This window comes from Ictidomys tridecemlineatus, chromosome 1, assembly GCF_052094955.1.
Source record: "Ictidomys tridecemlineatus isolate mIctTri1 chromosome 1, mIctTri1.hap1, whole genome shotgun sequence".
NCBI classification, from domain to species: domain Eukaryota; kingdom Metazoa; phylum Chordata; class Mammalia; order Rodentia; family Sciuridae; genus Ictidomys; species Ictidomys tridecemlineatus.
This window is the reverse complement of record NC_135477.1, coordinates 169,007,563-169,146,484: the sequence shown is the minus strand read 5'-3', so window position 1 is coordinate 169,146,484 and position 138,922 is coordinate 169,007,563. Positions and strand designations below refer to the sequence as shown.

General features: G+C 37.3%; 3 protein-coding genes across 7 annotated transcripts; 1 reads left to right on the top strand and 2 right to left on the bottom strand.

Moving 5' to 3' along the window:
• Window positions 1-26,208: 26,208 nt before the first annotated feature.
• On the bottom strand, window positions 26,209-39,135 carry Lsm11 (LSM11, U7 small nuclear RNA associated). The gene is made up of 4 exons (XM_005325439.5): window positions 38,627-39,135; window positions 33,882-34,021; window positions 31,907-31,990; window positions 26,209-31,480 (listed from the first exon to the last, which is right to left on the bottom strand). Exons 1-4 carry the CDS (start codon window positions 39,066-39,068, stop codon window positions 31,070-31,072), a joined length of 1,077 nt encoding a protein of 358 aa, XP_005325496.4. The 5' UTR covers window positions 39,069-39,135; the 3' UTR covers window positions 26,209-31,069.
• Window positions 39,136-41,207: 2,072 nt separating this feature from the next.
• Window positions 41,208-48,261, bottom strand: Thg1l (tRNA-histidine guanylyltransferase 1 like). Of its 3 annotated transcripts, XM_005325440.4 has the most exons (6): window positions 48,030-48,261; window positions 46,864-47,040; window positions 46,058-46,227; window positions 45,276-45,364; window positions 43,644-43,751; window positions 41,208-42,692 (listed from the first exon to the last, which is right to left on the bottom strand). In XM_005325440.4, the coding sequence occupies exons 1-6, from the start codon at window positions 48,218-48,220 to the stop codon at window positions 42,531-42,533; spliced, it is 897 nt and encodes a 298-aa protein (XP_005325497.2). In that variant the 5' UTR covers window positions 48,221-48,261; the 3' UTR covers window positions 41,208-42,530. The 3 variants fall into 3 exon arrangements, with proteins under 3 accessions (XP_005325497.2, XP_021582154.1, XP_021582155.1); XM_021726479.3 differs by lacking the exon at window positions 48,030-48,261 and having other exon boundaries at window positions 46,058-46,223; window positions 46,864-47,004; XM_021726480.3 differs by lacking the exon at window positions 48,030-48,261 and having other exon boundaries at window positions 46,058-46,132; window positions 46,864-46,999.
• Window positions 47,035-118,870, top strand: Sox30 (SRY-box transcription factor 30). Of its 3 annotated transcripts, XM_078051669.1 has the most exons (5): window positions 80,070-82,397; window positions 83,728-83,967; window positions 85,168-85,347; window positions 93,626-94,118; window positions 117,109-118,870. In XM_078051669.1, the coding sequence occupies exons 1-5, from the start codon at window positions 81,389-81,391 to the stop codon at window positions 117,488-117,490; spliced, it is 2,304 nt and encodes a 767-aa protein (XP_077907795.1). In that variant the 5' UTR covers window positions 80,070-81,388; the 3' UTR covers window positions 117,491-118,870. The 3 variants fall into 3 exon arrangements, 2 of the variants coding, with proteins under 2 accessions (XP_077907797.1, XP_077907795.1); XM_078051671.1 differs by lacking the exon at window positions 93,626-94,118 and having other exon boundaries at window positions 80,036-82,397; window positions 117,109-117,361; XR_013439660.1 differs by lacking the exons at window positions 80,070-82,397; window positions 83,728-83,967; window positions 85,168-85,347; window positions 117,109-118,870 and adding an exon at window positions 47,035-48,105 and having other exon boundaries at window positions 93,626-93,767.
• Window positions 118,871-138,922: the final 20,052 nt, after the last annotated feature.

The following is a 138,922-nucleotide window of genomic DNA, read 5'->3' as shown; positions in this document are numbered from 1 at the left end:
GAATAGGAGCTTTCAAGTGTTGTTACTTCAGAGCAATCAAGCCAACCTCTGGTGGCAGCATGTAGAATATCTTCACTTACATTTAAAGCTGATAATCTTAAATAATTTTTTTTCTTTAAACTGCAATAAGTCTTCACCTTCTCTAATATATATATGGTTCTTAGGGGAAGTAAATATTTTTTTATCTGATCATTTGTGTTTGTAATGTTTTTTCTTAATGAATTTATCTCTGAAGCATTTTCCATATCCTGCCTTCCTATGTTGTATTTCTGAGGACACAAGGGGAGTATGCCTCTCCTTTTTTATTGAGCCCCAACTTAAAAAGCTTGCTGTTTTACCAGTATTTATTTCAGAGCTCACTCAAAAAGAGAAATGCATAAGAGTTGCCCCATTGAGGGTCTGTCCAATTTAATAGTTTGTCTCTGAAGGGGAGTTACTAAGTGATGCTTCCTAACACATGAAGATTCGCAGTCAATTGGAGTTGGGAGGAAAATACTCTGCCCTTAATTCCTTTCTTTAATTACCTGTTGGTCTCCTTTCTGCCCACCTTACATCCCTTTCTTTTTCAGCCGGACCTTTTCTGTTCCTGTCGACTTTCTACTCTGCTGAATTGTGTGAGGGTACAGTTATGTTTTTGCAGTGTACATATGGTGAGTCCACACAGCCACTCCAGATTAATTTTTATTCCCCTCTGGAGATTTGTTTTTCTCTGACAACTTCCAAGAACCAGAAAATATGCATAGAGTCCTTACATGGTACTTTGGCTTAATGCTTCCTTTTTTGTTTAAAATAAATTGCCTAAATTATTCATAGTACTGTTGATTTGGAAGTAGTCACTAAGAAGCTGAGGCTCATAGTTACTTGAATTTGGAGAGAAAAGTTAATACTTATTCAAATATTCGTAAAAGTTTTATTAGCAGGAAAGTAACCTTCTTTCAGAACTTTGTCTTGTTAATATCAGTCATCATGGGATAGTTTTCTAGCTAAGATATTAGGAAATAAAGTAAAATCTACTGTGCACAAGCATACCCTATGTCAAATTATTTTCTGAAATTGGCTTTGTGGTCACTCGTGGGTGATTGGGTATGTTGTGGAAAGAACATGTACTTGGAAGCAAACAAGTTTCAACCACTTTCTTTCTACGTGAGCTTGGTAATTTACCTGATCTCTCTGGACCCTGATAGTTTTTTGTTTGTTTGGTTGGTTTTTTTTCCCTAGAATGGACTGTAAGACATGAAGTGTTGAGTAATTCAATAAAATAATGAGGGAGAACCACCAGCACTTGATCCATAAATGTTTCTCTGCCACCTATGTTTTTAAATTCATGTCAACAACTTTATTTGTGCCAGTCACTGTGCATAACACTTCACAAGAATGTCACACAGCAATGCACAGCAAATGCAGCTCATATTCCTTTTTTGTTCCTAAAAGTATAGTTAAGAAAGCCTGAGAGGCTGTTCTAGTCAGTTGATTTCTAATCCAGAATTTTGCTGTCTGCAGGAATTTAACTCCACATTTTTTAACTGTCAAGGAAATTGTTAATGAATTGTTTTTGACTCCCTTTTACTTATTAGTGCAGATGTGAGGGAGAGAACTATTAAAATGAGCTCTTTGTCTAAGATTGGCCACACAACTCTATAGTTAGAATGTTCTCAGCTTTTACAAGCTGTAGAAATCTATTGATTGAATTCTCAGTTTTGTGGAATGTTTTTAATATACAAACAGTCACATATAAAGACAAAAATTATGAAAGATGAGTTTGTGTTTACTTTTAATTCATTAGGACCTTAATTCTTTAATAATGGCAGGCTTACTGGCCCACTGTTCCTTGATGATAGCTCCTATTCTCACTGGTTGCTCCAATAGGTAAGGAGGCAGCCTGTGGTCAGTTTCCGGGCCCAGCTTCCCAGGTATATAGGAAGGATTTGAAGTCCGGGGCAAAAGTGGGTTTCATTTATTTTAAATAACTTCTGAAACCCTACTTCTACGTTTGATTTTTCTTAACTGTACATCTTGGGTTTGTGTTCATTAAATGCTCCCAAGCACACTTTTTTTCAATTTTATAATGAGACAGGAATTCCTAGGGTTGTTACTTGGAGTCATTTGGTCTCATGACTCTCCTTTACATCCCTTTAAAACTAAGTACCTCAAAAAACTTTTGTTTATATGGGTTATATTTATCATTGTTTACTGTATATGAGACACTTTAAAAATATCAATTGTTTTATAACAAACTCATTACATGTTAACATAAGCTGCAATTTTATAAACTATATTTTCCAAAATAAAAATTTGTGAGAAGAAGGCTGTGGATGTAGCTCAGTGGGGGAGTGCTTGCATAGCATGCATGAGGTACCACTGGGTTCCATCCTCAGCATCACATAAAAATAAACAAGGGCATTCTGTCCATCTACAACTACAAAACTTTTTTTTTTTTTTTTAATTTGTGAGAAGAGCAGCACTGCCTGACATTTTTGCAAATCTCTTCAGTACCTGGCTTAATGGAATGCAGCTGGGCCCTCATCTGTTTCTGCAACCTACTGTAATAGGTTGGTTTGGTGGAAGTATCATGTATGAAAAGTGTCCAATCTTAGGGATCGATGGTTGGGAAGTGGGGGGAACCTTGTAGCTCCTTAGATGTCTTGGCACTTCAGTGGTCCTCCAACTGTATTTGTCTGCAAAGTCCTACTAGAGAATTACAAGATTATTTCTTAATATACAATTACCCATTTGCTTGATTTATAATAAATGTGTTTGCTTAAAGGGCAAAGAATTTAAGTTTTGCTTTTCACTGACCATCAATAAAATATCTGTCACATGAAATTGTGACACTGGATATTCACTGGATACTGAATACTAAATAATTGTGACACCATAGTATTTGCTCAGTTTTGAGATTATTTATTCTGATGCACAGTGCATATCTACTCGTCTTTATAATTATTTTTTTGGAGAAGCATAGACTGAAAGGCTAGATGTTGAATTTTTTATTAGTTGTACACTTTTTGAATCTCTTTTTATATTCTTGAGAAGAGTAACAGGGGTCAGCCTGAAGACCTCTGACTTGTTCACAGGGGGGCCTGGCAACCTTTTATACTTGGTGTTCTCAGACAATACCTCACAGCAGAATGCCCCTAGAGAAATCCATGTTCACAAGTTTCCTTATTATTTTGTAGGTAAATTTAATCCCCTCACCATGACAGGAATATTCTGGCAAGGCTTCCATCCAGTTCACAAAGTGATTTCTGGGCGCTTTGAGTACATCACACACCCCGTTCTGACATGAAGAAGTTACCTACTTGTGATAGAGAACTAGAGAGTCAGAAGCCAAAAGAATCTGAAAAGGTGACCATGTAGGATCCTCAAAATGGAGGCTGTTGATTTTCAGTGACTGAATCAGGGTAAAGGGTCAGTCAGCACATTTGGCAGGGTTTTACCATGGAAAGAAGAGAATTTGAGGCAGAAATCCTCATCTCAGAACTTTGATTGGAAACTGATATGTGGCTGCAGAAATAAGTATTGTGAATGAATGAAGTGATCTTTTGTGTCTTGATAATTTGGCTTTTTCAGGGGCTGGTCGGGGGTACTGGGGATTGAACTCGAGGCACTTAACTACTGAGCCACATCTCCAGCCCTGTTCATATTTTATTTAGAGACAGGGTGTCACTGAATTGCTTAGCAACTCACTGTTGATGAAGCTGGCTTTGAACTCACAATCCACCTTCCTCAGCCTCCCCAGCCACTGGGATTTACAGGTGTGTGCTGCTCCTCCCCATCTTGACTATCTTTTAAGTGCAACTAAAATATACATAGTGGACTAGGTTCTGATGTTCACAAATTAAAACGATACCAAAAGAATCGTCATAATTTCATGATGTAGAAAGCCCAGATCTTCCCAAACAGGAAATGAAATTGCACTATTGTAATAGCCATCAAATTACTACCCACGTTTCCTTTCCGTGTTGTTTGTGATGATGTGTCCACTGCCTGCACTCGCTCGATCCAGTCATGTGCTGACTGGGAAGGAGACCCATAGAGGAGCACGGGGAAGTGTGAGCTGGTGATCGGTGTTAATAAAGCCCAGAGGGCTGGGGATGTGGCTCAAGCAGTAGCGCGCTCGCCTGGCATGCGTGCGGCCCGGGTTCGATCCTCAGCACCACATACAAAGATGTGTCCGCTGACAACTAAAAAATAAACATTAAAATTCTAAAAATATAAATAAGTAAATAAAGCCCAGAGTCAAGGTTCTGTTAGAAAGAACAGGAGGCGGGGGGGGGGGTGGTTAGGGTGACTGGGAAGGCGTCTTTGAGAAGGGATCCAAAAAAGGAAGAGAAGGCATCTGTGCTAAGCCAGAGTAAGACTTGTCCTGCTGTGAGAACTACACCCAGGAAGATGCCAAGTGGATAGTGGACTGCCAGTTAGTATGTGTGCGTGGAGCTCCACGTGCAGGAGTGAGTAGAGTGGGAGCCACAGGCAGGGGCCTCTGACCACAGATGTGTAAGGTGCTAAGTCATCACTTCACCTCAAGTTCCTCAGGATGGGTGCCACCCAAAACAGAACTTTCCGAAGGTCACATGCCTTATGGGCCTTTCTTGCGTGGTTGTCATGGGACTCAGCTTACTTTAACAAATGCAGTGGCTACTTGGCTGTTTGCTGTCAAACCCAAATGCATTCATAGCTTACATGTGGAAAGTGTGGATGATTTGTGTCCAAGGGGCCATTTATATAAGTAGGTTGAGTATTTCCAGTAATGACAGTTTGCACTATTACAGTTTACAGAGTGAATTCACTCTCCTTTCTTTCCGGAGATTTGCACGATAGTCCTAAATTTAAAAAGTAAGGGCTGGGGTTGTGGCTCAGCGGCAGAGTGCTTGCCTAGCATGTGTGAGGCACTGGGTTTGATTCTTAGCACCGTGTATAAGTAAATAAAATAAAGGTCCATTGACAACTAAAAAAGAAGAAGAAAGTAAGACACTTATTATCTCCTTGTTACAGGTGAAGAAACTGAGGTTGAAAGAGATCAAGGTAGTTTGGGATCTCACCTCCTAGGACAAGTCCTTGGAACTCAAATTCAATTTCATTCCACACATCCCTCACTACCCGCTATTAATACCAGACCTTTGAATTTAGAGACTGTAAACAGCATACAGATTCAATTTTTTCTTGCATATCCCTGAAATCAATGATTTTGTCCCCAAACTCCATGTAATGCTTCATACCCAGCAGATACCTAATGAAGGATTGTGAACTAACATGTTTTTTAAGAGCTGAAATGTTTATGTAATCTATTTGCATTTTCTAAAGGTCAACAGCAGGAGATCAGCCACAGAGCAAATAAAAACTGATCTCTTCTGAAGTGTAGACCTTTTGTTTTTTTTGTAGAAGTGGTGATATAACTTAGCATGAGACATTATTAGCCAAATCTCAGAGCAGAAGAATCCAGCAGATTCAGATTAGTGTAACACAAAGGCACTCCAAGGACCAAAAGATGTGTCTAGAGAAAGCAAGCTGGAGCTGATTGCTGGATTAGGGAACCCATTTCAAAAAGTGCACACATGTTTTCTAAAGATTGGGTGCTCTTGGCAAATTTTCATTTGCTCCTATGATTCTTGCACTTGAGAAAAAGAATTGAGATGCCCAGCTTCCAAATAAAACTAGAAATGGAATTTCTAGAGTTCAGGAGTTCTTAAGGAAGTATTCAAATTGACATCTATAATGCTTTAAAGGGCATTTAGAAATACACAGCAATTTGCACTGGGCACGGGGTTACACATCTGTAATCCCAGCAACTGGGGAGGCTGAGGCAGGAGGATCTCAAATTCAAAGCCAGCCTCAATAAAAGCAAGGTGCTAAACAACTCAGTGAGATCCTGTCTCTAAATAAAATACAAAATAGGGCTGGAAAATGTGTCTCAGTGATTGAGTGCCCCTGAGTTCAATTTCTGGTATCTCCCCCCTATAAAAAAGAAACACATAGCAATTTGAAAATACTACTTTTATTGCCAGTAGTTGTTTTAATTGGGGTGGGGGTGCAGAGGATACTTTCACCTTGTTTTTGTTTGTTGAGCTGAGGGTCAAACCCAGGACATTAGCACATGCTAGTAAGCAGGTGCTGTATCACTGAACTACATTCTCAGCCCAGAAATGCTATCTTGAATAAAAGATTAATACAAGTTTAGAGGCATAAGTTACACAAAGAGCCATTTTTCATTGCCTCTTTTATAGGAAAGTAGTAAAACTAGATAAAAGAAATACTAAGGTATTTTAATTTGAATTGACTATCATTGTTGTCCTTTCAACCTAATTCCTATGATAAACCATGAAAGGACATTGTAGCTGAAAAACTTATCAGTTAAGAACTTTTCATATACCTTTAATTCCTCCCTTGTGAAGAGTGACTCTGTGTATCTCCACAAATACAGTATATCTCTTTCTCTCTATTATCAAGGTTGGCTCTTGAATATTGTCTCTTCACCAAATTTTTTAGATGTCTCAAGAGTTCTCAGATTTGAATGATAAAAAGGGTGCCATAAGGTACCGCTTTAGTAATTAACTGGTTCTTTAATAAGGCCTCAATTACTTTGTTTCATGAAAAGGAAAAAAAAAAATATGTTCCAAGACAGAGTTACATTCGACATCTGGGAACCTCCTAACAGCTGGCTACCTAATGAATATGCATCTGCTTAAGAGGCTGTAGACCATTAATAAACCAATAGATGTAAAGCAGAAGCAATCTTTGTCAGCCTCAAATGAGATTGGATGCAATGTGCTGTGAAGTGTCACTGTCACATTGAATTGAGTCTGAGAGGTTAACAGTCAACCGTTAGCTACTCACATCTTTGTAGCTCCACGGTTTGCACTGACACTTCCCAAAATGGCGGCCTTGTTCCTATGCATCACCTTTTTGTTTTTCTTGCGTGCCTGATTCCAGGCTTACGAAGTGGTTGTTTCAAAAACGTCTTCCACTCCCTTCCACAGGCCACGTGCTCTCTGAGTCTGTAACACAAAGGACCCATCTCCAAATGGGAAAGGAAATGTCAGGGTTAGATTAGAGAAACATGGACTCCCAGTGAAATACCACATTTTTACAATGAAACTTCTGTGCTTTGCAAGTGAGAGTGAACTATTTTTTTTTTTTTTTTTTTTTTTTTTTGTGGTGGTGCTGGGGATTGAACCCAGGGTCTTGTGCATGCTAGGAAAGCACTCTACCAACTGAGCTATATCCTTAGCCTTTGCAGGTAACTTGGCAATGTCACTTACTGGGTCCTTCTAAGAGAGCCCCTCCCTCCCCATGCAGGCAGCACTCAGGGAATCTACAGTAAGTGGATTTCATCTAACAATGGTGTAATTATGGCCTGCTGCCCTGGTTCCTTGGGTGAACTGTCTTGAGGGACCCACTCAGAAACACCTTGTTTGTGCTTATATCTTATGTGAATCGAGATGAGACTTAGAAGAGACTTCGCTTTCACAGTCAAAGGTTCCCCTGACTCTTCTCATCGAAATTCTCAGATATATTTTGGGAGAATATTCAGGCTAAGTAGGAAGACTAGAAATTTAAGTCTTGGGGGTTCTTTCAACTACCTTCTATATTTCATTTGACTTATCTTTTTAAAATTATGATAAAATATACATGTTGTATTTTATGAATAGAATGTAAGGAATATGTATAAATATTATAAAAATAACATAAAACTCACCGTCTGGGCCATTTCTAAATGTGCAGTTGAGCGGCATTCCCACATTCGCATGGTTGTGCGGCGTCTCTGCCATCCATCTCCACAGCCTTTCATCTTCCCAAACTCTGAACCCATCCACCACTAACTCCCCATGTGCCCCTCTGCATTCCTCTCAGCGACTGGTGACCTCATTTAGCTTTCTGTCTCTGTGGAAGTGCTCTAAGAACCTAATATAAGTGGAATCATGAAGTATTTGTCCTTTTGTGCCTGGCTTGTGTCACTTAGTATGACATCCTCAAGTGTCATCCATGCTATCTCATACATCAGGATGTCACTCTTTTTTAAAATGTACTTTTTCTTTTCTTTCTTTTTTAAAGGATTAGGACTTACTTTCTTTCTTTCTTTTTTTTTCCTTTCCTTTTGGTACCAGGGATTGAACCCAGGGGCACTTAACCACAGAGCCACATCTCCAGCTGTTTTTTATTTTTTACTTTGAGATAGGATCTCACTAAGTTGCTGAGTCTGGTTTTGAACTTAAATCCTCCTGCCTCAGCCTCCCAAGCTGCTGGGATTACAGGCCTGTGCCAATGCATCTCGTATGATTTCATTTCTTTTTAATACTGCATGCTGTTCCATTGTATGTATATATCACCTTTTATTCATCCACTCATTCATTGATGGACCCTTGAGTGGTTTCCAGCTTTTGGCTGCCATGAACATGGGTGTAAAGATACCTGTTCAAGTCCCTGCTTTCAGTTTTTTTAAGTATATACCCAGAAGTGGGATTTCTGGGACTGGTGCAATGGTGCATACCTATGTACCTCCCAGTGACTTGGGAGACTGAGGCAGGAGGAAGCCAAGTTCAAGGCCAACCTCAGCAACTTAGACTCTGAGCAATTTAGATAGATCCTGTCTCAAAATAAAAAATAAAAAGGTCTGGTGATGTAGTTTGGTAGTAATCCAGTACCAGAAAAAGGAAAAAAAAAAGTGCAGCTGAACTATATGATAATTCTGCATTTAATTTAAGTTTTGGTTTTTTACATAAGATCTCGAACTCTTGTGCTTAAGTGATCCTTCTGCCTCACCCTTCCAAGTAACTGATATGTTCATTCTTTGAAGAACTCTCATTTGGCTCATTTTGGGTTTCTGTTCTCCTTATTTTGACATAGAGCCCTTGATCAGATTCCACTTTCTCCTTAGCCTTTACCAGGGGCAAGTCCAGTAAAACCTTAGCCTTTATTCTTTCTTTCTCATTTCATGGCCTGAAAATTCATACCAGGAGAATAAATAAAAATAATGGGGAGGGTAGGATGTGGCTCAGCAATAGAGCACTTTGCCTAGCATGCACAGGGCCCTGGGTTTGGACCCCAGCATGGCAAAGAAAAGCAGGAAGTGGAGGTCAAGATGCACTCATTCACCACAAAAGCCAGTACAGATTCTATCACAACTTGAGAATCTGAGAATTACAGTGGCCATTGAAAGAAACCATGTTGTCAAATACAAATGTGAAAGCATTGAGCTCCCAGGTGTGTGGGTGACTCTTTTGTTAAAATCACCTTGAACCTCGGGCTGGGGATGTGGCTCAAGCGGTATCGCGCTTGCCTGCCATGCGTGCGACCCGGGTTCGATCCTCAGCACCACATACCAACAAAGATGTTGTGTCCGCCGAGAACTAAAAAATAAATATTAAAAATTCATTCTCTCTCTCTCTCTCTCTCTCTCTCTCTCTCTCTCTCTCTCTCTCTCTCTCTCTCTCTCCCCTCTCTCACTCTCTCTTTAAAAAAAAAAAAATCACCTTGAACCTCTCCAGAATCATTACCTTCCCTATGCGTGTAAGATTCGTTTCCCCACTATGATGACCACCTTATGTGTCATGTTACAGATGAAAGGCAAGCTCCAAAAGACCTAAAATGATGGCTTGGCTCAGTGACAAAGGGAAGGGGTTTTGCAGAGAAGGACAGCTTGTATCATTCACATAAACATAACAATATTCTATACAACAATCTAACAGGAAATCTTGTATTTGGGTATGCAATAATATTCTCTAGTCCTGAGCAGGTGGAAGGACATTTGTATGAAGGAATTCCAGTGCCATTCTCAAGCTCCTGTCATTTTCAATACAGTTGTGATTAAAAACCACGCTGGGTGCAGAAACACACACCTATGATCCCTGACACTCAGGAAGCTGAGGCAGGAGGATCTTGAGTTCAAGGTCAGCCTCAGCAACTTGGAGAGACCTTGTCTCAGAGAAAGCTGGGGATGTAGTACAGTGGCAGAGCACCCCAGGGGTCAATCTGCTACCAAAAAGGAGGGAAGGAGGGAGGGAAGAAAGAAGGAAGGAATAAAGGTAAGTAGGTAGGTAGGTGGAGAAAGGAAGGAAGAACAAGTGAGCTAAATGTTCTTTTTTAAGACAAAAGACTGCCTACACAATTTTGGTCACCTTGTCCACCCCTTGTAACATATTCACAGACAACTCCCTTTTAGTGTTTAATTATTTTTTTTCCCTTGTCCTCACTACATCCCACAACTTTTTGAGGCAGATGATAGATTTAGTGGTTTCAGTGGGGAATAAAATCTGAGACCTTGGTATTTCTCTCTGTCAAAGTTGTATGTTATATTGTTAAATAGCTATAAGTCCCGGCCTGCCTTTTGGCGCCACGGTCCTTTGAGCTCCCAGTGACTTCTTGCAGACACCGTACACGGGCCCCCTTGCTGGTTTCCATGTTTCTAGCCTCTCCTTCACTCCCAAGGTCCTGTTCACCTTCTCAGCTCAAAAACTATCCGTGATCCCTTTCCCCCCTGGGATCAAGCTTGGACACTCAAGGCCATCTCACCATCTTACCATAGGTTGCCTTTCCAGACTTATTCTCTGCTCCTCTCACATGCACCAACCAAGGAAATCACTTCTCCCTCTTGGCACATTTGGTGCCTGAATTCCGCCCGCCCCCCCACACACACACACACATACACACAATACACGCTGTTCCATGCTAATCCTGGCACCAACTTCCAAGAAGCCTTCACCTGGACTCAGGTCTTGGCACTCAGTGACCCATTCTTCTCTGTTAAAACTGAGTAATTGTCCTCTCTTTCCCCTCCTTTGAACAATTAGCTTAATAATAACCATACAGCAGGCACTGTTGGATAGCTCCTGCTCTGGATGGGAAACAATTAGAGCAACATCACAACTGTGACTACATTAACCTCTGTTGTCAACTGTGTGCCAGGCCCATGCCAAGAAGCTTACATGTGTTATCCTATTGACCTGTCACAATAACCTGTGGGCTGGTATTTCAGACAAATTACGACTTCTGTGGGGGTTTGATTGTGGAAGCAAGAATATGGCAGATAAAACTGACCTTGAAAAATCCCTGTGGTTTTGTGTCCCTAGCCCTATGCAGCCATATATGCATGCAAACTTACATAATTATGTACAATATATAAAAAAGTGAGTCTAAATGGAGTGTCATTTTATGGCACTGAGTCTGTAAACATGGGGACACACTCAAAAGTCCCATTATGAGAAGCAAGGAAATCATCCAGATAGGAAATAGCAGATTTGGGTCTTCCATTATCTCCCCCAGGACAATTGTGCACAGAAAAAGGGTTTGCAGAAGACCCTTGACTAATTCAACTGCTACTGAAGTAATACATGAACCCACCACATAGGTCTCATTGACAGATCTGGAACAAATTGGGGCTCAGTGGTACTAAAGAAAATGGCAGCCCAAGGCCCTGGCAACCTCAATAATCATACCAGATCTTCCCAACTCCAAAGCTCACGCTATTGCACACCTGCTGAAGGTTCGACCTTTCTAGGTGTGGTGAAATGGCCATATGTTGGTTCGCAGTGTGGTTTGTGTACCCATCTTTTCTCCAAGACCCTGCCATCATGGAGTACTCAGGCCCTGTGGACTCTGTGTCTGTACTTGACCGCCACAGTACTCAGTACATATCTGCTATGTGAAGGGTACTTCACACCTTTCTGGGATTACACACATTGTTCTTCTGCCATATAGCATATGCTTATCCTTTAAAAATAAACACACTCACAAAACACCTCTCTTCTGTCCACCATGTTTCAGCTACACTAGACTAAATAATAAACATGTTAGCCCTTGTCCAGGAAGAGAAACTGAAGCTCTATAACATGGTCGATAGACCTAGGAAAACAAACTTAGACTAAATATTTCTTGAGATAGAAAATTAAATTCTTGAATATTTAGTGCCACTAAAACCCAATGAGATAATTTTTCTGAAAACAAAACAAATCTATGGTATTGGAAATGAGACCTGTAGGTGTTTGAAGGGCTGAGAATAACATGGATTTTGAATTGACCAGATCAGTGCATGGGTGAGGGAACTGAGGTCCCCCATCACACAGAAAGTCAGTGGCAGAGTGAGGCTGGAGCTGAAAACCCTGGCAGAGTGCTGAGCTGTTGATTTTACAGCCTCCAAATGGAAAAGTAAAACATGTGATGGAGCTAAGGATGTAACCTGTTGTTTGATTACAGGCGGCGACAGCCAGTAAAACCCATCCAAGAAAGATCTGGCAAATACAGGGTTTGGCTTTTCAATAGCTGAAGGCAATATTTCCCAACAGTATTTTGGTTTTGCTGTTGTTGGTTTTGGTATTGTCGCATGAGCTTTGGTAATACATAAATAAATATTTTTAAATGTATAATCACTCCCTTAACTATTTGATTGCTTTCTATTTATGGCAAATGAGCTGGCACTTCATTTACCGCAGTGATAGAAAAGACCCTTTTAAAATGTATTCATTTGCATAACTATGAGAACATTTAGAGAAAATTATTTCTAAACTAACAATAGCATGATACTCTGACATGGCAAAATTGTGATGGTCACAAAGAAAAGGGCAGACCTTTGGGAAACCCTGGAGTATGAAGGGACTGCATGTCCCTTGGTAATCCTGGACCGGTGTTCCACTCAGAAGTTCTGGTGCAAACTTTGGTCAAAGGCCAAACTTTTTGTTTATTGCATTTTCCATCCAGATTCTTAGGAAAGAAATGTCCCCAGTGCTCTCAAGTTGCTCCCAGCAGCACACGGACTGCCTCCACAGGAATGTATGTCTGTAGGAGTCCATGTTTCTTCACCTAACTTCATGATTGGGGCAGTGACCTTCCAGAGAGGTTCATGCACACCCTGGGGAGAATGCCAGATAACCCACAAGGCCACACCAAGCATGGAATATTCATTTGTATTTATTTTATACAAAATATAGGAAAACTTATGACTCATAATTAATATTGATTAATATATAGCCTGACAATAATATAAGAATCTGTTTTCACATTTGGTAGTGATACACTAAAAACTTGTTTATAGATAATCCTACCAAAGAGACGAGTTTACTACTGGGCGTGAGGAAGGAGTTGCTAGACTCAGGACAGACACTATTGGTGTGTGGTGCGGGGGCTGTTTGCTCTGGCACACTTGCCCTCTCACCTCTGTGCCTGAGGAAGGACAAAAGACCCCAAAGAACTGGTATACAATATGTGTCTAGGGTGTCATCTGCTATGTTAGTCAGCTTTTCAGGTGTGACCAAAATACCTGACAGGAACAACTTAGAGGAGGAAAAGTTTATTTTGGTTCATGGTTTCAAAGTTCTCAGTCCCTGAATTGCTGACTCCATTGCTCTAGGCCTGAGGTGAGGCAGAACATCATGGCAGAAGGGCCTGGTGGAGGGAAGCTTGTAGGGGAACAGACAAAGAAAGACTGGAAGGTGTCAGGGACACATATAGTCCTCAAGGTCACACACCCAGTGACCTGCCTCCTCCAGTAGGCTCTACTTGCCTACAGTTGCCACTTCCCAGTAGTCCATTCAAATTATTAATCCATCAAACGGATTAATCCACTGATGAGGTCAAAGCCCTCATGAGCCAATCGTTTCACTCATGAATATTGTTGTATTTCCCATCACATGAGCTTTTGGGGAACATTGCAGAACCATAATACCCACTTATCTGAAGGCTCACAGGCTTTTTTAACAAAAGTAAAAACAACAAAAAACATATCCTTTGAAGATCTCAAAACTCAACCATCTTGATTCAGTTCCAAATTTAAAGAGAAAAGAAGATCCCAACCATAAAAGAAGTATCCCCAGATTATCTCAGTCATCATTTATAACTTAGAATGAATTTTTTCTATAAAAGTGGTTTACAGTACTTTGTGCTCTTAGACGGGACCTATTTAATACTCAGTGTGACAGACATCAATGTCCATGATGACACTTTACAGATTGTAAAGCTATTCCAATGCCAGTGATCAAATAAAACAAAAACTGGATAAGAATAGTCTATTTTGAACAGTGGTGCTTAGAGTTAGCCATGATAATGAGAATGGAGATGTTTATGATGACTTTGAAAGGGCCTTCTTATCTCCTTTGAGGACATGAAAAATATATAGAACTTTTGCTTGTTCAATGTCACTGCCAAGCTCACCGCTCTTCTCAGACTTAATACTGGAGCATGGCTAGTACATACTTTTTACTTAGATTCGTAATTAGGACCCATTTGGGGTTGGTAGAGAGGGAAACAACATTTGAATCTGGTGGAATTTTCTTCACCAATATAGTTATTCATGAGCATCAAGTTTGCAAATATCTTGTCTCATTTGAAAGGAATTTTCTTACATCTCTGAGAGATAATTCAGCTAGTGCTGGAAATTGTCTGCTGGTTCCAGGGCATATTAAAAAGTCCCAGGCTGGTGCTGTAGCTCAGCAGCAGAGCACTTGCCTAGCTTGCGTGAGGCACTGGGTTTGAACCTCAGCATCACATCAAAGATAAACAAATAAAATAAAGGCATTGTGTCCATATACAACTACCAAAAAAAAAAAAGTCCCAAAAGTCCAGAAAAAGGGCCCAGGGAGGGAGTGTTCTGGAAGGCTATTCCATCACAGTTAGGAGATTATGGGGTTCCTTTCTGGTGTTTCCCTTGGGGACTCAGGCAGCATGACATTTCCCCCTATGTTTTAAAGCAGCACCCACATCAGGCTGTGCTTTCCAAAGAACTTAGCATCCATGGGACAGTGTGGAAATTTATGAATATTTTAAAGTTCCATCAACACATCATGAAGGTGCTAAAACAGATTGGAAATACATAAAACATAGCTGTAACCATTTCCAGAGCATGACAGCAGCAGGAAAGAAGAAAGGGATGAAAAACAGCTTCATCTGCAAGTTTTTTACCTCCCAGGACATAGCGTAACAACAAAATTCATAGAAGTTTGTAGAGTCTGATTGCAAACAAGTGCTCACACTGGCAAAACGACAGCAGAGGCAACATAACAATGCCACCTCCACTCGCAGCCCACCCAGCCTCCCCGTGTCTCTCTCAGCCGTCTTTCCCAGTCACATCCACTCACGTCTTATTCTATTATTATTAGATTATAAAATTGCCATCCGGAGGATTGCTCTACTACAGAGCTACATCCCCAGCCCTTTTTATATTTTATTTTGAGAAAGGTTCTCCCTAAAAGGCCCCGGCTGGCCTTGAACTTGTGACCCTCCTGCCTCAGCCTGTTGCTGGGTTTACAGGTGTGCACCACCTCACCTGGCTGCTGCATTTTAAAAATGGCATTTGCATTGTCTAAACTTCTTATTTATATTTTTCAGCCTTGTGGATTGTCTGTCTCCCCATGAGAGCAAGGAACTTGGAGGTCCTTTTTACCCCAGGGTCTCCAACGTCTAGAACAGGGCCTGGTCCTAGCGCTTGGTAAATCAGCGTTGACAGTATGAATGTCCTCAAATATACAATACAAAGGGCAGAGGGGAGTGGGAGGAGATAGAACCACAGAATTTAGATGGGAAGGAACTCTAGAGAGAATTATTCAGTGGATTCTGAGACTGGTGAGGATATTCGAAGAGGTAATATATGCTAAAAAGATAGTAAACAGTCTATAGAAGTGGACATTAGGGTTTTATTTTTAGATTTCTGTTAGCCACAAAAATGACCTGGCCACTAGAAGTTGACAGTGCTCTTTCCCAGACCAGCAAAAGGATTTGGTTGCTCTTACCTCACCCTGATCCTAGAAATAAAAATCTACTCCAAGCCTGAAAGCTGCCCTGCCCAACCCAGAGCCACACTTGAGCATCTGCGTGCGTTAGCGCTGCCATGCATGAGCTCCTTTGAGAATACTGGGTGAAAAATCCCTGCAGGACGGGGCTCAGCTTTCTTTGTTCACATTGTTTGCTTTGAAGACCTTCACACAGCGCTGAGAAATCAATAAGGAGAGCTGCGGCTGACCCCACACGCGCCTCTTTCTGATTCTCCTCTGGGAGGCCTGGCCCACTCCAACGCACTGATAAGTACCGAAGTGCCCGGCTCTGTCTGCAAATTAAGGCCCTTGTAAGTAATCAAGGAACACCAAGTCTGGCTTGCCGTGGGTTTTCCATCCAGTCTGTCATTAGATGAAACGAAAGTACACATTCCAGATCTGCGTAATGAATAGGCCTCAAGTTAGGTTTGCCATGATAGGGTTATCAGTCATTGCACAAATTAATTATTTAGGAAAGCTCTTTTTACAGTGGGGTTTCATTTAAGTTTTGCCCCTTGATGTACGTATATAAAAATGACTAATCCGTCGGACACTGCTATTGTACTTGTGCATCTATCACTATCGGGCTTTTTTTTCATAATTGGTTTATTAATTATAGCATCTTAATGATCTGTTTAAAATAAATAAACCATTTGCACCATTTCAAAGGTATTTTGTGAGGCTCAGCTGATATTAAAATAGCACCAGCCTTATGTGCTTTTTCAGCAAGTGACCTAATTAGTTAATAAGGTAATTGAATATTAAAAAGGATGTTGCAAGTGATTAAAATTTAAGAGCCTTCAGAATGTTATTAAAGCTATAAATCATACATCACTGTTTTAATTTGCATAGCTACAGAATTACTAATGGTCCCACATGCACACGGGGCTTGGCAATTAGTCCTTTAACAAAATGTGGGTGATGTTGAGGTTCCAAATTCTTTCAACCTCTTTTGATAGCTACATAAAAACTTGCTTTTGCCAAATTAAATATCTAACTGTGGAAATCTCTGCTTGCTGCCTTTGACAGGTGTATATATATATATATATATATATATATATATATATATATATGTATATATATGTATATATATATATATTTTTTTTTCCATTCAACAAATATTTATGAAAACTACTGAGTCCAAGTACTGGGCTAGGTATTGGGTACAATGGTGAGAGAAACAGCTGCAGTGTGAATGGAAGTTACACAGAAACCAGATTCATGTATAATTACAAAAAGGTGACAAGATGTGATGAAGGAAAAGTATAAGATGCTCTAAGAGAATTTTGCTGGCAAATGTGATCTTGTCCCCTTGAATAGGGACTGAGTAAGTACCCTCTGGATGAAGGGGCTGGGACTTTCTCAGCTGCTGGGCTGTGAAGTCCTGTTTAAGCAGGAAACATGGTGAATCTGCTGAAAGTGTTGGTTGCTTACTCAGACAAGACATCATGCCTTCCTGGCTGTGAGAATCCAAGTTCTGTTGGGTTCAGGGCTAGTACTAAGCTCAGGGCATGTAGGCCAAGGCGTAGGGATAAAAGACGAAGCCTGTAAATCAACTATTACAATCCCATTCCCCTTTGCCTGTGATTGGTTTAAGAGAGATGTGTTCTGAGGAAGTCTAGGAGGCTTTCTGGAAGAATTATCCTCACTGATAAAAAGAGATAGACAAGGATAATACTGTCTTCTCCATGCCTTTGAATGTCATTGTGATTAGAGAGGATAACTAGAGCTGTAGCAGCCATATTGAGACCATGAGGGGAAGCAAACAAATCACACACACACACACACACACACACACACACACACACACACACACACGCCCTAAACCTAAGCACTGATATTGGTTTCTGAGCCAAGCATGAAAACTTTGGATGACTGAATATATGAAATCAGTTTCATACAGTGCTTGAAACTCAGTTACTTGAAGCCTAAAGCATCTTAATTGAACCAGATAGGTTAAAAAAAATAAAGACACCAGAGGCTGAAAGACAAATTAAAAGGCTAATATAATTGTCTAGGGAGCAGTGATAAAATGCTAAATTAAGGTGGCAAGGAACAGGAGGAATAACAAGTAAGGACAAGAGCAGAGCTGAGGCACTGTGTGACAGAAAATCAACAGATTTTGTCAACTTTCTAGTCATCCAAGGTGCTGGGGAATAGCAACTACTATGCCCTGAGTATTTCTTCTGTGCCAGGCATTGTTCTGAGTGCTTTTCATGCAGTGTGCCATAGAATCACCTCAGTGGCTCTATGAGGTACTCTTCATTGTCACCGTGATTGAATTTTGCTTTAGTCATGGCTTGATTTCCCAGGTCAACCCCTGAGAGCCTCTCCCATACCCCATGGGCAGAAATAAGTGAGAATCTTCATAGCCCTGACTCTTGGGCACAGCTGCTGGCTAAAGTATTGCCCCCAACATTTTTTGTTTGTTTGTTTCATAGCACACATAGAAAATGATACTATTTACATTACACACAGGGATAAATTGGAGGGAATTTGAAGTATCTATGGGACTTGGCAAAATCTTTCATTACTCTTATTATATAAGAAAATAAAGTTTAAAATGTAGAAAAGACATTAAGTACTGAATTTATGCTGAATTTGTATAGAATTCCTCCAAAATTATCTCTTTAATTTTTAATGAGAAATTTGCATTTCTTTTATGGACACAACTTTTTAATATCACTTTATGCTTGAAGTAGCAATTCCTGATCAGACTTTGTAGTTCCATAAAGTCTTTTTTTTTCTAATACAGGAGATTGACACCCAGATATTTTTATTTTTTATTTTAAGACAGGATTTCACTAAGATGCTGAGGCTGGCCTCACACTTGCTGTCCTCCTGCCTCAGCCTCCGGTGTCCCTGAGATTACGGGTGTGTGCCATCATACTCAGCTCCATCAAGCCTCTTGAATAATCTTCAAGTTCTTGAGAGCCATCACTAACAAGACACTTTATTCCCACAAGTAAATGATTTTGAAAAATTAAATATTTTTGAAGCCATTAGAAATTTTACAACATTTGAATCCTATTGGAAGAGACCAATAGTTTTTCCTTTTCTTGCCCTGGCAATTGTGATGTTGAAATTGCTTGCAACTGTGACATTTTCAAAGTGGAACTTCCTCAAAGTATTTCAAAGTGATGACAGTGCTGTAATGTGCAGATCACTCATGCATAGTTAGTTACTAAGCACAGCTGGTTTGAACACCATGGAAAGGGCACAGCAGTCACAAACAACAGAGAACCCAATATACAGGGAGGACAGATCAACACTGCGCCTGCCATGAACAACCCCCCCCCACACACAAACATCCAGTACTGTCTAACCTCCACCTGGCTTGACCTTCCCCTGTGCTGTGCTTCCTGCAGGGTCGGCTCCCTGAATATGCAACTGCACGTTTGCACAGGGCCCCACACAGTGCAGTGCTCTGTTGCTGCCATCTTGAAATTATCAATAATTTTTGCTGGGCGTGGTGGTACACACCTGTATTATAAGCTACACGGGAGGCTAAGGCAGGATGTTTTAGGCCAGTCTCAGTGAGTTAGCAAGACCCTGTCTCGAAAAAAAAAAAAAAAAAAAAGACTGGGGGTGTTGTTCAGTGAGAGGGTGCTCCTGGGTTCCATCCTTAGTACTACAAAAAAGAAAAAAAGAATTGTTAGCAGTTACTGAATGTTTTCATTTTTCACTGGCCCCAGCTTCTTGGGGACCTGGAACATGAACTCCTTCAGGAGTGACCTTCTGTCCTTGCTTATGATGGCTGGTGGCTTAGCTACCGCCAGCTTCTGAGATGTGAAGCAATTTCTTGGCAGCTGCAGTCAGCCCACTGAGGTGGAACATAACAACATGGATGTCATCGGGCTCTGTGAGTTCTGTTCACAGGTCCCTAGGCCACACTTTTGTATCTTTCTCCTTCACCCACACTCAAGGTGGCTCAAACCTCAGCCAACGAGGCTGTGATGCTTGTGGCTAGAAGTGACTGACCTAGAAGTTCCCACTTGTCTAAGAGCTGAGTCATCATCTCTATATGTCAGGCTGCCAGGGCTCACCGTGGCAATCCTGTGGCAGGAGCATCCCTAATGATGTGACTTACTGGTAAATCTCTCTGACTGGGTGTGATGGTACACACCTGTGGTCCCAGCTCCTGGGAAGGCTGAAGCCGGAAGATCACTTGACCCCATGAGTTTGAGACCAGGTTGAGCAATATAGTGAGACTATATCTCAAAAGAAAAACCAAAACAGAGCTCTGTAAGTTGAGATTCATCTTAGATCTACTAGATTCTTGCTAGAGTGGGTTTTAAAATGAAGAGCAAATCTTGGATGTTGAATACACACTCTGTAAGAGGCTAGATGTGAGGTCTGACGGCTGAGGGCTGTATCTGAGAACTGAAGTGGAAGTTAGAGCTGAAAGGGAGCCTTCAGAATCCTTTAAACTCTTCATCTGACATGTGAGGTTTGCACCAGTTTCTTCCAGTGATTTTTTTTTTTTTTTAAATCTGGAACCTCTGCTTTATTCTTGGCTTGGTGTCAGGAGTTCACCTTGGTCTCTGCTACAGCATGCAGATTTGTATGAGTGTGTCTCCACCTCATTCCCTACCTAAATAAAACTAAAAAATTGTTCTAACTAAAACAGTACTAAGCCAATAAGGACAGGCAACTCCCAGCACAGAGGAAGGCAGCTTTTCTGCCAAAATACTTTGCAAGGAGCAACAGATGTGCTTGGATTGGCCCTGGGGACAGTGGAGGAGTGAGTGAGAGAACTCAGCTGACACATAATTGGACCTGGCAACGTAGAGAAAAGGTCACAGTACCAGACCCCAGATTCCTCACATGGAATATCAAACTCACTAATCACTTTCTGCCCTCAGAGATTAAGATCACAAGTACACATCAGTCTTAGAACAAAGCTACATGACATTCCCTAATTACAGTCTTCCTGCTCTAGCAAGTCTTGTGCAATGAAAACTTTGTAGAAGTTAATGTTGTTGGAGTGGGTTGCCTGTTATTTCCTCGTGTGTGTGTATGTGTGTGTGTGTGTGTTTGTGTGTGTGTGAGTGTGTGTGTGCATGATCACGCACGCATGTACAATCATTAGAAGAGAATCTTCTGGTTAAAGTAGTCATTCGGTTCACAAGCGCTGGAAGGAAGGCAGTAACTATCCTACTGTTTAATATTTGGATTTCCTAGATGAGGTAAGTCTTCTGGTACTTATAAAATCACCAGGCTCTCTTGCTGCCAATGAAAGGTTTTCCAAAGACAATGAGAAGCCTATAACCAAATAATTCTGAAATAACAAGAATGGCTGCAGCAGAAACTCACAAGCTCAGGTAGACACGGGAAGATGGGTATATCTATTCAGCCTCTGGTCCCTCCACCAGCTAAAAGATGTTGTGTTTTGCAGATGGCATGAGTTTCTGCATTGCCAAGTATTCGTTCTGCCCTTATGGAATATTTGAGCCCAGAACCATATGCAAGTCTGAGCTCTGTGTGGGGCTCATTTCTGGGCCTGGGCCAGGGGAGGGGGCTGAGGATGGGAGGACCTCACATACAGACTTGTGGCTTGTTTCCAAATGAGGCTGCACACACAGTCCCAGACAACAGAGGACTGACAGCTGTCATTCCACTGGGGCACTTCAACTATACCAAAACTTGTACAAGTAACTCCTTTTTGACATTTTTTTTTTCATTTAAAAAATGTATTTAGGGACATGAAATAATGGAACTGACTGGGCTCCCTCAGCCTTGAGGAGCCCCATATGTGTTTATGCATGTGTGTGTGTGTGTGTGTGTGTGTGTGTGTGTGTTTTCATGTGCATTTGTCCTCCACTGCATATTTTTAAAACTGGATTGGATGTGAGATGCTGTTGGTTAGGAAATACGTTATTACCAACACCACTATGGTTATAGCTTGTTCTCCATGAGGAACTGGCCATCTGGGGAATTTAACATAAACAGGCTGCAACTAAAATTGGGAACAAAATGTCGCACAGCCAATGTGTCCTTTTTGCACGTCTGGGCTTCATCATACAACATGTGATAGGAATGTGTAAGAGGCACATCACCGGTGACGGAACTAGCAGAGTGTGAACAAACGCTGTGACTCCTGTGCAAAAGGTAAATGTCAGTCCAACCCTGGGTTTGTTCCATTTAGGTCTGCTTTCTTTTCCTTCTCCCTTCCCTTCCTTTTCTTCTTCATACTTGGGATAGAACCCAGGGCCTTATGCATGCCGGGAAAATGCTCTAACACAGAGACACATTTTCCAGCCCTTTTTGAAATTTTATTTTTAGACAGGGTCTCACTTAGCTTCCAGGCTGGCCTCAAACTTGCCATCCTTCGGCCTCAGCCTCCTGAGTAGCTATGCCCGAGTCCAGACCAGAGTCTGAATTTTAGAACTACACAATTTAGGACTTTTGGTTTTGAAATTCCTACGAGTTTTAATAATTTCATTGTTTCCAGAGTGAAGGTCCCCAGTCACTGATCCTTTATCCACTAAAACAAATGTTTTATAATATCATTTTTTGCCAATATACTATTATTACTCCACAGTGTGTATATTATATAAGAAATGCAGATTCTATACATGCAATGTTAATTGACACACAGTACATCGATCACTATGGTATAGGAGCTGTTTGCAGATGGCCTGAAGACAAACATTTAAATGTCCATAATTATATATATTAACATAGACTTTTAACATAGGGCAATTTCCCACTTGTCCATTGCTGATAATGATGTGCAGCTTCCTTTAAAGTATAAGTTAAAAAGTGAGTCAATTTATAGAAAAATATTGAATAAATAAAAATGCAGTGGTCTGCTTATGAGGTGGCAAACATCGTGGAGATGCTTTGTGAAGGACCCAAGTTTTGGAAACAATGGGCCATCTAACCATACGAAAGATGATGTCAGCCTGGGGTTGAATTTCGATAGTGACAATAGCTAAAGTGAAGTAGCCATCTTGGTGGCCAGTGCCACACATGGGTAAGGCTGCAGCCTGACGCCTCAGGAGTGTGCTGCCCACGTGACACTAATTGGCCCACACAGGAGTGAAAGCCTGACCCTTCCCTCATTAGCCACATGCTCAAACCAGCTGAGCTTGCTCACTCTGGGTCGCTGGGGTCCCTTGTAGGAAATTACCATTCCAGTGCCCTGTGACCCTCTTGTGACCCCAACTAATGAATGTCCCATGGAGCCTAATGTCGTTCCTGGGGGAGCACACAGCTCTCCCAGCAGCCAAGTTGATATTCTGAAGCTTTAACCCAGAACTAATTGAGGAAGCACAGAGAACTTGGGAAACCTGGGAGCCATTTTTCAAACACCTGCGTGCTGGAACAAAGGCGGAAAACACCACCTGCTCTGTCCATTTTCTTGCTGGATCTGGTCTCAGGACACAGAATAGAAGCACAGGGAAGTTAAGGAAGCAGCTAAACATCACACAGCAAGTTCATTAAACATAAATGGCATGAAGTGTTTGATGTATGGGCCCAACTCAGTATGGCAGGTGGTATTATCCCTATTGTAGAGATTAGGAAACTCAGAAGTAATTAGTGGAAGAGTCAGCGATTCTCCCAGAACTGCCAGATTCTGGAAGTAAACACATCCTCAAATTGAAGGGCAATTTTACAAGATGGACAGCTTGCCAAACCTTTCTGTTAGTGTCCCCTTTTATGTCTCAGGAGAAACACTACAGTCCTTAAAAGAATCTGATTTTTCTGTACCTTTAGGACCTCCAAAGTTAGGGCCTGAGAAGACTTTCCTTAGATAAATTTATAGTCAAGGCCAAGAGAAAGCATTCTTTCCAAGTGTTGGAAAGAAGAGGATGGTAGATTTTCTCGTTGTGAACTGAAGAGCTGGGAAAGGCCACTTACACTCTCTCTTCTTTTTAATAAGACTATTGGATAGATCCTCCTTCCAGGTTCAAACTATTGAGTAAAATACACCACCCTTGGCATTCACTTGGCAACTTCCCAAAGCTGCAGCTAGCCTGTTGCCCCCAGGAGTGCCCACCTCCCTGATCTTCTCTATAAGCCATGGATCTGCGTGTGTCCACTCCCCACTGAAGAGCAGTGTAAGTCTAAAGGGACTAGATACCTAAGGCAAACCACCAAGTCATAGTTTAATGCAGCCTTCTGATTTTTGATTTGTCTAAAAGAATGACTTGGCTTACCCTCCAAGTTTCCTGGTTAATAATGCCTGAAAACGTTACTGTTTTAAAAGTGGCTAACAATAAAGAGAGAGATCTAGACAGATTTCCAAATTCGCCATTTATTAGCAGAGAGATGTTGTCAAGTTACTAAACCTTGCATAGTCTTAGTTCCTTCACACCTAATGGAGACGAGATCTTTATGACAGTTGCATGTGAACAGAGCAATGCAGGTAATGTACTCAGCATGGGGCTCACATACCCAAAGTGACAATATTTCTTAAAGCATGATCTGTCTTCTGTCCCTTCACAAAGTGTGTTTGAGTGAAAGGTGGTACAAGCTACCAAGGACCAAAAAGGCAAAGATACAGCTCGTCACTACCATAGTTTGGGTGTTGAAAGTCTCCCAAAGGCTGTATGTTAAAGGCCTGTTCCCCAGGGTGGTGCTACTGGGAGGCAGTGGAACCTAGAAGAGGTGGGGTCTAGCAGGAGGTCGTTAGGTCATTGGGGTATGCCCTCAAATAGGTCCTAGTGAAAAGCCACCCCCTTCCCCCTACTCTTTCGCTTCCCAGCCATGGGATGAGTGGTTTTGCTCTGTCATGTGCTCTTGCCATGATTTGCTGCCCTGCCACAGGCCTAAAGTACTGGAACCTCCAAAACTGTGCAACAAAGTAAACTTTTGCTGTGTTGATTGGAGTATTTTGTTAGAGTGGTGAAAATCTAACGCAATTATAATCTTATTTTCAATTATTCCTTTGAAGATCATACTATATTCCTCTTCACCATAGGCTGCTGGAAAAATTATGCTTGAGGTGAGGAGGGGAAGTCTTTTGAAGCCTTGGCATGCTTTCTTGTTTATCACAAGTTTATAATAAAAACACATCTACTTATAGCCTTGGTGTGGAGGCCCCATTCTGGTCATTGAATATAAGAGAGCTATGACCTTACTCACAAATGGGTCTTTAACCATCAATACTGGGTGGAACTGGCCTGTTTCAAAGGGATACATTTGCTGAGAAACAAGGGCTTCAAGACAGCTTTTCTGGGGGCAATCCCATGACAATAGATGGGAAGAGGACAGGTAGGGATGACAGTATTTTCAAGGAAAGGAGAAACCCTCTGATGTGAGAAGAGCGGCAGATTCCCTAAACAGGGCACTGGGACACCTTTCTTTCACCCCTGTATTTCAAGCACATTCACGACCAGAATGCCATCAGTCAGGCTTCAGAGTAGTAAATTCAACATTGGTAAGAAGCATCCACGTTGTTGCTTGGTTGAACACTACTTTGTTTTTTGACCTTGATTATTTCAATGCTTACTGATGAGCATCTAACTATAAACTGCAGTAGGAGATGCTGCTCCTTCCAGGACCTCCATTTAAGCAGTTTTCTTTAACCCACTGCCACCTAGTGGCTACTAAGCAGACTGGAAAATGCCTCATTATATCCAAGGAGAAATGATTGGCAAGAAAGTTTTTGTTTCTTGCCACTTCTATCCAGGAAGTACAGGAGAGGGAAATGTGTCTTATTCCATGGGCCTCCACTCCCTTGCCAATATTTAAGCCTCACTGAATACCTGAAACTTCAAGTCAGCTGTCTATTGTGCCTTATTTTGATCCATGAGAACATTCTCCTTTTATCAGAAGTCTTGAAGATACAAAACAAATAAGCAAGGACCAGACCTAGAACCTGTGGGTCTTGCCTCCCCCTCCTCCACTGTGGTGGTTGGAAAGGTCAGGGGATCACCTGAGCCCAAGCCTGTCCTCTCAGGTGGGTTTCTTGTCTAACAATCAATGTTGTTTTTACTTGCTCATCTTACCAGGTGATTTAGTTCTGGAAGCACACAGAAGAGATCAAGTAATCAATGTGGCAAATCTCTGGGCAGCTCAGCTTCCTGTGCACAGAGGAAAGCTGGGGCAAGTTTACATATTTCTGTAAAACAGAGGATCTGTTAGGCGAATGTGCTAAAATACTCCGGAGCAAAATTGATGGTAGTCTCAGCAGATCATGAAAAGAATAGATTAATGCCAATGAGCACAATATATTCTAAGGGAAGTTACCCTTGCATGGGGCTTGGAAGAGAAATTTCATAACATGGGCCAAGTTTCTTTTCTAAGCATGAACTTCAAATAAACTTGGAGGGAGGAAAAAAACTACCTTGAGAGTGGTGATCTAGATGTGTGTGCTATAGTACAGGAAAGGCACAAAGTCACAATAATGAGACCGCAGAAGGCTCCAGATGCTTTACGCTTCCAGATAGGCATCTGTTCTTGGGAATGGACTTCCATGACTTCTCCCACTGCCCCTCAAAATCAGCAGAGACAAAGCAGCCAGTACATTAAATCAATCATATTTATTACAGTTTCCAGACTCCCATATGACACATACCTAAAGCTTAACATTGCAAACTGATGTTATTAGCAGCAATCCTTCCCAAACAGGAAGGGTTTCAATTAACAATTAGGAGCAATATAAAGATGAGACTACACTTATGGTTTTTCATTTAGCAGCTGGTATATGAATACTGAAACTACAAACACATAGAGTCATCCTGCTTCAGCCTTGTCTAAAAAGCATTAATAAGTTATGGTGTACAGGGGAATCCCCAGGGTTGCCCAATAGAAGGCTGATGTCTTCAGATGTCAGATGAAATAAGAAAATCACTTTTAAAGACATGGTTTACTATCTGCTTTACTGTCAGGACAACAGGAAAAGAAGTGAGTAGCTGCCCCAAAACCTAACTCCACCTAATACAGCCAGATAATCAGAGTTTAAATAATACTCCTAAATTTTTTCAGACATTTTCTTCACAGCTCTAAAAACATAACATCAGACATAACATCAGATATTTGCTCCAAAGGACTAAAAATCAAAAGCAATTGCAATGTATTGGGAATAGCTTTTATAGCTTTCCTAAGGGACAGTTCCTATCTTTTCAGAGAGTGTTTTTAAAGAAGCAGTAACTCTGGTAGCTTATCAAACTACTTTTTATTCTAAATAAATAAAAAACCAACTGAAAGTCTCAGGTGTACTTATGTTTCTTTTCCTAGATCTCTGAGCCATCCACAGCCATTTCTTGACAGAGAGCTTTCATTTTTATTAGAAGAGTGCAAGAGAACTTATAAACATTTGAAAAATACTCAAAACACTAAGAGTAAAGGAGGCCCAACCCTTCTTCAGAAGCCAGAAAATGGTGACAGGAACCCCAAAGGCTTATCTTAAATCCATCAGCTCAACTTGCCAGAAAGTAATGACAGACTGCCCACCTTTGCAACATGGGCTCAGATAAGATGCTTCTGCTTTACAACCATTAAGAAAGGCCTTCTGGGAGAAGAGAAACACAGATTGGTGAACATAAGTTACTGAAATGAGGCTGGCTGCACTATGTATCTGGTATAGGAAAAGAAAAATTGAAACAGCTGCAAAACTATTATATTTGTACCATGATACTCTTCTTTTATATGAACCCTGACCTTCCCACAGCAATCATTTCATTCAGAAAAAAACACATAAAAGAAAGTTCTAGGGCAGCACCAATGACAGCTAGCTGTCTTAAAGGAATTTTAATTTTTTTCCTAAAGGCAAAATTTAGAGGAAATTTAAACAATTTATAGAATCAATTCTATTTCATGACTTCGCCCATGTGAGCTGCTAAAGTAGTAGTGCAAATAGAAATACAAATGTCCATTCTGTATCAAGTTAGGTTTCTAGTTCTTTTTTCCCCTCAAGGGATAGAAAGGTACACAGAGGTGAGGCTTATAGGGACTGAGGGCAGGTCATACATGACCTGACATCCCTGCAGGTACTGCTTCACCTTTACACCCTAGGACAGAAGCTGCTCCTGATCCACCAATAAAACTGGTAGCACAGGTTTGTTTCTATGCGCCTAGACCTTAATGTCAATTTCCCCAGGCTTTCTGACTTGACCTGTGCCATGCACATAGAGTAAGACGTCAACTGATCCAAAGCTGTCTGCCTCTGCACAAGATGGTCCCTGGAAGACACAGAAATGTTCCCCAAAATGAAAAAAAAAAAAAAAAAGCAACCAAGTGCAAGTTTTACTAAGGGTGAAGCAACAGAGTCACTTATGTATACAAAGAACGGCACCTAAAATTGTTCTAAGTGTGAAACCATATCTTGAGTTTCTTAATCACTCATTAATACTACCTAATAAAGCTGAATAATTCTAAGAAGCCTTTCCCATTGCACAGGTATGTCCTGTGAATTGTCTTGGAAACATATTTCTGTGCCTAGAGATTACCGTGAAGAACCAAAGTTGGATATTCAAAAATATGTACTGTTCTTAATGACATTGCTTCCCAAGCCAGAATCCCTGGAGAATACCAGGGACCAGTTCTGTATTTCAGCTATGTAGGGCCTATCCCAGGTGAGTTGGGGGAGGAGGGTGCCTGTACCCTACCATTACTTTGCCCTTTCCTTCTCCTGAGGAAGACTTCAGTTATTTCCATAGCAACTTTTTAAAAAACATATTTATTTATGGTGCTGTGGATAGAACCAGGGCCTTACACATGCTAAGCACATATACTATCACTGAGCTACTCCCCATACTCCAGAGCAACTTATTATACTGGCCTTAGATGATAACATCATTTGAGCAGCAATATATTGTTAGGACCTATTTTTTCTTTACTTTTGAAAAATTTCTCCAATGATAAAGAGAAAGCAATAATTAAAAAAAAACTGACTTCTCTAAAAATAATTATCATTCTTTGTATGAAACACCAGAATCACTGTCTAAACAAATAAATGGGCTCATATGGCATATCTGGTTATATCTTACAGTTTAAAACTAATCTTCTTAGAACTGTTATGTGGGAGAAAATAGTAAATCAATCCTTATGTGGCTATATAAAAGTTATACATAAACATGAAAATTGGCACGTTTAAACAAATCCAATTAGATTTAACTAGGCACTAGAATGAATGGGAACTGATTATATTACCTTTGATTCCAAATATATACATTATGGGGAAAATAGTACTATGGTTTCTAGATGAGGGACAAGCAGGCAGGCATCTCCTAATACAGCCACATAGGAGATGCAGGCCTGATGATAAATAGCACAACCATTAATTTGGAGAATAAGAGTTTTGGACACATTATTTAGAAGAGAATTTAAACTGGCTGATTCCTAAGATAATTATTGACTTGAGTTCGTGACTTGGAATCTCTTTAAACTTTAGTGCATCTGATCTGGCTCTAGAGTATACTTTAATATGCACTGAAAAAAACAAGTAAACATAAAACAAAAAAACTTCCACAAATTCCCCTTTGGGGATGTGTCATCTTTAGATGCTCATTTTCCCTTTGGTTTTATCATATAAACACCTTGCAAAGTTCAAGGGAATATTTTTTGATAATTATCAGAAAAAGGTGGGGGCTGGGATGTGGGGGGAGCAGCAAAAAGGGTCACTTTTCTCTTACTGATATTCTTCTGAGAACTTTCATTGTCCTTCCAGAGGAAGGAAGGGAATATGGAAAACAGTTCCTGAAGTTTCTCTGCCTTCCAAAGATAATTACAAGACCATAATATGTCACTTGGGAAGATTCCTTGTTCATGTAGCACCTGCCTTGCTCATAAGACATATAGAGTTCTACAGAGCTATGAAATAGAGATCGTAAAAGTTATTCATGGCACTTAAACGTGTTTAGAGGCTGTAAAAGGCCTTCCTAAAATTCTTTGTCATGATGCCCCTGTGAGGTAGGTGTCTGATGGGAGAAACTGAGGCACAGAGGGGTTAAATCTGCTCACCTTTCATTGTGTGGTAAGCCAGTGGTCCAGCTCGCAGAAGAACCAGGTGTTCTAGTTCCCTAAACTTCATTCACCCTGCTTCTCAGAAGGCTATCCAAGTGACATGACAAACACAGCAGGGAAAATTCTCCTTTTCATACATTTTAATTGGTTGGTTATTTCTTATTCTCACTTTGAACATAATTTATCTAAAACAAATATAAACTAACAAAAAGTCAATATTGCCTAACAGTCTGTGTCAAGATGCAGCCTATTCTGCACTGTTGATTGAAAAAGCATGTAATGATTCAAGTAGGAATGTCCACAGGTCTTGTGGCTTCCTGTTACCCAAGCCAAGTTGTGAGTAAGGTGTCTCTTTAGACACTACCCACTGTACTTTATAAGACCCTCTTTGGCCTGACATGTGGGAATAAAACTACCACCCTTAATTCATGGTAACATCATTCTGAAAGATTTTCTATACAAGGCCAGTCCGGCCTGGAAAGGGGACTCTCAGCCCCTTTGATGTGTGTGTGTGTGTGTGTGTGTGTGTGTGTTACTGAGTTCATGTAGAACTCTTTGAAGTCAGATATGAAGGTCACAGTCTCCTGCCACAAAGCTCACAGGACAGTTCACACTATGTACAGCGGGGTAATACCACAGGGTACATGCACTAGCACCATGCCACAGAAGTCAGAAGAACAAGAAGCCACCACACAAGCATGTGACAGTCCCATCTGGTATGCTGTTTGCAGAGGCTACCTCTGGGTTAGGGGAAGACTGATGAGGTTCTGCATTCTTTGTGTAACAAGGAAGAGGGATCAAAACAGCATTTACTGCTGCCTGCTTTGAGCATAGTAACCTAACCTATCTAAATTTCACCTCTATGTTAGTTGGCAACTTTTCTAGCCTTATAGATAGTCAAAGATAATAAATTTCACTTCTTGATCAAGAGAAAATTGTGTAGAGCAAAATTCATAGGTCAGTTACAAAATGTGGGTGCAGGCCTCTGGGGCAATTACATTGCTACTCTTAGATTCAAATTCATGACTTGTCAGGATACAAGCTTTTAAAAATGAGAATTTTTGAGACATTTTTTTCTATAATCTCTGAAGAGTGAATTCTGCTTATATTGTGATGCTGAGTCAAATGGAAGATCTTATATTTGGTTTGAGAGTATGAAGTAGACCATGACACCCATCAGAAGCCTTGTACCTAAGCATAGCTTCTATCTTGACAGTAACTCAAGTGCTCACTCTCCTAAAGGCCTATCTTCCCCTTGAGCTCCTCTTCCAGAGGGTCGAGCCTGCTCTGTCCTCTGCAGGTGCAGGACCAGAGGGAAGCATTCCAATTCAGGGTTTCCTTGGGATACTAGGATACAGCAGAGTAGCAATTCATGCACTTTATTTCTAAAAACCAAAGCTCAAGTCGGGCTGAGCTGGTTACTGTGCAAGATGAACCAGCAGGACATTCTCACCTCGAATGAAAATCTGATTTATGTGTCGGGTGAATACCTGCTGATAATCCACCTTGGGCTTTCGTTTTTTTTTACGGGATTGGCCCCTGGAAAGGGTGGTAGCCCTGGAGAAGGTACCTCCCGTACTAGACCCTTCTGTCCGTGTAGTCCTCCCTGACAGCTCTGATCTGGACTCCTCCCTTGCAGATGCCTGCAGGGAAGAAGGAACAGATCGGGAACGCTTGCGTGAGCCCCGGTCAGTGTCTTCTCTTCCCCACACTGAAGCCACCTTCCAAGTGGATGTCTGGGAGTATCTGGACAGAGTGGAGTCTTCAACTGCAGACTTAGAATCTGCTTCCTTCTTGGAGGAATCTTGAAGTTTCAGCCGATCGAATAGCTATAAGGAATGCAATGACAAACATTAGCCTTCTCTTTAGCCTTCACTATCCCTCTTTTAACACACAGAAAAAGGCCAGGTTCTTTAATTATGCTCTGTAGACTCCATGCATTGCAATTTTTTAAAAGTTAGTAAGGACTTTTCTGTTTTCAGCCATAATTTGGATAAATCATTAAGTATGTCAAGAGAAAAGGAACCTGTTTATTTCTGTGGTATACAGCTGGAAGACTTTTAAGCCTTATAAAAAGCAACTTGTTTTTCTCAAATATGCAGGTTAGAGGCACATATGCATTTGAGATCAGCTGAAAGCATGATGAGAGACTAAAGAAGACCCTGGTACAGGCCATAGAGCTTTTGATCACTGTGCTCTGTGATCTTAATTCCTAAGCAGGCTGGGTACCCAGGAAGTCAGAGGAAACTGCCTACCCTAGTGAGAGTCAACGAAGAATCCCGTTCATACGCTTTGCCTAGAACAGGTTTTCGGTAGGTCTCATCCACATCAGTAAGTGCCTAAAGGAACAGTTCAAAGGGCAGGGGGAGAGGCAGAATTAAAAATATTACATTTTTTGCTTTCAGTGGAAAGTTTATAATAATATCTACTTGTAACAGAACTAAATTAACACGTGACTCTGCTCTTCTTGGACAGAAGAACACAGTAATTACTAACACCCTCTGCTTAGGATTTCTAAACTGTTATCACCATGTAAGAAGATGAATTTATCCTATGGATGGTAAGGGCCTTTACAACTGCATGGTAGAGGTTCTTAAATTTCAGTGTGTGTGTGTGTGTGTGTGTGTGTGTGTGTGTGTGTGTGTGTGTATGCAGAAGCCTATTAAAATACAAAAACAAATTCAAATCTATTCTCTTAATGTTTCTGATTCAGTATGTATGGGAAATAGCCCAAGAACCTTTTATTTAAACTAGAAACCCCAGGTGATTCTGAAGCAGGATAGCTTTACACTTTGAGGAATACTATTGCTTCTTTACCTGCCTCAGTTTCTGTGTCACATGACAGCAATTAACAGATCACCTAGGGTTATATATAGCCTTACTGGTGAGATCTCATCACTGAGATCAACCTCAAAGGATAACTGTCAGGATCAAGTGAGACTGTATGACAGAAACTCTGAAAAATGTACATCACCCTATGACTATAAGCTAATAACTACATTTGTAATATTAAAATTATAAATTATTATTACTACCATAAAAAAGTTTATTTTAAAGTCACTTCCCCTCAAAGGTAACATTATAATAAAGTATTTTCTCCTATAGTTTAGAAAAGAGAAAGCAGAGGATCAGAGTCCTACAGCCACCACATGGTGAAGCTAGGTGGAAGCTAGGATTCAAATTCCATAATAGTTGAAAGCATTGTTTTAGGAGTCAGAAAGACCCAGAATAGAGTCTGGTACTTCTATTTACTAATGTGTGACCTGAAAGCAGCCTTGCAATTTCTCTAGACTCAAATTCTTCATTTGTGAAATGGAACCGTAATAAAGCCTATAATTCATTCATTAAAATAATAAATAAAGGCCTTAGAACAATATCTGAAACACAGCAAGTACTCAATAAATGTTAGTAACTACTGTTATTATCCAAGAGCATGCACAGATGCGGATAAAGCACAGGGAAAAGGAAAGTTGGAAATGGAAAAGAAACAATGGAAAACCCTGGTGGTTCTTGGTTGACTGCCTCATATTACTGTAACATATCCCTTATCTCCTACAAATGTCCGGTGAGATACTAAGCTCTATAATGCTGGGGACACACCTTCCGAGGAAACACCATGCAGAGTTTATTAATGTCTGCTTCACCCTAGCCTTAGCCATCTTCCCTAACACTGAGGAGTGAAATTCATTTCTGAAACTTCTGCATCTACTACCACTTCTGTTCAGCCAAAGTGAGAAATCAATAAATATTTTTAAATGAATTAAAAATGTTGATAGAAATCAATTTAAAATCACTAAATAGATACAATAATTATTCCTTCAGGCTGAGTTTCTCAACCTTGACAGTAATGATATTTTGGACCAGGTGGCTGTTGCAAATGGGGTGATTTCTGTATTGCAGGATGTTTAGTAGCATCCATGACCATTAGATGCCAGTAGCACACTCCTACAGATGTAACAGGAAAAAAAAAAAAAATCCCCAGACATTACCGAGTATCTGGAAGGAAGGGAAGAACAAAACATAGGTCCCTGGTTGAGCACCCACTGTCTTAAGGAAAAGGAAGCAATAAAAATAACTTGTTGCTTTTGTCCAAGAGTATATAGAGATTTTAATTCTTCTGAGAAGTTATTTTTTTGATTTTGCTTAATAAGGTTTCTCAGATCTTTTAGACATTTTAAAGACTTCATTCTTTAGTAGATTCTCCAGCCCCCTTAAGAAAAGGTTAATTACCATATTCCAGAACTTGTCAAATGCAACGAGGAAGCCTGTGCAGACACCCCGGAGTCCCTTGAAAGTGCGGATATGAACATTCACCTTCACCCCCTCCCTGATACAACGATGCAATTCACCCAGAGGGCTACCTTCGTGCACTGAAACAAGAAAAAAGAGTCAGTACAGTAAGAATATCTACCTTTTTTAATTCCAGAATTAACAGCCAAGATCACTTGGCCACGTCCAGCAGTACAAGGCAACATGCACAGTGACAACCTCACTTTTGGAACTGGAAAGTTTAATGAGCAACATGGCTAGTACAGCCAACACACTGAAATGAGACCCTATTCCAACAGAATGCAAATAAACCATATGTATGGATGTCATCTAAATGTTCCACTACCTATGTATCTTCGTTCTGTGATGTCACTAATTCTAAGTTATGTTATCATTTAAGAACTTTTGCAGGCAAAAAATGAAATACCACATTAAATGTACAGTTCAGCAGCTACCTCAATTCTGTGCTTTTAGAGAATTCAGCATAAATCTCATAATGCCACACATACAGTTTGAGATTTCCCAAGAACTGAAAACCTTGTTCATGGATCTGAAGGAAATGAACTGTGTAACACATATGCCTTCAAACATATGCCATCCTCTCAAAGAAAATGGTCCTACCAACCTGAGCTACTCCATGCATGAGCTCTGGAGTCACTGGTGTTTCAATGTATAGCCTATTTATACTAAGAGGAAAGGTCTGGTTGTATTCTGGTACTTGGTAGATAAAGGGATCCTATGAGACTGCTAATAAGCATCAGGTGAAAAGAACAATATGACAATTCAAAGAAACAAGAGTGGGACTGTAAATTTCAGCTTTTTACTTTGTGGGTTACTGGGGATGCACCCAGTTCCTTACACATGCTAGGCAAGTGTTCCACTGCTGAGCTATATCCCCAGTCCAAATTTCATCTTTTATTCATTTGTTTATATTTTTGAGGTACTAGGGATAGAAATCAAGGCTTCACATGTGCCAGGAAAACACTCTACCACTGAGCTTCTTCTCCAGCCCTTTTTTCAAGTTTTATTTTGAGACAAATTTTAAGTTGCCATGCTTGCCATGAATTTACTATCTCCTGCCTCAGCTTCTGGAGTAACTGGGATTACAGGCATGCCCCATCATGCCTGGCCAAATTTCAGTTTTATTTTGAGGGATTATTTTTTCAGAGCATGGAAAAAAGGATGGATTAAAAAAATTTTTTCATGTTAATTTATCTCTCACAATATGCTGGCTCTAGTTTATATAACCTATCTCCCTGAACACACACATTCATATACGGGATCTCCTAAATTTGCAAGGCAAAATTCTTTGGATAGTATTTGTTCTTGATAAGAAAACAAATAAAAAATATACTTCTTTTGCTTCCAGTGGCATATAAGAGTGCAGTCCTACACTGCCACTAATTTAGTTCCTCTTGACTACTTTTCCCTTCATTCACGAGTTGGCATATAAATGATGGCCATGATTAATGAAAGAAAACACTCTTGGAAGAAAATTACTTAACAGATGAGAAGTAGGAGTTTAGTTCAGTATGAAAATTGGCATAAACATAGGCAAAATGGCAGAAATGATGGAAAGGAAGAGGAAATCCTTGCTCTAACTTTCATCATCTACCTCTCTTCTAACAATGTTTTGAAGTCCTTTGAGACTCTGATAAGGGTTTGTGTGGGCTCTCACATATATCTACATATATCTACATGTGTGTTACAGCTATGCTAAATCAGGCATTGTAAACAACATTCAGGTCACTACAACTAGTGTATGACCTTTAGCACCTTTTCCTTAAGGGTTAAAGTTTCCCGACACCATAGTAAAGCTAGAAGTTAGAATAACTTCTAGATTATTTCAGGAATAATTCTCTACAATTCAATTTCTTAGAAACTGATTTAATTACATAAATGGCAAACTTGGTATTTCAGCTCTTACATTGGTAATTCTCTCTTGATAATTTTTCTTTCAAGATTTAAGAAGGAGTAATTCCAGGGAGCATTCATTCCTCTCCTGTGTGATCAAAAATGCAACACTAGCACCACCTATGAGAGCAGTCTGTATAAGAAAAAATGATCTCCCCATTTCAAATCAGAATGCACACTCTCTTTAGAGCCATCTCTGTGACAGACTTCAGCCAGATATGAGAAAGGTTTCTAAAACTTAATACCAAAAAAAAAAAAAAAAAAAAAGCCTCATCCTTGAAGAAGGTTATTCTTCCAAATCCTCTTCCTTGTTGCCACTACTCTTGGTTTACATCATTACAAATTTAGGTCAGTTTTAGTTGATGTTTCCTTCTCCACTTGTGGCCATTACTAAATTCAGATGACAGATTCTCAAAAATTAAGACCTGTCCTTTCTCATTCTACAGCACAGGTCAGTCCAGAGCCTTATCAGATGATTGGTTTACTACAAGTTTCCTGCTCTTCTAATTCACATCCACAACAACATCATCTTCATTGCTGCCACCATCATTATTATCCATGACTAGGCCTTATATATGAGCCAAGCCCTCTGGCAAGTTTAATTTTACCTCTGTTATTTAATTATCATAAGAATCCTAACTCATAGGTACTCTTATTTCACCCTAATTTATGAATAAGAGCAAGGCTCAGAAACATTTAAGAAATTTGCTCGAGGACACTTATCTAAAATCAGGAAGCCAACTCTCAATATAAGCAAATATACGTGTTCTGACTTGAGTCTTTTAATTATGACAATTTAAAAGTAACAACTGCAACAATAATACTGACATTTAAAATATTGAAAACTTTGCTGTGAACTAGGGAACATTACTATTGTAAATGCTTTTAAATGTGTCAACCAATCTAATCTTGACAATGATAACTATATATTACTGATTTTATTCTACAGATCAGGAAATGAGGCCTAAGAGTTTCAGTAACTTACCTAAAATAAAATAAATGTTGGAGGAGTCAGTGTGCAAACCTAGGAGGTTTTGACACCTGTTAAAATACACTTAAAAAGACTGAATTTTGCTACAGGTAAATTACACTAAATAGCCTGATTAAAAAAAAAAAAAAGCCCATAAAACTTCTCCACCATGCCATTTCTTCAAGACCTAAAGCTTACCTCTTATAGGAACTTTTTTGTCAATAAACCTAATCCTTACCCATGCATCTGTCATTTCCTTGCTTTCTGAAGATCATCAACTCTTTGGGATGTTAACCCATCTATGGCTCACTCAAATGTTTACAGGGCTATGTAAAAATTTTCAATGAGTAGGGCACATTGTCTGAGATCTTGATCTCAAGTGAATATTTAACCATGGGAAAAGGATAAATCTGGTCTTCACATACCAATATAGTAAAGAACAGAACACCATAGTAAAGCTAAAATCACTTATAGAAATATTTCTTTCCCTTTACAATCTCTGCAGCAAAGCAATAACTGATAAAATGGAAATAAATGTTACAATCTGGGACTTGGTGTTCATTTCAACAACCTAATAGGAACAACATATACAGACAAAATAAGGTTCTTCAAACTGCTCTCATTTTAAGAACAAGCACACTACTATTTGTGTTACTGCTGGGGAAGCAAGCTAGGGTAAATCCTAGCTTGGGCAGGGATGCTCTGTTCTGGCTCAGTAAACCATCCAACAAAGGCACCCACAACAGCACACAGCTTTTCAGGATGCTTATTTCTTAATAAACCAATTTCTAGGAATGAGGCAAAATAATCTCTTGCATAGCATACCCCTCCATTCAAAAGTAAGATATTTAATAATGTAACAATTTAATTATCAGGATACAGATGCTTTGAATGGCTAAGTAGGTCATTGTGTTCACAGGGCAGATGTCAGAACTGCTTGCCAGATGACAAAAGATACATCCCTGGGCTGTTTTTATTCTACTTATACAACAGCTAACTCACACATTAGTACCTCTGTTGTTTACAGCTGTACTCTAAGGATCTCTTAGGAAGCTCCAAGAAATTCCCCCGTGCCATTTACACCTTCAGAACTTAAAATAACCTGTGTATATGGTCATAGGAGCCCGACAGACACAGTCCTGCACCCAGCCAGGCAGAGTGGCTGTAAAGCAGCTCGTGTTTTAGTGGCATTTTGTGCCTGCTGCATTCCAGCACTTGTGTTCTAGTAATGTGAACATATGTGTATCAAGACCCTGCAGTCCTTCTCCTGCTTTTTGCATCCCGAATGAGCTGTCACTTCCTATGTAGGAGTTATTATATTATATCCCTGTGCTATCCAAACATACCTCTCCTCACTTCAGCTGATCCCCAAACCCCACTGCCCAGACAGACACTCTCCTTTCCTTAATATTGGCTGTGTGCTCTTCCCCCAACTTCTCCCTTATGGTCCCCCAAATCTCTCATCACCTCTGCAGAGCTTACGATTTCCCCTAAAATCAACTATTTCCAGGCCCCACCATCTCTTTAGGTACCACATCACTTGTGCAGACCCTTTCTGTGGTTCCTCACTCCCGTCGACACTTCTAGGGACCCGTACTAGCTCTGCAGACCCTCCCGGTGGCTCCTAATTACCAGCGCAGCTTTACCACTCCCCTCCTACTGCTCCTGAAGACCCTCCAAGCCTCCAGGCGACCGGCCCCACACCCCCCGTAATCCACTTCTCAGGATCAGCCCCTCCCCGCGGCCGGCGCCCTCGGCGAACCCTCCCAAGACCCTCCCCCAAGGCGCGCAGCCCCGCCCCCGCCCGGCCTGCCCGACTCACAGGGCATTCGCGTGAGCACGTTGCGCGGCGCCTTCCTGCTGCGACCCGGACCCCGCCGGCGTGCCCCGGTGGTCCCGTCCTCTTCCTCCTTGGCCACCATTAGACGGCGGAGGCGCTGGATGCGCTCGGGGTCCGGGGCGGGGGCGTCCTGGCGGCGGCGGGTCCTGCCTGGGGGTCCGGCGGCGGCGGGGCCCCCCGAGCTCGCGGCCGCGCCCCGCGCCCGCCCGCGCCCACCGCCCCTGACCCCGGTCCTGAGGAAGCTCTCATACTCGGCCAGGTTGTTGAAGCAGGGGGCGTTCGGGTAGGGAATGGGGGGCAGGCGGGGTGCGTACAGGGCCAGCATCGGGTCGAAGCTGTCAGAGCTGACATCCAGCCGCGGGCTAGGCGGGCCCGCGGGGCTCGCGGCGAGAGCCGGCCTCGCCCCCCGCTCCCGCTCCTCCATGTTTGAAAGGCCCGCAAGCCGAGGCCGATGGGAGGAAGGAGCGGGGCCGCCAGAGGGCGGCACTGCGCAGCCGCGGCGCGGGGTCGCATTGCGCCGGCGCGGCCGCCGGGGGGCAGCATCAGTCCGCGCTGGGCCCCTGCCAGGGGGTGTGGCAATAGGCCTGCGGTGGGGCCCCGCACCGTCTCCACGCACTTCTGACAGGTTAACGCTGTCAACCCATGCTTAATCTGCTGTAATGCGGTGCTTCCCCAATATCATTATCACTTAGGGTGTTTGTTATTACTCCATATCCCCCAGGGGCGCAACCTAAGATTGGCATTTTAACATCCTCAGGCATTTCCTGAGGATTAATATACTACAAATAGAGTACACAATAAATGCATGTGCAAGCCGACAGTACTGTACAATGGAACTGTGAAGAGTGGTGCATAACACTCCACATTCCTTTTTCCTACGATAAAGAAAATTGCATCAAGACTGGACAGAACTAAGTATTAAAGAAAATCACTTTTTTTTTTTTATACTAGGGATTGAACCTAGAGGAGCTTACCACTGAGTTACATTTCCAGTCTTTTGTTTGAGACAGTCTTACTAAATTGCCCACGCTCAATCTTGAGATCTTTCTGCCTTAGCCTCCCCAGTCACTGGGATTATAGCTGTGCTCTCCCCATCTGCCCGTTTACTGCTAATTCTAGCATCTCTTAGTAACTGGAACAAGAATTTACAGAAATGAACTTGTTATTTTGTAGCCTCAGTGCAGCAGACTTTGTTTGTTTTTTGATATTAGAATGACAGTCTACACTAGAGAATATTTCCTTATGCAGCAGGGCCAAAATGTTTCCAGTCACCTACACAAATTCCTTCCCTAAACAGAATGATTCTTCCAGACTGCTGTCAATTAGTATTAATAATTCTACATTAGTTGTTGTTGTGTACAGTTTAAAATTTGGAAAGGAAACCTAAGAGAATGCTGTAGAGAAAAGCACCATAGCAAGATAAAATTAAGATAAAACTTGAGTGTGTGTGTGTGTGTGTATATATATATATATATATATATGAAGGAATACATATCACAACAAAGATAGAATGACCATCAAGCAATGGTTTCTAGGTAATGGCATTACTGGTTTCCTTAAGGCACTGGTATTAAGCCCAGTTTATTACTTTAAACTCTGTAACCTGAAGTGGGTGTGGCAGTGCATGCCTGTAATCCAAGCCACTGTGGAGGGTGAGGCAGGAGGATGGAAGGTTTGAGGCAAGCCTGGGCAATTTAGTGAGACCCTTGTCTCAAATTAAAAAAAAAAAAAAAAAAAGGGCTGGGATATAGCTAAATGGTAAATCACCGTTGAGTTCAATGCCCATTACCAAAATAAATAAAACCTCCAGCCTGAACAAAAACTCAAAAAAAGCTGTGGGATTGCTGGCAGTCCAACTAATGAATACTTGTCCCACACATTCTGACAAAATTGAGTGACAAGTTTCATGGTGTCTCATAAGACCTTCAGAAAGTACAAATTTTCCCTGGTGTTTTTTGTCTTGAAAATTTGTACATTATTTAATGCCTACTTATCCATGTTTAACATAAAATGCTACCAAATTACCATTGTTTGCTAATTAAGAGCTACATTCTTATGCCCTCATGTAGCATATTAATATACTGAGGACCTTGTTTGCCCAAATGCCTACATAACAGCAACCATATACATCAGAGGGCAGACTTTGGAGTTAAAAATCAGGTTGCTAAACCCCTAGTTTATATGAAGGGAATCCTCAAACAGGCTTTTTTTTTTTTTTTTTTTGATACTATGGATTAAAACCGTTTTACCTCTAAACAACATTCCTAGCCCTTTCTACTCGGAGACAGGGTCTTGAAAAATCAAAAATACATTTCCTTCTTGCTGAGGTTGGTCTCAAAATTTTGAGATCCTCCTGTCTTAGCCCCTCAAGTTGCTGGGATTACACCTATGCATGGCTCAAGTAGGCATTTTTAAAAAAACATCCCAAAAAACTTTTCTTTTTACATCTAGAAGTCCATGAGTATCTGCTGTGACAAAGGTATTTGCATCCTTTGGCTTACCCAAAGATACAAACAAATGTTAGATTCATTTACTGTATTTGTGTAAGTAAGAAAAAGGCCAAGGAAGTTGATGTCTTTATTTTTTTTTTTCAGACATTTTAGCAATTACCAAACATGAGATACTTGTTCTTTTCCTGTGGAGGGGGGGGCAGGAAGGAAAAAAATGGCATCGACAGATGGGGTGTCAATTACTGAAGGATGAGGCCATCCGTCACACTTTCAAAAATACATTTTCTTCTTGGCTGTAAATTCTGCAATGCAAGACCAGCAACTGGGACATGGGCTGTCTCTTAATTAAATCTTAATTGAGCCAAATAATCTTCTTCCTCTAATATACAAAGTAAGGACAAGAGGAATGTAAGCTACTCAACACCCATCCCCATGACTTCCTGCCCCCTTCACACTTCAACAGCTCCCAGCATACCATCACTTCTGCAGCTCTCCTATCTCCACTGGCCCATTAGGAGGTGGAGTTAGTAGGACTCATGTGACAGCTGCCCCAAGGGCTATGTTGACCCCTCTGCTCTTGAATTCAAATGTCATTTTCTGATTACGTAGAGACTACTTTTGAATCTTTTTCAGGCAGCCGAACTGGAAGACAGCTTTTAAAACGGAATTATCTAGAGGACATGGAGTAAAAAATGGTCTCCATTTTTACTCATTCTCACATATTTTCTTATATATATATATATCTCACATGTACTTAGAAAAAGGTAAGTGGCTTTAGCCTATGCTTCCAGCAAGATGATGATCATCATCATGCTGGCAACTCCATAAAATCAGTCCTTGGAGGGTGTACACAAGGGTATCTAATACCACTACTCATTTATTCAGCCAAAACTGCTGATTTGGAGACTTGCACAAAGCCCTGAGTTTTCCTTGGAATATCTGGAATTCAGAGGCACCAGGCAGGTTTTAGCTCATATTTATCTTCAGGTCTATCAAGATTATCCAAGTACATGGGTACAGAAGTGAGATATTCAAAGTCACTGGGTTCTCTAGTTAAGAATACGTGGGTGAGAAGTAAAGTTTGGGCTTCTTTTCTATCATAGGTGAAAAGAGCTGACAGGTTTTTATAAGGCTTATGCCACAATCTAAAAATGACTCATCTCACAAGGCATTAAATAGTTCTTACTTTATAAAAATAGTACCACGATTTTGGAAAAAAACCCACAGAAATCATGTTCTAACATTGCAAAAAAGGTGTTCTGCTTAAGAGAACAAGATATACAACCCCCATCAATTCCTTCCTTCCCTGCTCCCTCCCAACTCAAGTCATGTCACTCCTGGTACAGTTCTGGGTGGCAGGAATGCTAGGGCCACCTAAGGCAAGAAGACCTGGGAGCCTTGCATGGTTAAACACAGCAGAATTGAAGAGCAGAGTGTCAGCTGTCTTCATAAAGGATCTCTGGATGTTCCTTCCAGAAAGCATCCCCAATGATATCACAGTGTAAGAGTACTGGCTTCGTTCTGGTCCGGGTTACAGCCATCTTTTTCCCTTCCATTTCTGCTGGCAGCTTAACTTCTTTTGTCGTGACTTCATCCACCTACAGGTAAAAGTCAAAGTAGTGACAATGTTAACACGAAAGAGGGTTTGGAAGAAAAGGGAAAATGTGGGGGAAGTTCACATTTGTACTTGCAATATTTATAGTTACATACTTTATGTGAACCACTTTACCAATCAGAAATACTCAAAAAAGGTTATGTTACCATACTTTGAAAAATGATGAGGAACAAAAAAGAGATTTCATGTTCCTTAATAGCAATGACTATAAAATTAAAGGTGAATTTCTCCTCTCTTACCTGCATTAAAAAGTAACCAAGTCTGTGCCAAAGAACAAATGTGTTTTGAAAATACTAATAAAAGGGATGATGTTGCCAGTAGAATGACTAGTTCTTAACTACCCAATAACACTTGAAAACATTCATTTTGGAAAAACTACATAGCAAGGCAGGAAATGAGTTTAGAGAAATAATTATGCTCAAGAGCTGATAAGAGAAAATATTGCTAGAATCAAGTATTTAAGTAAATGTGCATACTCATTTTAGAATATTAAGAATCATAAAATTTCTGGAAGTGAAAAAATCCTCATATACAACTTAGTGCTTCATTTTATAGTTGTCATAGCATGGACAATTTAATGGTATTATCCAGTGTGGGAAAAGCATTTTTTACATGTTCAAGGAATACAACAATCCTTGTACCTTTACTGTACTCTTTTGTTTGATGAGAAGTGCTTATGACATAGTTAAGTAAGTACACTAAATTTTAAAATCCCATGCTTCTACTTACCTCTACTTAAGGGAGATTTCAAACCACAACTGATGACAAAATGAGCATCCAAATACATAATCTACAGCTTGTTCTTTTGGGAAGGATCTAGTTCACCTTAGCAACTGGAGTCGTATCAGTATACAGGCAGCAGGGGGGCAAAGCCTGGGATGGCCATGGGCTCTTTTTCCCTAACTGCCACTTTCCTTGAACATAACAGCATTACCTTCTGCCATATCAACACAGTCCCTTTCCTGTACATCAGCGGCTCATTATTGTAGTTGATCTTGAATTCAGAAAATAAGATCTCATTTTTATCTGCTGCAAGAGTTCCCTGAGGAAACAAACAGATAGGAAAAGCTTTGTGTATCTTCGTTCTTTTTTTTTTCTTTTCTTTTTTGTGGTGCTAGGGATTAAACCCAGGGCCTTGTGCATGCAAAGCAAGTACTCTCTCAACTGAGCTATATCCCCAGCCCTCTTTGTTATCTCTTAATGCTTCCTCTCATACTGTACAAATCAATCAAGAAACAGCCAGTTCTACAAAACATAGTTACTAATGAATTTTCATTTTTAAGAGCCATTCGAATCTTATTTAGATGCCTATATTCATAAAATTCTTTTCTGTAGCAAACACTGGATTCACAACTCAAAGACCTTGAGGGGATAGGAGGAACCAAAAGTAACTGAGTACCTATTTTGTTTATTGTTTGATCATCATAACACCTCCACTTTAATGAGAAAACTGAAGCTTAGAAAGATTATACAGCCAGATGTAGTGGCACTTACGTATAATCACAGCTAATCTGGAGACTAAGGTAGGAGGACTGCAACTTCAAGGTCAGCCTGAGTAACTCAGTGAGAAAGACCATGCCTCCAAGGAGAGGCTGGAGCTATAGATCAGTGCTTGCTTAGTGTGTAAGGCCCTGGGTTTAATTCCTAATACTATAAAAAAAAGAGAGGGAGCGAGGGAAAGGGGAAAAAAAAAACAAGGAAGGAAAAAAGGTAGGTAGATTGAGTATACAAATTATTAAAGCTTGAAGGTTGTCTTTATTTTTCTAAGAAAATCAAAACCTAAACTAGGGTCTTTCAAACTGAATATATCTACTAGTATTCCTTCTGCTGCTATAAAAAAAATCTTAATCATTGGTAGTAGTAAAAATGACAGCCATTTACTCAGTAATTAAAATGTACTGGGCATTTTATTAGGAGCAGTTACAATCCATTACCTTATTTCAGAGTCTGTCATCCTACAAGTAGCACTAGTATCTAATAAGAAAAGCTAGTATTTATAAAAGTATTTAAAATGTTCTTCACACCTTTCTGTGTGTTACATGCATCCCGCCACTTCTACCATAATCCTCTGACATAGGAACTATTCTCTTTTACATTTTACATATAAACAACCAAGGCAGGATACAGTTATACTGAAGCATGATTCAAGTATAATTATTTAGCTACCAAAGCATGGACTCTTACTAAATAAACAGTGGGGTTTTACACTCAAGAAAGGACAGGTGCCCCACAAACCTGGCATTGAGGGAAAAGGCCTACTGGAACTGAGAGAGCACACAGGCCCTGTTGGAAGAGGGCAGGCGGTATGTGGCTGCAGCTGAGTACAGAGCCAATACCACCAAGTACATTTTATAGCTGAAGTTCAAGGAGGCGCAAGAAGTACTAGAAATTCATCAGGCTTTACAGAGCAAGAGAGCAGTGGAATTGCTACTATGATGTTCATATCCTTTCAAATGAAGTTGTAAAGGGAACTAAAGAAGCATGAAAGGGAACATTAAAAAATGTTATGGGACAGACTACAGGAAACCGTCCCTAGCTAAGTATTACAGTCGTAAGATCTTTATACCTGTAATCTGTCTTTGGCTTGTACTGGTGTTAGTCCAGATTGTTGAATAAGTGCCCAGAAAACTGTATTATAAAGATTATTGATGTGACCTGTGAGAAGAACAAAACAGTAGTTTACATATATAATCTCTATTCAATATTCATACTTTGAGGACTTCTACAGCTATGCCTCTTTCTTCTCTAGAGATCTCAGAGACATTTAATAATTTGCCCAAAGTCCTGCCAGGAAACAATGAATGGAAGGAGTAGGCATAAACATATTTTTCCCTAACAACAGCTTTATTTGGTCATTTCAGTTACACTTTATATAAATATGAATACTCATTTGATTTATATAATTCCGATCTCTTTTCCAATTCTGGTAAAATCAAAATCGCCAAATGTGTAAAAAATTTCATAAATATCACCATAGCCACGTAAGGCCTGCTCACAACTGCATGACTGCAAATATGTAAAACAATGGGTAACCCAGGAGAACAACAGGGAATGGTATAGACTGGCACACTGCTTTAGTATGTGTTTAAATTTAGCTGCCACTGTACAGGTGTCCATCACTAAGGAGGAATGCAGAACTCGTATTGCTACAACTTCCCATTAAAAACAAAAAACAGACAAGAGTACTTCTATGAAATCTCCCAATTTTTCAAATATTTTTAACTTATTAAAAAATGTTTAAAATACTGCATTCTAACAAAATGCATGTGAGTCAAATCTGTATTACATTGAGACATTTAATGCATGGAATTGCTGGTTTAATACATCTGTTTATTTGGTGTCACTTACAATCTGCTTGCCTCCAGCTGAGGTAGTCCTTTAAAGTCTGGTTGCTAGGATACACGACAACTCTTCCATCAAAGCCTGGGGGATACAGAAGAGGCTGGTCCTCAAAGTAATCTTTCCAATAAAACACATAGCTGGAGGCGAACTGGGAGGCCACATGAGTCATGAACTTACTTGCAAATGTAAGGCACATTGGGTGGAGCAAGAAAAGAGAAAATGTAAGATATTAATTCAACACCATGATAGGGCCTGCAGGTGCTACAGAGAGATTACACAAACCTTCCAGCAAGCCAAGAATTAAAATACATTTTGGCCAATTTCAGTTACATATTTTAATATATATATTATTATTATATATTAATATTTTAATATATAATAATAATATTATATTTTAATTGTAGCTAATTTATTCCAGTCCTATTATTTACTAATGCCAATTTAAATATGATTTAAATTTACGGTTCAATGTTTTTCTTTTGTATTATCTTTAGTCTTCAGAAGATGGAAAACACTGCTTTAAAAACATACTAATTCATTATAATTTGTTTCCTTTACAGTTTCAAAATACTGTCAAAAACCAAATTTGTCTATTTTATACTCAGATCTTCCTTAATAAAAATTTTAAATATTACTGCAATGCATATAGATACTGACCAGCTAAAGCCCACCTATGAATCACTAATATTACAATTTTATAGTCTCTGTTACTAATCATGTCAGTCATCCTTTGTAGTCTGTAAGCCAAAATAAACAGAAAAATAGATGCTGATAGGAAATATTCTGAAGAAAAGAGGCAGGCCATAAATTACCTGGCTCTTCTTTTAAACCAATTGCTTTTCCTCCTGAACACAAAGCTGTATTCATCACTTTGTCCATATGCAATCACAATGTCCTCCAGTTCTTCCATTACAGTCTGGGCACATTTGTTCATCAGGTGGAGAGCGCGGCTGTCATTAGGTTTTGCAAAGTTGTGCTTCTCAGCAAACCTTCACAGGGGAAAGAGGAGTGGGAAAGGCATGGAAAGAAGAGTTTTTTTCACGAACAACACAGACCATGAAGGTAGTTCCAAGAGGAAAATACTGTAACAGGGCTACTAGCTACAATCTTGAACAACAGAGAAAAAAGGGACATAATTGCCACTACACCTCTATTTTCTTTTCTTTGAAATGAAGGTAGACATTAACCTGTTGATTATTAACGAGTTGTCCTGAAGATAAAGGAAAAATAAAAATGTAATATGCCTGGTTCCTATTAAGTACTCAATAAATGTTAGTTATAATGATCATTATTGCTGGGGATGGTGGCACACGCCTGTAATCCCAACAACTCCAGTGACAGGCAGGAAGATTGCAAGTATCAAGGCAGCCTTGGCAACTTAGTGAGACCCTGTCTCAAAATAAAAAATAAGAGGTCTGGGGATGTAGCTCAGTGATAGAGCACCCCTGGGTTCAATCCCAATACCACAGACACACACACAATAATAAGCACTTATTAAAAATTAAACTCCCATCTGTGTTAATTTCTTTTTTTTTCTTTGTTTATCGAATTCATTCCACGTGGCCTATTACTGATAATGAAACACGGTTATACAGTAAACTGTTGCCCATAAGAAAGAAGGCCAACTCCGGCCTCTGAACAGTCAGCTCTCAAATATCTAACAGAATAGATGGGAAATACCGTTAAAAGTTAAATATTGTGCCGAGAAGTGATAGTTTTTCTCCGCCAGGACTTTGCTAACTGGTTTCTGTTTACTTAACCAGGGCGTTCCAGGCCAGCCCCTCACCAGGGAACCACCTTGTTCTTTTTAACTACCCAGACCAGCTCACACACAAGCCGGTCGGCGGCCCGCACGGAGGGCGACGCTCAACGCCGGGCGCTCATTGGCTTCCGCGTTACCGTGGTAACCATGAGCCAGGTATGTCGGATTTCCCGGAAGCGCTGGCACACCACGCGGCCTTCAGCCGGGCTCGCTCACCGATGGAAATTCCTGCCGTCCAGCCGCACTACCACCCAGCACTGAGGGAGGCAAGTGTCGTCAGCCTCGAAGTCCCGTACGTACTCAAACTTGCTTTTTGCCATGGCTACCCCCAATCTCAGACACCGTTTCAAAGTAACGGAAGTAGAGGCCAAGCAATCGTGGACCTTAACAGTGCAGGAGGTCCACATTTCCACTGCGGAAGGGAGAGGTTCAGATAGCTCCGCCCCGGAAGTTCCTTTTCTTTTCGAGGCCGCTCTAGCCCTAGTGGAGGTCATCATCTCGCTCCCCTCTCCTTGTGGTTCCTAATCCATGCGGTGACCCGGAGAATGTTGCAGTTCTTCCACCCTGCACTGTTCTTTTTTCTTTTTACTTCCTACAGCATATCACTCTCACGAAGTTTTTAAACATAATTTCTAACCAAGTTTGAAAGCGTATTGTATTTTTTTTGCCCTTTTAAAGTAGCATTTATTAATTTTTTGTAGAAAATGTGGAATGAATACTTTTTATCCCCTCCCAACCCTTCATCCAAAAACATTGTGGATGGTTCTTTCTAGTTTTTTTTTTTTCTTTCTGTGTATATTATGTTTAAACAGAGACACATAAATTTGAAATCCTTCACCTTGTACAATTTTTGTATTTTTTCCATGGAGCTTGATTATTTTCCAATGTCATTGATTATTCCAAAGTGTGCTTTTTAAAGGAGAAATACTCTTGCCAGGCTCAGTGGTGTACGCTTGTAATTTCAGCAACCGGGGAAGCTGAGGCAGGAGGATTGCAAGTTTGAGGCCAGTCTCAGCTAGGGTCTCAGGAACTTAGTGAGACCCTGTGTCAAAAAAAAAAAAAAAAAAGGCTGGGAATGTAGCTTAGTGGTAAAGTGCCCATGGGTTCTATCCCCAGTACAGAGAGAGAAACTCATTTCAATATTCCTACATATGGCTATACTAATTTAACTTACTCAACTCTTCCACCATTAAATATGCAAAGACCAAAAGAAATCAAAAACATTTGATTTCTTGTTGCTATATAACAGCAACAATAACAACCCTCCTATTTGTAGGATGACTATGTTGCCCAGGCTGACCTTGAACTCCTGGGTTTAAGCAATCATTCTGCTTGTGCCTCCGGAGTAGCTGGGACTACAGGCGCTGAATGGTGTAAATGGCCATTAGGTGAATTTTTCCATTTTTCTTATCATTATGAATTCAGTTTTTTAAAAAATATGTATTTTCCATTTATGTTCATTGGACAGAGATGCGATGATACCCCAGATAATCATCCAGTTCCTTATTTCTAAATACTGTTTTCCATTAGAACAAACTCCACAATTCTTGCTCCAGATTATGTTACCAAAAAATTCAAGGTGAGCCTGGGATCTTCTATGCCAGAAAGAAAGGAAATGTTCAAAGAGTAATGAGAAGTTATCAAAAAGATGAGCCTGCTGGGAGAGGTTGTATGTCACTATAATCCCATTTACTTGTATATCTGAGGCAGGAGGATTGATTATGCAGGGCCAGTTGGAGAAATTTAACAAGACCTTGTGTCAAAATAAAACTTAAAAAGGACTGGGACTATGTATCTTAGTGGTAGAGCACTTGTCTAGCATGTGTGAAGCCCTTAGGTTTCATCTGTCTCTGCAAAGAAAAATAAAGATGAGCTAGCTTGAAAGGGGTCTCCCTGGCTAAATTTGAGATAATTTGAGCATCTGTAAGAATAGCTATAATTGATTATAATATATAAAGTAAATATAAATCAATAACTCTCTAATAGTACTCAGTGTGAAAAGCTCACTACATTGGAGATAATTATTACACTAACTTCTTATTAAGAATTAGTTGTTAAAGAATTAGGCATTTTCCTTCCCTTTTTATGTGGAATTATAGTTTAACCTCAGTTGATGTGGGAAAGTTCTTTGCAAAATGGTCGGCTTAGAAAATAAGCTTTTTGTAAATACCTGTGAAATAATGGACTCAAGTAAGGATCACTAAAGTATGCTAAAACTATTATTTATGAGATTTATGGGAAACAGAATGTTCTCTAAATGTTGTACTATTGTCCCAACAATTGTTTGCTAATTACAAGGGAGAACTCTGACTGTTCCCTCCTTAAACTGGTCTTCAAAGTTGGCATCACTAATAGCGACATGGTGCACATGACAAACATAACACCGTGGATTAAAACTGGTTCAGCCCTTCAACCAGTGAGTTATGACTTTCCCCACAAATTAAAGTCAATTGAAGGGCTGGGGAATGTGGCTCAAGTGGTAGCGCTCGCCTGGCATGTGTGTGGCCTGGGTTCGATCCTCAGCACCATATCAAACAAAGATGTTGTGTCTGCCGAAAACTAAAAAATAAATATTAGAAAATTCTCTGTCTCTGTCTCTGTCTCTCTCTCTCTCTCTCCCCCCCCCCAAAAAAAAAGTAGAGTTGTAAAAGCTCTCCGTGGGGGGAGTTGTGGGGGGATGGCATCACTTCCCTTGAAGAACGAACGTGAGTTGTTCCTGCATCTGCAGAAGCCCAACATCAGGCTAAGGGCTGAAGGCTACATGTGTCTCATGATTAGTTAGAAGTTAAGGAAGAATACATATTTTTTAAAAATAAAATAAAATAAAGTCAATTGAGGATACTTTTAAAATCCCCAATTCCTAGCCTGCACCCAGGATTATGAAATTAGAATTTTTGCAGGTGCAGTCTTTGTTCCCAGGATGATATCAATGTGCAACCAAGATCAAGAAGTATGGATTTGTTGGGCACAGTGGTACCATCCTGTAATCCCAGTGACCCAGGAGGCGAGGGCAGGAGGATTGTAATTTCAAGGCTAGCCTTAGCAATTTAGCAAAGCCCTACACAATTTAGCAAGAACTTGTCTCAAATTTAAAAACTTAAAAAAGGACTAGGGATGTGACTTAGTGGTAAAGTGCCCCTCGGTTTAATCTTCATTACTGTGCAAGTGGCAGGGGAGGGGGCAGTATTTAGGGGTGATTCAGTATAGACAAAAATAGATTGATAGAAAAATCAAAAGTAGCAAAATGTTAACAATTCTTGAATCTAGTAGTGGCAATAGGGGAATTCATTACATTTTTTTTTCAGTTTTTCTACGTTATAGGTTAAAATCCCTCCAAAATAAGTTGAAGTCCTTACATACATACCTGTGCATATAACTTTGTTTGGAATAAAGTCTTTGCAGGTATAACCAGTTAAGCTGGAGTCACTGCTAGGTGTGGGGTTATAGGGGTGCAAGCCTGTAATCTCAGCTACTCAAGAGGCAGGAGGTTTAAGGTCAAGTTTAAGGTCAGCATTGACAACTTAGACAACAAGTTAAGGACAAGTTTAAGGTCAGCATTGACAACTTAGAAAGACCCTGTCTCAAAATAAAAAATGTAAATAGCTGTCCCCAGCACTGAAAATATATATAAAAATATATATTTTATACACGGACACACACACACACACACACACACACACACACACACACACACACTCACACACGGGGCTAGGGATGTAGCTCAGTATTAAAGTGCCCCCGAGTTCAATTCCCTATACTAGAAAAAAGGGTAGGGGCAGTGATCATTAGAGTGGTTCTTAAGCCAGTATGACTGGTTTCCTTATAGAAGAACAGATAAAAAGAAGGAAGATAACATGTGAAGAAGGAAGCAGGATTAGTAGGCCAAGGACTGTCTTCCATCACCAGGAGCTAGGAGAGAGGCATGGAAATAGGTACCATTATTCTTACCATTTTACAGATATAAAATTGAGTGGACCGAAGTTAAATGGCCTGCTTAAGTCTACAGGGCCAGGGGGTGGTAGAGCCAGGATTCCATCCCAGACATTTTAGCTGCAGAGCTTGTACTGTTAGCCACTGCTCAGAACCACATCCGTTTTTTATTTTTCTGTTTTTGTTTCCCAGCTCTATAGCAATTTCTGTCTGTGCCAATCATTTAGTATCCCACTGAATCCTGGCCTCAGAGAGGTACATGGGTCACCCAACCCCTTAATTCTCAAACATAGTTTATTTATATACAACCGTTGTGATTTTGTCATATCCATTTGCTATGGTTTGGACATAGTTTGAGTGTGTTCCACAAAGGTTCTTGTGCTGCAAGCTTGGTCTTCAGTGTAGTAATATTGAGGTTGCAAAATCTTCAAGAAATGGGGCCCAGTGGAAGGTAATGAGATCATGATGACTCCACCCTTGGAAGGGATTAATCCTGGTCTCAAGGAGTGGATTAGTTCCTGAGAGTAGACTGCTGTCAGAGAGCCTGGCATCTCCACTAAATTTCTCTGCCACATGTGCCACTTGCCTCCTTCCACATGTTCTCCCACTGTTGTGATACTGTCTGCCATGAGGCCCTCGGCAGAGCCAAGCAGATGCTGGCGGCATGTTCTCATACCTTAGCATTCATACCTTAGCTAAACAATTACTCCTCCTCCTCTTCTTCCCCCCTCTTTCCCCCTCCTCCCCCCTCCTCCTTTCCCTCCTTCATATTGGGGATTGAACCCAGGAATGATTTACCTCTGAGCTACATCTCTAGCCTTTTAATTTTGTTTCAAGGCAGGATCCCACTTTGTTGCCTAGGCTGGGCTTGAACTTGAGGTCCTTCCTCCTGCCTCAGCTTCCCAAGAGTCTGAGATTATAGGCATGGGCCACTGTGCCCAGCAACCTCTTTTCTTTATAAAGTATCCTGCCTCAGGCATTTTGATATAGTGATAAAAACAAACTAATAATCCATCTACTATTTTATTTTATTACTCTTTTCTTTATGTTAACTCTATTCTTTTTAAATGTTTTTATTGACAGTAAACATATGTGCATAGACATGGTATAATCACCACCTGCCAAGAAAGGACCCTATTAGGAATGCATCTCAGTTATTACCCCTCCCTTCTTTCCAAAGGCAATGGCTTTCTTAACATCTGTAATAAAGTTATGCTCATTAGTGAACTTTATAGAAATGTAATCTCATTGTTAATATTCTTTGGCATCTGATCTCTTTAGTTTAACACTCAGTATGTGAGGTTCAGTTCAGTTGCATTGTGTCTTTATTCCTATATATTATCCCATTTTCTGGCTATACCATTTATGAATTGCATTTCTGAATAGATATTCAGGTTGTTTCCCATTTGGGGGTACAAATAATGCTGCCACAAATGGCCTTGATTGCATATAATATACATGTACCTCAATATATGTTGGGTGTATACCTGGCTAAAACTTCTGGGTCATGAGGAATTAATTTGTTCTCTTCACTTTTAGTAGATAATCTCATACTTTCTTCAAGTTTTTTAAAACTAATTTACATTCCCAACAACTGTGTAGGATTGTTCCTATTGCTGTATATCCTTGGCAACAATCAATATTGTTAATCTTTCAAAAAATTGTTCAGTATCATTCTGGCATGTGTGTAGTAAATCTTTTGTGATATATATTTCCATGATGATAACATCTTTTCTTATTCTTATTGGCCATGTAGAATCTTTTTTAATATATATTTTTGTTTTAATTTGTTATATATGACAATAGAATGCATTTTGACATATCATACATAAGTGGAATATAACTTCTATTTGTCTGATTGTACATGATGTAGAGTTACACAGGTCATGTAATCATATATGCACACAGAGTAATAATGTCTGATTCATTCTACTATCTTTCCTACCCCCGTACCCCCTCCCCTCTCTTCACCGTCCTATGTCTATCCAAAGTACCTCCATATTCCCCCCACTTGCTTATTGTGAATTATTATTTGCATATCAGAGAAAACATTTAGCCTTTGGTTCTTTAGGATTGGCTTATTTGGCTTAGCATAAAATTCTCTAGTTCATCTATTTACCAGCAAATGCCACAATTTCGTTCTTCTTTAAGGCTGAGTAATATTCCGTTGTGTATATATACCACATTTTCTTTATTCATTCATCTGTTGAAGGACACCTAGGTTGGTTCCGTGATTTAGCTATTGTGAATTGTGCTGCTATAAATATTGTTGTTGCTGAATCACTATAGAATGCTGATTTTAAGTCCTTTGGGTATACACCAAGGAGTGGGCAGCTGGGTCAAATGGTGGTTCCATTCCAAGTTTTCTGATGAGTCACCATACTGCCTTCCATAGTGGTTGCACCAATTTGTTGTCCCACCAGCAATGTATGAGTGTACCTTTTCCCCCATATCCTCGCCAATATTTCTTGTTGCTTGTATTCTTGATGATTACGCTTCTGACTGAAGTGAGATCATATAGAATTTTACTATGAATAATTTGCTGAAGTTTCTTATCCTTTTTTTCAAGTTATGTTTTTATGCTTGTATAAATTTATTTTAAAAGGAAACTTTATATTATTACTAGTAATGGGAAATCAGTATCACATGTGAAAAAAATAGAGGGTGACTATGAAAACAAATAAAATTCCAGTATCATTCATTGTTAGTAGTAAGACAGAATGTTTGCCTTGAAACATTACCCCAATTTTCCCATATTTCATGATCTCAGCCAGTCTATAAAAGCAGCAGAAGGAAAGAAGGGGACCAGAAGATGGGCTGAGAACTACTGGTAACATGTTATTCCCTTCCCTCCACCACCCCCTGACTCTCTGTATCCCCCGTGGAAAGACAAGTGCTAGTGGGAGGGGGAAGCTTCTAGGGCTGCTCAGAAGGGGAGAGATACTTCTTCCTCACTTCCCAAGTGGAGTATGAATCTGGGTATCTGCAGAATTGTTCTAGTGTTGCCCCAAGTTTGAGGATGTATGTGAATGTAGAGACCAGCGACTGTGTCTCACTTGAGGGTCTCTGGAGCGAGGTGGGCCAACAGATGTGGTGTGCCTGAGGAGAGGATGGGGTTGCCTCACTGCAGTGCCTCTCAGCTTGTGGGGCCTGGAGAAGGTCATTGTTAGTCCCAGAAGAAGGAGCTCAGAGGTTAGAGGGGGTGGCAGGAGCTAGGAGTTACCTGTTAGGTCAGTAGGCAAGTAAATTCAGCCCTCTGGGACAGAGTTTGGAGATATAGGGAGCTGGTAGGGCCAAAGGGAGCTAGGCTTCTCTCTCCAAGAGAGTCTGAGTAATATGGAGGATCAGATGGTACTAAAAAAGGTTCCAGGACAACCAGGCAACATGCCAAAGTTGGAAGAGACAGCTCTCTCAGGCTGAAGGCCAGGTATATAAGGAGGCTTGTGCCTCTCCCACACTCCAGCTTAAGTCATCAAGAGAAACTGAGCCTTGAAAAGAGCGGGTGGTGCAGGGGCATCTCAGAACCAGACTGAGCCATTGCCTGCTGTCAGTCATCGCGGCAAGATAAAAGAGCAGACCTGGAGCTCCTACTTGAAGCCCTTGGGTAGGAGGCGTGGACTGCACTGGGGCAGCGTGAAGGGAAAAAAGAGAAGAAATGAGGCTTAAATAGGACTGGAATCCCAGATTTGAACTGCAGGAACTGAGCTTCAAGTTAAAAAAGTAATTGGAAGATTATGGGATCTGCCCAAAATGTTGATAAGGGATAAACCAGAGTGACTTGACAGTGCAGTTGAACACATTAACAGGAAACAGGTTAACACTGTTTCATGTTTAAACCTACTTAGTTAAGATGAATCAATACACGGGTTCTGGTAACTGCCATTTATTGTGCACTGGCAAATTGCTACCTGACATGCATAAACCTTTCATAGGTCATCTCTTTTCATCCTATTAACAATCTATTTTGCTAATGAGAAAACAAATAGGCTTATAGGGATTAAAAATATACACTTCTATCCATATACAGTTTTATAAAATAATTAGCATGTACCATGTTCCTGGCGCTGTGCCAAGTGATCAAGATCATCATCCTGATTCATGTCTCCACCTTGCTGTTCAAAGGCATTATTATCCTTAGATACCTACAAGAGCGGCAATAACTTGCTGAGACCCTATGCATAGACAACCAGGGAGCTAGAGACTTACCTAGGTCACTGGTTTTAGAGTTGAATTCAACTTGCAGCCTTCCTACCCTCGGGATGCAGACAATTGGGGAAGACAAACTGATTATACTGCAGGAGAAAGAGCGGTGAGTGTGATAGAGAACACAAGAAGCCTGGGAAGAATGCATGGAAGGTGAAAAAATAAGCTCTAGGCTTCTTTGTAACTCACAAAACTGCTTTGTAAAATTCAGCACACAGGAGATGTAAATTGGTGTCAAAAACATAGCAGATCCTCAACAATTAAAAAATAGATAATTATCATGGGATCCAACAATTATAATTTTGGGCATATACTCAAAAGAACTGAAAACACGGTATAGAAGAGATATTTGTACATCTATGTTCATAGCAGCATTATCTACAATAGCTCAAATGAGGAAGAAACTCATGCCTCCAAAGATGGATGAATGAGCAAACTAAATGTGATATGCACATGTAACAGAATATTATTAGGCCTTAAAAAGGAAGGCAGCTGTGACACAATCTACCATGCGGATGAACATCGAGGGCGTTCTGCCACGTGAAATAAGCCAGTTACAAAACCACAAGTACTCTATGACCACACTCTCATTGGAGGTGCTTGGTGTCCAAAGAGACAGATGGTAGTTGTCAGGGTGGAGGGGAATGGAGGGTTGTTTAGTGATCCAGAGTGTTCTTTTTACAAGACAAAAAGAGTTCTGGAAATTGATTCACAATGATGAGAAGATACTTAACACTACTGAATTGGACACTTAAAAATAACGGCTAAGATGATAAATTTTATGTTAGGTGGGGCTTTCCACTATTAAAAATAAAGAAAATGTTCTGAACATTACAGGTATTTATAATCTAACTGGATATTTAGTCTCTAATTTTACTCTATTACTTAGAAGATCATTTGCTCGCTTCGGGGACTAACAGAAAGAAAAATAATTGCCTCTGAAGTCATATTTCAGATTGTCTTCCCTGATGCTGACTCACTTCATTTACGCTAAGAGCTGCATTTTGTAAATTAATTTCAGGGTGGAACAGGGTAAGGAGGAATAATTTCTCTCTAAAATCCCCTTCCCCCTCTGAATCACTCTAATCCAATTTCTGGCTGCAAGACACGTATATGCTTCCAGGAATGACCAAAGAGTTCTGTCATGGTTTTGAAGCAGATGGAAGTATTAAGACAATACCAGGATCATAGGATTTGAACTGTTATTCTAGAATAAATTAATGATTGTAGGGCCTTGGGATTACTATAATATTTTTCTGCATTTTTCAGATATTCCTTACATCACAGTGAGTGGATTTTATAGTTATTATGTGTCCTTTTTTCCTGTTTTTTTTTTTTTTTGGCAGTAGAGATTGAACCCAGGAGTGCTCTACCTCCAAGCTACATCCCTAGCCCTTTTTACTTTTGTTTCCAGACAGGGTCTCACTAAATTGCTCAGATGGGCTTCAAACTTGCATTCGTCCTGCCTCAATCTCCTGAGTCTGGGATTATAGGTGTAGGCCAACACACCTAGCCTTATTTGTGTATCCTTAAATTAAAAATGTATTCAATTACCCATTCTTTTCCTATGTAGAAGAGTTTCCAGAAGGACATGGTTGGTGGAGGGTTTGGAAAAAAGAGGAGAACAGAAAGGGAAAATTAGATGTATGTTTCCTAGTCTGATTGACTTTGTTCCATTTAATCCAATAATCAATTTATTCATATATTGAACAAAATATTTCTTAATTTCCCATTATGTAGCATGAACAGAATGATACAGCAACCAACAACATAGCCATGGTGGCTGCCTAATGGAGTTCATGGTCAGTTGGGAAAAAAGACATTAAGCAAAGTTTCCTGCTGGGTATGGGGGTGAATGCCTATAATCCCAGCTATTTGGGAGGCTGAGGCAGGAGGATTATAAATTCAAGGTCAGCCTTGGAAATCTAGTGAGACCCTGTTTCTAAATGAAAAAATAAAAAAGGCTGGGGACATAGCTCAATGGTAGAGCAACCTTGGGTTCGACACCTAGTACATGCAAAAATAAATAAAATAGTTTCATAGGTAATTGTTGGATTATAATTTTGTTAAGTGTTATGGAGCAGGTTGGAGTCTACACTGTATGAGGGACTGGAATAGTTCATGAAACTTTCCTGAAGTAGCAATATTTAAATTGAAACCTAATAATGAGACCAAAAAACCGCTTGGCTTCAGAGTTCCTGGAATCTTTTAATTTTAATGTTGAATGAATATTTTGCCAAAACATTGTCCTTGTATAAGATTTTAGAAAAGTATCAAGAGCAAGGTGTGTTTCCACATCATGGATCAGCCAATTCATAAACTGATGGAGCGCCTCCAGAGTGTGAGGACACTAGGCTCCGTTCTGCCTGGGTAATATAATAAATGATAAAATACCTTCCAGGCAGAAGTTGTTGAATGTCTCCAGACCACATTATTATACATTATCTCATTTTTCCCTCCCAATGAATCTGTAGGGGAGGTAAGACAATAATTCTCTCAAACTTTGTGGGGGCTGGTTAAGTGCTTTGCCAGGTGTCCCATGACTTCCAGAACTGGGGTTAGAATTACAAATCCAAGGTCCTCTCCACCAAACCCCTTGCCTCTCCCTTCTTCTAAAGGAACAAAGTAGATAGCTATTTTTTTGCCTGCCTAGTATTATTTTTCTAACTTCAGGCCACAACATCCCAACTGTTCTTTCCCCACCCTCAGACCTTGGGGTTTAGGTGAGGATAATTTCATCTCACCTTTGTTTTAGGGCGAGCACATAGCCAAAACACTATAGCATCGGTGTGGAGTAGAAAAAAAGGCTCCCTTTCCCAGGCAGACTCGGTCCTGCACCAGGACAGAGGCTTGGTAAGTATGGCCCACACTAGATTTTAGCCCATCTGTCATCTTTGCAATGGACAACTTGCACAATTATTTGTGGTGGCTTGCTCAATGTTTGAGAACTGGCCATCAGGTTCATAAATGTTTCTGACCTAAGCCAGGTCAAAGAGATAGCCTGGCACTTTTCTAGAAAGATTCTCTTCCCACATTCTCTTCCCATGAGTGTCCACATTGCCTTCAAGAATTAAGGCTTATACAAATGAAAGGAAATCTGAGAGATGGAAAAATGATTTCTGATGACATTGTTTGAGCACAATGGTAGGATCCAATGCTACCCTTGAACTCCCATATGTTCTTGGAGGGCAGGGACTTTGCTTAATGTTTTTCAAAGCTGTATTCCCCAGGTCTAGAACAGTTCCAGGCATGTGAGAAGCTATCAATATTTTTGATTGAGACAATGAATTCCTCAGTTGTATATGTAGCTGTTGTTTTGGAAGTCTCAATTCATTGGGGAATAAATAAAAAATCAATAAAAAATAAGTTTATTTTCCTTTCATGTTCTCCTTTCCTGCAATTTAGCCATTCCCTTAAAGAATATTGGCCAGATTGCTTTTTTCAGCATTTCCTTCAAAGAGATATTTGTCTCTAAACCATCAGTGCCTTTTTAGGGACTCTTTGAACTTAAAAGTAGGATACTTCATATTGTATTTTCTCAACTTTGGGTCTTTGCCATGCTTCAGAATAGTAAAAAAATCACAATATCCAGTTAATAAGGTTTGAGTGGGATCAAAAGCAATTTATACAGATAAGATGAACTTAAAAAGAGAATACAATGACATTTCAGGTAAATTAAGGAGTGTGATATATATAAGTGGATTAAGGGACATATGAAGACTGAAAAAGAAATGTAAAGTAGGAAGTACGAAGAAAACATAAGAGACAAAACCAGATTTGCAGATATTAAGTATTAGTTAAGGACTTCAGCCTTGATGTAGCTAATGGTGTTTTAGGAATATTACTCTGGCTGAGACATGAAAATTAAATGAGAGTGAAGGAAACCTGTAGGTGTCTAGGCCAACTGAGAATCTATTTTTATATTTCAAATATGCATAATGATTAAAAGGAAGACATTTATTTTTTTAAAAGCCAAAGAGTTTATTGTTCATAAAATGTATTAAGGTCTTAAACCTCGGCTTTAATGTTTGTTAGAAAAGGCATAGAGCTAAGATATCTTTGTGAAGTAATATAAAGATTATTATTGATAGAGAGGCAGAGTCGTGTTTAATGAAGAATGAATTCCACAACATAGCTAGGAGTTATTTACAGAGCTGCATACTGAGTATGCTGTAATAATTTGACTATGAATGAACCATAACAAGGTAGCTGGTTTGACATAGGCAGTTATATTTCCAATTTAATTTTTTCCTGTGACTGTGCTGGTTTGTTGAATAAATAAATTTGAAATCTTCAGGCCCATCTAAAAATGGAATCAGGAAATGTGAACTGACCTTCTACTTGGCTTATATTGTTAGTCATTTCCATGCAATGAATATTAAAGACAGAAGAAAATCCAATATGTAATTTGTAATTTGCTTGGGAAGAACTACTTCCTTATCTGAGTTCAATAAGATCTTTTATTTTAGCAATGGGGGAAAAACATGTATGGTAAAGGTAACCCTTCCTTGATTTTTTTTTCTTAAAATTGTTTTTGAATTTGTTCTAGTTATATATGACAGTAGAATGCATTTTGTTACATCATAACTATTTGGAATATAACTTCTCATTCTTCTGGTTGTGCATGATGTAGAATTATATTGGTCGTGTAATCATATGTGCTCATAGATAATAATGTCCTAATCATTCTACTTTCTTCCTATTTCCATACCCCCTTTCTCTTCCTAGATTTTCTTTCTGGCTAGTTGGGGGATGGATAAAGTGGACACATAGAATTTCCCTTTAAATATTTCTGGCATAGGCTTCCTCTGATTCAGAGTAGTCACTGAAGAAACATTAAATTGGGAAGAGAATTCAAAAGATTTCAGAGGCTGAACTACATCATTTCATTGACACTGCATGAATTTACACCATGTAAGGAAATCTTTTTTCTCCATGATATTTTGCTTTTGAATATCACTACTTGAGAACACATTCCTAGGCAAAGTATCAGCAACTCCTACCCACTTGGAATTGACTCATTGAAGATATAATCTGAATGTAATTCTCCTTTTAAAGTTACTTTATTTGTAAAGTACAATTCTGTAATTATAGCATTTCAGGATAAGTAATTGCAATGTAAATCAGAACTTAAGTTCTTTATATAAGAAATTTACATAAACATAACCAGAATATCTTTATAATTATACTTAGGCTTTTTTTTTTACATATATTTGATGGTGAACATCATCTTTTCTATTTCCACACTGAATTTTGATCAGCTTTTCCTTTGACCAAGACTGAAAATTTGGAATTATTGTTGGGCTGTTCTCTATTCTTCTCCATAATAATGGCCAACATTCTGAGTATTGATTAGGTACCAAATTCTGCGATCAGCCCTTTACATACATACACTATTTAATACCCTCATATAGTTATTTTAAGTATAAACAGTTATTAGCCTTATTTTACAACTGAGGAAGGAGTTTTAAAGACAAGTGACTTATCTAAGATCACATAGTGGTGTAGCCAGGGTATAATGTAAACACTCATGTTATTAACCAGTTTTTCTATACTGCCTCCCAATATCATCATGTTGATCAATGGATTCATTTGCTTATTAATTACACAAACTCTTCATAAGCAACCAGTTTAAATCAGAGATCATAGCAGGTGCTAAGAATTAAGACAAATTCCTACCTTAACAATTTAAGGAACCAAACATATTAACCAAAAATTAAATCATGATATAAGTATCTTAATAATGTTGGTTTTCATTCATTTTTCTTTAAATTTGGATGTTTTGGGGTTTATTTTTACTTTTATTTTTTGGTACTGGGGATTGAGCACAGTGTGCTGAGTGACATCCTCTCTCTCTCTCTCTCTCTCTCTCTCTCTCTCTCTCTCTCTCTCTCTCTTCTGAGAGTCTTGAAAGTTGCTCAGGTGGGCCTGGAACTTGTGCTCCTCCTGCCTCAGGCTCCTGAGTCATGAGATTATAGGCATGTGCCATCATGCCCAGCTTAAATTTGGATGCTTTTGGCTGTGAATAAATGGCAACTTCACTAACAAAAGCTTAAACAATTAAGCAATATGAAAATTTACTGACATCATATAGGTAAGTTTGGTACTTAGTGACTCAGTGACTCATTAAGGATTGGAAAAATTGTAATTCTGCTTCACTATCCACAGCATAGCTGAGAGACAGCTGGTCACCTTCACAAAATGGCTATTGTGGTACTAGACATCATGTCCTTATGCTACAGCATCTAAAGCAGAAAGAAAGAAGATGAACCAAAAAGAACTTTCCTTTTCTATTGCCCACCCCGCTTGGTACTGGGAATTGAACCCAGAGGCACTTTACTACTGAGCTACACCCCAGCCCTTTTTATTTTATTTTTTTATTTTGAGATAGGGTCTTGCTAAGTTGGTTAGGGTTTTGCTAAATTGCTAAGAGTGATCTTGAACTTGTGATCCCCCTGCCTCAGCCTATCTGGTCATAGGTTTGATTAAAGGTATGAGCCACAGTGCCTGGCTGCTCTCTTTCATTAGGAATTTTCTTTTTTCACCAGAAGGATTCATCAGAATGTTCTTAAATCAGTAGAGAGAACTTGGGTCTCATGCGTGCCTCTACACCAATTTTTGACAAAAGGGATCAGAAGTTGGCACAGTGCCTTCTAAACAAAAGCAGGTTCTGTTGGCAAGGATAAGGCAGGGCTTAGATAGGGAGCAGGCCATTCCTAACAATAGTGTTTGCCATATGTTTCTTCCAGCGAGTGCCAAAATAGAGGCATATAAAAAGTGTTATGAATGCATAGATAAAGAAATATTTTACTTTATCTAGGAGAACAAGAGATGTTCTTTTAGAGAATGAGATGTTTAAGCTGGTGTCTTGAAGGTACGTAGGAGTTTATCAGACAAAGAAGACATCTCAGAGCATAAACAGTGAGTGTTCCTTCAAGAGTACTTGGTATAGGGGGCTGGAGTTGTGGCTCAGTGGTAGAGTACTTGCCTAGCATGTGCCTCACACATACTAGGTTCGATTCTCAGCACCACATAAAATAAATTAATAAAATAAAAGTCCATCAATATCTAAAAGTTTATATTAAAAAATAGTATTAGTATAAACTCCATATAAACAGTATAAACATTATAGTGTTTTCCAAATGTCCCTCATTTCTTCCTATGACCCATGCTTCCAGTCAATTTAGAGCCATTTCATGCCTAGCTTTCTTGCTTTGGCCATCAGTGATTATATGTGGTAGAAGGTCCAAAGTAATAGAAATGCAAGAATTGTATTTTTATCATTTGGTCAAATGCCCTTAATAAAAACATAGCAAAGGACACATTAGCTCCTTTGTAAGGTACCTTTATATATTTGTTCCTTTTCCAGATATCTTTCCTTCTCTTTTCATCTTTCCCCTTTATTAATCATCTTACTTTCTTATTTTAGGGAATGCCAAAACTAAAAAGCTAGAACTCTTTTTATACCAACAAGGTAGAAACAGAAATCAAAGAATTTCACTTGTTCTTTATTCCGTATGAACACTATTAGTTTTCCTTTCATGTGTAATAAATTACCCCCAAACTTAGTGGCTTTTTACAACAATAAACTTTCATTGTCTCACAAATTTTCAGGAATTCAAGGGTATCTTAATTGGATGGTTTTGGCCCAGGATCTCATGAAATTGTAATTAAGATGTCATCTAGTACTTCAGTGACCTCAAAGCTTAATGGGGGCTAGATGATCTGCTTCCAATATGATTCATAGCTGTTGCTAGGTCATCTACTCATGTGACCTCTTCATAGGGTTACATAATATATCCTAGAGACAAGTTAAAGTAACAAAGAAAATATGGTTGTTAGACGGTATTAGAATAACAACATTGTGTAAAATGAGCTTGGGTCCCTATTTTATGTCATATATTAAGGAAAATACCACATGGATTAATGACCAAAATATAAAAGGTAAGACTATAGAACTAACAGAATGTTTTTGAGAAATTGGGGTGGGAAAATATTTCTTAAACAAGATCCTAAATGCACAAAGTATAAGGTGAAAAAAATAATGGATTTGACCACATTAAGAATTTCTATTCAACAGAGGATATCAGAGACAAATTAACAGATGGTCACAACCTTAGGCCTCATTTTAACATTAATTACTTACTTCACAGACCTATCTCCAAATACAGGACAAGAGGTTAGGGCTCATGTTGTTGTAATAAAGGGAATGTATTTGTTTTTAGGGATACTATAACAAAATGCCTGTTATAGTTTAGATATGAGATGTCCCCTTTTTAGGGGACATGTGTGAGTCAATGCAAGAATTTTCAGAAGTGAAATTAGATTATGTGATTTTTAACCTAATCAGTGAATTAACCCACTGATATGGATTAACTGGGTGGTAACTGTTGGCAGGTAGGGTGAAAATGGAGGAAGTAGGCCACTGGAGGCGGGACTTTGGGACTATATTTTGTTCCTGGTGAGTGGAGTTGGCTCTCACTGCTTCCTGGTGGCCACGTCCCAATCTGCTTTTCTCTGCTGTGCCCTTCTGTCGTGAAGTTCTGCTTCATCTTGGGCCCAGAGCAGTAAAGTCGCTATCTATGGACTGAGATCTCTGAAATCATCGACCAACATAAACCTTCCTCCTTTAAAATTTTCTGATTGGGTCTTTTGGTCACAGTGAAGAACACCATGACTAAAACACTACCACAAACTGTGTGGCCTATAACAACAGAAATTTACCCTCTCACAATTCTGGAGACCAGTATTTTGAAATCAAGGTATAGGAGATGGGTTTCTTCTGGAAGCTCTAACAGGAAAAAAATCTATTAAATGTCTCTTTCCTAACTTCTGGTGGCTCCTAGCAATCCTTGAAATTCTACAGCTTATAGATGCAGAATGCTTAGCTCTTCCTCCATGTTGGCCTTGTCTTCTCCTATTTTCTGTTTTGATAAGGACTCCCAGTCAATGGATTTAGTCTAATATGATCTCACCTGAATTCTTAACTAATTACATCTCCAAAGGCCTATTTCCAAATAAGGTCCTACTGAGTTTCTAAGCATGGATTTTTAACTTATTACAAGAAATCCTGATGAAAATAATCATTGAAGGCATAGTTCCATCATTAAATAAATACCATCTCCTGCGAGACCTTGTAACATCAAGTAATCAACTCCTGAAATTCATATTTATGTTGACAATTATTATTGATAACTTTCCTTGAGAGATGATAAAAGTGAGAAAAAAAAATCTATTGACTCATGAAATCAAAAGATGACTTTCTATGAATTGAAACTTATTTTGGGTGGTGCTCAGAGTTTGAACGTAGAAAATAAAAACTTTTAAGGAAATTATTATAAATATGTTTGAAGAATTAAATAAGCTAATAATAAAATAATAAGCATAAACATAGACATATTAAAGGTTAGAATTTTAGAGTTGAAAAGTATAATTGAAATAAAAATTTCACTGGATAAGCTCAATGGCAGAACTGAGATAGAAAGATCAGCAAGATTTAGATCAATAAAAAGTATCCAATTCAAAGAACAGAGGTAAAAAGAATTGAATAAAAATGACAGAGCATCAGAAACTTACAAGAAATTTTCAACACATGTAAATTAGAGTCCAAGGAGAGGAGAAAGAGAATGGGTGAAAAGTATTTGAAGAAATAATGGCTGAAAACATTCCAAGTTAAAAGGAAGGAAGGAGGAAGGGAGGGAGGGAGAGAGGGAAGGAAAAGAAAAATAAAAAAACTTATGTATTCAAAAATTTCAAAAACTCCAAGTAGATGATGAACATAAAGAGAGCCACTAGACATATCAGAATCAAATTGATGAAAGCCCAAAACAAAGAAAGTTCTGAATGCTGTAAGAGAAAAAATAACTGATCCAAAACTATGATTACAAGCTGACTTCTCAGAAACAAAGAGTGTGGTGAATGACACATTCAAGATGCCAAAAGAAAAAAGAAAACATGTTCAACCATGAATTCTATATCTAGTAAACTAGCTATTTATTTATTTGTTTGTTTGTTTAATAGCTTAGTATTTCAAAACTACTTGAAGGCATAATCATAAGGCTATGTGAATATTTTGGTCTAGATATATACAATCATAGTCTGTATATCATGACATCCTCAAAATATAACCCTCAAGTAGGTTAACAAGGTACTTTGATTGTTACTCTAGTCCCAAATTTATTCCATCATAAAGTCTTTTTTTTTTAACTGAAGAAATTATTTATTGTATTTGTTGTTTTTAGGTGTACATGACAGTAGAGTATATTTTGACATATTATACATACATGGAATACAACCCATTCCAATTAGGATCCCAGTTTTGTGGTTGTACAAAATGTGGAGTACACTGGACACGTATTCATATATGAACATAGGAAAGTTATGTCCAATTTATTCTACTATCTTTTCTATTCCCATCGCCTCTCTCTTCTCTTCATCTCCCTTTTTTATTCTTAGTTATACATGGCAGCAGAATGTATTTTGACATATCATACACACATGGAGTATAACTTCCCATTTTTGTGGTTGTATGTGATGTGGAGTTACACTGGTCATGTATTCATACGTGAATGGAGGAAGGTTTATGTCCGATTCATTCTACTATCCATTCCCATCCCCCCTCCCTTCCTTTATTCTTTACCCACTCCCCCCCCTTATTGTGAATTAGCATCTGCATATCAGAGAGAATATTTGGCCTTTGGTTTTTTTGGGATTGGCTTATTTTACTTAGCATGATATTCTAAAGCTCCATCCATTTACTGGCAAATGCCATGATTTCATTCTTCTTTATGGCTGAGTAATATTCCATTTGGTATATGTATCACATTTTCTTTATCCTTTCATCTGTTGAAGGGCACCTAGGTTGGTTCCATAGCTTAGCTATTGTGAGTTGAGCTACTATAAACATTGGTGTGGCTGCATCATTAAATTATGCTGATTTGAAGTTCTTTGGGTATAAACTGAGGAGTGGAATAACTGGTTTAAATAGTGGCTCCATTCCAAATTTTCAAAAGAATTGCCATACTGCTTTTCATAGTGGTTGTACCAATTTGCAGTCTTGCCAGGAATAGATGAGTGAATCTTTTCTCCCACATCCTCACATTTATTATTACTTGTATTCTTGATAATTGCCATTCTGAGTGAGATAGAATATCTCAGTATAGTTTTAATTTGTATTTCTCTGATTGCTAGAGATTTTGAATATTTTTTCGGACATTTCTAGACCATTTGCTTTTCTTCTGTAAAGTGCCTCCTTTGCCCACTTATTGATTGGGTTATTTGTTTTTATGGTATTAAGTTTTTTGAGTTCTTTTTATATCCTGGGGATTAATGCTCTATCTGAGGTGCAGGTGGCAAAGATTTTCTCCCATTCTGTGGGCTCTCTTTTCATGTTATTGTGCTGTGAAGAAACTTTTTAGTTTGATACTACCCATTTATTGGTTCTTACCTATTATTGATTCTTGATTTTACTCCTTGTGCTTTAGGAGTCTTGTTAAGGAAGTTGGTTCTTGAGCAAACATGATGGAGAGTTGGGCCTACTTTTTCTTCTAGTAGGCATGGGGTCTCTGGTCTAATGCCTAGGTCCTTGATCCACATAGAGTTTTTTGCATGGTGAGAGGTAAGTGTTCAATTTGAATCTACTACAAATGGATTTCCAATTTTCCCAGCACCATTTGTTGAAGAGGCTTCTTTTCTCCAATGCAGGTTTATGGCACTTTGACTAGTATGAGATAACTCTATTTATGTGGTTATGTCTCTATTTATATTTTCTATTCTGTTCCATTGGTCTTATCTTTTTGTGCCAATACTATGTTGTTTTTGTTACTGTAGCTCTGTAGTATAATTTAAGGTCTGATATTTGATGCCTCCTACTTCCCTTTTGTCACTAAGAATTGTTTTGACTATTCTGGGCTTCCAAATGAATTTCACAACTGCTTTTTCTATGAAGAATATCATTGGAATTTTAATAGGAATTGCATTAAATCTAAATAGTGCTTTTGGTAGTATGGCTATTTTGACAATATTATTTCTGCCTATTCAAGAACATGGGAGATCTTTCCACTTTCTCAAGGTGAGGCTGGAACATCAGAACAGGAGAGTGTGGCAGAGGGAAGCAGCTTATATCATAATCAGGAAGCAGAGAGAGACTCCACTCTCCAGATAGAAAATATCTTCTTCCATTTATTTCTTTAGTGTTCTATAGTTTTCATTATAGATATCTTTCACCTCTTTTGTTAGATTGGTTCCCAAGTATTTATTTATTTTTTTGAGGCTATTGCTAATGGGATAGTTTTCCTGAATTCTCTTTCAGCTAATGCATCATTGGTGTACAGGAATGAAATTGATTTATGGATGTTAATTTTACCTCCTGCTACTTTGCTGAATTTGTTTATGAGTTCTAGATGCTTTCTGGAACAGTTTTTGGGTCTTCTCAATATAGAGTCATGTCATCAGCAAATTGGGATAGTTTGAGCTCCTTTTTTTCCTATGTGTATCCCTTTCTTTCTTTTGTCTAATTACTCTGGATAGGATTATAAGGACTATGTTGAATAGAAGTGGTGAAAGAGGGCATTCTTGTCTTATTGCAGTTTTTAGAGAGAATATTTTCAATTTTTCTCCATTTAAAATAATGTTGGCCTTGGGTTTAGCATATATAGCTTTTAGAATGATGAGATATGTTCCTGCTATTCCTAGTTTTCTTTTGTTTCAGTCATGAAGGAATGATGAATTTTGTCAAATGCTCTTTCTGCATCTAATGAGATAATTGTGTAGTTCTTGTCTTTACATCTATAGATGTGATGAATTACATTTATTAATTTCCATATGTTGAACCAACATTGCATCCATGAAATGAACCTCACTTGATCATGGTGTACTATATAATACTTTTTGTATACAATTTGCCAATTTTTTCACTAAGAATTGTTGCTTTATGTTCATCAGGGATATTGGTCTGAAGTTTTCTCTCCTTGGTGTGTCTTTGTCTGGTTTTGATATCAGGGTGATATCATAGAATGAGTTTGGAAAGGTTTCCTCCTTTTCTATTTCATGGAATAATTTGAGGAGTGTTGGTGTAAGTTCTTGTTTGAAGGTTTGGTAGAACTTGACTGATAATCTTATCTGGTCCTGGGCTTTTCTTTCTTGGTAAGCTTTTGATGGTGTCTTTAATTTCATTGCTTGAAATCCATCTGTTTAAATTTTCTATGTCCTCCTGATTCAGTTTGGGTAGGTCATATGTCTCTAGAAGTTAGGTATTTATGATTTTATGTTTTACTGGAATATAGATTTTCAAAGTAGTTTCTGATTATCATCTTCATTTCTGTAGTGTACATGATGATATTTCCTTTTCCATCATGAATTTTAGTGATTTGAGTTTTCTCTTTTTCTTTGTTAGCTTGGCTAAGTGTTCATTGATTTTATTGAAGTTTTCAAAGAACAAACTTTTTGAATTTTTTTTTGGTATCAATTATTTTTTATTTTGGCTTAGATTGTAACTATTTCCTGTCTTCTTCTTTTGGTGTTGATTTGTTCTTTTTATAAGGCTTTGATATGTAGTTTATTCATTTGGTGACTCTATTCTTTTAAAGAATGCCCTCAATGCAATAAACTTTCCTCTTAGAATTACTTTCATAGTATCCTATTGATTTTGAGAAGTTGTCTTGCTACTCTCATTTACCTCTAAATATTTTTATTTCATTCCTGGTTTCTTTTACTATCCATTGCTCATTCAATAGCACATTCTTTAATCTCCAGATGTTAGAGTAGCTTCTATTGTTTATTTTATCATTGATTTCTAATTTCATTTCATTATGATTTGATAGAAAGGAAGGTATTATCTCTATTTTTTATTTATTTGCTTTGGTTGCTTTGTTGCCTAAGATAATAGTCTATTTTAGAGAAGGATCCATGTGCTGCTGGAAAAAAGTGTATTCAGTAATTGATGGATGAATTATTCTATATATGTCTGTTTTTTTAGTCAGTTTTTCACTGCTGTGACTAAAAGACTTGACCAGAACAACTGTAAAGTCGGAAAGGTTTATTTAAGGGCTCACAGTTTCAGAGATCTTAATCTACAGAAGGCTGGTTCCATTCCTTGGGGCTCAAGGTGAGTCTGAACATCAGAGCAGGAGAGTATGGCAGAGCGAAGCAGCTCATATCATAATCAAGAGGCAGAGGAGACTCCACTCTCCAGGTAGAAAATATATATACCCTATAGCTATGCCTCCAATTCCCACATCCAGCCACACCCTACCACTTCAGTTACCACTCAGTTAATCCCTACCAGGGGATTAATTTACTGATTGGGTCAAGACTGTCACAACCCAATAATTTCTCCTTTGAACCTTCTTGCATTGTCTCACACATGAGCTTTAGGGGGACACCTCTCATCCAAACCACAAATCTGTTAAGTGTAAATTATTGTATTAATTCTATAGCTTCTTCAGTAATGAGAGACATGTTAAAGTCACCCAGTATTATTGTGTTATGGTCTGTTTGATTCTTGAAATTGAGAAGGGTTTATTTGATATACATAGGTGTTCAACTGTTTGGGGCATAAATATTTATGATTGTTATGCCTTGTTAATGTATAAACACTATGAAATGACCTTCTTGGTCCATTGTGATTAACTTTGGTTTAAAGTCCACTTTATCTGATGTGAGGATAAATACTCCTGCTAATTTACAAGATCCATGTGAATGATATATTTTTCCCCTCCTTTTATCTTCAATCTGTGGATGTCTTTGCTTACGAGGTCAGTGTCTTGGAGACAGCATATTGGTGGGTCTCATTTTTTAATCCAATCTGCCAATCTATGTCTTTTGATTGATGAGTTTTGGCCATTCACATTCAATATTATCATTTTGATTTATTTCTGGTTTTTAATTTGAGTTTGTTTCTCCTTTGATTATTCTTCTAGTGTAGTTCCCCTCTTTGCTGGTTTTCTCTTTCATTTTTCATTTCTTCTTCATGAAATAATTTATTCAATGTTTTGTAATGCCGGCTTTCTAGTTGTGAATTTGTTTCACTTTTATTATGGAAGGTTTTTATTTCATCATCAATTCTGAAGCTTTATATGGCTAGGTATAGTATTTTTGTCTGGCATCCATTTTCTTTTGGAGCTTGGTATACATTATTTCAAGCCCTCCTAACCTTTGAAGGTCTGTGTTGAGAAATCAGCCATGATCTGGATTGGTTTCCCACTGTGACCTGTCACTTTTTTCTGGCAGTCTTTAAAATTCTATCCTTATTTTGGATGTTAGGCATGTTCATAATAATGTGCCTTGGTGTGGGTTTGTTGTAATTTTGCATGTCTGGGGTACTGTAAGCCTTCTGTATTTTTCTTTTCATTTTATTCTTAAGGTTTGGAAAACTTTCTGATATTATTTCATTGAAAAGATTGTACATTCCTTTGGTTTGTATCTCTGAGCCTTAATCCAACCCAATAAATTTTATGGTTGGTCTTTTCATGTTATCACATATTTTCATGTTATATCACGTATCTTAACATCTTTTCTCCATGGTCAATTTATGTTCGAGATCATATATTTTGTCTTCATTGCCTGAAACCGTCTTTCAAGTGGTCTAGTCTACTGGTTATACTTTCCAGTGAATTTTTAATTTGATTTATTGATTTCTACATTTTGAGAATTTCCAAGTGATTCTTCTTCAGGATCCTTATCTTCTTATTGTAATGATATTTCACATCTTCTATTTGATTTCTCTTTGATTTCACTTCTTATGTCATCTTTTACCTCACAGATCAGTTTAACCATGAACTTTCTGAATTCCATCTGACATTTCCTCCACTGTGGTGTCAAGGGAGTATATTGTTGCAGTATTTTGTGTTGTGTGGAATGGCTTTGTTCCCTTGCTTTTTCATTGTGTTTGTGTTTCTATCCATCTATCTGGATGGATCTGATGCTGTAGAGTTTCTACCTTCGAGTTTATAGTGTCCCTCAATATTACTAGTACCTCACAGATTAGGAGGGGGGGTCCAATGATAGCAACAACTTACACAAAAAATATATAGCAGTAGACTAGGTCCTTAGTTTCTATTTTGCTATCAAGTGTTTATTGTATTATGGGCCAGGCTATATGGGCAATGACTAAACAGACTCCATTTTGCTTTGAGACTCTGACTGTAGAAAAAGCTTCTCCCATGGTAACACCTCACCTCTGTACTCATCAATAGTTGTTTAGCAAGGCATGTTTGGCAACACAAAATGGCAAGTTTCATATAATGTAAAATTGTTTTCTCTTTGGTTCCCATTTTTCTTGGTCAATATACCCTAGCTACATAGAATATTAGTGTTTATTTAAATATTAGTTACTATTCTTTAAAGTGTACTCAACCAGGGTCATTTTGACCCACTTCCCCTTCTGCTTATGACTTGTAGATCTCATGACCTTTGTTTATGGAATTAAATCATAGTAACAATCACTTCTGATTAATGATTTGATATGTTTTACTTGTGGTCTACAAAAGATTTGTTCTGACTTTGGAGGGGGTCGAAGAGTACAGACTTATAGTCCTTCCTTCTTTATTGTGTTATTCACCAAGTTGAAGGTTGGGGTTTAAGACTTCCCAACTTTGCTTCTTTAGAGATTGGTGCAGATGGGCCAGGCTACCTGCCAGGTGTTAAAGCAGCTGGCTGGGTTGGATGGGCCTGGCAGCAAAGTAGCATGCTGAGCAAGATTGGTTGTAGAAGGGTGGTGAAGTGGCTGGCCATGTCTGGGGGGCCCAGGTGGCCTGTGTTCCCCTGGGTGAAATGCTCCCAGTTTTTGAATTTCCATGGATTTGCTAAGCCCAGTCCAGTCCTTGCTAGGCTCCTTCAGGCCTACCATCTGGTGGCAAACTCAGTTTCTTCTGGCTCCTCTGCAGTCCCAAGATGGTTCCTGGATGGAACTAATAAACACAGGGCTGTGGGTTTTTTTTTTTAATTTTTTTTTTAAGATCACTTTAATGAGTCTAATGTTCTGTGATTTGACTACAGCAGTCTCAGGATTTTTCACTCTAAGCCTCAGAGAGAAGCAGTATTCCCACTGCTTGAGTTCTAGGTAGCCAAGCTAGGAGAAATGTTGCCTTTCTCTAACCTGCCATCTTGCCTCCCCCGGTCCCCCAAAACTAGCCCTTTAAAGATGGCCAGGTGTAGTAGCATATGTCTGTAAACAAAGCTACTCAGGAGGATCACAGGTTCAAGATCAGCATGGGCCACTTAGCAAGACCTTGCCTCAAAAAATAAAAAGGGCTTGGGATTTAAGTCAGAGGTAGAACACCCCTCAGTTCACTTAAAAAAAAATAGAAAGAAAAAGAGAAAGAGAGAGATAAAGAAGTTTGAAGGTGAAATAAAGGTATTTGCAGATAAACAAAAACAGATTTTGTTGCTAGCAGACCTGTATTCCAAGAGAAACCAGATACTGATGCTGGATAATAAGTTGGATACTCATGAAAGAAAGAATAGCATGGGGGAATAGTTAATATATGGCTAATGTAAAGCACTATAGATTTTCTCTCAATTTCTCTAAAAAAAATCACAAATTTTTTTGAAAGTAGTAAATATTTTACTATGTTATCTGGTTTGTAAATTTATAAGATATATGTGTGTGCGTGCACACACACGTAAAATAGCATAAAGGGGGAAGATGAAAATGGAGTTCTGGTGGAATGTATTTATATGTGACAAGAATTAAGTGACTGTTAACCTGTATTAACTCTGATACATTAAAGCTGCACATATAACTAATACGAAAAAATGGCTTTTTAAAAGCAACAGAAGAATTTAAATGCTATACTAAAAATTTATATAACCAAAAGAGAATAAAAAGCAATATAGAAGAAACAAAGGAACAAAAAAAGCATGGCAGACATAAATCTATCAATAATTACATTAAATTTTACTTGACTAAAAATCTCCAACCAATAAGAAAAATAGTCACTTTATAAAAACAATATTATGTATGCAAAAGAAACAGTTAATATTTAAAATACAATAGATTAAAAGCAATAGGATGGGAAATTATGTGTGAAGCAAAGAGTAGCCATGAAAATTTTAGAAAACCTATGTTAAAATGCATTTTAATATATGTTACTAGAGACTAACAGGATTATTTCATAATGATTAAACAGCTAATTCATCAAAATGTTAAAGTAATTATAAATGTACTTCTGAAGCAAAAAACTACAGAATGAAAAGTCTATTCAGGAATTAGGCTATTTTAGTATTTCTTCCTAAAATTTTTATTGATTTTATTTTAAAAATACATGACAGTGGAATGCATTACAATTCTTATTACACATATACAGCAAAATTTTTTATATCTTTGTATATAGAGCATGTTCACACCAATTCATGTCTTCATACATGTATATTGGATAATGATGTCCATCACATTCCACTATGATTGCTAACCCCTGCCCCCTTCCCTACCCCTTCTACCCCTCTGCCCTATCTAGAGTTCATCTATTCTTCCCATGCTCCCCCTCCTACCCCATTATGAGCCAGTCACCTTATACCAGAGAAAACATTCGGCATTTTTTTTGCAGGGGGGGGGATTAGCTAACTTCACTTAGCATTATCTTCTCCAATTCCATCCATTTACCTGCAAACGCCATAATTTTATTCTCTTTTATTGCTGAGTAATATTCCATTGTGTATATAGGTCACATTTTTAAAATTCATTCATCTACTGAAGGGCATCTAACTTGATTCCACAGTTAAGCTATTGTGAATTCTGCTGCTATAAACATTGATGTGCTGTGTCCCTGTAGTATGCTGTTTTTAAGTCCTTTGGGTATAGACCAAGGAGAGGAATAGCTGGGTCAAATGGTGGTTTCATTCCCAGTTTTCCAAGGAATCTCCATACTACTTTTCCATATTGGCTGCACCAGTGTGCAGTCCCACCAGCAATGTATGAGTGTGCCTTTTTCCCTACATCCTCGCCAACACTTATTATTGTTTCTATTCTTGATAGCTGCCGTTCTGATTGGAGTGAGGTGATATCTTAGAGTAGTTTTGATTTGCATTTCTCTAATTGCTAGAGATGATGAAAATTTTTCATATACTTGTTGATTGATTGTATATCCTCTTATGAGAAGTGTCTGTTCAGGTCTTTGGCCCATTAATTGATTGGAAAGATCTACCTTGCTCTTGGATAGGCAGGATTAATGTTATCAAAATGACTATACTACCAAAAGCACTATACAGATTTAATGCAAATACAATCAAAATCCCAATGGCATTCCTCATAGAAATAGAAAAAGCAATCATAAAATTCATCTGGAAAAATAAGAGACCCAGAATAGCTAAAGCAGACCTTAGCAGGAAGAGTGAATCAGGTAGCATCACTATACCAGAGCAATAGTAAGAAAAACAGCATGGTATTGGCACCAAAACAGACTGGTAGACCAATGGTACAAAATAGAGGACACAGAGACTAACTCACAAAATTATAATTATCTTATATTAGACAAAAGTGCCAAAAACATGCATTGGAGAAAAGATAGTCTCTTCAACAAATTGTGCTGGGAAAACTGGAAATCCATATGCAACAAAATGAAATTAAACCCCTATCTCTCTGCATGCACAAAACTCAACTCAAAGTGGATCAAGGACCTAGGAATTAAACCAAAGACTCTGCGTCTATTAGAAGAAAAAGTAGGCCCTAATCTTTATCGTGTGGGATTAGGCCCCAACTTCTTTAATAAGACTCCTATAGTGCAAGAATTAAAACCACAAATCAATAAATGGGATGGACTCAAACTAAAAAGTTTCTTCTCAGCAAAAGAAACAATCTGTGAGGTGAGTAGAGAGCCTACATTTTGGGAGCAAATTTTTACCCCTCATGTATCAGATAGAGCACTAATCTCAAGGGTATATAAAGAACTCAAAAAGCTAAGCACCAAAACAAAAAAAAAAAACAACAAAAACCAAAAAAAAACCCAAATAACCCAATCAATAAATGGGCCAAGGATGTTTCTCACTCTCACTAATTGATAACATGACTGGAAAGTAAGTCAGAAAGGATATAGAATACTTGAGCAACACTATCAATCAAGTAGAATAATTCATCCAACACCAGTAGAATATATTCTTTTAAAGTACAAGTGAAACATTCTTCATAGTGGACAATAGGCAAGGTCATAAATCAAGACACATTTCATTCATAAGGATGGAAATTATATAATGTTCTCTGATCACAATGAAATTAAATTAGAAATCAACAGCAGAAGAAAATCTAGAAAATCCTCACATAGTCAGAAACTAAACCACATGTTTCTAAATAACTGATGGGTCAAAGAAAAAATCACCAGGGAAATTATAAAATATCTTCCACTAAATAAGCATAAAATCACAACATATAAAAATTAACATAATGTAGGCAAAGCAGTATGTAGAAGGAAATCTACAGTTTTAAAAGATTACAAAGAAAGATTTAAAAATCATTAATTAAAAACATAATAACTAAGCTTCTACCTTAAACTAAAAAAAAAAAAAAAAAAAAAAGAGCCAAAGTAAGCAGAAGGGAATAATGAAAGTCACAGCTGAAAACAGTAAAAAGAAAACAGCAAAACAATACATAAAACCAATGAAACTTTCTAGTTGATTGATTTTTGAAAATATCTGAAATAAGTAAAAATTTTAGTAGAGTAACCAATAAAGTAAGAGATGACAAATTTTCAACATTAGGAATAAAAACAGTAACATTCTGAACCCTTCAGAAAGGAAAACAATTATAAAGGAATATTATATTAGCAATTTGACAATTTAGATGAAACAGGCAAATTTATAGATAGAAATGATAAAAGTGGATTCATAAAAAATATAAAATCAGAATAGTTCTATATCAAGTAAAGGTACTAATATTTAATTAAGTTATTTAAAAGCTCTTTCTACAAAGAAAAATCCAGGTCTAGATGACTTGCCTGGTGAATTCTATTAATATTTAATGAATTAACAAGATCAATCCAAAAAAAGTCTTTTTGAAAGTAGAAGGAGACATGTTCTTGTTCATTTTATACTGCTGCCAACACCTTATACAAAAAATATTCAAAGAAACTATAGACAGTACCTTTCATAAATATAAATGCTAAAATTCTTTTAGTGAATAGAGAAAGCAGATAGGGAAGGTAAGAGGGGAGAAAAAGCAAAAGTACTGAAGGATGAGATTGAATTATGTTATATGTATGTATGAATATGGCATATTCAGTAATATATAAAATGAATTACACTCATAACAACTTATAACCAAGTGGATTATTTCCCCTCTCCCAAGAAGAATTCATATTAGCTTATCATCTGAATAGTAATATAATACATTTACTTACTAATAGAATGACTTATAAACTAAATTAGGCATGCCTTTTGTATAGTTTTATTAGAATACTGCAATGCATACTCATTTATAGACCTTCTATGATTGCTTTCATCCTTCAAATGCAGAGTTGATTGGTTACAACAGAGATCAGATAACTTAAATTCAGAGTAAAAAATATTTACTATACAGCTTTTTAGAAAAAATTTTGCTGACCCCTAGAACAAAGGAGAAAGATATATGATCATATCAGTAGATGTGAAAGAATTTGATAAAGTCAAACTTCATGATAAAGCTCTCAATGAAGCAGGAATAGAAGGAAACTTCCTTAACCTGATGAAAGGTAGCTATATACACCTACAACTAACAACTTAAGCTTAAAGGTGAATGATTGAATGTTTTCTCCCTAAAATTGGGTACAAGGCAAGGATGTTTACTCTCATCAGTTTTGTTCAACATTAGACTGGAGGTTCAAGCTAGTGCTATAAGGCAAGAAAATAAAAATCAAAAATCAATATATCCCAGCAATTCAGGAGGCTGAGGCAGGAAGATCACAAAGTTTGAGGCCAGCCTCAGCAATTCAGTGAGACCATCAGTGAGACTTAATGAGACCCTGTCTCAAAATTAAAAATAAAAAGGGCTGGGTATAACTCAGTAGGTAAAGTGTACCTGAGGTCAATCCCCAATACCTACCCCTCAAATCAATATAAAATAAATAAGAAATGAAAATAAGCAAATAATTACATTTGTAAGAGCATCCAAAATAATTAAGAATAAAATAATATATTTAATGAAAGCAAGTGTGGAAATGTACACTGAAAATTATCAAACATTGTCAATAAAATAAAGAACTTGGGCTGGGGATGTGGCTCAAGCGGTAGCACCACATAAAAATAAAATAAAAAAGATGTTGTGTCCACCAAAAATTAAAAAATAAATATTAAAAAATTCTCTCTCTCTCTCTCTTTTAAAAAAATAAAGAACTAAATAAATGAAGACAGGTTCCACTTTTGCAAATCAGAAAATTCAATATTTTTCAGTTGACAGCTTCCCTAAAATTGATCCACAGATTCAATACGATTCCTATTTAAATACCAGACTTTTCTAAATTGATAAAATAATCCTAATGTTTACATTTTAAATGTTAAGGACTGAGAAAAGCCAATGCAATTTTTTTAAAGCTTATCTTTTTTTATACCTTTATTTCACTTATTTACTTATTTTATGTGGTACTGTGCCAAGGGCCAAGGTCTCTGCTTGGCACAAGATTCAGGAGGCACCACACACCTTTGTAGGTTCAAACAGCAATTCTTTATTCCAGCTCTCACACCGCCTCCACACAGGTCCAGGGGCAATCGCGTTCTGCCGTCTCCCACACAATTCACCTACTCCACGAGGCTATCTCCAAATCCCATTTTAATCTCACGAGAACTCAACGGGAACAAGCAGCAGGAACACCCTAATCCCAGTAATAATCTTCAACCTCTAACTTCCCTAAAACCCATTATCTTAAACTGGCAACGCCTTAAACTCAAGGAACCGGTTACTTCCTCAAACCTGATCAGCTCTAAACCCGGATCCGCCTTGGTCCTTGAGCAAGGTCACCTTATTAAAGCATGCATGCAATGTTCCATCAAATGTCCTCTAAGCAGCATGGGGTACGCTTGGCAAGGAAATTTCGATGCGTCATTCCTACTTGGTAATGGCCCTCAGCAGTACTGAGGATTGAACCCAGGGCCTCCCACATGCTAGGTGAGCGCTCTACCGCTGAGCCACAACCCCAGCCCAAGCCAATGTAATTTTGAAAACAAAGTTCACGAACTTAAATAACCTAATTTCAAAATTTACCATAAAGCTACAGTAATAAAGACTGTGGTACTGGAATAAAGATAGGCATATAGAAGGAAGGAACAGAATAGAGTTCAGAAATCAATCCATGCATACATTGTCAACCTATTTTCAGCAAATCAGATTGGAATATAAACTACAACATTGCAGAAAATCCAAAGTAACTGGATTTTTTTGCCTCTCTTGTCAACCTCTGCTTATGCCCACAACCTATTCTTTCATTTAAACTTTAGTCGGGTAGTTCTCAAAGTGCCATAGGGACTGACACTTTCAGAGAGTTTGCTAGATTGACTATTCGCATAATAGTTCTGATAATATTTGTTATTTTTTCTTCATTATCTCATGAGTGTACAATAAAGTTTCCCAAAGCCTAAATGATCTATGATGGGAATCATAAGAAAATGAATGCAGAAGATGTGGGAATCCAACTATTTTTAAAAGCCATACATTAGATCCACAATGCTATTCTGTGAAAAATTGGACTTTTCCCCTCATGAAAATGTGTTATGTTAACACGTAAAGGTTTGATATTTTAAATGAGCTGCTAACTTTAATTTTTTTCCTTTCATAATATGGTAATATTGACAGATAAAATCCACACCAAAAAAAAAAAATTGGGGATTTTCAACAGTTTATATGGGTGTAAAGGGTTCCTGAGATTAAAATGCTCAAAAAACCCATTGCCCTTGTCTGCCTGTAGGTGTTAAAAACTTCTGTTCACCATATTTAACAATAGAGGACTATAGAGAATTAGAGTTGGTCTTCTTTGAGAAATATCATGGTTGCAAAAATCATCTACTGCAAAATAAATCTGTAGCTTTTAGTTGAGAAATGTAGCAAATGTTAATGCCAGATTTCTCTTTCTCTTGATGTGTAATGGAAATATAAATGCAATCCTAAAAAAAAAAAAAGAAGGAATAAACATAGAAATGACCTGAAATAGTGCCCATAGAAAAAGGAAGACCTTAATAAAGGAAGTTCTCATTTGTTCATCGAGTATTTACTGAATGCTTACTGTATTCCAGGCTTAATGGTAATCACTGAGGATTCAATGCTGCACAAAAGATGAGCAGTTCTGCCCTAAGGAAGTTTTATAGCCAAGTGGGGGAGGCAGTACAGTCACATAAAGAAATATATAATTACCAATTGTGATAAGCCCTTTAAAGGAAGTGATGGAGGTATGAGTACATAAAGGAGATTAGACTGATTTTCAGTCTCAGAGCTACCAAGATACCAAGGGAGGAACAGCATCCTGGGTATGTAAAAAGGACCTGTGGTATGTAAGAATGATAAGGGGGCAGGGGAGGATATGGCTGAAGCACATGGAGCTGGAGTGATGAACAATAATAGGAGGTAAAGCCCAAGACATTTGGACACTTAAAAGGTTTTGCCAAGGAATTTGGACCTTTACATCACGTGGACAGTGGGAAGCTACAGATAGGGAAATGATGTGACTGACTAGATTTGTATTTTTAAAAGATTTTGGCAGCTGTAGTGGGACAAGAGTGAAAAGCAAGGCTATTTATAGGACTATGGAAGGATCTGGGTGAAAGATGGTGGAAGCTTAAAATGGGGTAACAGTGATGAAGCCCCAAAGAAACGGATGACTTTGGTGTGTATTCGGGAAATAGGGCCCAAAAGACCTGGCAATTGAAAGTTTCATAACACAATAACCACAGTAAACTGAATGTCATCTGCAAGCTTTCAACAAATAGGGTTACTGAGAAGTTGGAAATTTCCCCCACACCTCCTCGATGAGGATCCCGACGTCCAGTCGATGTTCACCGTCGTCCTTGCAAAGCGCAGGCACAAGGCCTCGTTCCCAGCCCACGTAGGAGGCTCACGGCTTTATCCCTGGAGGTCAGTAGCTTGGAACAGCTCCATCTCCAGGGCAACGCCATTGTCGGTGCTCCCGGCGGGGGAGGGGTAACTAAGGACAACGGCCGGAAGAGAACTCCGGAAGAGAGGGAGAGTCAGAGGGGGAAAATGGGGAACACGTGCTGCTGCTCCGGCTATCTCGGGTGATTCGAGGCTTCTGCACGAGGCAAGAGTGAAAGGCGGGAGGAGCCAAAGAACGTGCCTGCGATTGGTGTGCCGGGGGCGGCGGGACGCTTCCGATTGGACGAGGCTGAGACGGAGGGGGCATTTTGAACCGCGTAGGGTTCTGGGTAGCAAAGGCCTTGGAAGGGTCTTAACCGAAAGGGGGAGGGGGAAGGTCGCCAACAAACGGCTGAGCTCACAATCCCGGCCGGGCCTAGGCTGGGGCGCCCCCCTCCCCCCTATGGAGAGAGCCAGGCCGGAGCCGCCGCCTCAGCCGCGCCAACTGCCACGGGCGACCCCACCTCGCCGGTTGCGCCCCGCTCCGCCTCCGCTGCCGGTCGAGGGCACTGCCTTTCGGGCGGCGGCCGCCGAGCCTCCTCCGTCGCCGCCGGCCCCGTGCGGGGCCGCCATTGCGACGGTGGCCTCGTCGTGCGGAGAGGCCCCGGCGTCGGGCGTCCAGTCCACCGCACGGCGGCTGCTTCAGGTGAAGCCGGAGCAGGTGTTATTGCTACCGCCGGGGCCACTACTGCCTCAGGCCCAGGACGAAGGCGCCGCTGTCTCGCCCGCGCAGGCGCGGCTGCTGCAGCTGAGGTCGGAGCTGCTGCTGTTGCCGCCTCCTCCCGCGTCCGAGGGCGCCCCCTGCAGGCCCGAGCTGCGTCCGGTGCAGCCGCGGGCGCTGCAGGTCAAGGCGGAGAAGCAGGAGCTGGGACCCGCCTTGGACCCGTCGACCGGCCCTCGGAGGGCGGTCGAGGCGGGCCCTAGAGCTTGCAGAGCGGCCAAAGTGGAAGGCCCCGGGCCGGCCCTCGACAGCCGCAGAGGAGACGAGAAGAAGGGCAAGCTGGAGGCCGAGGAGGTCATGAGAGATGCAGCAAAAGGCAGGGAAGGCAAAAGCCTGACAGCTGTCGGAGAAGGAGTCATCAAAACTGAGGAACCCGAGAGACTCTCGGAGGACTGTAGGCTGGGCGCGGAGCCGGCCTCCAATGGCTTGGGCCATGGCAGCAAGGAGGTCATCCTAGCCCAGCCGTCTAGTGCTTTTGGGCCTCACCAGCAAGACCTCAGGATCCCTTTGACTCTCCACACTGTCCCACCGGGGGCCCGGATCCAATTTCAGGGACCTCCACCTTCTGAGCTGATAAGGTTGACCAAGGTTCCCCTGACACCAGTGCCTATTAAAATGCAATCCTTATTGGAGCCTTCTGTAAAAATTGAAACCAAAGATGTTCCGCTCACCGTGCTTCCCTCAGATGCAGGTATTAGACGGCAGGGGAATCTGGTTTTCAAACTTCGCCTATGTTGCCCCATAGCAGACATGTCAGCAGTTCAGAAGCCTAAACTAGAAAAATAAAATCATGGAACTGATTCTTAGTCTGCACAGGTATCACTTCTGATTGACTTGTACGTATACCAGTAAAATACACTTAACACATTCAAGAGTCCCACATAGTTTTAAAGAATGTTTTAAGAACCAGTAAGCAATAAGATTTAGCTAATTTTTGTACACACACAAAAAAAATAGAAATATTCTTGCTAGACAGTGGCAAAGCCTTCAGTTTATATGCTACAAAAAAATCAACATTAAATATATCCTATTATAGTAGATCAATACTAAGTATTAAGAAATAGAAGAAACAGTGGTATTTATACCCATTTTGGAGGTTATCTTCTTCAAAAATGAACAATAAACGTTTTTCTAGGAGAAAACAATAAATGATTAAATGTAACTAGTCTAAAAACTTTTAGGACACTTTCTATTTTTACTGTGTTTTCTAAACACTTTTATGTTTATTGTTTGTTTTTACTTTATTGATTTCACCTACCCACCTTATTTGCTTGTTTTTATCTTCCCTAGTTTTGACTTTGCTTTCATTGTCTAAAAGAAATAATAGAATAGTTATCTTTACACTACATTTCTATCCTTTACTTTAATAATTTTATAAATCAAGTAATCCTACAATAAAGAGAAAAATATAGGAAGTTTACAGACAGTATTTTTATGAACTGCATAGAAATGTGAAGCTAGCCAATTTTTTTTATTTGAACAAGCTGTGACTCTTATTTATTTTTTCCTGTTTATCTTGTAGAACATAGTTTAGTTGGACAGGAGCTTCACCATCACAGTGAAATACAATTAATGAAGTATTATTATAAGTATTTTTGCTTCAAAGGACATTATAGCACCATGTAAATTAGTTCCTTTAGACATATAGATAACATCTACTTAATGGTAGACTTATAGTCCTGAATAAGTCATAGTTTTTCTCCTCTAATGATGGAGTGTTTTTTAGTGGTAAATAAATGTTAATTATTGTTAGAGGTTTTAATAAAGCTCAAAGGAATAATAAACCAGCAATTTACTGTGTCTTCAACATTATTATTTCATCAAAAGAGTCCTTCTAAGCTATAGTTTTGAATGCTGAGTTCAGGGATTATAAGGAATTCTGGAATATTAGTGATTTTTTGGCTGTATTGAAGTGTATAATTTCCTTGGATACTTAAAAAATAAGTATAGATGAAGGTACACTTCACTTTTTGGTTGTATGTGTGTCACATTAATTTAGTCTCTTAATTTTTGTCATGTAGGAATACCAGATACTCCCTTCAGTAAGGACAGAAATGGTCACGTGAAGCGACCCATGAATGCATTTATGGTTTGGGCAAGAATCCACCGGCCAGCACTAGCCAAAGCTAACCCAGCGGCCAACAATGCAGAAATCAGTGTCCAGCTCGGGTTAGAGTGGAACAAACTTAGTGAAGAACAAAAGAAACCTTATTATGATGAAGCACAAAAGATTAAAGAAAAGCACAGAGAGGAATTTCCTGGTAATCAAATGAAATAAACAAAGTCTCTTTCTAACCTATTTTAAATTTATTTAGATACAGACTAAATTAGGTTGAGATGGAAGGACAAAAATGTGTAATTTTTTCCTAATCTGATAATGTGCAAGAAAGGGAATAGTGACCATTATTATAGTAATGATTGATATACAAAGCAAAAGTTTTCTTAAATGGAAATAAGTGGGGGATATCTGAGTGGTCTCATATTTACCAACTAATGCAAACCAGGGGACATACAGTTTTACTGTAGTTTTGATTAAACCTAGACAGAAACATATATAGATAATGGCATAAATTTAATGGCAATAAATTTCTACATTTCTGGGGTATACTGGATATATTAAAATCATGGCAACAGAAATTGTACAGTATGTACTTAAAAGATAATGAAAAAGCAAGGACTAATACCATATTATATGGTTATCAGAACATCATCCTGTCTTTTGATTGATACACTTATTCCCTTCATGTTATAATTAAATGAATCTGATTATTTCCCAGCAGCAATGATGTTGAGATTAAGCTTAGGTAATTACACAGTATATGGCTAACATAACTACACAGGATTCAAAAGAATTAGTTTTCTTCCCTCAAAATATGAGCAAGGCGTCTTAGGAGGGAAGATCAGAGGTAGTAACTACAGAGAATCAGTGATTCTTCTGGTTATGCATTAGCTACAATTGTCCTAATGTTATTCTTCTGACTTTGGAAGGAAATTGCTAGGTTTAGAAGAGTGACTCTTTTTTAAGCATAAAAATAGTGACTAGTTATTAATGTCTATTATAGACAATTTTATCTTAGGGAAAGGGAGGAAACAGGAGGAAATGAATAAAGTCTTATGGGGAGACATTGCTTTAGGAAAAATAAAAATAGGAGAGGAATGGCTTTTGGATTTAAACTCAATGGCTTTGAGGTAGATTCTGCTACAATTCAGTGTGTCACTATATATAAGACATTTGACTTTCAGCTATGGGTTACAAAAGTGACAACTAGTTAGAAACTATATGCATATATATGTTAACTTGCACAATGGAGGAGTCATTCACAGAAATTTTATTATAGAACTGGAAAATATGCTTTTAAAAACTTTGAATTATATTACATTTCTAATTTAACAAAAAAGAATTATTTAAAGGCTAATTAGTCTGTACTTTTATATTAAAAACAGTCTATCTTCTTCTATAGGTTGGGTTTATCAGCCTCGTCCAGGGAAGCGAAAACGCTTCCCTCTAAGTGTTTCCAATGTATTTTCTGGTACCACACAGAATATTATCTCTACAAATCCTACAACAATTTATCCTTATCGCTCACCTACCTACTCTGTGGTAATTCCCAGCCTACAGAACACCATCACTCATCCAGTTGGTGAGTTGGTTTTATTGTAGATTACTATTTTTTAAATAGCTGCATGAAAATTTTAGCTCAAGTTGAAATTTTGTTTCTGAGAGGTGTAGATATTAGGCTTAGAATTTAGAACAACAATATTAAGGGAGGGGAATCAAAAAAAGAACATTAAATAGGAGATGGAAAAATTTCAGTAGACCACAAAATACTTGGTTTGCCAGAGTAGCAAATGTGTAAAACCTCACCTTTTAAGCAAGTCAGGATGAGCCCTTAGATTAGTCAGATAATGCAGGAAATGACTGGCGTAATTTAGTAGGAAGTAGGAGTGTCTTTTCACTCTTAGCATAAAACAAAGTCTCACTAATGGGGTATGAGGCATCCTGTTCTGGAACTTAGTAATAACACTGATCTGTTAAAGACCATTCTCTTGATGCCCTAGAAATGCAGTGGAAGTTATTCATTTTCTATAAAATATTTGTTTGGGTTATTGTATTCTTTCTCTCTAAATTTATTCTCTATTATCAGTTTATTTATTTATGGTATTGGGGATTGAACACAGGGGTACTCAACTACTGAGCTACATCACCAGTCCTTTTTATTTATTTTGAGACAGGGTCTCACTAAGTTGCTGAGGCTGACCTTGAACTTTTGATCCTCCTGCCTCAGACTCCTGAGTAGTTGAGATTACAGGTGTGTACCACAGTGCCTGGCTCTATTATCAGTTCTTTATAACATGTCTATCTACTGATTGTAGGAGCTCAAAATTGAGTACCTTGTATCTTAATAACTTGTATTAGGCTATCCATCATTGATTTGTTCTTCCTGAACTTATTTTAACCATGTAAAATAACCATATAAAAAAGCTCTTAGGAAAAGCTTTATCCATTGACTGTTTGCTATCACTTGTTAATGTCTTCCTGATGACAAATCTACCCCTGTGAGAGGTATAGATATCTTGGAAATTAACTTATTAGCATTTTAAGCATTTTCAATGTTTCTTTTACTGTATCATTTTAGCAATCAGTAGCAATAAAGCCATATCCAAGATGCCTACAATCAAGAAAAAGATTCAGAAAGTTAATCTTGTAACCTTTTTCCCCTCCCAGCATAGTCAGGTACTCTTACTCTTTACCATTTGGTAGTATTGCCTTTAATCTTGTATTTTAAAATAGGCTTATTTATGTCTGTCTTTATTTTCTTTGTTTTCATGCTTTTTTTTTCCTTTTTGTGATATTGGGGATTGAACTTGGGCAATCTACAACTGTCCCAGATATTTATCTATTTATTTTATTGGTACATTATAATTATATGTAATAGTGGGATTTTTTTGTTAAGTTACATGCACTTAAAATGATTTGGTCAGTTTCATTCCCAGAAGTAACTGTTTACCCTCTTCTCCTCCCTCCTTCTAGTCCCCTTTGTCTACTGGTCTCCTTTATATTTTCATGGCATCTTCCCACTTATTTTCCCTTTTTTCTCTCCACTTTCCACATGTGAGAACATATATGATCATTGACTTTCTGAGTCTGGCTTATTTCACTTCCAGCCCTTTATTTTTGAGGACTTGCAATCTTCCTGCCTCAGCTGGGACTGTAGGAACTTGCCACTATGCCCAGCATGCTATGTTATTTGTGATTTCTATTTTCATAATACATGTTTCTCCATTTTATTCCTAAGACTTCATTTAGGTCTGCTGCATCCACTGTTAAATACTATCTTTTTGTTTTCTTTCTTTTTTTTTTTTTTTTTGAGGTGGTGGGTACCAGGGATTGAATTCAGTGTCACTCAACTCCTGAGCCACATCCCTAGCCCTAATTTGTATTTTATTTAGAGACAGAGTCTCACTGAGTTGCTTAGTCATCTTGCCGTTGCTGAGGCTGGCTTTGAACTTAAGATCCTCCTGCCTCAGCCTCCTTAAATACTGTATGCTTTCTAAAAAACATTTTTATCAATGTTCTTATTTGAAGCAGTAGAAATTAATAATACACTATATTAATTTTATTCCATACAAAGTTATGAGAAAACTGGGAGGTTTTCTTCTAATGTTGCCCAGGTTCTTTCATCTGTGATGTTATATATAAGTATGATAGAATTATAGGAAGAAATTTATAATCATACACAATAATAACCAAAGACAAGGTAATGATTTATTTTTAACAATAGCCTTTTTTATGGTGGGAACTAATATCAGTAAATATTCCATTGTTGGATCTCAAATAACAATTAGAGAATTTTATTTTATAAACATAGTTTGAGAATTATTTTCCCAGATACCTATCTTAATAATAAATATTTATATGCTACTATGCTGTCTAATTATACAGATTTTAAATATGTTATCTGAAGGCTGTTCTCATCAGCACATTATATTTCTTTTTTTTTTTTTAAAGAGAGAGTGAGAGAGGGGAGAGAGAGAGAGAGAATTTTTAATATTTATTATTTTTTAGTTCTCGGCGGACACAACATCTTTGTTGGTATGTGGTGCTGAGGATCGAACCTGGGCCGCACGCATGCCAGGCGAGCGCGCTACCGCTTGAGCCACATCCCCAGCCCAGCACATTATATTTCTTAGAGGAGTTAGTATAACTTGCAAATTTCACTGTAATATTTCATATTCTAAGTAATTTGTAAAACTGTTAATAACAAATTATAGCACAGATCTTTTGAGGAATCAGTTTTACTTTCTCATCATCTACAGATGATAATTTTTATACCTCCCTCTTTTGTTGTTTCTTTCAACTACTTTTATATTCTAAATATAAAGTCATGGAAATTTCATTTTTTAAGCACATTTGTTTTATTTCCATGGAAGAGAGATTCAGAATAGTGTGACTTTTCTCTTAAAAAAACAATTTATATTCTATTTTTTTTCTAGCAAGTTTTGTATTCTAACTTGATAGTGTATTGATTTGATCAGGTTTTGGGTGTAGAAAATAGACTTACCAAGCTAGAGTACTCAAGGCCAGCATTTTCAATAGCCAGAAGTTTTGTTGACTTTCCAAAAATGCTTTTGGAAGAGGCCATTTTGTATTCACTTTATCTAATATTTTATCAGTTTTGCCTTTAAATTTCACTATAATTCTTAGATGAATACTACCTAAGATTATTTTTATTCATTCTGTTCTCTTGGATTAAAACATTTTGTGAACTTGCCATCTTACTGTAGTTAACCTAATATTCTCAAACTAGCTGCTGTCAAAGTTAATTAGGATTTAGAAATCTTTGTAAAGTCTTCAGTAGGAAGGAGTTTATTGAGTCTCTCTAGTCTTTTGTATTATAATGACTAAATGATTCCATTGATTTTCTTCTTTCTGTTAAAATATTTAGAAAGTCAATTCATATTGACTTTGAGATCTCTCAGACCTGATTACTTAAGCTTTCCTTAGTGCTAATTTTTATTTGCATATAACTTACAATATTTGAATTTATTTGTTTTACACATTAGGACAAGCTTTTAATGGGATCAATTTGATTTTGGACAGTTAGTCATGGCAGCTGCTGATCTGGGAGTACATATTTTTTTCTTCTGTGTTTTTAGCATTTATCATATAAAATAACCCTCAACTTTCTTTAACCTTTCGTTTTAGTTATCCTTATCAGTCTTCTCATCTTATTGAACATTTGAGTTCCAAAAGGAAATAATCCCAGGGTGGATTTTTTTTTTCTTATTACTGAGGAATTTGAATTTAGAAATGCTATGATTACTACTGCACCATATTTAACACACTGAATTCATTGGCTTTTTAGTATCTTTCTCTATTATTGACACCTAATCAAGCTTATTACATTTTATTGTGTATTCTACTAACCCTGTTCTAATAAGCAATAATTTGTGCAGGTCTTCCTAGCATATTTTTATCCCTTTTGGCTCTTCAATCAAGATTGGAAGTGTAATTTGATATTCTCCCTATTTTGGTGAATGTTGCTATCTCAGATGTTTCTGAATAAATTCTAAAACCATATTTGTTTGCCTGCCTATCTGTCTTTCTGCTGCCTTATATTTATTAAGTAACTATTGTAGATCTGTGTTGTGAACAAAATATAAAGATGATTTTTATAGTTTCTGTGGAATTAAAGTGTTCATAAGGTAGTTGTGGAAAAGGTAGATACAAATTAAACTAATTTTACTATATATTTGATACAATTTATAGTAACTTTCTTGTCTGGTATTATTTTTAAATCCAAGGCATTATTTTCTCTGCCTCTCACATTTAATGCTATATTCCAAGATCTTTTCCTGTTTTTAATAACTGAAAGTGCTTTATAGCATGATAGTCCAGAATTCTCTGTGGGTGTATTTTATCAAATGTCTTTGCTAGTTATGCCAGCATCTTCATTTTATATTAGTATTAGTATTCAAATGTAGTTAAAGGATTTAGAACTTCTATAGAAGCCGTATTTTAGTTTCTTTTTAAATGTCACTTTGCAAGTGTATGAATTTTCTTATTATATTATTATGTCTTCTGCATTTTATTTGTCAAGCCTAAAATTGGTTTTCTGTACTAAATATTTTTTTTTTTTGAGAGAGAGAGAGAGAGAGAGAGAGAGAGAGAGAGAAATTTTAATATTATTTTTAGTTTTCGGCGGACACAACATCTTTGTTTGTGTGTGGTGCTGAGGATCAAACCCGAGCCCCACGCCAGGCGAGCGTGCTACTGCTTGAGCCACATCCCCAGCCCCTGTACTAAATCTTAGTTGACATTTTCCTCTTCAGAAAATGTTTTCTCTAAATTTTTCATATGTTTTCTCTAACTTTTTAATTTAGAAGTTTACTACTTCTAATATTTAATGTTTTCATAGTAAATGCATGGAATTTTTAGCTTTCCTATTTCTTGCTTAAACAAAACAGAACAAAAGAAAACAAATTTTCATGATTCTGATGCTGTTAGGATTATATTATCATATAATTATATTCTGATATAATTGTTAAAATTCTGATATCATTTTTTTAAAAGATGGTCTACTTGTCCTTGTCAAGGCCTTAAGATCCATTCCAGAAAAGTTTTATGTCCATAAGAAACTCAAATGTATTGAAAAAATTCCTTGAAAAGTGATGTAATTCTTGTAAGTTTTCTTGAAAAGTGGGGAAGGGAGGAATCACTTGGTTCAATGGAAAGTCTTCTATTTTTTTTTTTTTTTTTTGGTTCCAGGGATTGAGCCCAGGGAGATTTAACCACTAAGCCACATATCTAGCCCTTTTATATATTTTATTTAGAGACAGGGTCTCCCTGAGTTGTTTAGGGTCTTATTAAATTACTGAGGCTGGCTTTGAATTTGTAATCCTCCTGTCTCAGCCTCCTGAGCCACTGGGATTACAGGTGTGTGTCATCTGTAAATCTTCTTTTGCTCCTTATTACCTTTCTCTTTTCCTAAGCTCTACTTTTCTTAGCATTGTCTAACTATTCTCAGTTCTCCATTTCCCATCTGTCTGTCCCCAGCTACATGCCATACATGTTCTCTTCTTAGTATTACCTCTTATAGAAAAAAATTGGTCTGTGTCAGTTTCTGCCACGACTCTGTTGCTTCACTGTTCATCCCAATCATACAGCAAAAAATTGATTGTACCTTTCTTTCATTGAACATGTGCAATAGTTTTTTGCTCTTAAAACAGTTTAAACACAAAGCTTATTTTTTTTACGCATGTAAAGTCCAAAAGGGGTATTTTTGATTGGTAAATGGCTCTCTTCCAAAAGGTAATTTATAGACAAGCTGATCCTGATTTGTCGTTCTGCCATCTTTAATATATGGCATCTAAGGCCTCTGTACTGTTGTGCCTGGACCTGCAGAAGGGAAAAGAACATGGATGGTCATGTGTGAGAGTCCTTCTTGGGCCAATCCTGGAAGAGATGGACATAGCTTCTGTTTACATTCTACCAGGTAGCCCTTATCTACATGGCACTCTTAACTGCAAGGGAGGCTGGCAAATATAACCTAGAAGAAGAGTAAACAAGGCACTGACTAGTTTCTGACTGGCTAGTTTCTACTATATATAGTTATTTGATAGGTTAGAGGTCTGTCTTTTTCACAAAAACTGTTCATTGGCAGTTTTAACAGTGGTGACTGTATGTTGCAGACTTTAACCTCCTATTTAACATCCTTGATTTTGGTGGGTGGAATATCAATGATTGAACCCAGGGGTAATTAATCACTGAGTCACATCCCAGCTCTTTTTATTTTTTATTTTGAGACAGGGTCAGGCTAAGTTGCTTAGGGCCTCACTAAGTTCCTGAGGCTGACCTTGAATTTGCAGTCCTTCTGTCTCAGCCTCCCACGTCTCTTGGATTAAAGGCATGCATGAACTCATGTGACTTGAATTTTGACATGATGTTATGCTTTCATATAACTCCTTATCTACCTAATTTATGACCATAGAGCAAAAAATGCCTGGAACATTTTAGTTGCTTAATGAATACTTGAATCAAATGAATGCATAATTATAGTGCCATGCCTCATTTTCACCTCTTCTTTTATATAAATACATTTGATAGAAAAGAACATTTGGTAAAAGACACAACCCTCCCTTCCTCAGTGACTGAAACTTTATTAATAGTTCTGTACAGCTCTTATAATTTACTTTTTGTTTACTTCTTTACTGAAAAATAAGAGCTTTTTGTACTAATTATAGGAAAAAGAAATCTGCACCAGAGGTAGATTTTTGGTAAATGTTTTGAGCACAAAAATAATGCAGTTTATAAAATCTTGAGAGATTTTGAAAGTTAGAGCCCGACTTTAGAGGAGGTTTATATCTTTAGGCTGATTTGTTAGTTTCTTCTTTTATCCACTCCAATCTTTCTTTTTTTTTTTTTTATTAACCAGATTCTGAGGATACACTCTCAAGTGCCCAGCGTGGTGATTGTGGTAGGGGTGGTGGACATAAAAATATTTACACTGTTTTGTGATAGTTATAGATTTGTAAGGTTTTGAGGAATGGTATTTATAACAGGCACAATGGGGATTAGGAAAGAAATTGTGCTTGATAAACCAGGAAAGGCCTGACGAAAGCCTGTGCCTCACAGGTGAGAGGACTAATCCATGCTACCTCATCAACTGAGCATCAGGATAGCTTCATTCATACTTTATTGTTACTTCACTGGGTCAGATGCCATCTTGAAACAGATGCATGTGTCCCTTCATTCCCTATTTCCAGGATGAGGAGAGGAATTATCTGCATTAACTGAAATAAAGAAGGGGTGGTGTTATCTGGATATGGTTGAAAGACTGATCTATAATTTTTTGGTCTTGATAGAGACATTCCTAACTTCAGTCTGTTCTTGAACTGCACTTATTTTTCTTTCCAATGCAGACAGCTAGCTGCATTGGAATATACTGTGTATTACTCTATTTCTATGACTTCTGTCAGTATTTCATTAGGAATATTTAGTTACATTAAGGATAGGTATGTCATTTGGATAAAAGGGCAACTCAATCAGCATCCTGTCTTCAGGAACAGAAAGATAAAACACAAAATTGGTTTAACCTGACTTTAAAAATTCTGCCACAATCCCCATTGTGCCCTGCTCTAAATAGCATTTCCTTTAATATATGTCACAAATGGTTGATCTTTGCTAAGTTTACTTTCGTTGGGAAATTTCCTTATGGATTCATGTTGAATGCAATGAAGTGAAACAATGTTGTTTATCACTTAACTTTTTTCCAACAAAATTGTCATTTATAATTTAGTTTAATATACAGAAGTATATAAAAGAAAAATGACCCATACTACTACTCTGAGACTCTATTAATATTAAAAATAAAATTAATATATTTCAATTTATAAAATTCACATAATACCAAATCAAAGTCTAGCTTTTCCTACTGTTCAACTCCCCTTTCCCTTTCCTAGATGACCTTTCAGGTAGTTATTGTCAATAGTTATATTATTTGTTAGAAAAAATTATATATGCCTACCAGCATTTGTATATATTCCTGCTTTCAACTTATGAATAAGTAGTTTTATCAATTTATTTATTCATCCAAAACAATTTGTTGGGGGCTTAATCTGTGCCTTGCAGAACTCTGCCTCAGAGTGCAGTAATGAACAAAACAGAAAAAGTCTCTCTTTTTTGGGGACTTTGAGTTTGTTTGGGAAATAGATTTTTTTGGAAATATGAATAAACAAATCATGGTGTCTTTCAGTTTGTTCAAAATGCTATAAATGAGATACAGTGGTTTGGTATGATAATGCTGTTAGGTAAGGAAATTATGAAGGCCTCTTAACAGTTCATTTAATTTTACTGGAAAAGGAAAAACAAGCCATGATCCAATTAATGCTTGACCTATGCTCTTTTTATTTCTAAAGGTGAAGCCCCACCTGCTATCCAACTGCCCACACCTGCAGTCCAACGCCCAAGCCCCATCACACTTTTCCAGCCCAGCGTCTCCAGTACTGCCCAGGTAGCCGTCCAGGCTCCAAGTCTGCCACTCCGCCCAGCACTCCCACCTCAACGCTTTGCTGGGCCTTCCCAAACTGACACTCATCGGCTACCTTCCGGAGCCAATCGCTCTGTGAAGAGACCTACTCCTGTCTCTCTGGAAAGCACCAGCAGGATTCCAACTAGTGCAAGTACAGCCCATGCCAGATTTGCAACCTCAACCATCCAACCTCCCAAGGAGTATTCCAGCGTTTCCACTTGTCCCAGAAGTGCTCCAATCCCCCAGGCTCCTCCCCTTCCACACTCACATGTCTACCAGCCTCCTCCCCTTGGCCATCCAGCCACACTGTTTGGGACACCTCCACGATTCTCTTTCCATCACCCTTACTTCTTACCTGGACCTCACTACTTCCCATCAAGGTAAATGAACAGTTTTTTTTTTTCCTTTCACTTAAAAATGTAGCTAATGAATTATTCTTCTGAAGGCATATCTTTTTTATTAAAAAGGGAACTTCCTCAGTTTAGAGACTGAATAGGAGCCAAGCAATTTTCACAAATGGATGGGGATTGCAGGTGAGGCTTAGGGGAGCTAGAAAGAGTGCATGGCTTGCCTAACAGAATAGCTCTTACTCAGCCCTGTCCAGGTCTTTTCACATGAAATTATAGGCTTCAATATTGTCAGATGATTTTTTTCATAGGAAACAACTGTAAGGACCTTAAGATCTCCTTACTGTATGCTTTCTAAATTTTAATGCTTAAAATGCTGATCCTGATTATTAGATCTGGGATATAGTAGTATCCTGCTGGAGTATAGTATGCTTGATAGTCTGTATTTATTTATTTATTTATTATTGTGGCATTGGGGATTGAACCCAGGAACTCTATCATTGAGCTGTATCTCCAGCCCTTTTTATTTTTAAAAGTGAGTTTGAAACAGGGTCTCATTAAGTTACTGAAGCTGACCTTGAACCTATAAACCTCAGTCTCCAAAGTAGCTAGAACTATGAGCATGTGCCACTGCACTCAGTGATATTCTGCATTTCTAATAAGTTCCCAAATGATGCCAGTTCTGCTGGTTTGTGAACCACATTTTGAATAGCAAGGAAAGAGTAAAGCTTTCCATCTAAGAAATTTTAAATGAGAAGGTCAAAGTTACTTTTCTTCTCAGTGCCTTTTTATCAAACCAGAAAATTTCCCATGTAATTTAACAATGAAGGAATTGATTTTCATAGGGAAATGTCTAGGGGAAACAAATTTATAACTTTTTATTTTTGGAGTGATAGAATTTAATGCCCTTAAAAGTATCCTGATAGACTGGTAACAACCTCTGTTTTTTAATTGCTGTTATATGGATAGAGATTTTCTTTTTTTAAATCAGGTATTGAACCCAGGGGGTGCTTAACCACATCCTTAGTCCTTTTTATTTTTATTTTGACAAGGGTCTCATTAAGTTGCTTAGGATCTTGTGAAGTTACTGAGGCTGGCTTAGAACTTGTGATCTGCCTGCCTCAGCTTCCCCAGCTGCTGGGATTATAGGTATGTGCCACCATGCCTGGTCAGAGATATATTTTGTTGACATTGGAGTGTTCGACATTTAACATTAATCATATATTGTTATTAGAAAGCAAAGCTACTCCCCACTTGGGTATACTCACTTCTCAAAAGAAACAGCTTTTGAGGATATATTATATTGCTTCAATTCATAATAGGATTTCTTGCTTTCAAATACTTAGGTCAGAACTGGAAGAAAGTGGAACTAAAGGGGATTAGAATAGGAGAAAGGAGATTTTGCTATCTGAACTTTGCTTTTTTTCCCCCCTCGTATATACTCTTTTTATCTTTTAGGAACTTACAGGAGTATTTTAGTTCAAGGGATCAAATATCAAGAGACTACTAAAGTCAGGGATTGGTAATCTTTTCTTCTTGCTATCTGCCAGGATCTGGGATTTTTATAGGACTTTTGGAGAATTTTATGAAATGTTTCCTACAGGAGGGTTGTGAGTGGGTTGTATCTCTGAGGTTTGATCTCCATAACTACAAAACAAAATAGCACCACCACCACCAACAACAAATTAAATGGGAGAAGAAGAGAAACTGTTTTAAATGTTTCCTAGATAAAAGAAAAGTATTAGGAACATAATGGAATTTAATAAATGAGTAGATTTGGGGATACTTGGCCTCAATTAGAACCTTGAGGGGCCATATCTAAAGTTGCAGAAATTTTATTTGTTACATAATTCATTTTCTAATACAGGAAAGTCTTGGACAGTTTATTCACGGGAAAGTAGAAAATCAATCAGGAAGTCCTACAGTCTTACTCTAGCTGCTATTGTTTTTTGTTCGCTGTATTTTTCTTCTTTTTTCTGTGTTTTGAGAGACGGACATCTTATGTGTAATTCTCACAACAATCATGTAACTTGGGTTTAATACTCCCATTTTTAAATAAATTGATCAGATGTCAAATAGCTTTCCAAAACAGAAGGCAACTCTTATAAATTATTACTTAAAATACTTTTAAAGTACTTTTCTGACTTTCATCTGTGTCTGACAATAATTTTCACCAGGAAATGGATAATCTAATTATTTATGCTTGCCTAGCTAGTATATTTTGGTAAAATGTAGTATGAGTAAATGACAAAATTGATTCTCTCTGTTTTCTTTTTTCTGAATTGACAATGAAGTCTTCTACAAAGAATAATTCTTCCTTAATCTATTTATATGTGGAATTATTCAACTATTTGAATACCATAATTATAATGGATATTTGAGACGTAGATATAAACATTTTTGGGTGTATATATGTATTTTATATATTATTTTAATATTTTTGCTGAACTGCTATTTCCCCCCTGTGTATCTAGAATAAAAATCAAGTAGGTTAGGTGGTATAATCAAGGAGTTATTTTGTAAAACAGATGAACACTCAGACGTGCTGATCCCTCTCTGAGGGCTAATATCATTATGCCTTTAAATCTTAACCATCTTCATTCTGTGCCTTTTGAACCCTCTTTTTCTGTATACTAATTTGATTCTGTAGAATAGTTCTTCTTTTCTCTCTACCCCTCCTTTTTCCTCCTCTTATAGCACATTTAAAAAAATATTTTTAGTTGTAAATGGACACAATACCTTTTTATTTACTTTTATGAGGTGCTGAGGATCAAACCCAGGCCCCCACACGTGTGAGGCAAGCGCTCTACCACTGAGCCACAGTCCCAGCCCTTGCAGTGCATTTTTATTTTCATATTCAAGAGAGACATGTATAATTCTGATTCTATTGATTACTGAGTAAAAAAAAAGTGTTACAAACCTATTGAAATTAGAGATATTGAAAGATACAAAAGACAAATGGGGAGCTGTTAACTTGAAATATATAGAAAATATACTCAGATATGTATATGTGATAGAGAAGATGGGTCAAAGAATTCCTGAATTTGTAGGAATAGATAGCACCCTAATTGTAAAATTTTAGGCAAAAGGAACACAAGGTGAAAAACAATTATCTTTAACCTTTATTTAGGTCATAGACTCATCTAAGAATTTGATTGAAATTTTAGACTCTCCCTGTAATAATGGACATACACATACATATATAAATTTTTACCTGAATTTTTATGGGAGAAGGAAATTTATGGTCCCCAAATATGATAAATTTTCCATGCAATTCCTTCTGTTGTACTTAACATTGAATTTAAATATGAGCAATTCAATGCCTAGGTGAACCCATCAAAAGGAAAAGAAGTCTCCATGAGTCAAAGTGACCAATAAGCTAAAAACTCTTTATAGTAGTCCTGGAAATGCTTTCAAATTCATAATTTATCTACGTTTTTGTAAACTTGGATTTTACTACTTGAGTAAGAAGAGGTGCAGTATTGAATCTGTTCAAGGCAAGGTTAAACATCTTCATAAGCCAGAACCCTAGAAGGGCTTTTCAACCTTGATTAAAAAAAAAATAGAATATTTTTATTGTTGACTCAGATAAAGTACAAAGAGAAACTTTTTTTTAAAGAAAGGTTTAAGTCTTGAAAGGGGGAATAGCAAATGAGGACATTATTTTTATTTTTTCTTTTTCTTTTTTTTTTTTTATGTGATGCTGAGGATTGAACCCAGGGCCTCACATGTAGTCAGGCACTCAAGTCACTGAGCCACAATTCCAGCCCCAAGAAACTTGTTTTTACCCAGAGTTCTTCTATGTGATTTCCACTAGAAGTCAAAACCCCAAGGTGTCTTTCACACATATAGAATCTAAAATCACCCTATCCACTTGATATAGAAATGTCTAAGTTGAGAAATTAGATCTGGGCTGGCAATTATCTGGACACTGCTTTAGCAAAACACTTGTATCATTCAGGTCATCTGGAGCTTTCAAAGGGGAAAATTGTCAGAATATTGTAAAAGGATTAATTATTTGTAGATCTTAGTAGCCCAAGAATTTGAGATAACTGAAAACCAGAAAGAAACAAAATCAATATGTCAAATCATTAAATAAGACCTCTGTTCCAGTTGAATTGCAGAAATATGAATTGGATACACCTCTCTCTGAAACAATACAAAAACTACACAAAATATATGAAGATATGGTTTTCAAGATATTGAGCATCAGGAAATGAAGGGCAGTGGCTCCATTAGAGATAGGAAACTAATGAATCAAGCCCTCCAGGGAAGGGAGTAGGACTCATTATTCAGAGTTGTCACAATATATTACCCAAAATTTATAGTTTTTTTTTTAAACTTGGGATTGAATCCAATGGTGCTATACCTCTGAGCTACATTCCCCACCCCCCGAATTTTTTTTTTTCTGTTTTTGAGATAGTGTCTCAGTTACCCAGGGTGACCTCAAACTTGTGATCTCCTGTTTCAGCTTCCTGAATCACCCCACTTGGCAAAAAAGATACAGTTTTCTTTCTTTTTTTTTTTTTTTAAGATACAGTTTTCAATTAAAAAAAATAATACATACAAAGAAACTAGAAAATGTGACCCATTTAAAGTGTGTGTGGAGGGCAACAGGAACTGCTTTTGAGTGGTTTCAGTATTGGATTTGATAAAGATTTCAAGGCCATTATAAACATGTTCAAATAGCTAAAGGAAATCATGCTAAAAGACAAAGGAAATGATGATGATGATGATGATGTTTCAGCAAATAGAGAATATTTACAAGGATACAGAAATTGTAAAGAAGAAGCAAATAGAAATTCTGTAGTTGATCTGAACAGTAGCCAAAATGAAAAATCCAATAGAGAGGAGATTAAGGGTAGAATTCAACTGGTAGAATTAAATTTGAAAGTAGACTGATAGATATTATGCAATCTGAAGAACAGAAAGAAAAAAGACTGAAGAAAAATTAGCAGAGCCTCAGAACCACCACTTCAGAATGGAGCCACTATTAAACACAATAAATTATACATAATAGGAATACCCTTAGAGAAAGAAGCATAAAAACTATTTGAAGATAAAAAGGCTGAAAACTTTCCAAACAGCCTACATATTCAAGAAGCTTACTGAACTCTAAGTAGTTAAATGCAAAGAGATTATACCTAAACATATCATAGTGAAATGCTAGAAGACAAAGACAAAGGAAATCTTAAAAGCAGCAAGAGAAAAATACATCATTACCAGCTGGGTCCAGAGGTACAGACCTGGAATCATAGTTTCTCAAGAGACTGAGGCAGGAGAATTGATATTTTGAAGTCAGCCTCAAAAACATAGCAAGACCTTGTCTAAAAAAAGTAATATTAAAGAGTGCTTGGGATGTAGCTTGACAATAGTACACCCCTGGGTTCAATCTGTAGTGACACACGCACACACAAAATCATCATACACAAAATAACCCCAATAAAATTAACAACTCACTACAGTGGAGGTCACAATTCATATTTCAAAGTGTGGGAAAGACCTTTCTACCAAAAATCTTATATTCACTGAAGCTATCTTTCAAAAATGAAGGAAAAATAAAGACATTCTTAGTTCATCAAAAATGGAGATAATCTATTGCTATTAAATTTGCATTGCAAAAGAAATATTAAAGGAAGTTCTTTAGGCTGAAGCTAAGTGGTGGCTAATAGTAACTGGAATCCAAACAAGAAAACAAAGAGTACCAGTAAAAGTAATCATGTAATTAGAGAAACAAATTGTATATTTATATTTTCTCTGACTTTTAATTGATTTTAAAAGTAATTACATAAAACAACATGTAATTATTGTTTGGGGGAAGGGATTCTGTAACATATGGAAATGTTATTTAGTCGAGAATAACAGTGCAAAATAATGAGTAGAATCAAAGTTGTTTTGGAGTAAGAACATGCCAGAGGATAATTTTAAACCACAGAAATAAATGAAGAGAACTAGAAATGGTAAATAAGAATATTAATGAACATACTCTATAAACATATACTTCTTATCTTTTCTCAGTTTATTTGATGGACCTACAATTATATAAAGTAATAATTATTTCAATATATTATTGGATTTGTAACATATATTGATATGGTTTTGTATCAATAAGAGCACATAAAGTGGAGAAGGAAACAGAGCAACATTTCTATATTTTACTGGAATTATTAATATAGGTCCAAAATAGATTCTGCTCAGTTCAGATAGATATGACAAGTCATAGAGCCAACTACTAAGAAAATAAAAATAATTGTGAAAAAATTATTAAAGGAACTAAAATGCTATACTAGTAAGTATTCATTTAAAGCAGAATAAAGCATTAAGTAACCAATAGAAGACTAAATGAAAACCATGAGATAAGTAGAAAACAAAAAATTAAAAATGGCAGATATGGGCCTAACTATAAGGGCTGGGAATACTGCTCTGTGGTTGAGCATATGCATGTACAAGGCCCCAGCACTACACACACATACACACACAAAAGAAAAAATTTAAATCTATATCAATAATGTCATTAAATATGAATGGGTTAAAGGTAGATATTGTTGTCTCGGATTAAAAAAAATCAAGACCCAATTATATGCTCTCTATAGGAGATATTCTTTAAATTCAAACTCTTCCAAAAAATTGAAGACAAGTAATGTCCTGATAACAAAACCAGACACAAGAAAAGGAAATTATTGGTCAATATTTCTTATGAGTATGAACACAAACATCCTCAAAAAATAGCAAACTGAATCCAACAGCATATTTAAAGGATGATATATCATAACCAAGTTAGACTTATCTCAGTAATACAGGGTGTTGGCTTTACATTTGTAAATCAATTATTGTATTATAACACATCAGTAAAATAAGAACAAAAATCACACGGTCATCTCAATAGACAAAAAATAAGCATTTGACAAAATTCAGTTTTGTTGAACATGAAGTGTTCTAACAGACTAAGAATAAAGGAAAATTAGACAAAGAACATTTACAAAAAAGCCATAGCTAACATATTTAGTAGTGAAAGACTAAATACTTTCTAAAATCAGGGACAAGACAAAGTTGTCTGTTTCTGTCACTTCTATCCAACATTTTATTAGAGGTTTATCCCAGGACAATTTAGACTTGAAAAATATATAAAAGGCAGTTAGATTGTAAAAGAAGAAATTTTATAAATCTGTATTTATAAATGATGTGATCTGAGACAGAATCTAAAGGAATTTACAAAAAACTATTAGTTAAAAAAGTAAGTTTATAGAATATAATACCAATATGCAAAAATTAATTGCATTTCTACATAAAAGCAATGAAAAAACAGAAAATGAAATTGAGAAACCAACTTCTTTTATAATAGCATCAAAATAATGGAAAAATCTTAGAAGTGAATTCAACAGAAGAAGTGTGAAACTTATACTCTGAAAACTACAGAACTCTGCTGAGGAAGGATGTCATTGAGAATTGTAGAATAAGGGAACTCCAGCAATCTTTCTAACAAAGTAACAAGCTGGTAAGAACAGGATCAACATTTTTTGAACTGTGGAGTTTAATCAAAAACAGAACAAGTGTAGGAAATGCTTAATGAAGGATAAAGCTTTTAAATTTTGGCAAGAGGGGGTTCTGGCATTTTGTTTATCCACCTACAATTCTCTACTTTTCTGCTCAGCATGGCCCAGTTTTCTCTTGAAGCTTGTTGCTGTTAGCGAAGGCTATTCAGACCTCATTCTCAAAAGAACTTTGTGCATTTTGCTGTATCAGTCTGCTCTTTGAGGAATGGCTTAGAGACTTGTCTTTGTTTTACCTGTACCTCCTCAGAACTCTGTCAGGGCTGGAGTTGTTTCCCAGAGGGATGGTAGAAAATATTTAAAGGTATTGATTATTTGCTGTTGCCTGGAGAAAGGAACAACAGACAAAGCAAGTGGCAGACAGATAAGAAGCTTAGAAGAGACTGCAAAAGGAGATACATGGGAGAATTTGTGAAGCACCCACATATAGCAGGGAATCCAAAATGCTCCCCTCATGCCCAGAGCTATATACATGCTCAGAAATTATCTGAAAAGACCCTGAAATTCCACTTCTGGTCAATTATTAGGCTCTGTTTAAGCAGGAAGTGAAGGCTAAGTCAAGAGTTGAAAATGGCCTAAGAATTTTTTTTAAGTTGTCAATAGTTCTTTATTTTATTTATTATATTCAGTGCTGAGAATTAAACCCAGTGCCTCACACATGCTAGGCCAAACGCTCTACCACTGAGCCACAATCCCAACCCCTGGCTAAGAATTGAAGCAATGCCTGAACCCAGATACATTCTCCAAAGATCAAGGGGAATATTTTTGTTTTGTTTTTGTGTCTAGGTAATTAAGGAAATTTCTGTCACATCAGCAGCTGAACACTAAGCCAAGAGAACAAACACTTCAATGATCACGATTGCCAAAAAATACATTTTGAAAAGTTACCAACCACCAGGTGGCGCATGCCTGTAATCCCAGGAGTTTGGGAGGCTGAGGCAGGAGGATCAAGAGTTCAAAGCCAGCTTCAGCGACTTAGCAAGGCCCTAAGCAACTCAGTGAGACCCTGTCTTTAAATAAAATACAAAATAGAGCTGTGGATGTAGCTCAGTGGTTGAAGTGTCCCTGAGTTCAGTCCCTAGTACTGCCCACAGAAAAGTCACCAACCATCTACTACCCCAAAACAAATACCATCAGCAAATTGTGGGTGGAGGAAAATTTTGTTTCAGTATTCATAATATGCATATTAACAAATGAACATACTATTAAAAATGTGTAGTTTTTTAAAAATCAGAAGATATCAAAGGAAAGTATGACATTTACAGGAAAAAAAAAACAGCAACTCTTTGATTTTCCTAAGAAAACAAAACATTGGACTTATATAAATCAATAGTCTTAAATATGCTCCATGGACAAAAGGGGGAGGAGGAAGGGAGAGAAAGAGGAAATACTTGGGAATGATATTGGCCAAGTTATTGTTATATTGTGTGTGTGTGTATGTAACAACAAATCTCACCGTTATGTAAAACTATAATGCATCAATAATAAAATGATTAAAAAGAAAGAACTAAAGAAAACAAGAAGGATGTTTTACCAAACAGATACTATGAATGAAGAGGTGGAAATAAAATGGAGTAAAATATAAAATTAAGATAACAGAAATGAAAAATTCCTTAGGGCTGGGTGCAGCTCAGTAGTAGAACTTGCCTAACATGTGTGAGGTCTTGGGTTCTGTCCCCAGCACTACCAGAAAGAAAAAAGGTATTCATTAGAAGGGTTCTGAAGCATATTTGAGAAGGCAGAGGAAAGAACCAGTGAAACTGAATATAGATCAATTGAAAATATCCATTTTAGGAAATAGGAAAAAAAATTTAAAAAGTGAATATAACCTAAGGTACCTTTAGTATATTATTAAGTGTACCAAAAGTAGAGGAAGGTACTGAAAGAATGTTTAAAGAAATAATGGCCCCAAAACTTAGAAAAATTTGAGGAAAGATGTGAATCTACATGCTATGGTTTGGATATGAGAATGTCCCCCAAAAGCTTCTGTTTTAATGCAGAAATGTTCAGAGCTGAAATTATGGGATCATGAGAGCTATAACCTAATCAACCCATCCTAGTTGAATGGATCAACTGGGTGATCATTGTAGGTAGATGGGGTGTTGCTGGGGGAGGTGGGTCACTAGAGGTGTGGCATGCCCTGGAAGAATTCTACTCTTTACCTCCTTCTCCTTCTCTCTCTGTTCTGAATGTCTGTGAGCAGCTTGCCCCCTCCATGCCCTTTTGTCATGATGTTCTGCCTTAAATAAGGCCCAGAGCAGTGAAGCTGGACCACCATAGACCAAATTTCTAAATTGAGCCAAAATATACTTTCCCTTCTTTAAGTTGTCCTCATCAGGTATTTTGGTCACAGCTACAAAAAGCTAACTTAACACACTATAGATACAAGAAGTTCAAATGAACAAAAAACAAGTTAGATAATCTAAAGAAATCTACACCAGTATACATATAATCAAGATACCAAAAGACAGAAGAGATAAAAAGAGAATTTGAAAAGCCACAACAGTAAAGTTCTCCTCAGAAACCATGCAAGCCAGAAAGGAGAAAGAATCAAACAACGCCTTATCTAGTTTGTACTGTTATAACAGAATACCCAAGATTGGTAATTTATGAAGGACAGAAAATTACCTCAGTTCTGGTAACTGGGAAGACCCATGATCATGGTGCCAGTACCTGGTGAGGTCTTCTTGCTGTGTTCTTACATTTAGTAAGGAAAAATGGCAAGAAGAACCAACTCAACTTTATAAGGGCTCCTAATCCCATTCATGAAGGAGAAGCCCATATATGGTTAATCATTTCCTGAAGGCCTCACCTCTTAATACTACCCTATTGATAACACCTAAATTTGAAAGGACGACATTTAAAAAATAGCAACTAAGAATTTTATAGCAAACCAATCCTTCAAAAATGAGAAAGAAACTTATATTCCTGGATAAAAGTTGGGAAAGTTTGCCACTAGTAGAACTGCCCTATAATATTTTGAGATACGAGTCTTGCTATGTTGCCTTGAACCTCACAATTGCCTTATATCAGCCTCCTGAGTAGCGGGGATTATAGCCATGCAGTATCTTGCCTAGCTCCTACAATAAATCCTAGAGAGAGTACTTTTGGTTGGCATGAAATGACTTGAGAAAGTGTATAAAAACCTTATAAAGAAATGGAGAACACTGGTAAAGATCATATAGAGGTAGATGTAAATGACATTATATTTTTGGTAATAACTCTTTGTTCCCCAAATTATTTAAAAGGACAATGTATAAAATAATTATTAGAATTTGTGTTAATAGGCACAAAATGTTTAAAGATGTAATTAATGAGAATAATAACATAAAGAGGGTAAAACCACATATGAGCAGAGATTTTTGTATGCTACTAAAGTTTGTGTCAATTAAAACTAGATTATAAATTGAAAATGTTTAATTGAAATCTCCATGGTAACCATTAAGAAAATAGTTTAAAATGTATGAAAAGGAAATGAGGGAATCAAAATGATATATGAGAAAAATCCTTTAAACAAAAAATAAGGCAATAATAGAGGAATTAAGGAACAAAAAAGATGTAAGATATATAGAAAACAAATAGCAAAACAGAGTAAGAGTTTCCTTATCAGTAATCACTCTAAGTGTAAATGAATTTAAATCTCCAATTAAAAGAAAGAGATCAGCAGAATGAGAAAGAGATCACAAAAATGTTAAGCTGTAGCTTATCTGCAAGAGGCTAGTTTTGAAGTAGGCTATAAATAGGTGTAAAGTGAAATTGGAAAAGGTATTGTGTGTAAATAGTAACTGCTACTGTTTGGATCTTGAAGGTCCTGAAAAGCCTGTGTGTTGAAGACTTGGAACCCAGCCTGGGGTGCTCTTAGGAGGTGGTCCAATTTTTAGGAGTTGAGACCTAGAGCAAGAAAGTTGTGGTTGGGATCATGCCCCTTGAAGGGGATATTGGGATTCTGGCTTCTACCCATCTTTCTCTGATTTTTGGCTACTATGAGGTGAACAGGCCTTCTCTATCTGCCACACACCACAAGCTCCAACCATGATGTACTGTGTCATTACAAACCAAAAGCAACAGTGCCCATCAACCATGGACTGAAACTTCTGAAATGGCAGGCTGAAATAAACCTTTCCTCTTTGTAAGTTGATTTATTTCAGGTGTTTGTATAGCAATGGAAAGCTGACTCACACAATAACTAAAAGAGAGGTAGGGTGGCTATAATATCAGACAAAGTAGATTGTAAGTAAAAAATTATTACAAGAAACAGGGACTATTATGGTTATGATATAAGGTGCCCCCAAAAGCTCTTGAGTTAATACAGGAATATTCAGAGGTGAAATGATTAGATCATGAGTACTATAATCAGTGCATTCTAGTTCGAATGGACTAACTGAGTGATAACTGTAAGCAGGTGGGGTGTGGGCTGGAAGAGGTAGGTCTCTGGGGGCATGCTCTGGAAGGATTCATCTTCTCTGCAGGCCCTTCCCGTTCCACCCTCTCTCCTTCCTGTCTGCCATGATGTGAACAGTTTCCTTCCTCCATGCCCTTCTATCATGCTGTTCTGCCTCACGTTAGGCTCAGAGGCAGTGGAGTTGGCCCACCATGGACTGAACCTCTGAAACTGTCAGCCAATATAGACTTTCCCTCTTATAAGTTGTCAGGTGTTTTGGATGGCAGTGAGGAGCTTACTAACACAAGGATGTTGCATATTGGCCTAAGCATCAAAACATTAATAAAGCATAATATATATATATATATATATATATATATATATATATATATATATATATATATACACATACACACACACACAACAACAGGACCCAAAAATATAAGAAGCAAAAATTGAAAGAATTGAGGGAAGAAATAGGCAGAACTACAAGACTTCAATACCCCACTGTAATAGATAGATGATCCAAAATATATCCAATAATGGAGATCAGTAAGGAAATAAAGGACTGAAAACACTATAAACCAGCTAGACCTAAGATGCACATAAACTCCCATTCTACCTAACAATTATATACAGACTTCTCACATGTACAGGGAACATTCTAAAGTAGATCAGTTTTAGATCACAAAAATGTCTCAATAAATTTTAAAAATATGAAATTATATAAAGTGTCTTTTCTATAATGGAATGATATTAAAAAAATAATAGAAGGAAAACTGAAAAAGTCACAAATATATGGGCATTAACACACTTTTAAACAACCAGTGGGTCAAAGAAGACGTTATAAAGGAAATAAGAAAAATATTTTGAGTCATGTACGGTAGCTCACACCTGTGATTCCAATAACTAGGAAGGTTGAATCAGGATGATCGTATGTCTGAGGCCAGCCTTTGTAACTTAGTGAGCCCCTGTCTCAAAAATAAAAAGAACTGGGGGATTTATTTAGCTCATTGGTAAAGCACCCTTGGTTTTAATCCCTTGGACCAAACACATACACACACACACACACACACACACACGAAGAAAGAAAAAGAAACACGAGACAAATACTTTGTGATGAAAGAAAATGAAAATCCAACATACTAAAACATGTGTTTCTGTATTGAAAGCAGTGGTCAGATTTAAATTTATAGCCTTAATGGATGGTCTACATTTAAAAAGAAAAATCTCAAATCAAAAACTCAACTTTACATTTTAAAAGCTGTAAAAAGAACAGCAGACCAAAGCTAAAGTACAAGAGAGAAAGTAGATATCAAAATACATATAGATAAAATAGTAGAAAACCAATCAATAAAATTGAAAAACGTGTAGCTACACTATGAAAAAAAGATAAATCACTAAAATCAGAAATGATATTGGGGATATTACTATCATCCTTATAGAATTAACAATGATTATTAGAGTATACTGTATACAATTGTACTCTATAAATTAGATAACCTAGATGAAGTGGAAAAATTCTTAGAAATACACAAATTACCAAAAATGACTCAAGAAGAAAGAAAAATCTAAACAAAACTATAGGTTATAATCAATAATTTAAGACCTCCCCCCAAAGAAAAGCTGTGGACCAGATAGCATCACTGGTGAACTCTACCCAGACACTGAAAGAGGTATTAACACCAGCCCTTCACAAACTCTTCCACAATATAGGAGAGAGGGGAACACTTTTAAGGTCATGTTACCCTATTACTAAAGGCAGACATCCAGGGAAAATAAAATTACATATACTTTATGAATGTAGATACAAAATATATTCAACAAAATACTAGCAGCCAGTCATAGTGACATATACCTAATCCTAGCTTCTTGGGAGGCTGAGGCAGGAAGACCACAAGTTGAAGTTCAACTTCAGCAATTTAGTGAGACCCTGTCTCAAAATAAAAAATAAAATTGACTGGGAATGTAGCTCAATGACTGAGTGCTTGTCTAGCATGTGTTAAGCTTTGGATTCAATCCCCAATGCCACAAACAAACACAAACTAGAAGATTGATGTAGCAGCATATAAGCAATAGCATGCAGGATTTATTCCAGGAATGAAAGCATGGTTCAGTCTCTGAAAGTTGATTAGTAGTGAAACTACATATCATCTCAACTGATTTAGAAAAGTATTTTACAAAACCTAATATACTTTTATTGAGAAAAATTAATTCCTAATTTCAAAACTTTACTCATCAAACTAGGAAGAGAAAGGAATTTCCTCAATATAATAAAGAAATTTATCAAAAATACACAACTAACATCATACTCAATAATGAAGGATGGAAACTTTCCCTGTAAGGTCAGGAATAAGAAAAGGATGTCATTACTTCTATTGAACATTGGAAGTTCAATCTAGATCAATTAGGCAAGAAGAAAAAATAATAAAAAGATTCCACAATGAAAAGGAAGTAAAACTACCTCAATTCTAATTGATGTAATTCTGTATGTAGAAAATTAATCTTAAGAGTTCACAAAAAAGACATTAGAGTTAATAAACAAATGAAGTAATTTCAGGGCATAATAGTGAAAATTAGGAAAGCAATTTCATTTATAAAAGCATCAAAAAGAATAAAATAGGAATAAATTTAATCAAGGAGACATAAGAATTGTAAACTGAAAACTGCAAAATGTTGCTAAAGGAAATTAGAGAAGATATAGATAAATTGAAAGACATCTGTGTTTGTGGATTGGAAGATTTAATATTGTAAATATTCCAAAGCAATTTACAGAGTTATTGCAATCCCTCTAAAAATCCTAATTTTTTTTCCAGAAGTGGAAAATATCTTAAAATTCATGTGAAATTTTAACTGAACTTAAGATAGCCAGAACAGTCTTGAAAAATGCAAAGCTTTGAAGGACTCATAAGTCCTGATCTCAAAACTTACTGTAAAACAATATCTATTTTGATGTGGCACAAGAGAATGAGAAGATAAGCCACACACTGGTTTAAAATATTTGCAAAAGACATACCTGATAAAACAACTTATCCAAAATGCACCAAAAACTCTGAAGATTCAACAATAAGAAAACAAGAAGCTTATAATTAAAAAATGAACAAAAGACCTGAATAAACATCTCACTAACGAAGCTATTTTGAAGGAAACAATGAGAAATATCACATCTTTAGGGAATTGCAAATTAAAACAGCAAGATACCACTACACATATTTGAATGTTAAACACAAAGCATTGCTGGATGAGTATGTGAAGCAACAAGAACTCTCATTTATTGTTGATGGAAATGCAAAATGACACAGCTACTTTGGAAAACAGATTGGCAGTTTCTTACAAAACTAAACATGATCCAGTGATTGTGTTGCTTGGTATTTACCCAAAGAAATTGAATTTTGTGTCCACTCAAAAACCTGTATATGGATATTTACAGAGGCTTTATTCATAATTTCCAAAACTTGGAAGCAATTGAGAATGTCCTTCAGTAGGTGAATGGATAAACTGTGGGACACCCAAACAATATTATTCTGTGCTAGAAAAAAAAAAGAACTATTAAGCCATGAAAAGACATGGAGGAAACTTAAATGAATCTTGCTAAGTAAAAGAAGCCACTATGAAAAGACTACATAGTGTAAGATTCCAACTATGTTACCTTCTGGAAAAGATAAAATCTCGGACATGATAGAAGAATTGCCAAGGTTCCTTGTAAGGAAGGGATGCATCAGCTGAGCACAGAAGATTTTCAGGGTGGTAAAACTTCTGTATGACAATTTAATGGTAGATTTATGCCATTATACATTTGCTAAAATGTATAATTTATAACACCAAGAGTAAGTCCTAATGTCAACTGTGAACCTTGGGTGATAATGATGTGTCAATGCAGGTTCTTCAGTTTTAATAAATGTTCCACTTTTATATGGGATATGCTAATAGAGAGGATGTTGTCCATTGTGTGTGTGTGGGGGTGGATTATATGGGAGATACCTGTACTTCTGCTCCATTTTGTCATGCGCCTAAAGTTTTTCTAAGGGATAAAGTATATTTTTAAAAAATGTATACCATATTTTTTTAAACTATGGTACTGGCATAAGGATAGAGATATATTTAGATCAATTGAATAGAATTGAGAGGTATAGAAATAAATATATATATCTGTGGTCAATTGATTTTCAACAGGGGTGCCAAGACCATTTAATGGGGAAAGAATAATGTCTTCAACAACTGGATATCCACATGCAAGAGAATAAAGTTGGATTCTTACCTCACACTACATACAAAAATTGAGTGAATTGAAGAAACTTTTTGACCTTGGATTTGAGAATGGTTTTATAGATATTAGAAACACAAGCAACAAAAGAAAAATAGATAACCGGACTTTTTCAAAATTAAAAACATTTTTGCATCAAAAGATACTATCAGAAAGTAAATAGATAACCTACAGAATAAAATATTTGCAAATCATGCATAATAAGGGACTTTTATCCAGAATATACAAAGAACTCACAACTAAATAAAAAGAATGAAAAAAAATGGGCAGAAAATCTGAATAGACATTTCTTCAGAGAAGCTATCCTATGGCCAAAAAGTACATGTAAAGATATGCAGTGGCCCCAGTGGCTCAGAAGGCTGAGGCAAGAGGATTCCAAGTTCAAAACCAGCCTCAACAACTTAACAAGACCCTGTTTCTAAATAAAATATAAAACCAGCTAAGGATGTGACTAAGGGGTTAAGTGCCCAGTACTAAAAAAAAAAAAAAAAAAAAGACTTTCAGAATTAGTCATTAGGGAAGAGCAAATCAAAAGGACAATGATTTACCATGTCACACCATTAATATGGCTGGAATTTTTAAAAAATTTTAAAAAACATTTTTGATGACTGTGTGGAGAACTGAAAGGCTCATATATTGCCAGTGGGAATGAAAAATGGTATAGACATTTTAGAAAAATGGTAGTTTCTCAAAAATACTAAATATAGAATTAGCAATGAGTCTACATCTAGGTATATATACCAAAGAGAATTGTATACTCAAACACTTGTCATTACAGAAACCATATGAATAGATGGAAGAAATAAAGAGCAGCTGTGATTACTGAATGGAAATTATCATTTTAAGCAATTCAGACTGTAAATTAGTTATAGTTAATTTTAGGATTGATATCAAGCTGAAATTTGAATTGAACTAGAGTTAGTTTACTATTGCTGCTACAGCAAATTATTACAAACATAGTGACTTAAACAATATAAATTTCTGGAAGTCAGAAGTCTGAAATGTGCTTCTGGGCTGCATTAGATTCTTAGGGCTAATATAACAAATTACCACAAACTTAGTGACTTAAAGAAATAATAATTATTCTTTCATAGTTCTGGAGGACAGAAGTCTAAAATTAAGTTGTCAACAGGGCCATCTACCTCCAAAGATTCTGGGGAAGAATTCTTCCAAGCCTCTTCCCAACTTCTGGTGGTGGCTCCCCTTTACTTTCTGTTTGCATCATTCTAATCTCTTTCTTTATCATCACCTGGCCTCTTTTCTGTGTGTGTATGTATGTCTCTGTGTGTCATCTTCTCTTTATAAGGACACCAGTCATTGGAATTAGTTCTACCCTAACCAAGTATAATCTCAATTTAATTGTATCTGAAAATATCCTATTTCCAAATAAGGTCACATTCTGAGATTCAGGGTAAATATGAATTTGGGGGGACACTATTCAATCCACTATGTGTGGGCTAAAAAAAATGGGGGCAGGGCTGTACTTTTCTCAGAGTCTCTAGGGGAGAAAGTTTCCTTCTCTTTTCAGCTTCTACATACCACCTGTGTACCCTTTACTCCTGGTTCTGTCCTCAAATCACTCTAACCTCTGCTTCTATTGTCACAACTCTTCTCATTCTGATGCTCCTGGTTACATGGAGCCTTACCTGGATAATCTGGGATAATCTTTCCATCTCAAAATCCCTGGTTTATGAGCAGAGTCCTTTTTGTTATTAAAGTTATGTACTCAGGTTCCAGGGGTGTCTTTGGGGGACTTTTATTCAGCCTGCCACAGCATCCTTGTTTCATGTCAGGTCCTTGGCAATCCATAGTTATTTGCATTTCTATTTATAGATTATGTTTAAAGAGGGTTTTAGAAGCATAGATCTTTAACATACTATACTTTGTTATTTTCATAGTTGGAGATACATCTAGCACTTACTCATGGTACATATTCAATGGACTATATATAGCAACTCACCAAGTTTCAAAGTTGTTGATTTTGTTCCCTGAATTGCTTGCCAACCCAGTGACTTTATTCCATGGATTATGCATTTTATTTTGGAATGAATTTAAACAACACAATACATTCAATCTATAGTTGAGCACTTGAGGTTAATGCGAGTGGAAGAAGGAATGTACAGATCCATGAATTGTCATTTTGCATGTGTCTTACTCTAGTTCGTGGGCATTCTCAAAGGAGAAAAGCAGAGCACAGAAGATTTTCAGGGTGGTGAATCAGTGTCTGTATGATACTTTAATGGTAGATTTATGCCGTCATACATTTGCTAAAATCTATAGAATTTATCCAAGAGTAAGTCCTAATGTCTTTAGCCCCTCTACTGGGACTAAAGACTACCCACAATGCCAGCCACAGTAAGCCACAGTAGAGGGTTTTTTCCAGGGCAGTAAGCACGAAGGTTGAATCCTTGATAGAATGTGCTAAAGACTAGAAGAAACTCTTGTTTCCTTCAGTAATAGAGGGAAAACTTGCTTTCAATTCCTCATGAATGGTATATTTTATTTATCAGTTTTTATAGAAAATTTAATTTGTAAAACAGAATAGTAGTTTGAGGAATAATTGAAAACAACATAAAATCTTTAGCCAATGCCTAGAAAATATTATTCTAATCATTTTCAATGATGCTTTCCCCACTACTATCACAATGCTTTTATTGTCATTTATTTTCATTCATGTAATCTGGGATTACCATTATCTTAATTGAATTTTTCGTTCTCTGAGTATGACACTAACCTTTCATTTCTGCACCAATATGTCATGATGCTGGCATTACAAACTTTAGCACATCTAGTACATATCGAGATATTAGGTCATTAAAAATATTCTCTCCTTCAATAGTAGAATCTCCATGAACCCATCACCCAGCTTCAACAATTAACATTTTTGCTTTTCTCGTTTATCCTATTTCCTATGACTTTTTTGAAGGAAGAGATCTTAAATATTTTAAAGCAAATCACAGACATATAATTTTATCTACAAATACATCAATACAGGTTGAAATCCCTAATTCAAAAATCCATAATACTCCAAAGTCCAAAACTTCATGTGTCTTATCAGTGCTCAAGAAGTTTCAGATTTGGGAGCATTTCAGATTTCAGGTTTTGGGATTAGAGATGCTCAATTGGTATTGTCTCTGTAACTATGAAAAAATCCAAAAAAAACCTCTGAAAACAAAAACATTTCTGGTCCCAAGCATTTTGGATAAAATATCCTCAACCTGCCTGTCTCATTCTCTAGTGACCCCTATTCCATTCTATTCTTCTACAAGATCAACTTTTTAGTTTCCACAAATGAGTTGAGAACATTTGATACTTGTCTTTCCATGTCTGATGTATTTTGCTCAACATCATGACTTCAAATTCCTGCAAATGACAGGCTTTCATTCTTTATGTGACTGAATAATATTCTGTTATACAGATAATACCATATTTTCTTTATCCATTTACCTACTGGAGGGCAACTGGTTGACTCTTTATTTTGGCTATTATGAATAGTACAATAAATATGAGAGTGAAAATACCTTTTTGGTATAATGATTCAATATATATACCCAGTAGTGGAATTGCTGGATCATATGGTATTTATAGTTTTAGTTTTTTGAAGAATCTCCATACTGTTTTCCATAATGGTGAAACTAATTTATATTACCACTAACAGTGTACAGAATCCTTGCCAGAATTTGTTACTTTTTAACTTTTTGATATGATAGTCATTCTAACTTAAGGGAGATGATATCACATTGTGGTTTGGATTTATATTTCCTGATGGCTAGTGATAATGAGCATTTTTTCATATACCATTTATATGTCTATCAAAGATTTTAGCTCTTTGGCACAGTGTGTTCCACATTCATCTCATGGTTATCTATTTGAGACCTGGAACCAGCCATTTTCCCCAGAAGCCCTAGTTCCTTTTAGTGAAAGTAGTATGGGATGCTCACTACTATTGAATTAACAAAGTATGTAGGCCTTGTCAGTGGAAATTATTTGAATATGTATATTTTTGAATGAGAAAAAATTACAAGTTTATTGCTACTTCCCAAATAAATACAATATTGCAGACTTTTTATTTCTTTGATTTTTATGAGATAGTATCTTTTCAGTCAAGTTAAAAATTTTAATTTCCAATAATAATTACATAATTATTTGCTTTATCATACTAAACATGTTTTTTCCTGAGCATAATTTTAAAATGATAGCAATAGTTTCAAATCAGCAATATCACTAACAATAAAATTCTTCAGTACATTTTAAGATTCATTTGTGATTCATTTTATCTTTATGATATATGTTACCAGCAAGGTACAATAAAAATACTAGATTTAAATTACTAGGGATTGAATCTAGGGTGCTTTACAGTGACTAAGGTACTTTCCCAGTCCTTTTTATTTTATTTTGGAATAGGGTCTTAACTAAGTTGGTGAGGGACTTTCTAAATTACTATGCTGGCCTCAAACTTATGATCCTCCTGCCTCAGTCTCCCAAGTCACTGGGAATACAGGTGTACCACTTTGCCTGGTTAGTGACTGACTTTTAAAAAAATAAGTTCATTTAAAAATGATGTAATATTCATGTGGTTTCAAAGTCCAAACCATAATTCAAGTTGTATGTTTACAAAGATCTAGCTTCTATCCCTATCTCCTCTCTCCTTTCTTCTTTACCCCATTGATAACCATCTTTATTTACATTTTTTCCTAGCTTTGTTTTTGCTCTTTTTGAAAGTAAAAGTACAATGTACATTTATGTGTGTTTATGAGCACATTATTAAATAAAACTTCCTGTGAGACTTACCAATCACACATTGAAATAGTATTTCCAGTTTCCAAAGTACTTATACATATCCTCTTGTTTCTCATAACAGACCTTTTAAATTGACAGAACAGGCAATGTTATCGCTATTTTATTAAGGACCCAAGTCTCAGATGATTGAAGAGCTACTTAAGTTTACCAGGTTTGTATGTGGCACAACAAAACTAGTGCCCAGATAGTGTGGCATGGTATTTAAGAAAACAAGCTCTGGAGTCAGAGTGCCCTGTACTGTTCTGCCACTTACTAATTATGAGTTTGTGTAATATTAACCTCTTTTAAGGCTCAGTTTCCTCCACTGAAGAGATATTTATAGTATCTATCTCATGGGATTGTTCTGAGAAATAATTGAGACAACATAAAATCCTTAGCCAATGCCTAGAAAATATTATTCTAATCATTTTCACTGATGCTTTCCCCACTACCATCACAATGCTCTTATTGTCATTTATTTTCATCCATGTAATCTGGGATTACCTTTGTCTTAATTGAATTTTTCATTCTCTGAGTATGACACTAACCTGTCTTTGCTGCACCAATATAGTCGTTGTAATGCTGGCAATACAAACTTTAGCACACCTAGTATATATGGAGATATTAGGTCGTTAAAAAAACTTCTCCTTCAGGCCTTGCATAGTGTCTTGCTTACACTGAATCTTGAAAAAGATAGTTACCGGGTGAATTATTTCTACCTGAAGTGAGGACTTTGTGGAGCAGGTAGATTTAATATTCCTTCTGGAGAACCTATAAAACACAATGGACCAAGAGACCTGTAGCTGGGAAGTTGCGTGAACAAAATCATAGTAGCTAGAAGGATAGTGCATTCAGTACTAATACACATCCTCTTGTTTCTCATAACAGACCTTTTAAATTGAGGGCACACGTATTGCATTCAGGGCACACGTATTACATTTAAAAAGCCCGGAACTAAGATGTGGCAGTAGGAATGGAAAGCTAAAAATTTGGGGAGCTTTGACTCACATTTGTGATATTTAACATGAACAAGGAACCTAGCATTTGAAGATTTGGAAGTGGGAATTAGTTTCACAGTTTGAGATAGTATTCTAATATGTCAGTCATATTTATATTCTTAAAAGTAAACAAAATTGACTGACTGGCTTCTCTTTTCTTTCTTTCAAACGTGGGGTTATAAAATGAAATACCCAACTCATCATAGGTTTTGCCTAATGCATATAGTTATTATGTTTAAATTATTTGTCACTAGATGGAGTCCACGAGCCCACGGTGGTAGACCTTTTCTATACTTCTTCCTGTTATTCCTGTTCTTGACTTTTGAAGGAGATAATAATACTTTTTTTAAAAACTGGCAAATGATTTTGAATGGCAGAATTATTTGGTTGGCAAAAGTCTTTTTTCCCCCACATTCTTCTTTTCCAAAAAAATGTTTGCAAAAGACCTTAAAGATCACAGTTAAATTTCAGTTCTAAATCTTGATCGTATATGGTATGTGATAGTAAGAGTGTTTTTAATTTACTCTGTTATTGAATGTTAATTAAAAAATAAAATTGTTATCTTCTGTTCCAGGAATTCAGTGTTTAGGAGCTCTTGATTTCAACCCTTTTAACTTATATATTTTCTACCCACTATGAGCTTTCTTTCAAACACCAGTAAGAACAATTGTTGAATTATTTACCATGTCATTTGTTAGCTTGACAAAACATGTACCTGCATTTCCAAAACCTTTCATAATGTGAAATACCCTAAGAGGCCAGGATAAGCAAATTTTCTTTATCAAAGTCAGCAAAAGGTAAGAAGGCAGGAGCAAGTTATAAATAAATACTGGTGGTTATTCTAGTTGCAGACTTCCTTTGCTATTTATTTTGAGTAGGGACTTGGGCAGTGGGGAAAGAGCAAATGAATATATGAAATGGTTTCATAAAGGATCTTGGGAACTTTCCAGGCCCCAAAGAGAATGCAGTTAACTTTCTCAATTAGTTGGTATGCAAGGAAAGATTCGGGCAAGATCTAATCTAATTCCTTTTTTGTATCTTTCTGCCACAGCACATGTCCTTACAGTCGGCCTCCCTTTGGCTATGGGAATTTTCCAAGCTCAATGCCAGAATGCCTTGGTTATTATGAAGACAGGTACCAAAAACACGAGGCTATGTTTTCAGCTTTAAATAGAGACTACCCTTTCAGAGACTACCCAGACGAGCGCACACACAATGAAGATTCTCGGGGTTGTGAGAGCTTGGATGGGACCTCTTACTATAACAGCCACAGCCACAGTGGGGAAGAATACTTAAATCCCATGCCCCAGCTGGACATTGGGGCTTTGGAGAACGTCTTCACAGCTCCCACCTCAACTCCCTCTAGTATCCAGCAAGTCAACGTGACTGACAGCGATGAGGAGGAAGAAGAAAAAGTGCTCAGGAATTTATAATTTTAAAACAAATATGCACAGAAAATAAACATTTCTTAAAATATACTCTGGGTCAGTTGGTGTGAGAAAAAAAGCCTAGAATCCTTTGCTGAGAGTTTTCAGCCATGATTCGAGGAGTCAAAACCAAATTCTATTCATGTCTTCATAAAATGTTGATTAATGAAACTGGAGTCCTGATGTTTCATCGTAGGAATATTTAAAATATGAAGCAGATTACTTTTATGGCTGAAATTTGCACCAACATGTTATCATTACTTTATGTTGGCATGTACAAAATACAGAAACCTCACAATTGTGTGTGAGGAGAAAGGTAGTATATATCTGGCATAAGAAGTGTGATTTGCATTTTATCTCAGGATACATATATATTCTTAAATAATTTTTGTTTGGTGTTTATATAATACTTATATTGTCAGTTTTTATGTAACATTTTGAAAATATTTTGATAACTTTTAGAAGTGAATTGGGACTCAGTTACTAATTTACACCAATAACCAATTATAAGTTGCAAATGTGTTTTAATGGCACCTGGGTAATTCTTTCAGCTATATTTAGTCATTGCTGTCCCTAAACATTTTTATCATCATTTTAAAATATATTTTTTTTCCATTTGGTATGCATTGTTGTATTTTTGTTATAATTAAATAAACATAGATAAAATTGTTCTTGATGGATGTTTTCTGTTTGGATGATAGAAATAAGTATAATGAATATTGTTCATTTAAGATTATTTTTCATACCACATACAGATATTTATTTTTGTTTAATGGCTTTTAGAATTGTACAGAATCCCATTATCTTGCATGAGACTTGATATTGTATTAATAAAGATGTGCACATACTTATATTATTTCAAAACTGCTTACACATGTGTACATGTAACTTAAACACTCCTATGAAGGGGCAATGGTTCCAGATTTGGTTCAAGCAGCTGTCTTGAAAACCATGAGTTTACTCAAAAGCATATGAAATTTATTTAATCCACAATACACAAAAGCCCCTACTTATTAACCCCTGCTATGGGCAAATGCCCAATTATAGATAGCAAAGACCTTTTGGAATGGGATCAGGACCACTAGAGATGGGATCATGGTAAAAGACAGATCTAGAAGGCACAAAGTGAGTTGATGATGGATAATTGCCACAAATCAGTACACTTTTCCCTCAGTGATCTGTATAATTTGTGTAAATTGAGGTCTTGTTACTTAAACTGGTTGGAAATTGTGTATAGAAAACTGTTTTAAGCTTCCAACTTCTTCCTTTACTAAACCTGCATTTGTTTCTTAAACAAAGGTTGTTAATGTAATACATTTCATCAACCCTATTCTGACTGTACATAAAATTTTCACTCCCAATAAAATTTTTTATTTTCATGTTTTATATTTTTGTTATCACTCAACCCTATGCCATTTTGATGTGGTTAAAGAGCAAAACATGAATTTCTTGCTTGGTAGAGACTAAATATTATATCATTTCACATCCGAACTAGAGCAATATTGGTTGTATATATATTTAATGTCTATTCCTTAGGAGTGATGTATGCAACAATTTGACCCATTTTTCCAGATCTCATTTTAATAACACCTATGTAATTAAACTAGGTCTTCATCATAGACCTTATTCTTATAGAAAAATTGGTTGGGAGAATCACTGTGTAAAGTAGTAGAATGATAATAGAGCATAGTTCAGTATTTCTACCTGTTTTCAGGGTGGTCTTCCCCAGTCTTTTCTCTTAATGGCTGGACTTTTCTTTTAATCTTCTCCTTTTTCTTTAGTGCTGGGATCAGAAGTCAGGAATTTAGAATATTTATAGATCCATGGTATAATTTGGGTTAGGAAATATGCTTATCTCTTATTTAGAAAAGTGCCCAATTGTAGATATGCATGCATAACTACATATCTACTCCCTTATAGCTCTTCAAGTCACTGACTAAAGAACTACAGACTAAACAAAGCCCTGCCCCATTGGCAATAATTGATCTGCCTCTCCAAGTCATCAAAGGGAAAATGTTCTGATCTGGAAGCCACAAGTACATTGTAATAGGTCTCATTGCCTTGTTTGTTCTTATTATGAATTGGAGTTCAAGATATTTGTTATAAGAATAGTTTCCCTTTCCAAGTATGCATTGCAATGTCAATATGTTTAGGATGTTACTCAAACTGTTCCATGCTTTTGACATAACTGTTCTAGTCATTTGCAAATAAAAATAACCAGTTTGACAGCAAATAGATTGAAAATATGTTTAGTTCCAACTTTCAAGGAGCTGAGTTATCAGACTTAGAAAGGCAAGAGATGTGTTTCTCCATGTGTGTTAGTTAGAACCCAAGCCATTCAGATATTCTGACAAAATCTAGTCAAATAAGTTTTGGAGACTCATACCATACCCTGCTACCTTGGAGAATGTTAACATTCATCTCCATTGTAATGTCTCAAAAATATAGCTGTAAAGACCTCTGCTTGTCTCTGTGTTTCCCAGTGCATGAGACCCCCACCCTTGTTTGTTTTCTTTTTAACAATGCCTACTAACATCTCATGGAATACACTTTGGAAAATGCTAATACAGTAAGTAATATATGGTGGCTTTGTTTTAAAAATTGTTGACTTTACATATGGTTTTCTGCATTGGTTACCTCAAATCCTTTACTGAAAGAAAACAGTAGCTGAATAAACTTTTTTGAATTAAGTATGTAATGATCTTAAGAGATTAAAGAACTGAAACTAAAAATTGTTGTCAGTTGCTGTTGGCTATTAAACTGGCTTTTTAATGAAAGTTGATATTGCACCGAAGAATTCAAGTAGGCAAAAGTGCTAAATGCGTACACAGTATATTTTTCACTGGTTAACAGTGCCAACCAGCTGTCAATGGGTTTATATCTGAGCCAAAGAAAGCCTGAGCTGCTTTTGAAAGTTGTAGTTTGGAACTGATTTTGAAGTGAATTTTTGGGGATTCTGTGAACTGCTTGCAGTATTTTCAAGTAGTCTAATTATGATGTGGGCAGAGTAACTGAAATGTTTTAATTCTGCATTTTAAACAGATTCTGCTGAAACACATCCTTTTTTAGCTTTCTTAATCTTAAGTTTTATGGATTTAAGAGAAATTCCAAAGGCATCCCAATACTTTTCTAAAAATAATTACAAAAGGAGAAAGCACCTTTTATCTAATTCTACTTAATAGAAAACTTTCACACCCTTTGTTTTGGGTTTTGACTGCATGACCCAACCTTATCCCTCTGCTTTGTGATGAGTTTAACATATCAAGCTTAATAAAAATTTCACTACTGAATGGTTATTGGGAAAGGGGGCTGGCAAATGGGGGAGGGTTCTTGCTCTACACCTTTATATCTCCTCCTCTGAGAGCACTTCAGGGAAATGTCTTCTTTCTAAAAAGAATGTCCTGCATCTAACACATATTCTTTTTCAAAGGAAGATCATTAGAAAGCTGGTTTTGACTGTGTCCTGGGGCACTGTGGGGCTGACAATCCCTCCTGTAGAATGTTTTTTCTTTTAAGCTACAAGTAATTACCCAGTCAGTGAGTTTATTTCTAAGCCAAAGAAAGTCTGAGCTGCTTTTGAAAGTACACAGGTTATAGGATATGAAAAGGTATAAGACTAAATCCTCCTGATCCCACTATGCCAGGGACTGAAGAGCAGAGGGTTCCTGGACAAGGGACTTTTCAGTGCTAAAATTGGGAAACTTCTGTGTCAACTAGGGTGAATTGGTCACCCTAATGAGTAAAATGAATATTGAATCACCTACAGAGCTGGCTTTTGAAATTATTCCACCCCACATGGAGTTTGAAATTGGCAAATCTCACTTTTGAAGGCAGATCATGGCTGAACTTGTAGGAGAGCCCATTAGAAAGATGTGGGATAAGACACAGGATGTGTGGAGATTCATAACAATTAATACTAGGGGTGCTTTCACCAGACAACTTCAAGTTTACTTGGAAGACTAAGAGAAAAATGATCCTAGCTGTGCCTTTTAGTGACATTTCACTTTCCAAACCAGGGAGAAGGGTGTGTTTTCATTAACATGGAGTCTTTGTTTTGAACTTTTTTAGTTTCCCCAATAATTATAGAGGGATATGAGTCTAGAGCCTTTAGCACAACTCAAAGCTGAGTTACTTTGGCACAGATATTGTCCCACCCATTTTCAGGTGTCTGTGAGATATCATGTCAGTGTTTTTCAGTAAACTACCTCCAACAAGTTAAGCCCAGATGCTTATGTAAAAAGTAATCATTCTCCAATGTGTACACTTGATCTCTTGAACTGGAGCCTGGTAATTGCACTCTTTCTTTAGTGGTAAACTGCATTTTTTTTTTTTTTTGGGTACCGGGGATTGAACCCAGGGGTGCTTTACAACATTAGCCACATTCCAACCCTTTTTGTATTTTTTAAAATTTAGAGACAGGGTCTTGCTGAGTTGCTTAGGGCCTTGCTAAGTTTCTGAGGCTGTCTTTGAATTCAAATCCTCCTGCCTCAGCCTCCCCAGCTAAGGGATTACAGGTGTGTAAACTGCATTTTTAATAAGCTCATCACATGATTGTCATTCACCTCTATCAGTGACACCATGTAATATTTTCAAGACATTTTCAAATTTTGTTTTGAAAACAATATAGCTATATTAAAGAGAATTTTCAGAGGAGAAAAAAAGGCTTTAATCCAAATTCAGTAATTATTTCTATTTTTTGATGTTCTTTCTAATATTTGTCCACACACATACACATTTTCACATGATTGTAATCACAACACATGCACAAATTTTCATTTTATCTCTTTCATTATGAGCTGTTTATCCTACTTTATGCCTTCAAATTGATCACCTTTCATGTTTGCATATTATTCTCTAACAGATGTGTCATTTGGAAGAGTTGAGATTATAGGGCCTTCTAAATTGGCGTCAGTAATCGGTCCTAACGAATTTCAACAATGAGCTCCGAGTGAGCTCTCATACTGACAGACCAAAAGGAGGGGTTTTCTCTAAGCAGTCATCATTCTGGGGATTTTTGCTGTTTGAGTTGGATCTAGCTAGGGCAAGCAGGCTCATGCCAAGTGGGCTCCAGACCACAATAGCATTATGAGCAGAGTAATTGGAAAGAAGAGTGCTACATATGTCCCTCTGACCGAGGGCCACACCAGTTCTTTCTGGAAAATCTATTTCTGATGTCTTTTGTCTAATTGCCTATCATTTTCCAAATTGCAGAGATTTTCTAGTTGTCTCCCAATGGTACCTTTTATTACCTTTTTTTCTTAGCAGAACCCTGTATTTTTACTTACATACATGGCTATTTTGAATAAAGACTTGTCTCTTAAAGAAAGGTGTGGCCAAATGCCTAAGTTCTGGACTGTAAGATAACAATGGAAACTTCATGTTCAACTTTCAAAAAAAATTCTTAAATGGCGAGGTTAAGCCCTTCTTTGCTCCTATATCTTTTCTATTGGCAGAAATATGAAAGTGATGGCTGGAATCTGAGCAGCTATCTTGGACCACATAGACCTTCCACTGAAGATGGTAGAAAAGAAGAGGGAAGCCCCAAATCAGGACTGGATTGCTTTCCTTAAGACTATATAAGATAAAATATATCTCTCTACAGTAATCCACAATAATTTTGCATTCTCCATCACATATAGAGGAATCAAATTCTAAATTTAGATTCTTCTCCTCTAGAAAGTGTTCTCTAACCCTTGAAGACTGAGTTAATTGCTCCTGCTTCTTGTTCCCACAGCACCCTTATTTTTTTTTATCTCCTGCCAATTTTAAGATTGTTGGTGACCAGCCAAGATCAATGTCTTATTCTATAAACTAGAAAAAGAAATATGTTGTTCAACAGAATAACAGTTTGTATTACCAGCCTCACTGGCTACAGCAATTCATAGAGTGGTGGGCAAGCTTCCTATGTCTGATTGCCTGAGAATTACCAGGAAATTTTTTTTTTTTAAAAAAGAAAGAAAGATAGGAAGAATAAAGAATAAAAAAAAAATAAAAGAAGGAAGAAAGGAAAGAAAGACAAACTCTGGACTGCTGGAATTTAAATACTTGAAGATGGGACCTGGGAATCTAAATCTTAAAGACTTCCCAAGTGATCTGAAAACTCACCAGGCAAGGATTCATAAACTGGCATTGAGCAAGCTCTGGGATAGCACCGGATTTTCCTCCTGACAACATTCCATTTTCCTTTCCTCTATCTTCTCTGTGGCCCCTTAAGGAAAAATGGTTCAATGTCTTACTACACTCAAGTTTGAGGTAACTGTTGATCTCTCTTGAGGACAGTTCATATCTCATAGATAGAAGTGGAGAAAGATTGAAAAGGAGGTTTCAAAATCCTTGGTAGAGGGGTTTTACACTAATAATAAATATAAACATAGAAATAATTTTACTTTTTTTCAAAGCACTTATTACCTTCTTTAAATATATGGTTAGTTTCCTTGCTTATTTTCTTCCTACAAACCTCACTGCTAGAAGCTCCAAGAGAACAGGAATGTTGCATTTCTCACTTGATGCATTATCTCTAACACCTAGTACTGCTTCTGCCAGTGTGCTACATGCTCAATAAAAATATTTGTTGAATTAATTGATAGATGCTCTACTTTGCTGAGCACCTACTATGTTCCACCAGAGAGAGCTGGGTGTGGTGGCACATACCTGTCATCCCAGTGACTCGGGAGGCAGACAGGAAGATCACAAATTCAAGGCTAGTCTCAGCAACTGGGTACTTCCATATCTGCTATTTCATGTGATTATCTCACTTAGTCCTCCCAACAAGCTTCTAAATAAGTATTGTGTTTAACAAAGGAAAAAAAAATGAAGACTTTAAGGGATGAATCGACTTATCCAAGGCCACCCAACAAGTGATAGAAACACTGAGAAACGAACTCAAGTCAGTCTGTCTCCAAACCTGGCACTCTTTCTACTCTACCACGTTGCTATGACTGACGAACAATCCTGGAGTAAAATCCACTTAAACTGAATCAGATGAAGTCCTTTCTTCCATCAGGTATGGGCATCCTGACCAGAGCCTGAGCTAGCTTAGGATGGAGGAAAACACAAATCTAGCTCCAAGTTGAAAGGAACATCCCCATGTTCCCAATTCCAGCCATATATGACAGAGCCCTCCTACATTTTCCATCTACTTGTGACAACCACCCTCACCCCATGTGTTCCTTTGGGGGATCCTTTGCAGTCGGGTATTTCTGGTGTAGCTGATCACAACAGTGCCCCTGGTCACACTGATTCAGGGTTGGCTGTGCTGCCAGTCAGAGCCGTCACAAGGATTTTCCTAAGTGTGTAGGCTGGGGCAACTTTGTTTTCCTCATGAAAAATGATTCTCTCATTTTTTCTCATTTTTTTAAATTGGTGCATTATAGTTGTACACAATTGTGGGATTCTTTGTTACATATTCCTACATGCACAAAATAGAACAAATGCAGCTTCCCCAGGATTTCCTTTTTCCTTCACTCTCCTCTCTGCTTCACCTCCTCTCTTCTGGTACCTTTCCTCTACTCTACTAGTCTCTCTCCAATATTCATGAAACCACCCCGTTTCTTTTCCTTTTTCCCCTCTAGCTCCCACATATGAGAAGAACAGATGACCCTTGGTCTTCTGAATCTGACTTATTTCACTTAACATATTGATCTCAAGTTCCATCCATTTTCCTACAAATGACATAATTTCATTTTGTTTATGGCTTTAATAAAACTACATTATATATGTGTGTGTGTGTGTGTGTAAATATATCACATTTTATTTATTCGTTCATGTGTTGATGGACACCTAGGCTGGATGGCTGGACTCATAGTCTGGTTATTGTGACTTGTTATACACGGATACACGTGTATATACCATAGTATTCTGACTTTAGTTTTTTAGGAAAAATACTGAGGAGTAGTATAACTGAGTCTTATAATGGTTCCATTTCTAGTCTTTTGAGGAACCTCCATACTTACTTTTACAGTAGTTGTACTAACTTACAACCCCACCAAAAGAATAAAAGTGTTTCTTTTTCTCAATATTCTCTCCTTAACTCATTATTGTTTGTATTTTTGATGACTGCCCTTTTACAAGTGTGAGATGAAATCTCAGTGGGTTTTGATTTGTATTTCCCTAATTGCTAATGATGTTGAACATTTTTTCATATATTTATTGGCTATTTGTATTTCTTCTTTTCAGATGGCATTTACCCATTTAATAATCAGGTCATTTTTGTTGTTGTTGTTAAGTGTTTGGGGTTTTTAATATATTTTAGATATTAAGCCTCTGTCAGAAGAGAAGCTAGCAAAGGTTTTCTTCTATTGTGTAGGCTCTCTCTTCACGTTATTAATTTCGTCCTTTGCTGTGCAGAGCTTTTTAATTTGATGCCATCTCACTCATTAATTCTTGGCTTTATTTCCAAGCTTTACGGATCCTATTCAGAAAGTTGTTGCCTCTGCTCACATGCTGGAGTGTTGACTCTGTTTTCTTCTAGAAGTTGCAAAATTCTGGTCTAATTCCTCAGTCTATGATCTATTTTGAGTTGATTTTTTTTTTGTTATTGTTCAGGATGGGAGAGGAGAGTCCAGTCTTATTGTTCTGTATATGAATAACAGTTTTTCCATCACTATTTGTTTAAAAGGTGGTCCCTTTCCTCTAATGGATGTTTTTGGTGCCTTTGTTAAGGATCAGATGACTGTTATCTATATGTCTTTGTCTCTGTCTTCTATTCTGTACCACTGGTCTATATGTCTGCTTTTATGCCAGTACCATGCAGTTTTTTGTTACTATACCTCTGGAGTGTACTTTAAAGTCTCCAGCATTGCTGTTTTTGAATTAGAATTGCTTTGGTTATTCTGGGTCTTTCATTATTCCAAATGAATTTTAGGAATTTCTTTTTCTAGCTCTGTGAAAAATGTCATTGGTATTTTGATGGGGATTGCATTGAATTTGTGTATTGCTTTTGGTAGTACGACCATTTCAGCAATATTAATTCTGCCTATCCATGAATATGGAAGATATTTCCACCTTCTTTTTAAAATTCATTCTTATTAGTTATACATGATAGTAGAAGGTATTTTGGCATATTATACATATATAGAGTATAACTTCTCATTTTTCTGGTTGTACATGATATAGAATTACATTGGTTGAAATCATATATGCATATAGGTCAGTAATGTCTGATTTATTCTTCTATTTTTTCTATTCCCATTCTCCCTCCCTTCTTTTCATTCCCCTTTGTTTAATCCAAAGTACTGCTATTCTTCCATACCTGCCCCCCTAACTGTCAGAATGGAAGAATAGCAGTACTTTGGATTAAACAAAGGGGAATGAAAAGAAGGGAGGGAGAATATCAGAGAATATCAGAGAAAACATTTGGACTTTATTTTTTTGTGATTGGCTTATTTCACTTAGCATGATATTCTCCAGTTCTACCTATTTATGGACAAATGTCATCTTTCCATCTTTTTATGTCTTCTTCATTTGTTCCTTAGTTCTCATGCTGGAGATGTTTCACCTCTTTGGTAAGGTTTATTCCTAGCATTTTTTTTCTCTCTTTTTTTGAGCCTGTTGTGAACAGAATTGTTGTCCTGATTTCCTTCTCAGCAGTTTCCTTGTTGGTATATAGGAAACCTGTTGATTTTGTAAACTGCTTTGCTGAATTTGATTATTAGCCCTATGTTTTAGTCAGCCTTTTCACTGTTGTGACTAAAGAATCTGACAGAACAACTGTAGAGTAGGAAAGATTTATTTGGGGGCTTATGGTTTCAGAGGTCTCAACCCATAAACAGCAGACTCCATTCCTTGGGGCTCAAGGTATGGCAGGACATGGTGGCAGAAGAGTGTGGCAGAGGGAAGCAGCTCACATGGTGATCAGAAAGCAGAGGGACAGGGATGAGGTGGAGGCTGACTCCACTGGCCAGACACAAATATATACCCCCAAGACAGGCCTCAATTAACCACTTCCTCCAGCCACACCCCACCTGCCTCCGGTTACCATACAGTTAATCCCATTGGGAATTGACCACAGATTAGGTTAAGGCTATAACCCAATAATTTCTTCTCCAAGCCTTCTTGCATTGCCTCATATGTGAGCTTTTGGGGAGCACCACATCTAACCCATAACACCCTATAAGTCTTCTGGTGGGGATCATATGGGATCATATCATCTGCTAACAGTGATGATTTGATTTCTTCCTTCCTACTTTCATCTATTTTACTTTCTTCTTTTGCCTAATAGCTCTGGCTAGAATTTCTACAACTATACTAAATATCAGTGGTGAGACATCCTTGTCTTGTTCCAGAATTTAAATTTTTTTAGTTGCAGTTGGACACAATATCTTTATTAATTAATTAATTTATTTTTGAGGTGCTGAGGATGGAACCCAGTGCCTCGAACATGCTTAGGTGAATGCCTCACTACTGAGCCACAACCCCAGCCTCCTTGTTCCAGATTTTAAGGGGAACATTTTCAGTTTTTCCCCAGTCACTATGATGTTGGCTTTGGATGTTTGTATATAACCCATATGACGTAGGTTTTATCCCTAGTTTTTTTTCCATGAATGGGTGCTGAATTTTGTCAAAGGCTTTCTCTGCATCTATTGAGATAGCTAAGTGATTTTTGTCCTTAATTCTATTTATGTGATGATTACATTTATTGATTTGCTTATGTTAAACCATCTTTGCGACCCTGATATAAAAACAACTTGGTAATGATGTACAATCTTCTTATACATTGTTGAATATGGTTTGATAATATTTTATTGAGGATTTCTGCATCTAAGTTCATGAGGGGGATTTTGGTCTGTAGTTTTCTTTCCTTGATGTGACCTTATCTGGTTTAGGTATGAATGTATACTGGCTTCATAAAATAAATTTGGAAGTGTTCCAACCTTTTCTATTCCATGAAATAATTTAAGAAGCATTAGCTTTAATTATCCTTTAAAGATCTGGTAGACTTCAGGTGAGAATCCATCTGGTCCAGGAATTTCCCTTGTTGTAAGACTTCTTATTACTGCTCATATCTCAGTACTACATATTGGTCTGTTTAAATATTCAATGTACTCTTGATTCTGTTTTGGCAGGTTGTTTGTGTCCAGAAACATATCTATTTCTTATAGGTTTTCCAATATTTTAGAGCATAAGTTTTTTTTAATATTTATTTTTTAGTTTATTTTAGGTGGACACAATATCTTTATTTTTTATTTTTATGTGGTGTTGAAGATCGAACCCAGAGCCCCGCACATGTCAGGTGAGCGCACTACTGCTTGAGCCACATCCCTAGGCCAGAGCATAAGTTTTTAAAATAGTTCCTAACAATCCTCTATTTTTGTGTTGTCTGTGGTGATTTCTCCTTTTCATCATTTTTGTTTTATTAATTTGGGACTTCTCTCTTTATCTTTTGGTTAGTTTGGCTCCATTTTTCAATCCTGCTTATTTTTTTAAAGAGCAAACTTTTAATTTTATTGATATTTTGTAATGAAATAGAATTAATAAGGCTCTGATCTTGATTATTTTCTTTCTTCTACTGGATTTGGAATTGGTTTTTGAAATGCATCATTAGATTGCTTATTTGGGATCTTCCTGATTTTCTTATAAAGGCACTTACAGTTCAAAACTTTCCCCTTAGAACTTCCTTCATAGTGTCTCAGTGGCATATCACTATTCTCATTTGATTCTACACATTTTTAAAATTTCTCCCCTGATTTTGTCTATAAGACATTCATCATTCAAAAATATAGTTTAATCTCCATGTGTTTATGTAGTTTCTGTAGGATTTTTTTGTTAATTTCTAATTTTATTCCAGTATGATAAGATGAAAGGAATTATATCAAATTTTTATATTGTCTAAGAGCTGCTTTGTGTCCTAAAGATGGTCTATTTTGGAGAAGGTTCCATGATCTGCTAAGAAGAAATTGTATTGATTTACAATATTTTTCAGGTTCAAAGAGTCTTTGCTGAGTTTATGTCTGAATGAGCTTGTATTGGTGAAAGTGGCAGAAATCACCCAGTATTATTATACTGGTATTTCTCTGAGTCTTTAATTTCAGGACTGTTTCTTTTATGTAATTAGGTATACCAATGTTTGGGGCATAAATATTTACTATCATTATATCTTTTTGTTGGATTTTTCTTCTTACCAGTATAAAGTGACCTTCTTTGTCTCTTCCGATTAACTTTGGCTTGAAATCTGCTTTGTTGGATGTGAGAGTAGCTACTCCTGCTTGTTTAGGGATCTAATCTCATGGTGTATCAATTTTCATCCTTTCATGTTCAGCCTGAGGCTATATAAGATGAGCCTTTTACAAACAACATATAGTTGCGCCTTGTTTCTTAATTCATTCTGCCAGCCTATGTCTTTTAATTGAAGAGTTGAGATTATTTAAATTCAATGTTACTATAGAGAGATGTTTATTAATTTCTGCCATTTTGTTTCATTTCTATTGTTTAATTTGCTCTATTTCTCATTTGCTTAGCTATTATTCAAATGAGATTTGTTCATTTGCGAGCTCTTGGGTTTGTTTTTGATTTCTTCTCTGTGGAGTATTTCTTCAAGTAAATTCTGTAGTGTTAGATCAGTAGTCATGAGTTCTTTTTAGCTTCTGCTTGTCTTGTAAGATTTTTATTTCTTTGGTTTTGAAGGATAGTTTCACTGGATATAGCAATCTTGGTTGACAGTTAATTTCTTTCAGGTCTTGGAACACATTATTCAAAACCCTTTTGGCTGTTAGAGTTTATACTGAGAAATCAGAATTCTGATTGTGACCTGATGTTTTTCTCTTGGGGCTTTTAAAATTCTATTCTTATTCTGTAAGTTAGGGATTTTATTTAATGTGTCATCGAGAGGTTCTTTTTTGATCTTGTCTATTGGTGGTTCTGAATGTTTTCTGTTATCTGGATGTTCAGCTCCTTCTCGAGGTTTGGAATTTTTGGTATTATTTCCCTGAAGAGGTTGTCAATTCCATTAGCTTTTCATCTCACAATACTCTTCAATTGCAATAATTCTTAAATTTGCTCTCTTACTGTCCCAGAGCTTTTATGTGTTCTGATTATGGTTAGATATTTTATTTGAATAGTGGCTGAATGGTCAAGGCTATTCTCTTTGTCTTCCAGCTCTGAGATTCTGTCTTTGTCATGATCTACTTGGAGATGTTCAATTGAATCTGTTACTTGACTTATTGTATCTTTCATTTCTAAGATTTCTGTTTGGGTCTTTTTCAATATCTCTATTTCCTTATTGAATTTCTCATTCACTCAGTTGTTTTTCTGTGTTTTCTTGGAATTTTTTAATAATCATTTTTAAAATATTTATTTAGTTGTAGATAAGCACAAGGTATGTTTTATTTTTATTTTTATGTGGTGCTGAGGATTTAACCCAGTGCCTCACACATACGAGGTAAGTACTTTAACCACTGAGCTATAGCCTCAGCCCCTAATAATAATTTTTATAATTATACTTTTTAACTCTTTTCTGGTATCTTATTCACTTCAATATCTTTGGAATCAGTTGCTGGTGAATTGTGAATTTTAAGAGGCATCTTGTTAGCTTACATTAAAAGAAATTTAAAATATATTGAGACAGCATCTCACTTGTTGCTAAGTTGCCTTGCTAAGTTGTTCGGACTGGCCTTGAACTTCTAATACTGCTGCCTCTGCCTCCTGAGTTTTTGGAATTACAGGGATGCACTACTGGGATTAGCCACATTACCTTGTATTTTCATATTCTATGTATTCTATTGTTGGTTTTTTTGGCATATGTTAGAATGGATTTCTCTTCCACTCTTATATTTGGGTCTTTTTTAGGGCATGAACTTCTCTTGCCAAAGTAATCTAAATCCTAAAGTGATCTAAATTGAGATGCCCTCATAGGTGTGGTATACAAAGACTTTGTGTTAATCATCTCTGTTTTTGTTATAGAAGTGGATGTCTGTGTGTGGGACCTGATTCCTAGCCATTCCTATTGGAACCTGTTCATCAGTTTGGCTTTTTGTACTTTCTATTCTTTGTTTCAAAGTATAGCTGAAGTTTGAGTGTTGTTAATTTGTGTGTGTAACAGAGTGTGCTATCTTGTGATTGAGATTAGTTCAGCAGCAGAATCTCTACCCTGTGAATGTTAGTGTTCCAGTAGATTCCCAGCACCTTACAGAAAAGGGGAAAACAACCAATAGTAATAACTGATGCAAACAATATACAGCATTAAACTAAATATGCTGTGCCTACTATGATATTTACAATACTAATTACCACAAAGAGAGGAATGGTGGGCTCAGAAATTGCCAACAGCAAAACAGATAAATAACTGCAAACTAGGTCTGGCATTAAACCCAATAGTAAATGTCAACTATATGATCCCCAGCAATAATAAATTCAACAACATGGTGGGGATAGGAGTTACATAAATCAAATAGGTGGTAAAAATACAGTTTATTAAGAGAAAGGAAAATGTGATAGGAAGGTAGAAGAGAGTTTAGAATGTTCAAAAATTCACAGAGAGAATGTAGAAGAAACGTAGCAAGTGATGGTTATAGAAAAGGAGAAAAAATAGGAAGAACAAATTAAAGGGAGAGATAAGAACAGGAGGATTTGGCTGTTAGCAGGAGAAGAAAGTAGAAAAAGAGAAACAAGTAAACAATAACAAAACAAAAATAACAAATTCAAAACCTTAACCCTTAAAAAGACAAGGCAGGGAAAAATAACTATTTTTAAAAATGCTAAAAATCAGCAAAAAACAAATATATATGAGACAATGTGTGTGTGTATCTGCAAATCAATTATCACAGCAAGAACACACACACACACACAGAAAAAATATTTTTAATGAAAAATCAATGCATCATCTCCACTGAAGTATTCAAAACAGTCTATGAGAATGGATAGTCACTGCCTATACCCAGTCGTCCTTTCCATTTCTTCCTGGGTTATAGAAAGAGAGGGAGGGAAAAGGCCAGGGTTGGGGGTTGTTAACCCTTTTTCTTTTTGTGTGGTTCACTAAGCGGCCAGTTGGAATGACCTAAAACCAAAGCTGGTTGAAATAGCACTCAATGTCCCTTCTCACCAGTATAAGACAGGATAGAACTGGACCTTTGCCTGGCCAGATCCCTGCACTCCTGGGGTGGGACTGCTGCGGAGTTCCATGAAGGGAGTTCTGCAGCTCCAGCTTAGGTTTAATCAGGCCTCACGGGACTTGTATCTGCTCTGCAGAGATTAGATCAGCCTTTCCTTAGGGCCCCACAGTTGCAGATCTCTGTCAGGAGCTTCCCAAGAATTCTCCCTCAGGCAGGGAAGCTCATCCTGCACATGCTGTGCTGCTGAGCACACGACCTTCCCTGGGCTTAGTCCCTGAGTGTATTCACACCTGCCTGTTTAGATTTCTGGCCCACTTCAGCCTGAAAGGAAAAGCACATTGGGCTCCCCTTTGTTCTTGTGACTTGAATTCCCCTGGGTACAATCTTCATTGGGTTCCTGTTTCACTCACAAAATTGCTAGGTACACCCTCAGGCACTTATTAGGCACTTCTCAGGGTAGTATGGCAATGTTTGCTATAATTTCCAAACTCTACAGCAGGAAATCATACTTTGGCCACCTCAAGCCTGCTTGCACCACAGATCTCCCAAACACCACTTCCCTGAGCATCCTCTGGATAAACTAAGTTCAGGCTGCTTTTCTGATCTACGGGTTTTTTCATGCCAAATCTGTCTGCTGTGTTTCTCTGTTTAATTATTCCTCTTTGTGCTGCACCAATGGCATGGCCACTGCCAGAGCTGGCTTGCATTCTTTCTTGTTCTTTCTTCAATGAACTTGAATTTCTGAGTCTTTAAGACACTCTGACTGTTCAATTTTGAATTTTGGTAAAATTCCTCTTTCACCTATCTCACTGAGAAGCAGTAATCCCATTACTTGAATCTCAAGCCATGCAGCAACTGGAAAAGCGGCCTTCCTCTAAGCAACCTTTTCTCTTGAAAAAGGATTCCCTAAGAGTGCATGGCCATGTCCCCATGGGTTCGGGTAAAACTCATGTTTGTTAGGAGCAAATGATACCAACACAGAAACAGAGAAAGGAAATAGAGAATCCTGACAATGTCTGAATCTCTGGTTTTTTCCACTAAAGAGCTCAACTTTATACCCACACTGGTTCTTGGGCCAGTTGGCTAGCTCAAGACTTTTATTGTGCTAGTGGTAGGGTTTCTTCTTTCTTACAAATTAGTCTGCACAAACACAGGGACATATAAAGAGGCCCCTTCATGCAAGGAGCCAGCCACATCTTACAGCCCAGTGAATGCTTTTCACGCTGCCCATTTCTCGCCATTTGTGTGGTTGTACGGTATAGTGTGTAATGATGTCAGTTTTGGAATCAGGCAAGTATGGTAGAGTCTCCTGGCTCCCTGATTTTTGGAACTGTGTGACATTGAGCTAATAACTTAAGTTCTTAATATCTCAGTGTTCTTTCCTATATAGTAAGAATTATAATTATATGTACTTCATAGGGTTGTTGTGGAGGGTTAGTGATCATCTGCAGTGCTGGGTGCATCATAGATTCAAACACGTTTGCTAGTGTTGTTGGCAGTAATTGGGCCTTGATATTGTCCTCTTGGGTTGTCAACAAGAGCTCACAGCATCCTCTCTCTGCTTTATTTTATATGTCTCTGGGATACTTATTTGGAATCCTCCAAGCTCCCTGAACAAGGCCAACCTTGACAAAATGATTGGGAAGGAAACAAATTTGTCTTACTCAGCTGTTTATCCACCCTGTGTTTAGCTTCTTTATCTTTAAGATGTGATGGTACAATTGTGAGGAGGGGACTAGCCAATACTACAATATTCAGAACACTCTGCCTTCTCCTTTAAGTTTCATGAAAATCACAAGTAAAAGATGAAGAAACTTCTCAATGTCAAACAACCCCTCTTGATGACAGGTCTGCCAAAAGAGCGTCCATTCTTTGGATAGCCATGAAATGCATTAACTGGTAGTTATGAGGTATTTGGACATTTTTTTTAAATGCCATAGAATAAAGCCAAGAGGTCTTAATTTATTTTTATTTTTTTTGTATAATACATGGTAGTCTTTGCAATAAATTAGGAACAGACAGAAAAACTGCAAATATGTTCCCCACAGCTGCTATCCTTTCAGGTGTAATTTAATTTATTGCTATTTTCTTCTTAGAAGAGTAATAATGACTATTGTGAAAGAAAAAAATCATAGTAGCAAGTACCATTTTTAAAAGTATAAATCTCTGAAATGCAGTCATTCAGAATTAAACATTGTTCACCAATCATTTTGGTTGATATATTTTTATAGACTTTCCGCAGATATCCACAGGTAGCTACAAAAATGGGCTCATAATGGGACTATAGTGGAATCCCCTTGGAGAGTCTCTTTGTATGTTAATATATGTAATAGATGTTTTGTCTTTTTCAATTTCCATCATCCGTATTTTGTAATTTTCTTTGTAGAGGTCTTTCATTTCCTAGCTAAGTTTATTTCTAGGGTTTTCATTTTTTTGTAGCTATTGTGAAAGAGATTGCTTTCTTAATTTCTTTCTCAATAAATTCATTATTGGTCTTGAGAAAAGCTTCTGATGTTTTGAATGTTGATTCTGTATCCCATTACTTTACTGATTTTTTTATCAGTTCTTGTAAATATCACATGTTGATTGATTGCCCAATGGAGCTCCTGCTTATCAGTTCTAATAGTCTTCTTGGAGAGTCTTGAGGTTTTCCATCTGCAGAATCATATCATCTTCAAACAGGGATAGATTGACTTCCTCCATGTTTGTATGCTTTTATTTCTTTCTCTTGCCAGATTGCGCTGGCTGAAACTTCCTCTACTACATTTGTATTAGTCAAGGTTCTCTAGAGGAATAGAGCCCAAATATTCTATTGGTTCTGATTATGTGTGGATGTGTGTTTGTGTGCGTATAATATAAATATATATATATTTATATATATATATATATATATATATATATAGTTATAGTTATGAAAGGGAATTTACTAGATTAGCTTACATGATCAGAGTCTGGAGAGTCCCACAATGGCTTCTGGGAAGCTGGAGAGATACAGAAACTAGTAGCTACTCAGTTCAAGAAGCTAGAATCCTAAGAATAAGAGGAACCAATAATGAAGCCCCAGCCCAAGACTGAAGGACTAGAAGATCCCTGGAGAATTGCTTGTGTGAGTCCATGTTGAAGAGCTGAAGATACTGGAGTCTGATGTCCATGGGTAAGAGCAGCAGGAGAAGATGCATGGACTTAGACGATTCAAGCTTGCACACATTGGGTGGCTTCCTTTGTCCTCCACTTGTGTTCTACCTGAGATCCCAGTCTATTATTTTAGCTAAAGATTTGTAGATTTTTTTTCTTTTCCAAAAACCAAGTTTCCAGCACACATCTGTAATCCCAGGGACTCAGGAGGTTGATGTAGGAGAATCACAAGTTCAAGACCAGCCTCAGTAACTTAGCAAGACCCTATCTAGAGGGAATGGTGGGGGAGAAGTCTGGAGATGTAGATCAGTGCCTCTGGATTCCATTCCAAGTACCAAAACCAAAACAAACAAACAAACAAACAGGAATTACTACAAGAAACAAAGTTTCCTTTCCATTGATCTTTTACATTATTCTTAAAGTATTTTGTTTATTTTTCCTCTGATCTTTGTTACTTGTTTTCATTTTTACTACTTTTGAGGTTAGTTTACTCCTTGATTTTTTAAATTCCTGGGTTGTATTGTTAGTATGTGCATCTGAAATCATTTTTTTTAAATGTAAACACTTAATGCTGTAAACTTACCTCTTAATACTGCTTTTGCTGTATTGCAGAAGTTTGGGTATTTTTCCATTTTCATTTGTTTCAAGAAATTACTCAAATTCCCCTTTTGATTTCCTTAGTGACTTGTTGTTCAAAACTATGTTGTTCAGTTTCCATGTATTTGTATACTTTCTAAAATTGTGTTTGTTGTTGACTTTCTAACATTATTAGATTGTGACCAGAAAAGATGCAAGTTAGGATTTCAAGTTTTTGAATTTGTTAAGACTTGTTTTGTAGACTAATGTATGATTTATTTCAAAGAAATTCCCATGCTTTTTGGTGAAAAGAATGTATTCAGCAGCTGTTGGATGAAATGGGCTGTAAAGTTTCGTTAAGTCCATTTGATCTATACTATAGTTTAACTCTGTTATATCTTTGTTGATTATTTTTGTCTGCATGATATGTTCATTAATGAAAATAGGGTGTTGAAGTCCCTCACTATTATTGAATTGAAGCCAAACTTTCCCTTAGGTCTAATAGTATTTGTTTTATAAAGCTGAGTGTTTTGATATTAGGTGAATATAGGTTTATAATCATTATGTCTTCTTGTTGAATCAATTTCTTGATAATGTTATAGTGACCTTCCTTGTCTTACCTTATAGTTTTTGTCTTAAAGTCTGTTTTGCTGAATATAAGTATAGCTACTCCTGCTAATTTTAAGCTTCCATTGACTTGCAGTTTCATTTTCCATCCACTTGTTTTTCAGTCTTTTGTGTCTTTTCTGGTGAGATATATTTCTTTTAGGCAGCCTATTTTTGCGTTTGGTTTTCTATCCATACAGCCAGTCTATATTTTTAATTGGAGAATTTAGTTCATTTACATTCAAGGGTTATTATTGATAGGTAAGGACTTAGTTCTGTCATTTTATTGGTTTTCTTCTAGCTTTTTTGAATATTCTTTGTTCTTTTCCTCCTCTTTTGTTCATCTTTAAAGTTTGATGCCTTATTGTATTGATTTTTTATTTTTTTCTATTTCTCTCTTGTGTTTTATCTACTTTTTCTAGTGGGCTTATGTTTTTATGTGCTTCCATTTGCTTTTGAATATGACTCACTTAAGAATCTTTTGTAAGATGAAGGCTGATATGTGTCATAAATTCCCTTAGCTTTTGCTTGTTTTAGAAAGCTTTTACTTCTCTTTCATTTTTGAAGGATAGTAAATATTCCTGGTTGGTGGTTAAATTTTGTTTCAGTCTTAGAACACATATTCCATTCTCTCCAGCTTGTCTGGTTTCTGCTAAGAAATCTGCTGTTCGTCTAATAGGGCCACCCTTCAATGTGGTGTGCCACTTTTCTCACATAGAATTTTTTTTCTTGGTCTCATACTTTTAAAAGTTTGACTATAATATGCTGTGGTGAAGATCTTTTCTAATTATGTGTATTTGGGATCCTATAAGCCTCCTCTATATGGATGTATGTATTTTCCCCAAGATTAGGGGAATTTTCTGCCACTATTTAGTTGAGTAGGTTTTGTTCCCTTAATGTTTTTCTCTTCACCTTCAAGTATTCAAAAAAAATTGGATATTTGTTCATTTAATGGTTTCCCAAAGATTAATGCTCTCTTCATTCTTTCATGTCCCCCCCCTCCTTTGTCTGAATGGGATATTTCAAAAGACCTGAGTTCAAATGCAGATAGTTTTTCTTCTAAGTGATCTCTTGTTGAGACTTTCAACTGTATTTTTTTTTTGATTTATTAAGCTCTCCATTCCAAGATTTCTGTTTGGTTCTTTTTAAAAACCTTTATTTCTTTGCTGAATTTCTTATTCACATTCTGCACTGTCTGCACTGTCTTCCTAATTTCATTGTTATACAAAATTACATATAAGAGGAAGTGAGGGGAAAGGGGGAAAAAAGGAGAGAAATGAATTACAGTAGATGGGGTAGAGAGAGAAGATGGGAGGGGAGGGGAGGGGGGATAGTAGGGGATAGGAAAGGCAACAGAATACAACAGACACTAGTATGGCAATATGTAAAAATGTGGATGTGTAACCGATGTGAATCTACAGTCTGTATACAGGGTAAAAATGAGAGTTCATAACCCACTTGAATCAAATGTATGAAATATGATATGTCAAGAGCTTTGTAATGTTTTGAACAACTAATAATAAAAATTTTAAAAATAGTAAAAAAAGAAAAAGAAAAAGAAAGCTAATACATAGACATTCTATGAAAATCATCTCACCTTCAAAAATTAAATGGAGTAACTTCATTGGATGACATCTGTAAGTGCTTTGAAATCCGAATTCTACCATATTCTAGCTTGAGACATTGGTCAAGTTCCTTAAGGTCTATAAAATTGAGTTTTTCAGTCTGTAAAGTGGAAACAATTTTATCTGTATTGCAGACTTTCTTGCGAAAACTAAATAATACTTTTTAAGTTTCAACACTGTTGTCAATAAATGGATATTAATTTTAAAAAATAATAACTAAACATTCTGTTAAATTCCTTACTAGGCATTTCATCCATATTAGTTTCATTGTGATCTCTTGCTAGAGAGTTATTATGTTCTTTTGGAGACATAACATTACCTTTTTTAAAAAAATAGTTCTTGTACTCCTACACTGAGATGAGCCCATCAGGTGGAGAAGATATCTCTACCCCTGTTGTGGTAACTTCTTAGTAAGAATCACTCTCATGAAGATGTATTAAAATATTGGTTTG

Excerpts from the sequence above, each read along its gene's own strand:
- Sox30 (XM_078051669.1), top strand. The coding sequence starts at position 81,389 with ATGGAGAGAGCCAGGCCGGAGCCGCCGCCTCAGCCGCGCCAACTGCCA. Across the intron at positions 82,398-83,727 it reads CGTGCTTCCCTCAGATGCAG|GAATACCAGATACTCCCTTC; the intron begins GTATTAGACGGC and ends TTTGTCATGTAG. Across the intron at positions 94,119-117,108 it reads CCTCACTACTTCCCATCAAG|CACATGTCCTTACAGTCGGC; the intron begins GTAAATGAACAG and ends TTTCTGCCACAG.
- Lsm11 (XM_005325439.5), bottom strand. The coding sequence starts at position 39,068 with ATGGAGGAGCGGGAGCGGGGGGCGAGGCCGGCTCTCGCCGCGAGCCCC. Across the intron at positions 34,022-38,626 it reads CGTGCTCACGCGAATGCCCT|TGCACGAAGGTAGCCCTCTG; the intron begins GTGAGTCGGGCA and ends TTCTTGTTTCAG. Across the intron at positions 31,991-33,881 it reads TTGACAAGTTCTGGAATATG|GCACTTACTGATGTGGATGA; the intron begins GTAATTAACCTT and ends CTGTTCCTTTAG.
- Thg1l (XM_005325440.4), bottom strand. The coding sequence starts at position 48,220 with ATGTGGACCTCCTGCACTGTTAAGGTCCACGATTGCTTGGCCTCTACT. Across the intron at positions 45,365-46,057 it reads CAGCTGGAGGCAAGCAGATT|GTCACATCAATAATCTTTAT; the intron begins GTAAGTGACACC and ends TTCTTCTCACAG. Across the intron at positions 43,752-45,275 it reads AAGCCAAAGACAGATTACAG|GGAACTCTTGCAGCAGATAA; the intron begins GTATAAAGATCT and ends TTGTTTCCTCAG.